General features: G+C 39.9%; 2 protein-coding genes and 1 pseudogene across 4 annotated transcripts; all 3 read right to left on the bottom strand.

The window, feature by feature from the left end:
- Positions 1–5079: 5079 nt before the first annotated feature.
- On the bottom strand, positions 5080–39646 carry LOC138853425 (uncharacterized). Of its 3 annotated transcripts, none has more exons than XM_070089918.1 (4): positions 39567–39646; positions 25216–25957; positions 18498–18555; positions 5080–16176 (listed from the first exon to the last, which is right to left on the bottom strand). In XM_070089918.1, the coding sequence occupies exons 2-4, from the start codon at positions 25933–25935 to the stop codon at positions 16121–16123; spliced, it is 834 nt and encodes a 277-aa protein (XP_069946019.1). In that variant the 5' UTR covers positions 25936–25957; positions 39567–39646; the 3' UTR covers positions 5080–16120. The 3 variants fall into 3 exon arrangements, with proteins under 3 accessions (XP_069946019.1, XP_069946018.1, XP_069946017.1); XM_070089917.1 differs by having other exon boundaries at positions 39465–39572; XM_070089916.1 differs by lacking the exon at positions 39567–39646 and adding an exon at positions 27359–27675.
- Positions 39647–40254: 608 nt separating this feature from the next.
- Positions 40255–40323, bottom strand: LOC128692804 (U4 spliceosomal RNA; annotated as a pseudogene).
- A 16059-nt stretch (positions 40324–56382) lies between these two features.
- Positions 56383–105845, bottom strand: LOC128692643 (uncharacterized). The gene is made up of 10 exons (XM_053781882.2): positions 105751–105845; positions 100377–100590; positions 92954–93086; positions 92641–92742; positions 91916–92040; positions 75162–75321; positions 65987–66090; positions 65268–65384; positions 62480–63758; positions 56383–61229 (listed from the first exon to the last, which is right to left on the bottom strand). Exons 1-10 carry the CDS (start codon positions 105770–105772, stop codon positions 60759–60761), a joined length of 2727 nt encoding a protein of 908 aa, XP_053637857.2. The 5' UTR covers positions 105773–105845; the 3' UTR covers positions 56383–60758.
- Positions 105846–112221: the final 6376 nt, after the last annotated feature.

Here is a 112221-nt window from a genome sequence, read left to right as displayed (position 1 = left end):
AGAAGTCTCTCTGTGGTTCTATTGTACCGGTACCTGCCCCATGCAGTGCGATTCAAACATACTGCATGAGCACAAGCAGGAGACCACCAAGGCATGCATTTCTGAGAATGCCTGCCCGAAGTTTGGGGTATAGAATGAGAAGCTGCGGTTAAAACGGAGGACGAGAAGAGGTGTAAAAGCTCATCGATGGAGGACAAAGAAGGAACCTCTCTAAAAACAGTTAGGTGTGAGTAAAGGTACCAATTTGCCTGATCAAATTGCCAGCGTGGGATGCGAAGAGGTGGTGAATATGAAGGGGAAGTAAGAATGATTGGGAAATGATCGCTGTCATGTAAATCCGGGAGAACAGACCAAGTGAAGTCTAATGCGGCGGAGGAAGAGCAGACTGAGAGATCGATGCAAGAGAGAGTGTGAGTCTGAGGATCAAAATGGGTGTGAGTATCTGTATTTAAAACATGGAGGGGGTAGGTGGCAAGAAAAGCCTCTAACTGAATGCCACAGGAATCACAGTGAGACCTCCCCCCAGAGGAAATGGTGGGCATTAAAGTCACCAAGTAACAGAATCGGTGGCGGTAATGACGAAACAAGAAAGGCAATATCCGGAATAGATAATGTCCGAGAAGGAGAGAGATATAAAGAACAGAGCGTATACCACCTATGCAAGTGGATACGGGCTGCTGTGTAATGCAGCGAAGTACGAACAAATAGCTGATGGTACGGAATATCAGTGCGTAGAAGGGCACTTTCATTAAAGGTCCCATCAGGAAAAGGATCTGAAGAATACAATAAATTATAGCCTGAGATGGGAGAGATAACAGCAGAGTGTAATTTTGGTTCCTGTAAGCAAACACCAACAGGGGAAAACTGGGAGAGTAACATCTGAAGCTCACCCCAATTACCCCTGAGGCCGCGTATATTCCACTGTAAATAGGCCATGATTGGCAATGATAAAGTTACCTGAAATCCGCAGGTAAGGGTTCCTACGGACTAGAGGGGTTAGAAAAGTCCACATGCGGAGGCAGTGGAAAACGTTCAAGCAGTGAAGGAACGGTGCGCTGTGAAGAAAGGAGTTGCGCAGATGGAGCAGAGGAGAGAGAAGGAGCGGAGGGTGGATCAGTGTCCATTGATGGTTTGGTCTCTGCAATATATTCAGAGATTGCTTCAAGTGTTTCAGAATTCAGAGATGTCGTATGGTAGACAATATTGGAAATGGTAGGAAGAGGATGAGTAAAGATTGGAACTGTATTGGACTCTACCAAGGTAGGGGGGGGGGGCGAAAGGGTGGAGGGAACTGGAGAAGCGTGGAAAGGGACAGAAGAGGCAGAAACCTGGGAGGTGGCAGAAGAGGAAGAAGCTTGGGAGGGAACAGGGGAGGAAGGTACAGTATGAGGAGGAGGGTGAACCTCTACACTTGTAACAGAGCCAGTGAGAGGGGGAGAACCAGGTACAGACAGGGAAGGTAAAATGAGGAGGTGGAAGATGGGTAGGTGTTAACGGACCTCTTTTTGACTTTTGAGAAGTAGAGGGACGATTGGGAGGAGGTGTCATACGAGATCTCGTCGCTACTGAGGCTTGTGAGAGAGAACACGAAGAAGCGAGATCAGACTGAGGCGTTGAAGTAGGGACGTCTGAGCCGAGGACAGCAAAAGAATTAGATACAGGAGTGACTATGGGAGAGGTAACCACAGAGGTGGGTGCAGAAGATGGGATACCAGAAGTGGGGGGACGTTTTGAAACACAGGAATAAGAAACACGAGGTAGTCTCCCTTGAAGGCGGAGATGAGAAACTGCCATGGCATAAGGGAGACCTTCTGCCTCTTTGAGGTAACGGATTTCCCGCTCTTTTAAGTAGCCTTGACAACGGCGAGAGTACGAAGGGTGAGCCTCATGACAATTAAGGCAAGAGGGAGGTCGATTGCAAGACGTATTAGAATGGTCATCGGCACCACAGACTGGGCATTCGGTGATAGATCTGCAATATTTCGCTGGATGGCCAAATCACCAGCAATTTCTGCACTGTTGCAGTGTAGGGATCACCTTTCGAACTTGTAACCGATGTCCTGCTACATAAACTGAGGATGGGAGTTCACGGCTGTCAAAAGTTAAACGAGCCACATTGCTAGGGTATCGTCTCCGCCCGCGGGCAGGAAGAACGTAAGTGTCTACCTTGAGGATTGGGAGATCTTGGAGTTCCAGCTGTTCAAGAATGTCAGTGCCACATGTCTGGAAATTTTGTTGAACTGTGGTATGGGGCAGAATGACAGTACCACTACAAGAATTGAGGGAATGATGTTTTTCAATAGTGACAGGAACAGTATCGATATGGGAAAGACGAGAAAGCTCATGAGCCTGGGTAGCATTCTGTACGGTGATGATGCGCGTACCGCTCTTAAGAGCATGAAAAGAAATATCTTTACCAACATGGCGTAGGAGTGCCTTGCCAATACTGTGGTCAGAAAGATAGGCAGTAGAGGAAGTCGGTCGTAAAGTGAAGAATTTAGTCCACTGTGCAGTCTGAAACAGTATGGAAAGGTAGTGAAGGACGTGTCAATCTTTTCTGAGAAGAACGAGAAGGTGGAGAAGTATCATCAGCAGATAATTGTCGTTGGCGTTTAGGCGTGGGACCAGAGTTGGTCCGACGTGGAACGGGTCGGCGATTCGAAAATTGCCGCACCGTAGAGGGAGAGGCCGGAAGCATAGTCAGAGGAGAGCGAAGGTCAGATAAATCGAAGGAGTCAGTCGAGACCTCACTACCTGAAGTGGGTGAGGAAACAGCACTGGCAAGAGGTACAGAGGCATGAGGAGTGTCCGAAGAGTGGTCCAAAGACGAGGCGGGGTCAGAACGAGGTGCGGTATCAAGAAGGGGCCCGGGGGTAGCAGGTTCATGGACTAGGGCTGCCATGGTTAGGTTACTTCTTTCTTTTTGTTTTTAAGAAAAAAAAGAAAGAAAAGAAAATAAAAATAAAAAAAAAAGAATAAAAAAAGGGGGGGACCGGGGAGGGATAGTTCCTAGGAGGAATGAAAGGGCCTGAAATCTCCCTCCGTGCCCAAGAGGACCTCAGCACCGCAAGTAGCGCAGATGCAGCATGGAACCCGTGCCATACCCTACTCATCATGCCAGTAAACCGGCAATCCGGGATAGCAACCTCACATCTGCCGAGCTACCTTGGTGGACAAAAGAGAGGGCGGCCGGAAATCCGCCACAAAGCATACCTCCTTCGGCCACCACCCCCGGAATCCGAAAGGTGGCTTCCAGACATACATGCGTCGCCCGAGAGACACCCAAAGCCACCCTCCGGGATACTGGAGAGGGATCGGGACATCCCCAGGCAATCCAGATTCCACGGCAAACTATGCCACCGCCAAGAACCTCAACGGAATGGGATGGACCCCGGTACCCTTTCCCCTACCTAAGAACTAGCGTGCCTGTGGGAAAAAAAAAAAAAACCCAAAGGCCAAAAAGGAAGGGCAAAAGGGAGGGGTGGGGAGGAGGAGGAGGAAAGGAAAAAGGGAAGGATGGGATAGGGAACGGGGGATTGGGGGGTAATTAGGTTCGGTCTGAGGAAGGAGACCGACAGGTCTAATTCCTCAGACCAAGAGCCTCTTCACCATGCCAAGGAGCCCCCCTTGAAGAGGACCTCCTGAGAAGATCCTTTGATGTTGAAGAGCTCTTAATAAAAGAATTGTAACTACCATCTTTGATCAAACTTGATTACCTATTTCCCCAGGCACTGTATGTTCCCTAAAGATTAAGCACTTCCCCATGAATATATTATTTTAATCATGGGAAAGCATGAAACCTGTAGGGGTCAGATAGTTCCTGAGAAATGCAAGGTAATCAAATTCAATCCAAGGGAAAGAAAAGTCCCGTTCTTTGAATCAAACTCTGATTATAATAATAAATTTGAATCAAACTACAATGTATATACATGGTGACTGATCAAGCTGATACTAAAATATTACACCCTGTCCTCTTAATCACAGACAGCACTCGAGTGTTGTAAAGACAGTCAAATGGGGTACTGATTAAGCAGCTTTTTCTACCTCACTCAGTGGCTGCCTGTTTTTTGTTCACATGGCAGAACATTTTATCGACTTTATAATTTTTCTGTTGTATAACTGGTTATTTTTTGTGGACACAGAACAACTAAGTCTAACATAACTTGAAAAATTTGCTGAAAAAGTTCGAGAAAAGTCACATAGATTTTTATGGGAGTTAGAAAGGATGGACTGATTCCACAAATAATACCCTTCAAGGTACTGTCATGAAGGGATCTTGATCCAAGGAATTGAAGCTACCCTCCACTTCCTTGGATCAAACCTGATATGCTTACCTCTCATTCCCCAAGTGTTGTATGATCCCTATAGGTTTAACACTTTTGAATATACAACACAAGCATATTCTACATACCCTAACCTAAGACTCAGTCTCATAAATTCTCTGTACTTTTAATAATGTACTACCTATTCCACATTCTGTTAGACTGCCCTCTCTATCAACGAGCACGCAGAATTTACCTCCGTCGTCGTCTCCACTCTACTACTCTCTTTTTACCTTCCCTTCTTGCTGATGGACCGTCCTTAATCCTGACTCTCTCAATGACTTCTTGACAACGACTGATTTACTCCACAAACTCTGATGATGATACCTTTCGCACTCCCCTCAGCCCTTTCTACCTCAATCTCTTGCTGCCCTCTACCCTTTCACCATCCACTGCCTCGCTGTTCTCCATAACCTATTACTCGCCCATCTCCCTTTTGCCACCTGATGCCCTCGCTTCCTTCCTGCCCTGCAGCGCTGTATAGCCCTTGTGGTTTAGCACTTCTTTTTTATTATAATAATAATAATAACTACCTATTCTATACATCTGCAACATCTACCACATTGCTCCCCTATCATATTTATTTGCATAAACGATTTGCCATGCAAATCATTTATACAAAGAGACTACTAATACTTCCCTTTGAATAGACTTGGATAAATTAAATAGGTGGAAGAACAAATGCATGATGGAATTTAAAAAATAAATGCTAAATAATGTAAATTAGAGAAAGTGAAAAATTTTTAAAACACTGGCCAAGGAAAAAACTAAAATTTATTTCTTTATGTAATATACAATGTGTAGCTTACGTGTAAAAACAATAATGTTCCGCACAAAGAAATCCACTAGCATACATGAACATTCTGATCAAATTAATGGCAATGCTTAACCCTTTCACTGTTGAGACCTCTGCTCATAAACTTGCTCTCAGTGTTGAAAAATTTAAAAAAGAATCTTTTCCCAATGGTAATCACACCAAAACTATGAAATTTGATGGAGAACTTACAGAATTACGTTCTCACGAAGTTACCGCTCTCGGCAATATTTACACATCAGCGATTTTGCCCACTTTGAGCCCTATTTTCGGCCAATTCCATTGTTCCAGTCGACCAAACTCATAGCTATTTTGCTAGAACTCCACTTGTTCTATCGATTAAGTACAAAAAACTGCTCATTTACTTTTTTCAACTACTCAATAAAGTGATCAGAAATTGGTAATCTGGCCAATTTCATACAAAATTCAAGTAAAGCCAATTTCAAAATAGGGGCCAGAATAAACAATGCAGACATTCCTAGCACTAAAATAACATTTCCTTTGTTCATTAGTCACATCTCCAGACCCCTCTTATATTATGTTTGCTTTCCATTTTGAATTTTTATTCACAAAAAAAAAAAAAAAAAAAAAAAAAAAAATAGAAGAGTTACTGTTATGCAGACTACTGCATTATTGGAAAAATGGTATAAATAATATCAGCGCATTTGTGAAAGAATATCAGACTCACTAGTTGACGTGTATTGGATGCATGGTGTGATTTGTTTACTCTTGAACATCGGCAAAAATTGAACATTTCTGCTACTTTGAACTCCATTTCAAGGTACTTTTAATCCAATATATCTTCTATTCTATCAAATGAGACCAAGAAAACAAGAATACAACCATAACTACCATACAAAAATACACCACAAAGTCAGTGTTTTAAACCAAAAACACTTTTTTTTTTCTCATTATGCACTGCGTGCTGCAAGATTTTCTTATACTGTGCACAATGACCACTTAGACCCATTCTCTCATACTTAGGTCTACCAGGTTTCTCCCGCTAGATTTGAAGCTGCTAGAATTCTGGGGTAGTACTACAGCACCAACACTGGCTTGTAAGCCGTAGTCCACTTCAGACCCCCAAAAATACACTTACATAATTGTTCAAGTTGGGAGCTGCTCGAAACTCGAGGCACCACTGTATACCGAGTGGTTTTGGGGACCTGACGAGCTGTTGGAGTGTGAGCAGGGTAATATTTTGTGAAGGGATTCAGGGAAACTGGTTAGACAAACTTGAGTCCTGGAAATGGGAAGTACAATGCTTGCACTTTAAAGGAAGGGTTTGGGATATTGGCAGTTTGGAGGGACTTCTAAACTGTCATATCCAAGTGCCTCTGCAAAAACAGTGATTATGTATGAGGTGAAAGTGTTGAATGATGATTTAAGTATTTTTCTTTTTGGAGATTTTTTTTCTTTTTGGGTCACCCTGCCTCGCTGGGAGACAACCAATGTGTTGAAAAAAAAAAAAAAAAAGAGTATTACTCATTAACCCTTTCGGGGTTTCGGCCGTACTAGTACGGCTTACGCACCAGGGTTGTTGACGTACTAGTACGCACAAATTCTAGCGCCCTCAAATCTAGTAAGAGAAAGCTGGTAGGCCTACATATGAAAGAATGGGTCTATGTGGTCAGTGTGCGCAGTATAAAAAAAATCCTGCAGCACACAGTGTGTAATGAGAAAAAAAAAAACTTTGACAGTGTTTTTGGTTTAAAACAGCGACTTTGCACTGTATTTTCAAATGGTATTTATTGTTCTACTCTAGTTTTCCTAGTCTCATTGTATAGAATGGAAGACATATTACAGAAATTGAGATGATTTTGACTGGTTTTACAATGAAAAGTGCCTTGAAATTGAGCTCAAAGTAGCAGAAATGTTCGATTTTTACCAAAGTTCAAAAGTAAACAAATCAAGCTAAGCATCCAATACACGTCAACTGGCGAGTCTAATATTCTTTCACAAGTGAGCCAATATTATTTATATCATTTCTACACTAATACAGTAGTCTGCATAACAGTAAATCTTATTTTTTTTGTGAGAATAAAAAATCAAAGTGGAAAGCAAAAGAAATGTAAGAGGGGCATGGGGATGTGACTAATGAACAGAGGAAATGTTATTTTAGTGCCAGGAATGTCTTTCTTGTTTATTCTGGACCCTATTTGGAAATTGGCATCTTTTGAAATTTGTGTGAAATTGGCAAAATTGCTAAATTCTGACCACTTTATTGGATAGTTGAAATTGGCAAATGGGTGGTTTTTTGTACTCATTCGATAGAAAAAATGGAGTTCTAGCGAAATAGTTATGATTTTTGTCGACTAATACACTGGAATTGGCCGAAAATTGGGCTCAAAGTGGGCAAAATCGCCGATGCGTAAACATCGTTGAGACCGCTAATTTCGCAAGAGCATAATTCCGTAAGTTTTCCATCAAATTTCATACTTTTGGTGTCATTATGATCGGGAAAAGATTCTCTTATCTTTTCATAAGATTTTTTTTTTTTTTTTAAATTTTGGCGACCCTGAGAACAAGTCTCTGAGAGGGCCTGGCGACCCTGAGAACAAGTCTCTGAGAGGGCCTGGCGACCCTCAAAGGGTTAACAGGTTTAACCCCCTAATATTTTTTAAAAAATTTGGTCTTAAAACATTGACTTACACTATGAGTATATTACAAAAATGAAGAGGAAATGCTACAAATATAAAAATAAAAAGTAAACTTTTAAAAAAGTATCATCAGACCTGAAAATTCACAGAATTCAGGCACCATAAACTTTAAATAAAATAAGACTCCTGTTTTAAGACACTGAACTCATGGTCAATTAAGACCAAATGAATATAATGTATTACCATACCTAGAGTATATGCATTTCTACAAATATACCATATCCATTGTTAAAAAATAATAATCCTGGTTTTAATGCTAATATGCCACCCTGCCTCGGTGGGATACGGCCGGTTTGTTGAAAGAAGAAAAGATGTTGGTTTTAATAAGTTATAAATATTTTTAGCCTTTTTTTATAAGTTTTTAATAAGCTTTTAAGCAAAAACATAACAGAGTAACAGAAGAGGAATATCCAGCTCTATTGCCCATTATAATTAAGATGAAAGATAAAACAAATCCCTTTTATAAGATGCATTTATTTGACTCATTAGACTTACTTATCTTACTCCCTGCTCCCGCTGTATAATCCTCCGGGTTTAGCGCTTCCCCCTTAATAATAATAATAATACTCCCTGCTCCAGGGTAGCATGCATTAAAAGGCATGAATAATGACAATGCCAGAAGATATTTGTGGGCTGCATACACCAGCATCTTCCAATGCTAGTGTAAAATATATTCCTAGTTTGGACTGATATATTCAACACCTCAAAATATATTAGGAATAAAGCCGAGAAACTGGTATACCTTTATATAATTTTGACGAAAGATTCTAATTCTGAAATCAAATGACTTAAGAGTATTTTGTCCTTTAGTAAAGAACAAAGTTAGTTTGAATAATTTGTTAAAATAAGCATCTACTTAATACAGTACTGTTTTGTATTTTTCCTTTCAGGAGTAATTTTTTAATGTGAAACTCAAATAAAATTTTACTTTACTAAGTAAAAGGTACCAGTATAGTTTATATTTTTCTTTGTTAAACACAGCAAACTGTACAAGAATTAATTTTTTTTTATTTTTTTCCAACTGCATGCTTCAGAGGGCTGAGGAGGGATTGTTAAGATGGTTTGGTCATTTAAAGAGGAAGGAGCAAAATAGGATGATTTGGAGGGTGTATAAATCTGTAGTGAAGGGTAGGAGAGGTAGGGGTTGTCCTAGGAAAGGATGGAGTAAAAGAGGTTTTGTGTGCAAGAGGGGCTTGGATATACAGTAGGCATATGTGAGCATGTTAGATAGTCAATGGAGACAAATGGTTTTTGGGACCTGACAAGCTGTTGGAGTATGAGCAGGGTAATATTTTGTGAAGGGATTCAGGGAAACCAGTTAGCCAGACTGAGTCCTGGAGGTGGGAAATACAATGCTTGCACTTTAGAGGAGGGGTTTGGGATATTTGCTGTTTTGAGTGACATATGAACTGTCATATCTGCACACACCTGCATAGACAGTGGTTATGCTTGAATGATAGTGAAAATGTTTCTCATTAGGGTCACCCTGCCTCAGTGGGAGACAGCCAGCATATTGAAAAAAAAAAACTTTTGCTTTGTTCATCTGTAAAGCTTGACTACCCCTTCTTAAATTATTTTTTATGCACTGCTCTAAAAAGTATTTGTAAGTTAGCAAGTGTTATTATAACTAATGATAATATGAGATAGTCTTTATTCCTGAACACTAAGTAAATAGTTACATGAGGTCAAAAGAAAAGTGACAGATCACATTTAAAGAAGCTAGTGTATAAATTTAAAATAGAGGGGAATTAATTTTTCATCTGGGTACATGACTTCAAGGTAGCTTAACCAAATTAACCAAATTCTGAAATAGGTTGCACTTCTATATACCTGGTCATGGTTTCAAATTTATATTTAAAATTTAACCCTTAAACGGTCCAAACGTATATATATGTTCTCTCGTGTAGCATCTCAAACGTATATATGTTTTATTTTTCATTCCTTCAAAATTGGCACATTAGGCCTGAGTTGCCTAGACATGAGAGAATGGGTGTGAGCACTCAGTGTGCGCGGTATACAAAAAATCTGGGACGCCTGGGTATCACACGGTAGGACCAGTTACATTCAGCTCCATCCTGGGTCAACATCATGGCACATCCTCATGATTCACTCACGCCTCGTCGTATTAACACTCTACTATTCGAGGAAAGTGATACAGATCGTGAGTTTAGTGGATTTGACACCAATGGGGCCAGTAATATTCAAGGAATTAGTGAAAATGTCAACGATAACCCAGATGACCATCAGCCCATCACCTCTGGGGTAGCCACACCTGACCCTGGGCCAATCACCTCTGGGGTAGCCAGTGTGGCCACAGCAGACCCTAGGCCAAGCACTTCTGGGGTGTCCAGTGTGGCCACACAAGACCCTGGCCAAGCACCTCTGAAGTGGCGAGTGTTACCCATAGGCAACGTCGCAAGAGGAAACTATTATTTTCCCAGTGTTTTAGTGATAGTGAAAGTGATGTAAGTGATGATGAGATTGATTTTATGCCAATCGAGGATTCGTCTAGCAATAGTGAAGTTCATTATTCACCAGTAAAGCGCATGTTTAGGCGTCGTTATCTACGTTCAGGCAGTGTGCCATATGCAATCCCCAAGAGTCATGGCAGGTCACGATCCAAAACCCCGGCCACTGACAGTGAAAGTGATCATGAAGGTGAGTATGCGGGGATGGAGGAAGTAGTGGTGGGTGGCATGGCGCCTGGACCACATGGCGCGGTGGGTGGACAAAGGACCGCCCGGCATCCCCTCAACCATGTGCTGCCTCCACTCCTGTCCCTCCTCCTGCTCCCCCTCGCCCCATGCCACAGGTCCACCCTGCACCATGTGATCGTGAGTGGAACTGGACACAAGTATATTCGTGCCACAGCCTTGTGATTTTGATGCGAGTGGAAGTGGTATCCAGCCAGAATGTCCCATAATGAATGAGTCTACAGAGTTAGACTATTTCCAGTTGTACTTTGACGAGCCTATAATGAACTTGATAGTGACCCAGACAAACAATTATTACTGATATGTCATGGTCAACATAACAGAGGTTGGAGAATTGTCATGGCTGCACAGGTGGAAGGACACAACAGTGGCTGAAATGTATTTATTCTTTGCCATTGTCATGCTTATGCCACGTCTATAAGAACAATATACGTAATTACTGGTCCACAGACCACTTCATCAGTACTCCAGTTTTCCGTGACCTCCTTCCCTGCAACAGATTCACTCTGTTGCTACAAATGTTGCACTTCTCAGACAGAAATACGCCAAACAGAAATGACCTTCTATACAAAATCCGGGAAGTGTTTATGTATTTGGAGCAGAAATTCAGTGCATACTTTTATCCCTTCAAGAACATTGTTGTTGATGAGTCCTTGAGTCTGTTCAAGGGAAGCTTGTCATTCAAGCAATATATACCGAGCGAACGTAATCGCTCTGGTTTAAAACTTTTTGTTATGTGTGACTGTGAGAGTGGTCTTGTGTTGGATGTTACTGTATACACAGGGAGAAACACACTCAATGATGACAGACGGATGTTGGGCATTTCCGGTGATGTTGTTCGCAGGATGATGGAACCATACCTTGGCAAGGGCCATACATTGTACACAGACAACTGGTATACAAGCCCTATGCTCGCTGATTTCCTACATGTGAACAATACTGATATATGTGGAACAGTGAGAAGAAATAGAAAACATATGCCAAGGTTCAGTGGAGGCAGTGTTGAAGGTGCAGTGCAAATGTTTCATGCTAATGACATCATGGCACTGACATGGCATGACAAACAGGATGTGACATTGCTGTCAACCATCCACAGAAATGAGATGGTACAGACAGACAGACTGAGCAAGTTCAACAAAGAACCTATTGTAAAGCCAGCTGCTGTCGTGGACTATACGAACAATATGCGACTAGTTAACAAGTGCGACATGATGATAGGATTTGTTGACTGTGTGTGTAAGAGTCACAAGTGGTATATAAAACTGTTTTTTCACCTTGTACACATTGCAGTGTTCAATGCATTCAATATGTACGAAATAAAGACTGGAAAATGACAACGTTTTGCAGAATTCTCTCTGAATGCTGTCAAACAGATAGCAAGAAAGTATGGTACCACACCTGTACCTGCTCCTCAACAGTGACCTGTCACACCACAACCTGTCCCCTAACAACAGCCAGAGGGGGAAGTGCCGGACCGAATCACTCCTAACTGTCACTATCTGGTACCAATACCACCTATCCGAAAGAAGAAGAATGTCCAGAAAAAGTGTGTTGTGTGTGCTACCACCAAAAAACGACCCCAGCAGAGGAAGGACACACGATTCATTTGTCAGCAGTGTGGGGTGGCACTCTGTATGAATCCATGCTTCATGGAGTATCATACAGTCGTGGAGTTCTAGAAACATAAGTAGGACATGTAAATACTTGTATATAGTTGTAGATAATAGAATGTGATTCAGCCAGGTGTGCAAAATCACCTGTCAGTGTGTACATGTGTGTTTATGACAATATGATAATAATTTTGTATATAATATTGGTATACAGTGGACCCCCGGTTAACGATTTTAATCCGTGCAAGAGGGCTCATCGTTATGCGAAATAATCGTTATGCGAATTAATTTTCCCCATAAGAAATAATGGAAATAAAATTAATCCGTGCAAGACGCCCAAAAGTATGAAAAAAAATTTTTTTTACCACATGAAATGTTAATTTTAATACACACAAACTGAAAAAGGCATGCACAATTACATGACACTTACTTTTATTGAAGATCTGGTGATGATTGATGGGATGGGAGGAGGGGAGAGCATTATCTTCTTACTGTTTAGAAGGGGAATCCCCTTCCATTAGGACTTGAGGTAGCAAGTCCTTTTCTGGGGTTACTTCCCTTCTTCTTTTAATGCCACTAGGACCAGCTTCAGAGTCACTGGACCTCTGTCGCACAACAAATCTGTCCATAGAGCTCTGTACCTCCCGTTTCTTCAAGACTTTCCTAAAATGGGCCATAACATTGTCATTGAAATAGTCACCAGCACGGCTTGCAACAGCTGTGTCAGGGTGATTTTCATCTATAAAGGTTTGCAGTTCAAACCACTCTGCACACATTTCCTTAATCTTTGAAGTAGGCACAATGGATTCCACAACTGGCATAGGCTTCTCAGGGTTAGCCCCAAACCCTTCAAAATCTTTCTTAATTTCCATACTAATTCTCACCCTTTTTACCACAGGGTTGGCACTAGAAGCTTTCTTGGGGCCCATGGTCACTTATTTTCCAGAAACACCACCGAAAACACTGTAATAATACGAAATATTCCGAGTGTATGCTTGGATGTTACCGCGGAGGCTGGCTGGTAAACAATGGGACGGCCGGCACATGTGAGGGCACATTGGACGCGTCTCGGACGAAAATCGGTATGCGGGTTTTTAATCGGTATGCGGGGCAAAAATTTTGCGATAAAAGTAATCGTTATGCGGAAAAATCGCTATGCGATGCCATCGTTATGCGGGGGTCCACTGTATAAACAACAATAGGCAGTGAAATCAAAAGATTTTCCATAAAACATAATTATCATATCATGAAAACCAGGAAAATAAAAAAAATGGAAGAAAACTGCAAATATGTAGAATTTCTGCAAGCTGCAGCGCTCCATGTTGCCGTCATGTGATCGCCAAGTGCCAACTTCATGGACTCATATCTAGGTAAGTATTGACCCTAAATTTCTTTTTTTATTCTATAATACTTAAAAAAATGTGCTCTTTTTTTCTATACAGGAGGGCCCCACTTATACGGCAGGTTAGGTTCCAGGCTACCGCCGTAAAGCGGAAATCGCCGTAAAGTGGAACACCCTTTTTTTCCACTTATAAATGCATACAAACACTAGATAACAAGTTTACACTAACATATATTAAGTTAGCAATAGAACCAGGCATCAAAAAACAATAAAAAAGTACAATACACACATAGTGCACTCATTACTTACCTTAAAATATTTATAGTCTTAATCTAGGGTGAGACAAGTAGTATTTATTGTAAGAAATCAAGTGTGGTACGTATGGTAATAGCCAGGCTACCTTACCAGGCCACCCCACCCACACATACTATTCTATGATATTTAAGCATCCCAGAGCGATAAAATGTATATACAGTTCACTCATTACTTACCTTAAAATATTTGTAGTCTTAATGTAGGGTCAGAAGTAAGTAAATGAGATAAAACGAATAAATGAGAGAGAGAAAGAATGAGTACATGAGAGGGGGCAGGCGCAGAGTTATGTAAACAAACCAGGCGAAGGTAAGTTTTGTAAACAAACGAAGTGTACACATCTGGTTTGTGTACAAGTTACATTGTGTACAGGTTGTCTCTACATTGATACGGTAGAATTAATAAAGAAGAACACTCCCATTCTCATGTAACATCATTTTGAGAAGAAATGAAGCTCTGAGTGAAGGCAATGGAAATAAGTCACACTGACTTTTTTGGGTTATCCTAGGTTCTCTACACGTATGTTGTTATGTATGATAATCTATGTAACTGTATTTGTGTATACCTGAATAAACTTACTTACATACATACGAAAGGAATAATTTTCTACAGTTACCCCCAGTAACACATTTTCTCTTATGTTAGATTAGAGAAAATGTTATTCTTGCCGTCACTTGTACAAGTTATGTGGCTCCCACATCTTATATTTATGTTTATTTATTCTATTGTGGGGTGTATTTATCATCTTTTTATGTTATGTATCGTGTTTATTATATAATTTAAAAAAAAATATCATGGATGGATTAATGAAAATGTGTATATTAACGTAATATACGACATTTAATGAGACTCGGTGAGTATTGTTATTATCATTTCTAATACGGCGTCACTTGTGCAAGTCGTCTGCTACCACATCTCACATTTATGTTTATTTATTCTACTGTGGGGTGTATTTATCTTATTTATATGTTATGCATCGTGTTTATTATATAATTTTGAAAAAAATATCATGGATGGATTAATGAAAATGTGTATATTACCGTAATATACGACATTTAATGAGACTCGGTGAGTATTGTTATTATTATCATTTCTAATATGGCGTCACTTGTGCAAGTCGTCTGCTACCACATCTCACATTTATGTTTATTTATTCTACTGTGGGGTGTATTTATCTTATTTATATGTTATGCATCGTGTTTATTATATAATTTTGAAAAAAATATCATGGATGGATTAATGAAAATGTGTATATTAACATAATATACGACATTTAAATGACTCGATGATTATTATTATCATTACTAATATGACGTCTGGAGACATAAGACACTTACCAATTTTAATGTGTACCTGCATGCCAGCACAGTATGTAAGTTTATTTAGGTACAGGTATACATAAGTATAGTTATCAGAGTATATATAAAATATGAAATAACTTTTAAAAACATTTGAAATTTTGGAGTTTCCAGACAAAATGGAGAGACTTAGTGCTTACTGAGCTCATGGAGAATGTAAACAAACAGGGTGGGGCACGGTGACCGTATTAGAAAGTCAGGTGGGGGGAGCCGTATAGCGAGTTTTGGTCATAATTTGAAATGTCCGTATTAGCGGAACGCCGTAAAGTGAAACGCCGTAAAGCGGGGCCTTCCTGTATATATATATATATATATATTTTTTTTTTTTCAAAATATTCGGGGCGCTGCGCGAGTGAACGTATATATACGTTTGGTCCGTTTAAGGGTTAATGGTATGATGGAACTTTTAGTTTCAGTGATAATGGAAACCCACGTCGGCCATCTCCCACCATGGCAGGGTGACCCAAAAAAAGAAACACTTTCACCATCATTCACACATAATCACTGTCTTTGCAGAGGTGCCCAGATATAAACTATAAACTATCTGGTAATAATATAAACCAACAAAGAAACTAATAAAACCAAGAAAAAATACATAGATTAAAAAAGAAAATTTAAGTTTAAACCATGTTCTTCCAGTCATGGTATTGTGCCTTTTTTTTGTTATTTATGTTCTTTTAATTCATCAACCCTGACAAATAGCATTCTAATCAGTAACATTATAAATACTATTTTTTTTATTATTAACACATCGGCAGTTTCCCGCTGAAGCAGGGTGACCCGAAAAAGAAGAAACACTTTCATCATTATTCATTCCATCACTATCTTAACAGAGGCATGCTGACACAACAGTTCTAAAAACGTATACTATTAATGGTTCCTACCCACTGCCAGTTAACAGAAAATCTGTCTCACATCTAGGCGGGATGAATTACATGTTCTGTAATTCTGCTGCTGCTGCTGCCACTTCTTGGATTAACTGTTATGTCTACTCCAAGAAAAGCTCTTGGTTCCCATTGACAATTCCAGATGAGCAAGGTTCAACTGTAATAAATTCTTGAGTAAATACTTGATGCGAAACATTTTTACATACGTACAAAATAAAATAAAAGTGGATCGGTATAAATATTAAACAAGTTCTTCATATGCACTCTCATAAATACTTCATGAGGATGTTTACTGTTTAGTAAATATAAATCTATTTTTTAATGTACACACATTATTATAAATGACTAAAACATTACCCACTTTAAAATAGCATTTATTAAATGAGTTAGTTTTATTTACCTAAACCTCAAAATGTTTTAAAATGTCTGCTCAAAAAACACACATTTACTTTGTGGACTTTACGCTTTTGTGTTGGTCCTGTAATATTATGGCCTGAGAGCCAGTGTCTGCCCCACAAAAATTCTAGCTCCTTCAAATCTGGTGGAAGAAAGCTGGTAGGCCTACATATGAAAGAATGGGTCTGCGTGGTTAGTGTGCACAGTATAAAAAAAATCCTGTAGCCCACAGTGCAAAATGAGAGAAAAAAAAAACTGTGTTTTTGGTTTAAAATAGTGACTTTGCTGCGTATTTTTGAATGGTATTTATGGTTGTATTCTCATTTTCTTGGTCTCATTTGATAGAACAGAAGATATATTACAGAAATGGAGATGATTTTGATTGGTTTCACGATGAAATGTACATTGAAATTGAGCTCTAAGTAGCAGAAATGTTTGATTTTTGCCGATGTTCAAGAGTAAACAAATGATGTCACTGTCCAATATGTGTCCAACTGGCCAGTGTAATACGCAGTCACGAATAGGTTGACATTATTTATACAATTATTATAATAATGCAGTAGTCTGCATAACAGTAAATATTTCATTTTTTGTGAGAATAAAAATTCAAAATGGAAAGCAAAAGTAATATAAGAGGGGCCTGGAGAAGTGACTAATGAACAGATAAAATGTTATTTTAATGCTAGGAATGTCTGATTGTTTATTCTGGACCCTATTTTGAAATTGGCATCTTTTGAAATTTGTGTGAAATTGGCCAAATTGCCAATTTCTGACCACTTTATTGCGTAGTTGAAATCGGTAAATGGGTGGTTTATTGTACCCAATCGATAGAACAAATGGAGTTCTAGTGAAATAGCTATGATTTTAGTCGACTGGAACAAAGGAATTGGCCCAAAATAGGGCTCTAAGTGGACGAAATCGCCGAAGCGTAGATATCTCCAAGATCGCTAACTTCATGAGAGCGTAATTTCATAAGTTTTCTATCAAATTTCGTACTTTTAGTGTCATTACCACCAAGAAAAGATTCTCTATCATTTCATAAGATTTTTTTTTTGAAAATTTTTCGACACAGTGAGTTTAGGACCAGGAGTCTTGACACTGAAAGGATTAAATTTAGGTCTGCTTAAATGCCAGGTAAAGAGAGAAGAAAAAAAGACAATGGCCACTAGGCAAGCAACAAACTACAACAGGATTTGGGAGGACCATGAGATCAATGCAGCACTCCATACAAGTTTAAATTTGTACTTGATGTACATCTCATTAAAGTGGCTTAATGTTTTTCCTTTTTATGGTCATCCTGACTTGAGAAATGGCCAAGAAGGTAAAAAATTATATGAATAATACTGTATATGATTTATCTACCTACTTAACCAGTGAATAGAATTTGCTCATCGGCACGCACTATACTTCTGGATTTCTGTGGAAGCAAAAGAAGTCCAGAGGTTATACTACAGCTTTATACATCATTAGTAAGACCTCACCTAGAATTTGCAGCTCAGTTCTGGTCTCCATATTACAGAATGGATATAAATTCGTTAGAAAACATTCAGCGAAGAACGACAAAATTAATTCACAGCATTAGAAATCTTCCGTATGAAGAGAGATTGAAGTCCCTTAAATTACATTCACTTGTAAGACGAAGAATGAGGAGAGACATGATCGAAGTGTGCAAGTGGAAGATGGGTAGTAACACAAGGGATATAAATAAGGTCTTGAGGATATCTCTCCAAGAAAGAACCCACAATAATGGATAAAAATTAATAAAGTTTAGATTTAGAAAGAATATAGGAAAGTATTGGTTTGGAAATAGGGTAGTTGATGAGTGGAACAGTCTGCCTAGTAGGATTATTGAAACTTAAACCTTGAGTAGTTTCAAATTTAGGTTGGATAAATACATTAGTGAGAGCAGTTGGGTTTGAATGGAACTTGCACATGAGTAAATAGAATTATCAAAGCTTATTTCTTGGGTAGCACTGAAAACTGGGTTAGGCAAATATTTTGTTAGTGGGATGGATTGTGAAAGACCTGCCTAGTATGGGCCAACAGGCCTGCTGCAGCATTCCTCCTTTCTTATGGTCTTACGTTTCAGAAGAGCTGGTGTCGGAATGTTAATAATTTTAGACGTTCTCTCGTAGCTGATCTGAAAAGGTTTATCTAGAGTAATATAAAAAAAACATTATCTTATTATAGCACAATAAAGTTATTTCATATAATTAACTTTTTTTACCATAAATTCTGGTTGTGGGTGTATGTTGATGATATTGAAAGGAGTGAAGATATGGTGTGGTCCTACTGGGCTGAGGTGAAAGGATTGAGGTGGATGGCTGAGGTTCTAGAACTGTCATAAATGAACATTATGGCGTCATGATAAAAAAATGCAGCAATTTTTCAACCACCATATAGCAAAAGTATCCAAACAGATCATATCTTAATCAGCAGTCTACTGTATAAAACATCTTCGAACACATTTAATATCACAAGAAACTAGTGTTAAACATTATAAACACAGTGTTAAACATTATAAATAAAAAAATAGGTGTAGTAGGTTGGTAGACAGCAACCACCCAGGGAAGTACTACCGTCCTGCCAGATGACTGTGAAACAGAAACCTGTAACTGTTTTACATGATGGTAGGATTGCTGGTGTCTTTTTCTGTCTCATAAACATGCTAGATAACAGGGATATCTTGCTACTCCTACTTACATTTGGTCACACTTCACAGACACGCACATGCATATATATATATATATACATACATCTAGATTTTTCTCCTTTCTCTAAATAGCTCTTGTTCTTCTTTATTTCTTCTATTGTCCATGGGAAAGTGGAAAAGAATCTTTCCTCCGTAAGCCATGTGTGTCGTATGAGGCGACTAAAATGCTGGGAGCAATGGGCTAGTAACCCCTTCTCCTGTAAACATTTACTAAAAAAGAGAAGAAGAAAAACTTTATAAAACTGGGATGCTTAAATGTGCGTTCCCAGCAACGAAGGAAGCCTTGGATCTGTTAATTCTCCTACACCTGACATCTCTGCTTCAGCCACTGCCAGTCCACTAGACAGCGCACATACCATCTCTGATCCTACACCTGTCAGCACACCTGCCGACACTATTCCAAAATCTGGCAGCAGTGCTTCATCGGCAAGTTCTGAGTCAAGGAGTTTCTCCACCAGATTGTTGCAGTTAATAATCAGGGAACTATCACTGCACCTGATCACCTACTGCACCAAAGTACGAACAGCAGGGACACATCTGTCAAAACTGGTAGAGGACTGGGTAGAGGACGTAGAGGAGGAAGACATCTACAGCCGTCTCACCCTCCACTAACACAGTCCCAGCGGCAGAACCTGAGGACAAATCTGCAAAACACAGGAGGTGCAAGAAATCATTGTCCACCCTCCCAGGCACCTAGGCTGTGCTCTCACTGTCACCGGAAGGGGCACACCGCCAACAACTGCCTGCAAGATACCAGGTGCAATTACTGCTACAAGAAAGGACATTAGGAGGACCAGTGTTGGAAGAAAAAGGAACTTGACAGACAGGACCACCTGTTTAGAGACCTGTTCTCAGAACAAACCAGCAGGATCTCTGAATTGGTGAACACTCTCACACGTCACCCACTCAGCTACTCCTATCTCAGCCCAGCAGGTGGTATTGTGCCTTATACAAGACCACAGACCTACATCCCTGCAGCTGCCTCAGTACCCTACCTCTCTCAAGGGCAGGCACCTTACATGCCCTACACACCCACCACCTCAAGCTGACCACATCATGAGAAGCCAGTCTATCATCATCCTGTCGGCCAACATTAGAGGTTTCATTACCAATGTTGGAGAGCTCACACATAGTTTTGTGAACACTCGACGTCCCGACATGATAGTTGTTGTTGAAACATTTTTGGATGACAGGACTCCAGAAAATTTTGCAAGAATTGCTGGCTACACCTCATGGATGAGAAGAGACAGGCAAGGGCAAGGAGGAGGTGTTGCTGTGTGCTTCTCTAAAAGTGTTCATGCCCAGCACATTGATGTTGCCACCCCTACTCATCTTTAAATGATGTTCTTCAAGCTCTGCATAAACACTAGTACCTCTGTACTAGCATGTGCAATGTATAGACCTCAGTGGCAACATGCAGACCCCATCAACTTCCTAATGGAAAATATTGACTCCCTTCTGCTACAACACAACTGTCAACATATCATAATTGTTGGTGACCTCAACCAACATCTTATACAGAGGGACTTTGATGACCTTCTTGCAGTATTTGACATGAGAAACTTTGATGATTTCCCTACTCATATCTCTGGCTCCTCCCTTGACCCAGTAGTGAGTGATCTGGCAGAAGCCATAGTCACTTGTCAACCCCTCGGCTACATTGGATCGTCTGACCACAAGGCTGTTTTTACGACACTTAAGATCCCAACAGAATGAGGTGAGGAGTCCACACGCACAACCTGGCTATGGGAAAAAGGTAATTGGCCAGCCCTTTGCTCTGAGCTCGCCACCACCGATTGGAATGCTCTTCTCCAAGGGGATGTTGACAACCAAGTGAAAGCCTTCACTGGACATATCCTTAATCTACAACAAGAACACATTCCTCACCGGCAATATGTGATGAAGCCTACAGATCAGCCTTGGTTTGGCTTTTGTTGTAGAGAGGCTGCTACTGCTAAGTACAAAGCATGGCGAAGGTATGAGAGACATCCTACCACCTATAAGAGGAACTTGCACAGGCAAGCCTGTAGGCATATGGGTGACGTTCAAAAGTGGGCCATTGCTAAATGGGAGGTGGACACAAAAAGAAAGCTAGCATCAGGTAGGGTAGGCTCCAAAACCTGGTGGTCCCTGGTCAAGGACAGACAAGGTTATCTGCCTGATGAACTCATTCCACCTCTAAATCGACAGGATGGGACCACCTCTACTAGTAGTCAAGAGAAGGCAGACCTCTTTGCTGAACACTTTGCTACCAAAATGCAAGTTCCTGATCCAGCAAGGGACCCTCCTTGGCTAGCTGCAAGAACTGTGTCAAAACTGTCAGTGGTGACAATAAGGCAGGAGGAGGTGCATTTCCTTCTTAAATAGCTTGACCAAGAAAAGGCTGTGGGCCCAGACAAGTTGAGCCCTAGATTGCTGAGATGTGCAGACCAGCTAGCAGCACCTCTAACTCCCATCAGCACTGCCTAGTACAGTGTAAATGGCCCTCTCTGGGGAAAGAGGCAAATGTAGTCCCTCTTCACAAAAAGAAGAGCAGAGCAGAAATCAGCAACTACAGACCAGTGTCACTCCTGTCAATCACTGGTAAGATCCTTGAGACAATAATCTCAAGACAAATGACAGTTTTTTGACTACCACTCACTACTTTGTGATCGTCAATATGGCTTCAGGAAAGGTTACTCTGCTGCTGATCTGTTGTTAAACCTCCCCACTAAGTGGCACCAGTCACTGGATGAATCCAAAGTCAGCTGTGTGGTAGCACTGGACATTGCTGGTGCTTTCGACCGGGTGTGGCACCAGGGCCTCTTAGCAAAACTTCAAGCACTGGGAATTGCAGGCTCTACGCTATGTCTCCTCAGTGATTACCTTCATGGTAGATCTCTAAGTGTAGTTCTCAATGGAACGGAATCAGCAAGACAACCTATTGGGGCAAGTGTTCCACAAGGAAGCGTGCTGGGACCATTGTTATGGAATGTCTACTTCAACGATTTTCTTCATCTCATCCCAGAATCACATGCATATGCAGATGACTGTACACTGACATTCACTTATCCAAGAGAAGAAATGCCAGCTGCTCTAAGCTACATCAATCACCAGCTAAGAGCTATATCTGCTTGGGGAAATAGATGGCAAGTAACATTTGCACCTGAGAAAATGCAAATGATGATCGTCTCTAGGCACCATGATGGTAATGCTGGTGCAGTAGTAAGGATGAATGGGAGGGTGTTGGCACCTGGAGAAGAAGTTGATATCCTTGGGGTGAAATTTGACTCCAAACTAACCATGAAGAACCATGTTGTAAATCTAGCAAACAAGGCAGCCAGGAAGCTTACAGCACATCGCCGTATCTCGCATCTGCTTGACAGTAGGGGTTGCAAGTTTCTGTACGAGGCACAAGTACGCTCACACCTTGAGTATGCTCCACTTTCTTGGTTTGCCTGCCCCCCCTCTCATCTGCGACTGCTGGACAGAGAGGAGAACAGAGCAAGACGTCTCATCTCTCGCCTGGACCCATCCTGGATAGATCTGTCATTTCAGCAGAGCCTTCAACACAGGAGGGATGTGAGTGGCCTTACTGTTATGTATAAGGCCAATATTGTCAAAGTACGACACTTGGATCCACTTCGAGGACAGCGTGAAACAAGCTTTTATGCCACATGACGGGCAGAAAGCAGCAACTTCACTCTGGCTGTGCCCTTCTCCAGAACATCACTCCATCTGAGATCATATATACCCAGGATGACTCAAGTATGGAACACATTCGTACAGAATAATGATGTCAACGAGATAACATCAGTTGATTAAATGAAAATTCTGGCCCACAGATGGCTCCAACTTCATCCTGTTCCCTACTTGTATGTCTCATAACAATAAAAATGCTTTCAAATGAGCTGATGTAGGTAACAGCTCTTAGCTTGTCAATAAAGTTAGGAATCCTTAACCTGTAAATAGCTTGTCAATAAAACTAGGGATCCTTAACCTTGTCAAACCCTGTGTATAAAAAAAAAAGAAAAAAAAAAAAAAAAAAAAAAAAAAAAAGATGATTGCTGATGTTATGAATGAAAAGAAGTTGGATGTCCTGGCCCTAAGCGAAACAAAGCTGAAGGGGGTAGGGGAGTTTCGGTGGGGGGAAATAAATGGGATTAAATCTGGAGTATCTGACAGAGTTAGAGCAAAGGAAGGGGTAGCAATAATGTTGAAGGATCAGTTATGGAAGGAGAAAAGAGAATGAATGTGTAAATTCAAGGATTATGTGGATTAAAGTAAAGGTTGGATGGGAAAAGTGGGTCATAATAAGCATGTATGCACCTGGAGAAGAGAGGAATGTAGAGGAGAGAGAGAGATTTTGGGAGATGTTAAGTGAATGTATAGGAATCTTTGAACCAAGTGAGAGAGTAATTGTGGTAGGGGACCTGAATGCTAAAGTAGGAGAAACTTTTAGAGAGGGTGTGGTAGGTAAGTTTGGGGTGCCAGGTGTAAATGATAATGGGAGCCCTTTGATTGAACTTCGTAGAGAAAGGGGTTTAGTTATAGGTAATACATATTTTAAGAAAAAGAGGATAAATAAGTATACAAGATATGATGTAGGGCGAAGTGACAGTAGTTTGTTGGATTATGTATTGGTAGATAAAAGACTGTTGAGAAGACTTCAGGATGTACATGTTTATAGAGGGGCCACAGATATATCAGCTCACTTTTTAGTTGTAGCTACACTGAGAGTAAAAGGTAGATGGGATACAAGGAGAATAGAAGCATCAGGGAAGAGAGAGGTGAAGGTTTATAAACTAAAAGAGGAGGCAGTTAGGGTAAGATATAAACAACTATTGGAGGATAGATGGGCTAATGAGAGCAAAGTCAATGGGGTCAAAGAGGTATGGGGTAGGTTTAAAAATGCAGTGTTAGTGTGTTCAGCAGAAGTTTGTGGTTACAGGAAAGTGGGTGTGGGAGGGAAGAGGAGTGAGTGGTGGAATGCTGATGTAGAGAGTAGTAAGGGAGAAAAAGTTAGCATATGAGAAGTTTTTACAAAGCAGAAGTGATGCAAGGAGGGAAGAGTATATGAAGAAAAAGAGAGAGGTTAAGAGAGTGGTGAAGCAATGTAAAAAGAGAGCAATTGAGAGTGGGTGAGATGTTATCAACAAATTTTGTTGAAAATAAGAAAAAGTTCTGGAGTGAGATTAACAAGTTAAGGAAGCCTAGAGAACAAATGGATTTGTCAGTTAAAAATAGGAGAGGAGAGTTATTAAATGGAGAGTTAGAGGTATTGGGAAGATGGAGGGAATATTTTGAGGAATTGTTAAATGTTGATGAAGATAGGGAAGCTGTGATTTCGTGTATAGGGCAAGGAGGAATAACATCTTGTAGGAGTGAGGAAGAGCCAGTTGTGAGTGTGGAGGAAGTTCGTGAGGCAGTAGGTTGGAGAAGAGAGGAATAGTTTGGGCAATGAATTCCAGATCTTAGTGCCTTTATGTGAATTGTGTTTTTGTATAAGACAAGGCAGATGTGGAGGATTTGGAAGAGTTTTGTGTCTTGTGTTGTGCCTGTGTATTCTCTTCTGTTGTAGTGCACCTTACTGGTGCTGTCTTTGATTGTGGTGGATGTAAAGGTAGCTACTTGGAATGCAGTAATGAAAAAGACACTGGAGACGTGTTTGGCAACAGTTAGTGGGTAGGACTATGTATGTATCTCCTCTCAGTGGTATCCTGTCTGGGCGAGTTGAAGATATTACACTGTATATGCAAAGCATCTATGGTCTCTAATGAAGTGATGAGGATAGTGAAGTTTAGAAAATACTTCTTTGATGAAAGAGCAGTCTTCCTCAAGGAATTCACTACTGCAGAATCAGAGGGCATGAAGGAAGAAGCCTATGATTACACCATGTTTAATTTTAAATCATTTATCTCCAAAGTAATGCCACATTTGGATGGATGACAAAGAAAATTGGCAATTGACTATTATACTAAGTGAAGCTAAAGTGTCTTCAAAGCATTTCTTTATTACAGCTATTATGCTGTAATGGTTTTTTCAAATAAACATGCATTATTTTTTATATCACACAAATACATACAATTTTAGATAATATAAACATACCTTCACTATGTTGTCTGTAAGTATCTTAAATGAGTGTGCTTTGTTTAGAAGTGGCAGCCTTTCTAAGGCTACTACACAAGAGCGTGTAGCCTTTGATGAGATGGGCTTCACAGTGGTAGTAGACTTGCTATCATTCATGAAAGATTTCAAAGCAGATTTTTTCTGTCTGGAATACATTCCCCAATCACACTTAATCATCTCCACATGACTGTCACACCATTTTTCTAAATATAGTTTATTCTCCCTGTCACCTGCAGTTCTGCATTCCTTAGACTCAGCTTCAGACTGTAAGCACTCATAAGGGTCTGTTGAAATCACTAGATCATTCTTCTCTTTCGATTCACTTTTACAAAATCCCCATGTCTTTGATATAGAGGGATGACATTCAAACAAGCGTCCACTACTTACATTGTTGTATCTTATAACTTCCTCAGAAGCTTTTAGATTTTCATAATCAACTGATATATCACCAGGCATAATCTTCCCCTCTATCATCTGGTTTTTCCTAGATGATTTAAACTGTAACTGGGAGTAATCAGACAGCCTGCATGCATCCCTCATATTTTGCCACTTCAATTTTACCAGGTCACATGAGAGAGAGTTTTCATAAGAGTTACATGAGGGGAGTTCCTTCCTTCTATATGATTTTAAAAATATTGTTTTATGAGATACAGCATCATATACTGAGTCCACCATTTTGGTGGTATCGACACCATTCATCAGGTCATGCAGAGACGGCAACCTGCAATCCAAGAAAAGAATACAACATTTCATAAATATAATGGACTTACAAGAAACTATAAAAGGGTTACAAAAAATTCAATAGGATTACAGGGAAAACATAATTCAATTACAATTTATTTTTTTAACAGGTCGGCCGTCTCCCACCATAGCAGGGTGACCCAAAAAGAAAGAAAATCCTCAAAAAGAAACACTTTCACTTTACTCACAAATAATCACTGTTTTTGCAGAGGTGTTCAAAATACAACAGTTCAGAAGCATATATGTATAAAGATACACAACATATCCCTCCAAACTGCCAATATCCCAAACTCCTCCTTTAAAGTGCAGGCATTGTACTTCCCATTTCCAGGACTCAAGTCTGGCTATATAAAAATAACCGGTTTCCCTGAATCCCTTCACTAAACATTACCTTGCTCACACTCCAACAGCTCGTCAGGTCCCAAATACCATTTGTCTCCATTCACTCCTATCTAACATGCTCATGCATGCTTGCTGGAAGTCCAAGCCCCTCGCCCACAAAACCTCCTTTACCCCACCCTCCAACCTTTTCGAGGACAACCCCTACCCCGCCTTCCTTCCCCTACAGATTTATACACTCTCCATATCATTCTACTTTGATCCATTCTCTCTAAATGACCAAACCAACTCAACAACCCCTCTTCAGCCCTCTGACTAATACTTTTATTAACTCCACACTTTCTCCAAATTTCCACACTCCGAATTTTCTGCATAATATTTACACCACACATTGCACTTAGACAGGACAACTCTACAGCCTCCAACTGCCTCCTCACTGCAGCATTTACAACCCAAGCTTGACACCCATATAAGAGTGTTGGTACCACTATACTTCATACATTCCCTTCGTTGCCTCCATAGATAACATTTTTTGTCTCCACATGTACCTCAACGCACCACTCACCTTTTTTTCCTTCACCAATTCTATGATTAACCTCATCCTTCATAAATCCATCTGCTGACACGTCAACTCCCAAATATCTGAAAACATTCACTTCTCCATGCTCCTCCTCTCTCCAATAAGGATAATATGTTGGAGGTTACAAGAAAAATTAATGGGCTACAGGAGCCAATAATAAATTGTTGGTACATGAAAATATGTTACAGAAAAATATAACGAGTTACAGGAAACAAAGTATATAATGGGTTTGGGGAAAATACAATAATTATACAAAAATACATATATAAGCTATTGTAAAATACATCACAAGAAAATATAATGGATTGCTGGAAAATATTACAAGTTGCAAGAAAATTTAATGTTACATGAAAATATAATGAATTACAGGAAAGCATAATTTGTTATAGAAAAATATATAATGGGTTACAAGCAAATATAATGGGTTACAGAAAAATATAACAAGATAAAGGAAATATTTACCCCACAGGGAAGGGGCGAGAGGCTCTTGGTCCAACGAACTGAAACTGTGCTCCCTCTCCTTGGATTGAACCCATCTCCCATTCTCAGGCATTATACAACCCTTATGGGTTTAGTGCTTCAAAATACAATAATAATCATAATAAAAATAAAATTTAATGGGCTTAAGGAAAATATGGGGGTTATCTGAGAATATATGAAGCTCCAGGAAAATACAGTATCACCGTATTTAATAAAAAATACTGTGGAAAAAGGACACTTGTGTACAGTTCAGGACATTTAATAAAGGAAACCTTTCACCATGAATGGCTTCATCAGTTCTAAAACAGAGCAAGCTAAAATAGGTTAATACATATATAGTGAACAGTACAGGTGACCAGAAGCAAGTGAGGCGAGGTTGCATGCTATGGATTAAAAAAAAAAAAATTATTATTAGGTGAATGGGAAAAAAAACAGGTGTAAGGAAACCTGCTTAACTTTTTCACCTGTGCCACGATCAAACCTGGGTACTTCAGTTGTGAACCAAAGATGCTCCCACTAAGATAGGAAGTACAGTGGACCCTCAACCAGCGATATTAATCCGTTCCTGAGAGCTCATCGTTAGTCAAAATTATCGTTAGTCAAGTTAATTTTCCCCATAAGAAATAATGGAAATCAAATTAATCCGTGCAAGACACCCAAAAGTATTGAAAAAAAAAAAAAAATTTACCACATGAAATATTAATTTTAATACACACAAACTGAAGATTACATACACAGTTACATGACACTTACCTTTATTGAAGATCTGGTGATGATTGATGGGATGGGAGGAGGGGAGAGGTGTTAGTGTTTAGAAGGGGAATCCCCTTCCATTAGCACTTGAGGCAGCAAGTCTTTTTCTGGGGTTACTTCCCTTGTTCTTTTAATGCCACTAGGACCAGCTTCAGAGTCACTGGACTTCTGTCGCACAACATATCTGTCCATAGTTACCTGTACCTCTCGTTCCTTTATGACTTTCCTAAAGTGGTTCACAACATTGTCAGTGTCACCATTAAACACTTGTTCAGGTTTCAGTCCTTCACTGTCTATGTACTCCTTGAATTCCTGCACTTTTTTTTCAGCTGCTTTTTGGTCCAAACTGGCAGCCTCACCATGCCTTATCACACTATGTATGCCACTACGATTCTTAAATCTCTCAAACCAACCTTTGCTGGCCTTAAATTCACTCACATCACCACTAGTTGCTGGCATTTTTCTAATTAAATCGTCATGCAACTTCCTAGCCTTTTCACATATGATCGCTTGAGAGATGCTATCTCCTGCTATCTGTTTTTCGTTTATCCATACCAATAACAGTCTCTCAATATCTTCTATCACTTGCGATCTCAGTTTCGAAAACATAGTTGCACCTTTGGCAAGAACAGCTTCCTTGATTGCTGTTTTCTTGGCCACAATAGTAGCGATGGTTGATTGGGGTTTTGTGTACAGCCTGGCCAGCTCAGAGACACGCACTCCACTTTCATACTTAGCAATGATCTCTTTCTTAATATCCATAGTAATTCTCACCCTTTTTGCTGTAGGGTTGGCACTAGAAGCTTTCTTGGGGCCCATGGTGACTTATTTTGCAGGTGCAATCACTAAAAAGGCTGTGATAATATGAAATGTTCCGATTGTATGCTTGGAAGCGACCGCGGTGGCTGGCTGGCTTGTAAACACTGGCCAGAAGTGGACGCGTCTCAGACGGAACGAATAGTGTTGGTCGAGTTTTTTAGCGCTAATCGAGGCAAAATTTTTGCAATAAAATGTACCGCTAGTCAGATTTATCATTAATCGATGGCATCGCTGGTCGAGGGTCCACTGTACAACTCTACTTCCTCTACTATACATATTTGTGGTAGATCCAGATGGTTTGTGGGTATTGGGTCAGATTCATCAGTGTAGAGTACCTGGTGGCCTGGTGAGCACAGCTTCACAGGCTGAGGGTCCATGGTCCCTGTTCACCCATCAGTAAAATGGTTACCTGGGTGTTAGTTGACTGGCGTAGATCTCATCCTGGGACAAAATTGACCTAATCTGCCCGAAATGCCCTGCATAAAACGGGGCTTTCTATATAGGAGTATGTCATTGATGTCAGCTAGGTCTGTATATCTTGTACATGTACTTTTAGAAATAAAGTTATTATGTATTATTATTATGATTTAATTACAAGAGCATGCAGTCTCATAAATGCCAATAATCTCACCATGTTGCCAAATTTACTCTTGATCTTGTCAACAACCTATACCAGACTCTAGTGCAATTGCAAGTACCATTTCAATTTGTATTTTTATATTATAAGTTTATATTATAATTCCTACTCTAAGATTGTTTTCATATCTTAGTGACTATATTGTGTGTGCAATTAGTGTATATTTCAATTATATTATTGTTCAAGGCACTTAACTATCTTTTGCTAACTAGTACCAACTACCTCATATATTTTTTTTTTCTACTTTTTTATTCTTTTGCTACCTTAACTTGCATATTTTATCTTGTCAATTTAAATCTAGTTATACTCTAATTCTTGTAAACAACTTATATAACACTTTAGTGCAATTACAATTGAGAGTCTATTGCCTTTTTTATATTATTAGATTAAACTCAGTTGTACTATAGTCAATACCAAATTCATTATATTAGACCATATTGCAATTACTAGTGAGAGACTGGTGCTATTTTTAATTTGTATTGTTATATTATTAGATTAAATCTAGTTGTACTATAGCTCATTCTAGCTCAAAACATAGACTCCACAAAAGTCATTATATTAGACCTTAGTGCAATTATTTGATTACCACTTTATTGTTCACCACAACTTATATTAGTCCCTTTTATATTATAATTTTATATTATAATTCTAACTTTAAAGAATTACCTTTAAAGTACTACCTACTATCATATTCCCAAGCTCCATTATTTGATCATCACTTTATTTGATCACCACAAATTATTTTAGTCCCTTTTATATTGTCTCCTTTATTTTAGCTTTAAAAAACTACCTTAGCTCATTATTTTTACATTTGTTAAATAATTCAGGTGCTATTTTTTTTTAGCTTTAGAATATTTACTTTATTTTTTACTTAATTCTAACTATAGATTCACTACAAATCTTATGATTACAAGCATTGATCCTGATACCAACCTCTTATTTAATGACTTAAATGATTCAAACAGTTACTGTAATTACTACACAGCAGAACAATCAAAGGCACTTCTCAGAGCTAACAACAACATAACTATCTTTAACTACAATATCAGATCTTTTAAGCAAGCATTATGATGACCTCCTAGCATTACTAAATTCCTTGCATGCCAATATGTCCATCATTACACTAACTGAAACCTGGCTAAAGCCTGATACTACAGATGTCTATGCCATTCCTGGTTACACAGCCATACACAACTGTAGGCCAGACCAACAAGGGGGTGGCACTGCTATATACTACTCAGACCAACTAGAATGTATCACTAATACTTGCACAAGGGATGAACATGGGGAATATATAATAGCTAAATTCAAATCCAAATACCTACAAAAACCTCTCACAGTGATAAACATCTACAGAGTTCCACAATCAAACATTAGCCAATTTAGTCAAAACCTAGGAAGTATGATAACTGATGCATGCATGAACAAAGATCACTTACTACTCTCAGGTGACTTCAATATAAATCTCCTGCAAGACCAGGACCCACACATTACTGAATTCACAAACACAATGAGTAACTGCATGTTGCTACCAACAGTAACAAAACCTACAAGAGTTACAGAGACTAGTGTTTCCCTACTTGACCACATCTGGACCAACACCATATCCCCTTTAAAATCAGGCATAATTACAGATAATACCACAGACCACTACCCTACTTTCCTCATAACAACTCTTGGTATAATACCCCAAGACACTACTAAAGTCACCTTCAGACTTCACAATGAGGCAGCCATTAATAACTTCACAACAGCAGTAACAAACATTGACTGGCACACTGAGCTAGAAATCTATACAGATATTGACGAATGTTTTAATAATTTTCTAAAAAAGACCCAATACCTTTATAACAAGCACTGCCCTAAAAAAAACTAAACAGATGACAGCTAAGAGACTAAACAGTCCCTGGCTAACACCCAGCATTCTCAAATCCATAAATACAAAACACCAATATGAAAAACAGTACAGAATGGGTCACATAACCAGAGACCAAACAAAACGTTACTCGTCAATCCTAACCAGCCTGATAAGAAGGGCAAAAAATTGTATTATGAGAACAGATTATCCAACTTACGAGGTGATATAAAAAAGACCTGGAAGACCCTATCAGAAATTCTGGGAACAAAAAAGATATCACGACATAGCGAAATAAAATTAGCAAAATCAGATGAACCCCAACTCCCACCAACAGAAACAGCAAACAGACTCAATGATTTCTTCTCCACTATAGGTCAAAACCTTGCCAATAAAATCCCAAGCTCAGATACCCCACGAAATGACTACCTCACTGGCAACTACCCGAACACACTGTTCCTAGCTCCGACTAACCCATACGAAGTCTCCCTTATTATCAACGCACTGAAAAACAAGGCAGGAGATTTAAATACCTTACCACCCTTTATATACAAAAAAGCATCACAAGTACTATCACCAATCATTGCAACACTCTTTAACAAATCCATTGAATCCTCCACCTTCCCTACAGTTCTCAAAATAGCAAGGGTCACCCCGATCCATAAAGGAGGAGACCAAACAGAGTTGAATAACTATAGGCCAATATCCAATTTCCACCCTCTCTCAAAAATCTTCGAAAAATTAATTCATAAACGAATCTACTCCTACCTCATCTCCCAAAACATTCTCAACCCCTGCCAATTTGGATTCAGGCCTAATAAAAATACTAATGATGCTATTATACACATGCTAGAACATATATACACTGCAATAGAGAAAAAAGAAGTCCCACTGGGGATCTTCATTGACTTACGTAAAGCTTTTGATACAGTTGACCATGACTTGCTCCACGTAAAATTGTCACACTATGGTATTAGAGGGCACTTCCTCAACTACCTCAAGTCTTACCTCAGCAACACAACCCAATATGTGTACGCAAATGCCGGGAGCAATGGGCTAGTAACCCCTTCTCCTGTATACATTTACTAAAAAAGAGAAGAAGAAAAACTTTATAAAACTGGGATGCTTAAATGTGCGTGGATGTAGTGCGGATGACAAGAAACAGATGATTGCTGATGTTATGAATGAAAAGAAGTTGGATGTCCTGGCTCTAAGTGAAACAAAGCTGAAGGGGGTAGGAGAGTTTCAGTGGGGGGAAATAAATGGGATTAAATCTGGAGTATCTGAGAGAGTTAGAGCAAAGGAAGGGGTAGCAGTAATGTTAAATGATCAGTTATGGAAGGAGAAAAGAGAATATGAATGTGTAAATTCAAGAATTATGTGGATTAAAGTAACGGTTGGATGCGAGAAGTGGGTCATAATAAGCGTGTATGCACCTGGAGAAGAGAGGAATGCAGAGGAGAGAGAGAGATTTTGGGAGATGTTAAGTGAATGTATAGGAGGCTTTGAACCAAGTGAGAGAGTAATTGTGGTAGGGGACCTGAATGCTAAAGTAGGAGAAACTTTTAGAGAGGGTGTGGTAGGTAAGTTTGGGGTGCCAGGTGTAAATGATAATGGGAGCCCTTTGATTGAACTTTGTATAGAAAGGGGTTTAGTTATAGGTAATACATATTTTAAGAAAAAGAGGATAAATAAGTATACAAGATATGATGTAGGGTGAAATGACAGTAGTTTGTTGGATTATGTATTGGTTGATAAAAGACTGTTGAGTAGACTTCAGGATGAACATGTTTATAGAGGGGCCACAGATATATCAGATCACTTTCTAGTTGTAGCTACACTGAGAGTAAAAGGTAGATGGGATACAAGGAGAATAGAAGCATCAGGGAAGAGAGAGGTGAAGGTTTATAAACTAAAAGAGGAGGCAGTTAGGGTAAGATATAAACAGCTATTGGAGGATAGATGGGCTAATGAGAGCATAGGCAATGGGGTCGAAGAGGTATGGGGTAGGATTAAAAATGTAGTGTTAGAGTGTTCAGCAGAAGTTTGTGGTTACAGGAAAGTGGGTGCAGGAGGGAAGAGGAGCGATTGGTGGAATGATGATGTAAAGAGAGTAGTAAGGGAGAAAAAGTTAGCATATGAGAAGTTTTTACAAAGTAGAAGTGATGCAAGGAGGGAAGAGTATATGGAGAAAAAGAGAGAGGTTAAGAGAGTGGTGAAGCAATGTAAAAAGAGAGCAAATGAGAGAGTGGGTGAGATGTTATCAACAAATTTTGTTGAAAATAAGAAAAAGTTTTGGAGTGAGATTAACAAGTTAAGAAAGCCTAGAGAACAAATGGATTTGTCAGTTAAAAATAGCAGAGGAGAGTTATTAAATGGAGAGTTAGAGGTATTGGGAAGATGGAGGGAATATTTTGAGGAATTGTTAAATGTTGATGAAGATAGGGAAGCTGTGATTTCGTGTATAGGGCAAGGAGGAATAACATCTTGTAGGAGTGAGGAAGAGCCAGTTGTGAGTGTGGGGGAAGTTCGTGAGGCAGTGGGTAAAATGAAAGGGGGTAAGGCAGCCAGGATTGATGGGATAAAGATAGAAATGTTAAAAGCAGGTGGGGATATAGTTTTGGAGTGGTTGGTGCAATTATTTAATAAATGTATGGAAGAGGGTAAGGTACCTAGGGATTGGCAGAGAGCATGCATAGTTCCTTTGTATAAGGGCAAAGGGGATAAAAGAGAGTGCAAAAATTATAGGGGGATAAGTCTGTTGAGTGTACCTGGTAAAGTGTATGGCAGAGTTATAATTGAAAGAATTAAGAGTAAGACGGAGAGTAGGATAGCAGATGAACAAGGAGGCTTTAGGAAAGGTAGGGGGTGTGTGGACCAGGTGTTTACAGTGAAACATATAAGTGAACAGTATTTAGATAAGGCTAAAGAGGTCTTTGTGGCATTTATGGATTTGGAAAAGGCGTATGACAGGGTGGATAGGGGGGCAATGTGGCAGATGTTGCAAGTGTATGGTGTAGGAGGTAGGTTACTGAAAGCAGTGAAGAGTTTTTACGAGGATAGTGAGGCTCAAGTTAGAGTATGTAGGAAAGAGGGAAATTTTTTCCCAGTAAAAGTAGGCCTTAGACAAGGATGTGTGATGTCACCGTGGTTGTTTAATATATTTATAGATGGGGTTGTAAGAGAAGTAAATGCGAGGGTCTTGGCAAGAGGCGTGGAGTTAAAAGATAAAGAATCACACACAAAGTGGGAGTTGTCACAGCTGCTCTTTGCTTATGACACTGTGCTCTTGGGAGATTCTGAAGAGAAGTGGCAGAGATTGGTGGATGAATTTGGTAGGGTGTGCAAAAGAAGAAAATTAAAGGTGAATACAGGAAAGAGTAAGGTTATGAGGATAACAAAAAGATTAGGTGATGAAAGATTGAATATCAGATTGGAGGGAGAGAGTATGGAGGAGGTGAACGTATTCAGATATTTGGGAGTGGACGTGTCAGCGGATGGGTCTATGAAAGATGAGGTGAATCATAGAATTGATGAGGGAAAAAGAGTGAGTGGTGCACTTAGGAGTCTGTGGAGACAAAGAACTTTGTCCTTGGAGGCAAAGAGGGGAATGTATGAGAGTATAGTTTTACCAACGCTCTTATGTGGGTGTGAAGCGTGGGTGATGAATGTTGCAGCGAGGAGAAGGCTGGAGGCAGTGGAGATGTCATGTCTGAGGGCAATGTGTGGTGTGAATATAATGCAGAGAATTCATAGTTTGGAAGTTAGGAGGAGATGCGGGATTACCAAAACTGTTGTCCAGAGGGCTGAGGAAGGGTTGTTGAGGTGGTTCGGACATGTAGAGAGAATGGAGCGAAACAGAATGACTTCAAGAGTGTATCAGTCTGTAGTGGAAGGAAGGCGGGGTAGGGGTCGGCCTAGGAAAGGTTGGAGGGAGGGGGTAAAGGAGGTTTTGTGTGCGAGGGGCTTGGACTTCCAGCAGGCATGCATGAGCGTGTTTGATAGGAGTTAATGGAGACAAATGGTTTTTAATACTTGACGTGCTGTTGGAGTGTGAGCAAAGTAACATTTATGAAGGGATTCAGGGAAACCGGCAGGCCGGACTTGAGTCCTGGAGATGGGAAGTACAGTGCCTGCACTCTGAAGGAGGGGTGTTAATGTTGCAGTTTAAAAACTGTAGTGTAAAGCACCCTTCTGGCAAGACAGTGATGGAGTGAATGATGGTGAAAGTTTTTCTTTTTCGGGCCACCCTGCCTTGGTGGGAATCGGCCAGTGTGATAATAAATAATAAAAAAATAAATGGGGCAAGCTCTTCCGCACAACCAATTACAGTTGGTGTCCCACAGGGAAGTGTCCTTGGCCCTCTTCTCTTTCTCCTATACATAAATGACCTACCAAATGCTTCGCAATTACTCAAACCCACACTTTTTGCAGATGACACTACATACGTCTTCTCTCACCCGAGCCCAGTCACGCTAGCCAATACTGTAAACACCGAATTACAGAAAATATCTACCTGGATGAGGACTAACAAACTTACACTAAACATTGACAAAACCTACTTCATTCAGTTTGGTAACAGAGCTACAGATGTACCTCTTAACATAACAATAAACGGATCACCTATCACAAAGCTAACAGAGGGAAAATTCTTAGGAATCCACCTCGATAATAGACTCAGATTTCATACACGTACAACAAATTTCTAAGAAAATTTCCAAGACTGTAGGCATACTATCGAAGATACGGTACTATGTTCCACAGTCAGCCCTCCTGGCCCTTTATCACTCTCTTATTTACCCCTATCTCACCTATGGAATTTGTGCATGGGGCTCAACAACAATTAACCATCTCAGACCACTAATTACCCAACAAAAGGCTACAGTTAGAATGATAATAAATTCTCACTACAGGCAACACACTCCACCAATATTCAAAACACTCAACCTACTCACCATACAAAACATCCATACTTATTATTGCACCTATTACGTACATAGAACACTTAACTCTGATATTAACCCTCCACTCAAACATCTCCTTGCCAACCTCAACAGAACACACGACCATAACACAAGGCACAGATCACTCTTTGATGTTCCTCGTGCCCATCTCACGCTATGCAAAAACTCAATGCACATAAAAGGCCCTAAAATCTGGAATTCATTACCTGTAAATATAAAAGAAACACTACCTGTTTATAAATTCAAGTCTCTTCTCAAAGATCACTTACTCACTCAAAACCAAATAAATACTGAATAACTGAACCTTATAAATTGTATATCCTATATGTTACTCACAATTATATCACACAAATGTTAAACCTAGGACCCAATCTAACTTTATTATTTTTTTAAATACACTACCCAACAGAATACTCCATTCGACTGAATGTACAGCAATGCAAGCAACCATATGACCTGTCTTTGTAATACTCATTTGTGCTTTATAGTTATCTGTTTAAAATAATGTTTTATCACTGATTTCATCATTGCTTAGTTAATCTTAAGTTAATTTTAAGCCAGCCCGTAATGCTATGCATATAAGTGGCTTGGGCATGCTGCTCTTACCTGTATTTTTTGTACCTCTGTATGTATGCTTAAATTACTAAATAAATAAATAACAACAAACTTTAAGTATAACACTTACAGTTTTTGATAGGTGTACTTTTAATTTTTAAATGAGATGGATATACGAACATTAAATTTGACCTGAAATGGACATGAGCATTTAATCTTATCTATTATTCAATCTAGTAATTTAACCACATACTTTTTCTCTACCTTTCATTCATTAATTTTGATGTGTAACTGTGGACTTGATTTCTCCAAATTATATATTTTTTTTTTCAACGTTAAGGATAACTATTCCTTATTATCCAAGGATAATTTTTTTTGTTCATCAACAACGTTAAAAAAAAGAAAAAAAAAAAAAAAAAAAAAAAAAAAAAAAAAAAAACTCATGGGGAGCAGAGCATAAGATATAGGTTGAGTCATCAGCAAGAATACCCACCTAAGATGCTCAGTGGTATCAAGTTATTGACATAGAAGAGCAGAAACTACCATGTACAGCCTACGATTCCGACGAGTTGAGGATGCATGAGGAAACACGCGAGACATTTAATGTAAAGTTAGCTACATTAGTTTGCAATAGGTTAGGATAGATTAGGTAAATTTTCCCCATTTGTACACATTAAACTATCTCCATGGCACCACTCACTTAAAAATGAACAATTTGAATTATAAATTACTTAACTTGGACAAGGACATATATTTAATATTTACCCTTATCTTTGGTTTTTGAATCAGAACTAACAGGGACAGTCGTGTTATGTTTGGTTAAGTATGAGTGCAGCTGCTTCTAAATCACTTTATGAGTGCAGCTGCTTCTAAATCACTTTATGAGTGCAGCTGCTTCTAAATCACTTTAAGATACAAGATTTTGTCTGGATTTTTTATTTTAGTCAGTGCACCATCAGGGACTCTGTCTGTCTTATTTCCATTGGGGTCTTTTAATCTTGTCCTCCAGGATGCAACCCGCAATAGTCAGTTAACACACAGGTACCTACTTACTGCTAGGTGAACATGGAAAGCAGGTGTCTTAATGAAACATGCCCCAATATTTTCACTTGTGCTGGGAATCGAACCATGGACCTTTATGTGCACGCTGAGTACACTACCAACCGAGCTACGAGAAAACGGCTGCTCCTCAGCAGATTTCAGCCATTAAGTGTAATTTGAACTGTACAATATTAAGTAGGTTTTGCCTAAGACATTTTTTTTTGTTATGCAAATGGTAAAAATTTACCTAACAAAACACACTTAAACCAACCTAAAATAACTTAACGTGACTTAACCTTACTCCATTGGTTGATGTGAGTTTCGTTTTTTTATAATACATTCGGCCAGGCATGTGACATGATTCAATACTAAGCACTTCTTAGCTGTCTGAACCTGCTATGTAGCCCACATAAATGTACTATTTTTGCTATCTCCCAAAACAATAATCTGCACAAGAAATACTGACTTACGTGGTTTATGTATGTTATACATATAAAATGTACACTGTCCGAGTGTATAGTTATACACTATAGCCCATTGGGCGTTTCTTTACACCGGTTGTCTATGTTCACCCATCAGTGAAATGGGTACCTGGGTGTTAGTTGACTGGTGTGGGTCGCATCCTGGGACAAAACTGCCCGAAATTCTCTGCATAACAAGGGGCTTTCTATATACTAGTATGTCAGATAAGATAACATTTCGTTCGGATTTTTAACCCCGGAGGGTTAGCCACCCAGGATAACCCAAGAAAGTCAGTGCTTCATCGAGGACTGTCTAACTTATTTCCATTGGGGTCCTTAATCTTGTCCCCCAGGATGCGACCCACACCAGTCGACTAACACCCAGGTACCTATTTGTTGCTAGGTGAACAGGACAACAGGTGTAAGGAAACGTGTCGAAATGTTTCCACCCGCCGGGAATCGAACCCGGGCCCTCCGTGTGTGTCAGCTAGGTCTGTATACCATATACATGTACTTGTGGTAAATAAAGATATTATATATTATTAGGTCATGGAGTGCAGCGGGGCAGTGGGGAGAAGGGGAAGGCATTCAGGGAAGTGGAGCATAGATCCAATTCCCTAGATCAAGAGCCTCTCACCAGTATCAAGGAACTGCCCTTGAGGGAAGAGACTTAGAATGGGAGATTTTTGTATCCAAAGTAAAAAGCAGATATAAATAAAGAATATAAACAGGGAGCTGAGGATTAACAACCAAAGAACTACAATTATTATTATTATTATTATCAAAAAGATGCGCTAAACCAAAAGAACTCCAAATAATGGATTTACGTTGGAAAAGTTCAACTTTATAAATATAGTAAAATACTGAACTGAAAACATTTGTAGACGTGTGAAACAACTTGAAAAAAAAAATAAATAATAATCCGAATACAAAGGGTAGCTTTAAAACTAAATTGGACAAAAATACAAGAAGTGTTTAGTTTAAGAACCTCCACAGTACGGACCAGTAAGCCTACAGCAGTTCACATTTATTCTTATTACTTGTGTCGGTCTAAACGGCCCTCAATTTGGAATTCCAATAATCAAATAAAATACACGACTCTTACCTGTGCGTTTCAAAACCGATTCTATTTCTCAAGAATAACTAAACCAATGGTTCAATACCTGACTAAACGTAATAACATACAAACCATCACGATAAGTCTAACGTAGATACAAAACAAAGTAAAAAAATAAATTATTATTATAATCAAGGGGAAACGCTTAACTAAAAAATAAATATAACTGGTTTCTGGTGTAGCAGTTTAAACTGTATTAAGTCTCTCCCACAAAATGCTCATGCATGTTAGTGGCTTTCTTTGTGCTTAGCAATACTTTATTATAGGTAAACTAGTTTGTATATTACATAAATATTATTATAATCAAAACTAAGCGCTAAACCAGCACACGACTAATTTTTTTTTTTAATTTTTGAAACAGGTCATCGAACCTTACAAAACGTCATGCAGATCTAGGTAGCCTCACAATGTTGTATATTTAACTTCAACATTTATTAAGAATGAATTATTATTTTTATATTACTTTTATATATTTTTATGTGTTACTTTTATATTATCATCATCAAAAGTAAGCACTAAACCACCGGGGTCATACAGCGCTGCTATAAGAATGAAATAAATTCTACTATACTGTTTTCTTGGGTTATCTTGCGTAATTTTTATAATCATAACCAAGCGCTAAACCCATAATCTTGCATAAAATCTCTCATAATAGATCACCAAAATATACCTTCACTGTTTCAAATAGCAATAATCACACCTCGGATAAATCTCATTGGTTACGATATTACCAATGTGCAAAGCTATACTGTACTTGATGCAAACATCGTTGAATATGAAAATGGTATAAACCATACCACGGGAGGGGTTAGAACCCGCGATCAGTCTCAAAACTAGCCTAGTGGCTAACGCGACGGTTTACCTGGAGAGAGTTCCGGGGGTCAACGCCCCGCGGCCAGGTCTGTGACCAGGCCTCCTGGTGGATCAGACCCTGATCAACCAGGCTGTTACTGCTGGCTGCACGCAATCCAACGTACGAGCCACAGCCCGGCTGGTCAGGTACCGACTTTAGGTGCTTGTCCAGTGCCAGCTTGAAGACAACCAGGGGTCTATTGGTAATCCCCCTTATGTATGCTGGGAGGCAGTTGAACAGTCTCGGGCCCCTGACACTTACTGCATTGTCTCTTAACGTGCTACTGACACCCTTGCTTTTCATTGGGGGGATGCTGCATCGTCTGCCAAGTCTTTTGCTTTCGTTGTGAGTGATTTTCGTGTGCAAGTTCGGTACTAGTTCCTCTAGGATTTTCCAGGTGTATATAATCATGTATCTCTCCTGCCTGCGTTCCAGGAAGTACAGGTTCAGGAACTTCAAGCGCTCCCAGTAATTGAGGTGTTTTATCTCCGTTGTGCGCGCCGTGAAGGCTCTCTACATTTTCTAGGTCAGCAATTTCACCTGCCTTTGAAGGTGCTGTAAGTGTGCAGCAATATTCCAGCCTAGATAGAACAAGCGACATGAAGAGTGTCATGGGCTTGGCATCCCTAATTTTGAAGGTTCTCATTATCCATCCTGTCATTTTTCAAGCAGATGCGTTAGATACAATGTTATGGTCCTTGAAGGTGAGATCCTCCGACATGATCACTCCCAGGTCTTTGACGTTGGTTTTTCGCTCTATTTTGTGGCCGGAATTTGTTTTGTACTCTGATGAAGTTTTAATTTCCTCATGTTCACCATATTAGAGCAACTGAAATTTCCCTGGAGTTTTGAGACTGATCGCGGGTTCTAACTCAACCCGTGGTATGGGTTGTTTGCAATCGTGTCATTACGATTTCGTGAGTCATGAAAATGGTATATAATACCGACAAGTTGATATGTAAGACACGTATACAACAGTTAGGTATCTTAGGATTCTTCAGTCTAATACAGAAAAGTTGGTAGAAGCAGAGATGTGAAGACGATGTAATCAGTCCATCACCTCTGAAGACGTAGTATTGAGGTGGTCAGTCCCTCAGCCTGGAGAAGAGTATTTGTTCCAAGGAAATGGAGAAGCCCTCACCCTTTGCATACTTCACCATATGGTATGGGTTTCTGTCATACTCCACCACACGGGATGGGTTTCCTGTCACACTTCACCACACGGGATGGGTTTCCTGTCATACTCCACCACACAGGATAAGTTCCCTGTCATACTCCACCACACGGGATGGGTTTCCTGTCATACTCCACCACACAGGATAAGTTCCCTGTCATACTCCACCACACGGGATGGGTTTCCTGCCATACTCCACCACACGGGATGGGTTTCCTGTCATACTCCACCACACAGGATAAGTTCCCTGTCATACTCCACCACACGGGATGGGTTTCCTGTCACACTCCACCACACGGGATAAGTTTCCTGTCATACTCCACCACACAGGATAAGTTTCCTGTCATACTCCACCACACGGGATGGGTTTCCTGTCATACTCCACCACACAGGATAAGTTTCCCGTCATACTCCACCACACGGGATAAGTTTCCTGTCATACTCCACCACACAGGATAAGTTTCCTGTCATACTCCACCACACGGGATGGGTTTCCTGTCATACTCCACCACACGGGATGGGTTTCCTGTCATACTCCACCACACGGGATAAGTTTCCTGTCATACTCCACCACACAGGATAAGTTTCCTGTCATACTCCACCACACGGGATGGGTTTCCTGTCATACTCCACCACACAGGATAAGTTTCCTGTCATACTCCACCACACGGGATGGGTTTCCTGCCATACTCCACCACACGGGATGGGTTTCCTGTCATACTCCACCACACAGGATAAGTTTCCTGTCATACTCCACCACACAGGATAAGTTTCCTGTCATACTCCACCACACGGGATAAGTTTCCTGTCATACTCCACCACACGGGATAAGTTTCCCGTCATACTCCACCACACGGGATAAGTTTCCTGTCATACTCCACCACACGGGATAAGTTTCCCGTCATACTCCACCACACGGGATAAGTTTCCCGTCATACTCCACCACACGGGATAAGTTTCCCGTCATACTCCACCACACGGGATAAGTTTCCCGTCATACTCCACCACACGGGATAAGTTTCCCGTCATACTCCACCACACGGGATAAGTTTCCTGTCATACTCCACCACACAGGATAAGTTTCCTGTCATACTCCACCACACGGGATAAGTTTCCTGTCATACTCCACCACACGGGATAAGTTTCCCGTCATACTCCACCACACGGGATAAGTTTCCTGTCATACTCCACCACACGGGATAAGTTTCCCGTCATACTCCACCACACGGGATAAGTTTCCCGTCATACTCCACCACACGGGATAAGTTTCCCGTCATACTCCACCACACGGGATAAGTTTCCTGTCATACTCCACCCCACGGGATGGGTTTTCTGTCATACTCCACCACACGGGATGGGTTTCCTGTCATACTCCACCCCACGGGATGAGTTTCCTGTCATACTCCACCAAATGGAATGGGTTTCTTGAAATACTCCACCACACGGGATGGGTTTCCTGTCATACTCCACCACACGGGATAAGTTTCCTGTCATACTCCACCACACAGGATAAGTTTCCTGTCATACTCCACCACACGGGATAAGTTTCCCGTCATACTCCACCACACGGGATAAGTTTCCTGTCATACTCCACCACACAGGATAAGTTTCCTGTCATACTCCACCACACAGGATAAGTTTCCTGTCATACTCCACCACACGGGATAAGTTTCCCGTCATACTCCACCACACGGGATAAGTTTCCCGTCATACTCCACCACACGGGATAAGTTTCCCGTCATACTCCACCACACGGGATAAGTTTCCCGTCATACTCCACCACACAGGATAAGTTTCCTGTCACATTCCACCACACGGGATAAGTTTCCTGTCATACTCCACCACACGGGATGGGTTTCCTGTCATACTCCACTACACGGGATAAGTTTCCTGCCATACTCCACCACACGGGATGTGCTTCCTGCCATACTCCACCACACGGGATGGGTTTCCTGTCACATTCCACCACACGGGATAAGTTTCCTGTCATACTCCACCACACGGGATAAGTTTCCTGCCATACTCCACCACACAGGATAAGTTTCCTGTCATACTCCACCACACGGGATAAGTTTCCTGTCATACTCCACCACACGGGATAAGTTTCCTGTCATACTCCACCACACGGGATGGGTTTCCTGTCATACTCCACCACACGGGATAAGTTTCCTGTCATACTCCACCACACGGGATAAGTTTCCTGCCATACTCCACCCCACGGGATGGGTTTTCTGTCATACTCCACCAAATGGAATGGGTTTCTTGTCATACTCCACCACATGGGATGGGTTTCCTGTCATACTCCACCAAATGGAATGGGTTTCTTGAAATACTCCACCACACGGGATGGGTTTCCTGTCACATTCCACCACACGGGATGCGTTTCCTGTCATACTCCACCACACGGGATAAGTTTCCTGTCATACTCCACCACACGGGATGGGTTTCCTGTCATACTCCACTACACGGGATAAGTTTCTTGTCATACTCCACCACACAGGATGTGTTTCCTGCCATACTCCACCACACGGGATGGGTTTCCTGCCATACTCCACCACACGGGATGGGTTTCCTGCCATACTCCACCACACGGGATAAGCTTCCTGTCATACTCCACCACACGGGATGGGTTTCCTGCCATACTCCACCACACGGGATGGATTTCCTGCCATACTCCACCACACAGGATGTGTTTCCTGCCATACTCCACCACACGGGATGGGTTTCCTGTCATACTCCATACAGAATGGGCTTCCTGTCATACTCAATGAAGACAAATTTAAATTGCTCCGCTATGGAAAACTCGAGGTAATAAAAACTGGTTCGGAGTATAAACAAATTACAACCACACAATAGAGCGAAAAACTAATGTGAAGGACCTGGGAGTGATGTTAGAGAATCTCACTTTCAAAGATTACTACAATGTCTGTAACATATCTACTAAAAAAAAGATAGGATGTATAGTGGAACCTCAAATTTTGAACTTATCACTTATCGAACAATTCGAAAATAGAACCCTTTTCTCGAGCCAGCTTTGTCCCTATTATCGAACCACCGGGTACCATACCTGTCCGGCAGCCTGCTCTGTCCGTGTCCCCACACGGGCGCCGTGAGCCTGATCAACCACGCTGTTACTGCTGGCTGCACGCAATCCAACGTACGAACCACAGCCTGGCTGGTCAGGCACCGACTTTAGGTGCTTTTCCAGTGCCTGCTTGAAGACAGCCAGGGGTCTATTGGTAATCCCCCCTTATGCATGCTGGGAGGCAGTTGAACAGTCTCGGGCCCCTGACACTTATTGTATTGTCTCTTAATGTGCTAGTGACACCCCTGCTTTTCATTGGGGGGATGTTGCATCGTCTGCCGAGTCTTTTGCTTTTGTTGTGAGTGATTTTTGTGTGCAAGTTCGGTACTAGTCCCTCGAGGATTTTCCAAGCGTATATAATCATGTATCTCTCCCGCCTGCATTCCAGGAGTACAGGTTCAGGAACTTCAAGAGCTCCCAGTAATTGAGGTGTTTTATCTCCGTTATGCGCGCCGTGAAGGTTCTCTGTACATTTTCTAGGTCAGCAATTTCGCCTGCCTTTAAAGGTGCTGTTAGTGTGCAGCAATATTCCAGCCTAGATAGAACAAGCGACTTGAAGAGTGTCATCATGGGCTTGGCATCCCTAGTTTTGAAGGTTCTCATTATCCATCCTGTCATTTTTCTAGCAGATGCGATTGATACAATGTTATTGTCCTTGAAGGTGAGATCCTCCAACATGATCACTCCCAGGTCTTTGACATTGGTTTTTCACTCTATTTTGTGGCTGGAATTTGTTTTATACTCTGATGAAGTTTTAATTTCCTCATGTTTACCATATCGGAGTAATTGAAGAAGGAAATGATACAGAAGTGCAATGATATCCAAGTGGAATGATGTCCAAATGTTTGTGGATAAGTACCACCCTGAGCAAGCTGAAACAAGCCATCTTTGCAACAAGTTCAGTGACAGAACCATATCCCATTTTAGGGAAATCTTAAAGAGGCACCAGAAACAGAGGACTGTTGACAGTTATTTTGTGAGACAGGGGTCCAGTGACTCTCAAGCTGGTCCTAGTGGCATTAAAAGACAGAGAAGGGAAGTAACCCGAGAGAGGGCTTTGATACCTTAAGTCCTTATGGAGGGGGATTCCCCTCCCAAACACTAACCCCAACTCCCTCTCTCCTCCTCCCTATCTTCCAGATGCCATCACTCATCTTCAATAAAGGTATGCAAAATGTTATTTTATATGTTTATTTAAATTAATACATAATTGAACACTATATTTGTTGTGTGTAAAACTATAATTAATCTATAAAATCTATTTTTTTTTGTGAATATTTTTGGGTTTCTGGAACAGATTAATTGTATTTCCATTATTTCTTATGGGAAATATTGCTTCACTTTTCAGACTTTTCGAATTTAGAACTAACTCCTGAAACGGATTAAGTTCGATATTTGAGGTTCCACTGTATAATGAGAGCCTTCAAAACTAGGGATGCCAAGCCAATGATGATTCTCTTAAAGTTGCTTGTTCTCTCTAGGCTGGAATATTGCTGTACACTAACACCCCTTTCGAGGAAGCCGAAATTGCAGACCTGAAGAATATACAGAGAACCTTCACTGCATATATAAATACAATAAAGCACCTAATATACTGGAAACAGTAAATTCCTTTGACCTGTACTCCCTGGAATGCAGGTAAAAAAAAATACATGAAAATCTATTTGGAAAATCCTAGAAAGACCAGTCCCAATTCTGCACACGGAAATTACTCCCAACGAAAGCAAAAAGACTTGGCAGGCAATGCAACATCCCCCCAGTGAAAAGCAGGGGTACCATGAGTATGCTAAGAGACAGCACAATAAGGGTCAGGGGCTCAAGACTGTTCAACTGCCTTCCAGCATACATAAGGGGGATTACCAATAGACCCCTGGCTGTCCTCATGAGGGAGCCGGACAGGTACCTATAGTCAGTTCCCAACCAACCGGGCTGTGGTTCATACGCTGGTTTGCGTGAAGCCAGCGGTAATAGCTTGGCTGATCAGGAGTTGATCCACCGTGAGACCTTGTCATGAACCGGACCACCAGGGCGTTGACCCCTGAAACACCCTCCAGGTATACAAGGTGGGTTTCCTGTCATTCTCCACATGAGATGGATTTCCTATCATGCTCCACCACACGGAAAGGGTTGTTAACTCGGCTAATGAAATGTCACATTTAAGCCTGACCAGAAAAACTGTTAAAAGATGAGGATATTAAGACATTGGGCATGATTCCTTACACCCACTGCCCCTTTTACCTAGCAGTTAGGTACGTGGGTGTTAGCTGACTGTTATGGGTGGCATCCTGGAAGGACACTTTTTACTTAAGTTGCCCAAAATGCTCTGCATGACCAGGGGCTTTCTATATAAATATTTCTATAAATATTGTTAACCATGAAATAAGTAAAAATGCAGAAGTTGTGGGCAAGCACTTAAAAGTGCACTGTATAGTGAGCAGCACACCACAAACTATGATAACATACAAAGTACTAGGTGAATTGATAGGGCAGACAGAGAAGATGTTTGAGGATAGGAAAAAATACTCAGGGGGCACAATAGGAAGTTAAAGAAAGACAAATTATAGGGATGTCAGGAGGTATATCTTGTCTCATGGTGATCGGGAAGCAGAATGATCTTGATGAGTAAGCGGTGGAGACAGTTTTAAGAATAAGTATAATAGTCAACAAGGCAAGGAGAGTAAATCAGGCAAGCAGCAAGCTGGGAGGCAAAGCCAAGAGCAACTCAACCCCTGCAACCACATACATTATTATTATAATCAAAAAGAAGCGCTATACCACAAGGGCTATACAGGCAACCACATACAGGCGAGTGCACATGTAGAACACCTGAAAGCTGGTGGCTTTATATGAGGTTTGATGTCTGATCCTCAATTGACAGAGAACTCTTTCAAAGTGTTAATTCCTGTTCAGAGGGCCAAACATGTCCTGTCATACCTTGTATAACCTGTTTGTCAGTCTGGAGGGTTCCCCAAGCCTGCCACTTCTCACAGATACATGGTATTCATGTATGATGTCCATGAAGTCACTATCAGGCAGAAGTCTATATTAAATTTTAATTAGCAGGAAATGCAAAACCCCTAGGGGTCATGTAGCACCTTGGGAGTGCTACGCATTCAGGCTTGATTCAAGGAAAGGAAGAATAAATCTAGATTCTTGAAAGTCTTTCTCACTGGCCTTGACATAATAAGTCTGCTACAAAAGCAAGTTTGAAACAGCAGTCTATACTACTACTACTACTATCTTTATTTACTACAAGTACATGTACATGGTATACAGGCCTAGCTGACATCAATGACATACAGTGGACCCCCGGTTAACGATATTTTTTCACTCCAGAAGTATGTTCAGGTGCAAGTACTGACCGAATTTGTTCCCATAAGGAATATTGTGAAGTAGATTAGTCCATTTCAGACCCCCAAACATACACGTACAAACGCACTTACATAAATACACTTACATAATTGGTCGCATTCGGAGGTGATCGTTATGCGGGGGTCCACTGTACTGCTATATAGAAAGCCAGTTGTTATGCAAAGCATTTTGAGCATATTAGGTCAGTTTTGTCCCAGGATGTGACCCATACCAGTCAACTAACACCCAGGTACCCATTTTACTGATGGGTGAACATAGACAACCAGTGTAAAGAAACATGCCCAATGTTTCTACCCTCGCTGGGAATCGAATCCAGACCCTTGCCATGTGAAGCAAGAGCTTTAGCCACCAAGCCACGGGGCTTCAGTATCGGCCTGTTCATTTCCTGAGACCCTGACATGTCTTGGACACCAACACAATTACATATCCTTAAGCCCCAAAACATAAAAATAATAATAATATAAAGGGAAGGGGGACAAAAGAGATTGTAAAATTATAGAGGAATAAGTTTACTGAGTATACTAGGAAAAGTGTACGGTAGGGTTATAACTAAAAGAATTAGAGGCAAGACAGAATGTAGGATTGCGGATGAGCAAGGAGGTTTTAGAGTAGGTAGGGGGTGTGTAGATCAAGTGTTTACATTGAAGCATATATGTGAATAGTATTTAGATAAAGGTAGGGAAGTTTTTATTGCATTTATGGATTTAGAAAAGGCATACGACAGAGTGGATAGGGGAGCAATGTGGCAGATGTTGCAAGTATATGGAATAGGCGGTAAGTTACTAAATGCTGTAAAGAGTTTTTATGAGGATAGTGAGGCTCAGGTTAGGGTGTGTAGAAGAGAGGGAGACTACTTCCCAGTAAAAGTAGGTCTTAGACAGGGATGTGTAATATCACCATGGTTGTTTAATATATTTATAGATGGGGGTTGTAAAAGAAGTAAATGCTAGGGTGTTCGGGAGAGGGGTGGGATTAAATTATGGGGAATCAAATACAAAATGGGAATTGACACAGTTGCTTTTTGCTGATGATACTGTGCTTATGGGAGATTCTAAAGAAAAATTGCAAAGGTTAGTGGATGAGTTTGGGAGTGTGTGTAAAGGTAGAAAGTTGAAAGTGAACATAGAAAAGAGTAAGGTGATGAGGGTGTCAAATGATTTAGATAAAGAAAAATTGGATATCAAATTGGGGAGGAGGAGTATGGAAGAAGTAAATGTTTTCAGATACTTGGGAGTTGACGTGTCAGCGGATGGATTTATGAAGGATGGGGTTAATCATAGAATTGATGAGGGAAAAAAGGTGAGTGGTGCACTGAGGTATATGTGGAAACAAAAAACGTTATCTATGGAGGCAAAGAAGAGAATGTAGGAAAGTATAGTAGTACCAACACTCTTATATGGGTGTGAAGCTTGGGTTGTGAATGCAGCAGCGAGGAGGCGGTTGGAGGCAGTGGAGATGTCCTGTCTAAGGGCAATGTGTGGTGTAAATATTATGCAGAAAATTCGGAGTGTGGAAATTAGGAGGTGTGGAGTTAATAAAAGTATTAGTCAGAGGGCTGAAGAGGGGTTGTTGAGGTGGTTTGGTCATTTAGAGAGAATGGATCAAAGTAGAATGACATGGAGAGCATTTAAATCTATAGGGGAAGGAAGGCGGGGTAGGAGTCGTCCTCGAAAAGGTTGGAGGGAGGGGGTAAAGGTTTTGTGGGCGAGGGGCTTGGACTTCCAGCAAGCGTGCGTGAGCGTATTAGATAGGAGTGAATGGAGACGAATGGTGTTTGGGACCTGACGATCTGTTGGAGTGTGAGCAGGGTAATATTTAGTGAAGGGATTCAGGGAAACCGGTTATTTTTATATAGACGGACTCGAGTCCTGAAAATGTGAAGTACGATGCCTGCACTCTAAAGGAGGGGTTCGGGATATTAGCAGTTTGGAGGGATATGTTGTGTATCTTTATAGGTATATGCTTCTAAGCTGTTGTGTTCTGAGCACCTCTACAAAAACAGTGATTGTGTGCGAGTGAGGTGAAAGTGTTGAATGATGATGAAAGTATTTTCCTTTTGGGGATTTTCTTTCTTTTTTGGGTCACCCTGCCTCGGTGGGAGACGGCCGACTTGTTAAAAAAAAAATAATAATAATTATTTGTTTTGTCCCTGAGAAAACTGCAGAGCACAGACACAGATATTGCTACAAGATACAAAGAATTCTGTGTAAGTAAATGAATATTTTTGAGATCCTGGTGAGGAAACATATCTTATACAGTGTTCCAAGTGTCCATCTCTTAGTGGATATACCCAAGGTTTTCACTTTATCTCTGTCAATGTACACCAAGAGGTATCTCACTGTATACACAAACAAATAGCCATCTCCTAATGCATATACATGGAGAAGTGATCTCACACCATACATTACTCAAGATGTGTATGTATCTTGCTGTGGTTCAACATCATCCAGTGGTACAATATAAGGTGGTGGTACAACACGAGATGGTACATCAAGTGGTGGCATAACAAAGTAGTGGTGGAACATTAGGATTATCATTACAGCGGATCTCCGGTTTTCGACCGGTGCAGAAATCGTACAATTTGGATTTTGAGCACTTTTTTCGACAAAATTTCCCCCCCCCGGGTTTCATACATCAGCTTGGAAATTGACGGTACTAGATGTGTCCACCTGGGCCACTCGTACATTTGTGACTCACTCTTGGGCACATTAAATGTCTTATTTTAGGTTAATATAGACATTTTCATTAATCCATCTATGATATTTTCTTCAAAATTATGTAAGAAACACGTTACATAGCACTGTTTATACGATATGGAAGGGTGGTAGTCAGAGGAGGGAAAACATTATGTTTTCTCTGGTCCAGAATTAAGAGAAAACTGTATGAATCTGAGTTGGCCCAGTCACCGCCCTTAATACATAAAGCTTTTTTTTACAATTCTCGGCATGAATTATTCATTACTTCTCCCTTTGTTTATGATGGCATCTAAAGGTAGTTGTTAGAAACGATTAAACTCAGTGAACATGGTATGTCGATGGTAATAATATGGCTGTGGGCCACAGTGTGTGTAGCCATTAGGTATAGCCCAGGTGGACTAGCTCTGCCTGGGATGTAGTCAGCTTGGGACTACAAATAAATACCACTCACCTCTCACACTACATTAAAACTACAAATATTTTAAAGTAAGTAATGGATGTACTAACCATTGAAGAGCTGCAACACTATAGTTATTCTCTATAAAATTTATTTTTTAATATTTTTGGGTGTCTGAAGTGGATTAATTGGATTTACATTATTTCTTATGGGAAATATTACTTTAGTTTTCATCCATTTTGGATTTTGTCCAGCCTTCTGGAAAGGATTTATTACGAAAACCGAGGGTCTACTGTACTTATAAAAAAGAATAATACTTAAAACTTTAGTTCTCCATTCTACCATGCAGCACAGAGCCCAACAGAAGGGCACTTACACATATTTACTGAAACAAACAACCTCAGGGCTAATAGACATATGTATATGTGAGTGACCAACAGAGGACTAAGTGGCAGCCACAAGATCTAAGGGTCCCCACCCAATGTCTTTGCAGAAGGAAAAGATAATGTAACATCAGGCAACTGGATATGGCTCATCTGTTAACAGGAATGTAGGATTCTGAAGGATAAGGCAAGGACTTCAAAAGGTGTGAGACTTTAAGGATCTGGGGATTTTAGGGCAATTACTAAAGGAAATTAAAGACTCCCATAACCCAGGCCAAGACTGGGAGTAGAAAAACTCTCAAAACTCATCAAAGGTATGTATATCATTAAGGTTTTTAAAAGGTCTTGACTCAATGAAGCTCAACAATACATGAAATGTCAAAATATAGATTTGGTTTGCAAACTCCCTTTCTTTACCATACTTAGCAGCACCAATTGCCTGTCAAACCATCACAGGGAACTGTGGAAGTAGACTCCACACATACATGGAGAGGGAGTGGAAGAAATTGCATGAATCAATTCTGATGTCACACTAGCAGTGACAGGAGTGGGTTGGGCAAGTAATGCAGTCACGTAAGCAAGGGACAGAGAAGAGAGGCCATGAGTGAGAATTCCTTGTATGAATCTCTGCCGCTACCACCTAAAAAGGTGGTAGCAGCAGGATGATAGGGAGGATATTCAAAGTTTAAGTAGGGACAGAAATGGAGAGTTTTCTCAGTACCTTGAATTACTATAAGCATGGGGAAGCACTAAACCACCGGGAAATGGAAAATAACCAGGTTTGATCTGTGGAAGGGAAGGGCAGCTCCAACAGCACCTGAATTAATTATATGCACAAAGAGCATATTAGTACTGCATTCACTAGTAAGTGCTAATCCCAAATGAGTCATATAATGTTAAACTGCAAGGAAAAGGTGTGTACAGGCAGAGGCAAAATCAAAGCTGATACATTTATTCTATGAAAAATCAAAAAGTACATGAATCAGTATTGAAATTGGGAGAGTCAGAGAGGGCAGCAGCCATAGCTACGGCATCTGAGTGTTGAAAATGACCCAAAATTAACCCAGCAAGAGCTTCTTGATAAAATGAACAATTAATCAAAAGATGGCATTTCTCAGAGGTATTGAGCATCTCTCCATATAATGTCCATGTACGAGGTGTGTGTCCAGTATACAGGCATGCAAGAACTTTTCCACAGCCAATAGTGACAAATGGTGCAGAATTTTTATATTAAAAAAGTGTTAAATCCAAATGGAAAGGGTGACACGAGCTTATTATTACTGCATACAGCATTCACAAATATGTATGACCTGTACATGTTATACATTTTTGTGAGTGCTGTCAAGTAGAGATGTATAACCTGTCAGGTAGAGTTGTATAACCTGTACAGGCTGTACATCTCTACTTGACAGATGGGTGTTGATGTCAGGCTAATACATGTAGAGGATGGGTTTGTGTGCAAGTCATAGTTGGCTTGATAAATCAGTTCCAGTTAAGAAATCATGACACGTTTTCACAAGTATGAGGAGCTTTCCGAGAGGATGGCAACCAATTTATGCCAAAGATGAGTTATGGCCTGGATATACAACACATTATTTTTTTAAGTTGTATAGCTGTACTGACAGTCATTTCTTTTGATCCTATTTATCAAAGAGCAAAAGACTTCAATTCCAACCTCTCCTTCAATGCCCTGATGCCCTCACCTTGGCTATTCCTCTCTCAAAGGCCCACCATTAATACAAGCCCAATCTATCACTCAATATAATTAATATTATTCTTTCTTCTTTCAACAAACCGGCCATATCCCACTGAAGCAGGGTGGCCCAAAAAGAAAAACAAAAGTTTCTCTTTTTAACTATAGTAATGTATACAGGAGAAGGGGTTACCAGACCCTTGCTCCTGGCATTTTAGTCGCCTCTTACGACACTCATGGCTTACGGAGGAAGAATTCTATTCCACTACCCCATGGAGAAATTATTATTATTATTATTATTATTATTATACATATACTGGTATTCAAAACCTAAGCTAAACCCAAATGCACCATATGCTACAACTCTTCAACTGAAGTTAACTAACTTCACCAACTATGATTTCCTTTTTTTTGCACATGGGCTAACCCTATACACTTCCTCCTAACTGCTAGCACCCCAGTAACACGAAGCCCTGAATGAGTTGTACAGGTTTATTAATTTTTTTTTTGTATATACAGAACACTAACAAAAATATGGGTTCATACCCTCCAATGCTTGATTTGTACCTAGCAAAATACAATGCTCCACCTCAGACTGCAGGTAGGCCAGGTACCATCCCACTTGCTTGACACCACCCACAATGATACTCGCCAATCTACAAAGCAAACTGCAAATTATAAATGAGGTGAGAGGCATACATCCCATCCACCAGAGGTTTTTCCTCAATGAAAAGCAACAGCTCTCAGGATAGTCTCATCTTCCAAATGAGCGAAAATGAACATACGGGTCCTCAAGCATGGCAAGAGCACTAGTGCAGTACTTAGTTCAGTTTCATAGTAACAGCCACCCTGCTAAGTGAAGTCCTGCCAGTGCAGTCAAGGCACTGAAGATTATAATTCCACCATCACTAAGAAGTGCTCTAGGGAAGTCTACATTAGAACAGGATAAAGAACTCCTATTTGCACCAGAGGTCCAAAGGCATGAAAAGGAGTCAGGGCCAGGGAAAGGACCTGTTAAGCAAGACCAAGCAAGGAATGTTGGTGGTGGTTTGGGTGTTTATCCAAGCTGTATAGAAAATATTTTCCTAGGTCTCACAAAGTGTTTATCAAACCTGTTGCATTGCAAGAGATATCAAAGCCACAACTGAAAGTGATCAGGGGTTAGGCAAATGGCAAAAACCGACTTTCTCTCATGATTTGCGGGCAACTGAACATACTCTAAAGAGAAAGCTAAACCCTACAGTTGGTGGCTTTCTAAATCGCCCCAGGTTCAAATAAATATTTACCATGTCATAATAAATATTGACTGTCATACAAAAATGGGATGGTCCTGATATGAAGACATACAATTATGTAATTTCTTTACCCAAAATCTCTTCTGACCAAAAAGAAAGTGACTCGTGGTTGAGTGGTAGTGCCTCCGGCCCTCAGTCAATGAACCCGGGTTCAATCCATGTTAAACCCCATCAAGAGTCAACTCTCAGCCCCAAGGGTAATGGAAAGATGTAGGGAAGGAACAACTGAAGGTACTGTTTCATTTCAATCACGGGACAGAAAGGTTCATTCTCTGTAAAGTCTGCATGGCTTGATAAAAGGTGGGTCTTTGGTGAGTCTTTATAGGGTCACCATTCACAATAACACAAAGGAGCAGCAATAAGTCAGCCTCTATAATCAGATTACATGAGCATTATGAGAAATTTATAAAATAAAATTAAAATGGTAACAGAGGAAAGTACAAGATTTTTTCAGCAAATCTGCTATTACTTTCCAAATGATTTATTTCCTTCTTTAAGGACAGTTTCCAGTGCTTTAACTTTATTTAGGACAGCAACAAGTCTATACCATTTTCATATACAATATATCATATATAGATTTAGAAAATCAAAGTCTAAAGAATCAAATCAACAGATTAGGATGATCAACATTCAGCCTAAATTAGTTGCTGTATACACAACAGCAGATCCACACGGCATATCTGACCCCCATTGGTACTGGCCCTCCATGTACTCTCCTTACATACGCACACTAAACATACTGCATCTGATGTCTCAGCAGCTTTAACGGCTTGGATTGTGAAATACACTTAAATTATAAAAACATTAGGTCCACTTCGAGAAAAATATATAAGCCACTGAATCTATATATAACAATATTTTTTTACACCATTGAATTTATAGACATGGAGCAGGTATCTTACTTCAGCTTGTTATAATGCTCAGCTGAACCTGTCTAAGATGCTACCAACTTGGTGCCTACTTACTGCTAGGAGAAAAGGGTAAGAGGTGCAAAGAGACATGCCCAGTATCACCACCCACCCCAGGATTGAACCCAGGTTCACTGACTGAGGGTTGGAGGCACTACCACTCAATCACGAGTCACTTTCTTTTAGGTCAAGAGAGATTTTGGGTAAAGAAATTACATAATTGTATGTCATTACGAACCAAACATCAATATTTTTACAAAACGTTTATCTGTGGGTAGGAAAACACAATTATTTTGTAGATGAGTATTTTACATACGTACACAATAGTTAAACGAAAAGGACTCATGTGAAAGTGAAAACAATGCAGCAGTATTATTGAAATATCAATTAGGCATTTTAAATTATATTGTGATTATTTTAAAATGTTAAGCCATTAATTAAATGAACAAATATGAAAATCCTTTGCTCATGTGAAACAGCAAAGGATTTGATGTAATAACAGTGGGTTCATGAAGTATACAGTGATCTCTCTCAGAGTAACAAGTGCCAGAAATATTCAAATAATAGAAAATATATTAATGGAAATTGAAATGTTTCCTTGCTCAGAATTTTTTTCTGAATTACTGACTATTTTTCACATTTAAATAAAAAGATATTTGCACTTATTAAGGAAATTAGGATATCAAGAATATTCCAAATTCCAACTTAGATTTTCCAAATCTGAAGTTTTCAAATACATGTACAGTACTGTGTATACAAAAATCTCATACAGAGAAAGTCAAAGGCACACACCATATTAAGTAGGTATATATACACATGTCAAAGTGCACCACAGGAACATATTTTTTTATAAGTACAATCTGTTTACAACAACATATCACCTGAGGAGTACTTTCCAAGAACTTCAATTTTATTTAAATGAAAATTTAATTCTTAGATTAAAACAAATTTAATAATATTACTTATGTAGTGAGACTTCTACATATGAAATGTCTACATTTCAACTGTACTAAGTGCAAACTAAGATAGAAATTATTTCAATCTACTTCAGGGACATCACTAGGAGAGGACACATGGACAAAACACTTATCACCAAAGATTCCTAAATTAAAAATAATTAAGATTTGTATTTCTACAATAATGACCAATCTGCCTAGTCCATGAAGTTTGTAGTCCTCAACAAAATTACATAAACAATACATCCGATACAATAATACCCATTTAACATAGAGTTTATTTGCTAATATAATGTATATTTCCATATAAACCAAATATTTACAGCAGAAATCATATAATCTAAATTCTTACAACAGATTTATGAGATACAAACTAATTTATTTTATCTAGTTAATACCTAATGATATGGAAGACTCAGCAAAATAATGAACAAAGGATATATAGGGTATTGTGTGTAATTTTATTGCAGCTATTTATATAGATAGCCATTCAACTATCATAAATGGCAGAGCTTCTCAATTATTATAATAGTCTTGGGGGAAAGAATAAAACTGTAGGAGTCATACAGCATTTGCAAAAGGGGAATTAATCAGATTCGATCCAAGGAAAGGGAGGATAGCTCCAACTGCCTGAGTCAGAGAGCTTTTACTGACATCGAAGTATCAGCTTTATAGGTTCTGGCCATAAATTGTGGGAAAAGTGAAAAAGAAATATTCCTAGGTGGATGAATTTATGGATAATGCCCAAAAATCTGGTGTATAGAAATATATCTTGTTAGATGAATGTTATTAAGCCTGGTCAGTCTAATGCCTAGAGCACTAGCCCACTAGTTTGAAGACTGGCTTGCCATGAGTTTGAGTCTTGCCAGTTCAGCATGTTGATCATATTGTGATTTTTGCAAATCACAGATAACAGGTTTGGAGTGACTTGAGCTAGATCTCAGCACTGCCATGTGGATATGAGAGCCATCCATAAAAACTTGCCTTTATGGTCACAATAAGTTCCCTGCTAACCTCTCTAGTGTATAAAAATATATCTAGTTGGATGAATCTTATTAAGCCTGAGCAGTCTAGTAGTCAGGTTATTGGCCTGCTAGTTTTAGGACTGGCTTGTCAGAGGTCTGAGTCTTGTCCACTCTCTGAGTCAATGCATGAGGCTCTGCTTTCATAATGTTCATGATGGCCTACTAGCTAAACCCTATACAGAGCTCACTTAGCTGAAATGAACCAAATTTATAAAATCTCCCATCAGTTGAAAGTAGTCATTAGCTTTCAAATTAAAAAGCAGTGACTCATACTCATTGTAGAATGAATATAGAATCAAGTAGTCTAAATCCTCTACCCTTAATAGTTGATGATGCAATAGAGAATGCTGTTAGAACAGTCAGGCAGTATAACTACTACTTTTGCAAACTCATCTTTAACAGTGATTCAGAAAAACCTTACGATGTTAGGCACTAATGACTACATGTGTGAAATATACAAAAATTATAGATGAGCTGAACTGTCTTGAACAGCAAAGCCATTGGGCATAAGATGTCCAAAAGCATAAGAATATGTTTCTAATTCCTACTCGGTCATCCTGAGCACAATAATAAATGCATGGGAGGGTGTGTAAAGGAAGGAAGTTGAAAGTGAACATAGATAACAGCAAGGTGATGAGGCATAAAAAACGAGTTAGGAAACGAAAGATTGGATATCAGATCGGAGGGAGAGAGTATGGAGGAAGTGAATGTGTTCAGATATTTGGGAGTGGACTTGTCATCAGATGGGTCTACGAGGTGAATCATAACTGGCGAGGGGAAAAAGGTGAGCGGTGCACTGAGGAGTCTGTGGAGACAAAGAATGTTATTCATGGAAGCCTAGAGATGTATGAGAGTATAGTGGTACTAACATTCTTATATGGGTGTGAAGCATGGGTGGTAAATGTTGCAAAAGAAGGCTGGAGGCAGTGATGTTAAGTATGAGGGCAACATGTGATGTGAATATTATGCAGAGAATCTGTAGTTTAGAGATTAGGAGGAGGTGTGGGGTTACTAAAAGTATTATCTAAAGAGCTGAAGAGGGTTTGTTGAGGTAGTTCAGACATTTAGAGAGGATGGATGAAAACAGAACGACTTAGCCCATAAACCTGTAGTGGAAGGAAGGTGGGGTAAGGGTCATCCTAGGAAAGGTTGGAGGGAGGGGGTATAGGTGATTCTGGACGTGCTATTAGTGTGAGTAAAGTAACATTTATGAATGGATTCAGGAAAACTAGTTAGCTAGACTTGAGTCCTGGAGGTGGGAAGTACACTGCCTGCACTCTGAAGGAGGGGTGGAGATATGTTACAGTTACCGAACTGTAGTATCAGCATTCCTCTGGCAAGAGAGTGACGGAGTGAGTAACAGTGAGTGTTTCTTCTTTTTCGGTCACCCTTTCTCGGTGGGGAAACAGTCATTGTATTAAAAAAATATGATTTTTATGGATAGAGAGTGGGCAAGTAACATTTATGAAGGGATTCAGGGAAATTGGTTCTGAAGATTATTTGAATATTATGTCTTCAAACTTCTGGCAAGACAGCAGTTGAATGAATGATGAATTTGTTTCCTCTTCTGGGTCACCCTACTTTGGTGGAAGATTGCTAGTATGGTTGAAAATAAAAACCAATAATGTCACTCATTCCTGGAATTGAACTCCTACAGTGGTACACGAACAAATCAGTTCACAACCAAAAAATTCGCCAAAGTTTTGCATCTGATCACGAACACATAATTGGGTGCCAAACAAACACAGCCGTGCCAATTTTCACATTCCGTGCCATTTCTTTTGCACGTGCCAATTTTCCTCACTTTCTGTTGTTTGTGTAGACCTAACAAAGACCCTCACCTTGTAGTCGGTCTCAGTCAGACATGAATTCATTCGCCATGGACTCGGGGATAAGGGATAAAGTACCATCCTCTTATCCCCTCCTGGGTACATACTTATATTAGAGAAAACGTAGTGTAGTACAGTGCTAACTGTGATATATGCTTATAATGCACCAGAAAACTAAGTTTATTCAGGTATACACAAATACAGTTACAGAGATTATCATACACATCAGCATATGTGTAGAGAACCTAGGATAACCCCAAAAATTCAAAAAGTGTGACTTATTTTCCCAATTTTCTTTTTCAGTGCGCACTCGTTTTTGTCAATTATCTTGGAAGTAAGTTATTCATAAATTACAGTAATTACGACAGTGATAAATTCGGATTAACAATGTTTTATCAGCAGGTAGTGCACAAATAACTTCTCGTATCGTAGTGCCAGTACCCAGTTAGGGCTTACCATATATGATTTTTGGTAAATATTATTTTTCTCAGTTGTTTGTTGGACTATCCCATTAAAACTTGGGCAATGTATGATGGAAAGATGCTTCTTAACGTACACCAAAAATGAAAGAAATCGGACGATAAATAACGGAGTTCACTTCTCAGCCATTAGACATCTCTTAAAACTAAAAAAAAAAAAAAAAAAAAAAAAATTTACAGCAAACTGTTTGTAGGGGTCTAGAACAGACTTGTGCAATGTTAGTTTTCTCTGCTGCTCAGGGTTTTCTCAGTGTTATTCAAGGCTTTTACATTTAGTTTACTATTACACTGTGTATTCTGTAGTATAATTAACTATTTTTGGGCTTAAAAAAAAAAAAAATTTCATACAGTTCATAGGGGTCTGGAATGGATTAATCGTATTTGGATACAATCCAATGAGGAAATTAGGTTCGGGTCACAACCAAATCGGGTTGCACGAGTTTTGGAACAAATTATGGTCGTGACCAGAGGTTCCACTGTATTTTGATTTTTATTAACACCAAAGATGCTGCTGGCATGTATATAAAGTAATTTTACTGTTTAATAAATAATGTCATGTGAAAACACTTCAAAATGTCAATCTCAGAACTAGTTAATGGATATAATCTCATATTTGTACATTTTTCAAAACACAAGTCAGCCATACCTAGAAAAACTACAGCCAAACTAATCACTAGATAATTTTTATAATACTCTATCTACATCTGTTTTGCCAACAAAATATTTTAGTTACTTTAGATAGTTTTCTTAGATGTAAATGGAATTTTTCTTTAGATTAAGTGTTAGCATTCTTTAAAACCTCAGTGAAGGAGAAATGTAAATAATGAATATTTATGTAATATAAACAAGCCTGAGCTTCAGCATTATACGAAAGATAAAAAATTCCTAATGAACCTACGAAGATCATTGCACTTGGGTGGTTTATATTAATGAAAAATATTAAAAACACAGAAATCTTAATTACTGTACTAGGTATATCCAGGTAAATAGGAAACAAGTGTAAATATCGTACAGTGTATATACTCTGAACCATCTTTAACTCGCTTTCTTTAAAATAAAAGGAGAGAGAGTCTTTTGGACATACTTAATTTTATCAAGACTTTGCGACTTAACTTTCTTCGCTTTAGTAGGCTCTATATTTAGCATATTGTCAGGTTTGAAAGGCATTAAAACTGTTTGTCTTAGTTTGTGGTTTTCCCTCATAACGAGATTCACACCTAAAACTCTCTGTTCCATCTTTTCGTCCAATGGAGTTGCAGGAATATCATCCACATCTGTTAATTTTTTATTTGTACTTTTCACCAACTCTACATCACTACTACTACACAATTCTTTGATATTAGTAGCTGCTAATAATGGTCTCTGCGCCAACACATTTTCATACCTAGCAGACGAATTAAGAGAGATGAACATAGATGGACTGGAAAAATGACAGTCATCCAGGTTCTCAGTACTGGCAGAAAACTGAAGTGACAGCTTACGGCATGCTCCTGATGTTTGAGTTTCCTGTAAAGAAACGTCAACATTTTTAGCTCTCATTACCATGAAATGAGTCCAATTTCAAGGTTATACATATATACTGTTGTATCTGCTCGCCTCAGGCAAGATAGTGATAGTTAGGTAAAAGGACATAAGTGCAACTTATGTGACATTTTATTGTGACAACATTTCACTCTCCAGATGTACTCGTGTCCTTTTACCTACATTTGTACAAGATAGTGATAGTGTAAATGATGGTGAAAAAGTGTTTCTTTTTTGGGCCACCCTGCCTCGGTGGGAGACAGCCAACAAGTTAACAAAATAAAAATACTAGTCCTGGAGGGAGGAAATACAATGTCTGCATTCTGAAGGAGGGGTAAGGATATTTGTGGTTAAGAGCGCAATCTGAACTGTGGTATTGGCACGCCTCTGGCAAGACAGTGGAGTGAATGATGGTGAAAATGCTTCTTTGTTTTTGAGTCATCCTTCCTTGGTGGGAAACAGCATATGTGATGTGTAAATATTATGCAGAGTTTGTAGTTTGGAGATTAGGAGGTATGGAGCTACTAAAAGTATTATCCAGAGGGAGAGGAGGGGTTGAGGTGCTTTGGTCATTTAGAGAGGATGGAACAAAATAGGATGGCATTGAGGGTGTATAAATCTGTATGTAGTGGAGGGAAGGTGGGATAGGGGTCATCTTAGGGAAGGATGGAGAAGGGATGGTGGTTTTATGTGTAAGGAGCTTGGACATCTAGCAGGCATGTGTGAGGAGTGAGTGGAAGCAATTGGTTTTTGGAACCTTACGAGCTGTTGGAGTGTGAGCAAGGTAACATTTTGTGAAGGGAGTCAGGGAAACCAGTTAACTGGACTCGAGTCCTGGAGGTGGGAAGTAAAGTGCCTGCACTCTTAAGGAGGGGTGGGGATATTTGTTGAGAGAGACATCTGAACCTACATATCTATGTGCCTCTGGCAAAACAGTGATAGTGCGAATGGTGGTGAAAGTGTTTGTTTTTCGGGTCCCCCCCCCCCCAAAAAAAAAGTAAACTTGGATGAGTGTGTATACATACATACCTGTACATGTATGTGTAGTGTGACCTAAATATAAGTAAAAGTAGCAAAATGTGCCTGTTATCTTGCATGTTAATGAGACAAAGAAAAAGACACCAGCAATCCTACCATTGTGTAAAATAGCTACAGGTTTCCATTTCACACTCATCTGGCAGGACAGTAGTACCTCCTTCCTTCCCATGAAAATGTGTATTATCAATATTCATTACCTGGTTAATGCCTGTAATTCTGGTGTTATTCTTCCTATTTTCATTTTTCTTATCTACTTTGTCTTGATCCTGCTTTACTTCATTACTTGCTGAAAATTTATCTGACTGAAGAGGAAAGACAGGCACAGCCAACTTGGTATTTGATATTTCACTGGGCTCCTCACTGCTTTTAAGAGACTTTGGAGATAGGGTAGAAGCAGCATCAGTAATAGCACTGTTGGAAGATATGCAAAAAACAGTTTCACTCACACCATCTTTCAAATTTTTATGCACTTTACTCATAACATTGCTATGATCCAGGAATGAAGACTGTTCTGTCTTAATGAAATGCTGTGCACTTTGCATGCTACAACCGTCTGATGAAGTGGAATCTCCAATCTCTTCCATTTTACATTGTCCTACAGCACGTGATGATTTTCCTGAAGCAATCAACGTTTGTGCCAAAGCACTTTTCAAAAGAGGAATCTTTATCTTGGGAGTTCTTGGGTCAGGATTTCTTCCCTTTCTACCACTATTTGGTGTAAGTGATTTTGCTCTTTTCTGTTTCTTTGATGATGACGACTGAGCTTCTTTAACAACAGCTTCCCGAATAGCAAAAATTACTTTGATAATCGGTACTATTTGTAACATCTTTTCCAAAGGCAAGCTGTATCTATAAAATCTAGTTATGTCTGACTTGTCAAGACAAAATGATTTATACTGTGGAGATTCTTTTGCCATTTTAACCATATCTGCTTCAGTCAAGCGCAACTCCAACATTCTCTTTTGGGCTTGAACTGCAAAGCCTTTTAATTTCCTTAACTGTATAGGCAGTTCTTCCCCATGTTCTTCAAGTTCTCTAATAATGGTATGGGGGGAAATTTGATATTCCCCAGACTCTATGTCAATTTCATTATCAGAATCGCTTTCATACGTTATCTTGAGTACAGTGCTATTGTCACTTACATTTAATTTTAGTGGAGTTTTTTCAATCCTATTCAGAACATCAAGCTTTCTTTTATAAGGTGTCCGATCCCTGTCTCCTACATCAACTACCATGTTTTGATTAGAAGAGCTAGGCTTTTCATATGAAGTGGACTCTTGCGAATCATGTTTTAATTTGAAATTTCTTTCTTTAAGACGCCTATCACGGTCTTCCTGTTGCATACGTTTTACACTGTCTGCTACCATGTCTGCACACACAGGGCAGGTCCAGTGAACACAAGTGAATGGCAGACCTCCACATGCTATGTGAACACCTGTTGAGCCACACAAGTTGCACAGCAAAATCTCCCATCTCCTGAAACAGATGAAATTAAAGAATGAATAATATAAAAGCATATAAGCTCAGATAAATTTTATCTTCAATATTTTATCATAAACATTATCATCAAAATAATGTGCTTAAATTTTTTACTGTGTTTGTTTAACCTCATAATTTATGTGGATGAGCAAAAATGGTATGAGAAGCTCCTTATATGGGCCCAACATCATGAAATTCACATTTTTATTACGTATTTTGTTGGCATTGGCAGCTGGTAGTTCATTAATGAGTAAAGCTTATCTGTAGCCAAATGAGCTCACCTATTTGTGTGTGTGTTGTATATATAAGTATATACACATGCACACTATGAATTAATAAATAAAAGGGAAGCCCATTATCACGCCATGCACTTGGAAAAATACAAGTTAACTCTAAAGCCTCCATATTTCAGGCTCTCCTGAAATGTAATGTAATTTCAAGGAATGTACAAATACAGCTAAGCAACAACAACAAAAAAAGCAATAGTTAAGCATTTTTTTTTTTGACACATTGGTCATCTCCCACCAAGGCTGGTGACCCAAAAAAGAAAACACTTTCACCATCATTCACACAATCATTGTCTTTGCAGAGGTACCCAGACATGATAGCTCAGATGTCACTCCAAACAGCTAATATCCCAAACTCCTTCAAAGTGCAGGAATTATACATCCCACCTTCAGAACTAAAGTCCGGCTAACAGGTTTCCCTGAATCCTTCACAACATATTACCCTGCTCACACTCCAACAGCTCATCAAGTCCCAAAAACCATTCATCTCATTCACTCCTATCTAACATGTTCACACATGTCAGCTGTATGTCCAAGCCCTTTGCACACAAAACCTCTTTTACCTCCTCCCTCCATCCTATCCAATGGTATAATCAGTATAAATTTTAGAAAATTCCTTAGCCTTCTATCTACTTTGTGATATTTAAATTAAGCCATTTGATTGTTTTATGTACAGTAGTCTCTGTCATAAACAAATTATTATTTTAAGACTTCAGTCCACTTGAACTTCTGTGACAACAAAACATAAGGGCTTTGCCAAATATAAAGGTAACAGTAAGCTAGGCAGTGAAATGGTGCTGGAATATACTTGTAAATAAACTCGCATGATGGCCATTCTCTCACAATCCCCATGTATTTCTATCCTTATTACATTTTATTTATTATTTATTATTATCACACTGGCCGACTCCCACCAAGGCAGGGTGGCCCGAAAAAGAAAAACTTTCACCATCATTCACTCCATCACTGTCTTGCCAGAAGGGTGCTTTACACTACAGTTTTTAAACTGCAACATTAACACCCCTCCTTCAGGGGTTTTAATGGTGAGTTTACAAACCATATCAGGTAAGTCCAGTCATAACAAGGGCTTCCAAAGTATATACATGTACCACAAAGCTATTTCCCCCCAATCAGTAAAATGATAAGCAGTATAATCAAGAAATAAACCTGCTGATGTTTTTAAAACCTATGCAGAGAGAGCATGTTGGAGTACACTTACGTGCCATCTTCATCACTTTTGCGTCCATCTGGGCACTTGCACTTTGGAGCATCGCAATGGATGGGACGCTCAAGAAGATCACTGAAGGCATTTGGTTCCAATTCCCAACTTGCATCTCTGAAGATAGACATAATGATAATAAAACATTGCAAAAAATAAAGATACAGTATTTTAAAAGAACAAAAATCTCATTCCACCACCTGTACCTTCCTATCATTGCTGGTTGGATGACAGTAAATATGAACTGGCATACATTCTTTGGCAAAAATTAAGTGTACGCAAAAAAGATGGGGGTGCATATTTCTAGGGTTGGTCAATGTGAGAGGAAGCCATTGCTAGATGGTTTCAGACAAAGTTGATTAAAATTGGAAGAGAACACCTACCCTTTACACAATCAAATCAAATAAAAATTACCCAAAATAGATAAAGGGCATCATGAATCTTTTGGTTAAGAAGAAATATTTAGGTGCAGATTGAGTATTCAATAATTTTATGGCTAAATATGCTAAAATTACCATAGGTCAAAAAGTGAGAATAGTAAAGCTGAAATGTAATCATTCCTTCTCATTCTATAAATGAAATTTTTTACTGTATCTCACCTTTCACATTAAAACATACATTCCCTTCATTTCTATAATAAATCTCTCTCCATATTCAGCACTTCATCACTTTTACTGTTATATATTTACACAGATTACCCATTCATGTACGAAACTTACTTCTCTGGAACAAATATGCCAACATTTTGCATTTCCTGCAAAAACGTATCCTTGTCATTGCACAGTGGACACTTAAAAAAATATCCAGCACTTAGAGCTAATTTCTGAAAAAAAAAAAAAAATAATAATTACTATCGAATGTTTATTTCACACAAATTAAATATTTCAATAACATACTAAGTCTGTCATTAACTCATGAATATTCTAATATACAGTACTACAAACTAGCTACTTAAGATTTATATACCATACAGTAATTCATTTTACAAAGCAGAAGTGTTATAAGAAGAGTAGAGTATATGGAGAGTAAAAGAAAGGTGAAGAGAGTGGTGAGAGAGTGCAAAAGGAGAGGCACTGTCAAGATATTTTAATGAAAATAAGAAAAAATTTTGGAGTAAGTTAAACAAGTTAAGAAAGCCTAGGGAACAAATGGATTTGTCAGTTAAAAACAGAGTAGGGGAGTTAGTAGAGGGGCAAAGGGAGGTTTTGGGCAGATGGCGAGAATATTTTGAGGAATTTTTAAATGTCGACAAAGAAAAGGAGGCAGTAATTTCATGCACTGGACAGGGACGTATATCATCTTTTAGGAGTGAAGAAGAACAGGATGTGAGTGTGGGGGAGGTACGTGAGGCATTACATAGAATGAAAGGGGGTAAAGCAGCTGGAACTGACGGGATCATGACAGAAATGTTAAAAGCAGGGGGGGATACAGTGTTGGAGTGGTTGGTATTTTTGTTTAATAAATGTATGAAAGAGGAGAAGGTACCTAGAGATTGGCGGAGAGCATGTCTTTATTTTTATTATTATCACACTGGCCGATTCCCACCAAGGCAGGGTGGCCCGAAAAAGAAACACTTTCACCATCATTCACACCATCACTGTCTTGCCAGAAGGTTGCTTTACACTACAGTTTTTAAACTGCAACATTAACACCCCTCCTTCAGAGTGCAGGCACTGTACTTCCCATCTCCAGGACTCAAGTCTGGCCTGCTGGTTTCCCTGAACCCCTTCATAAATGTTACTTTGCTCACACTCCAACAGCACGTCAAGTATTAAAAACCATTTGTCTCCATTCACTCCTATCAAACACCCTCACGCATGCCTGCTGGAAGTCCAAGCCCCTCGCACACAAAACCTCCTTTACCCCCTTCCCTCCAACCTTTCCTAGGCCGACTCCTACCCCGCCTTCCTTCCACTACAGACTGATACACTCTTGAAGTCACTCTGTTTTGCTCCATTCTCTCTACATGTCCGAACCACCTCAACAACCCTTCCTCAGCCCTCTGGACAACAGTTTTGGTAATCCCGCACCTCCTCCTAACTTCCAAACTACAAATTCTCTGCATTATATTCACACCACACATTGCCCTCAGACATGACATCTCCACTGCCTCCAGCCTTCTCCTCGCTGCAACATTCATCACCCATGCTTCACACCCATATAAGAGCGTTGGTAAAACTATACTCTCATACACTCCCCTCTTTGCCTCCAAGGACAAGGTTCTTTGTCTCCACAGACTCCTAAGTGCACCACTCACCCTTTTCCCCTCATCAATTCTATGATTCACCTCATCTTTCATAGACCCATCCACTGACACGTCCACTCTCAAATATCTGAATACATTCACTTCCTCCATACTCTCTCCCTCCAATCTGATATCCAATCTTTTCAGTAGGTTGGTAGACAGCAACCACCCAGGGAAGTACTACCGTCCTGCCAGATGACTGTGAAACAAAAACCTGTAACTGTTTTGCATCATGGTAGGATTGCTGGTTTCTTTTTCTGTCTCATAAACACGCTAGATAACAGGGATATCTTGCTACTCCTACTTACACTTTGGTCACACTTCACAGACACGCACATGCATATATATATATACATACATCTAGGTTTTTCTCCTTTTTCTAAATAGCTCTTGTTCCTTTTTATTTCTTCTATTGTCCATGGGGAAGTGGAAAAGAATCTTTCCTCCGTAAGCCATGCGTGTCGTATGAGGCGACTAAAATGCCGGGAGCAATGGGCTAGTAACCCCTTCTCCTGTATACATTTACTAAAAAAGAGAAGAAGAAAAACTTTATAAAACTGGGATGCTTAAATGTGCGTGGATGTAGTGCGGATGACAAGAAACAGATGATTGCTGATGTTATGAATGAAAAGAAGTTGGATGTCCTGGCTCTAAGCGAAACAAAGCTGAAGGGGGTAGGAGAGTTTCAGTGGGGGGAAATAAATGGGATTAAATCTGGAGTATCTGAGAGAGTTAGAGCAAAGGAAGGGGTAGCAGTAATGTTAAATGATCAGTTATGGAAGGAGAAAAGAGAATATGAATGTGTAAATTCAAGAATTATGTGGATTAAAGTAAAGGTTGGATGCGAGAAGTGGGTCATAATAAGCGTGTATGCACCTGGAGAAGAGAGGAATGCAGAGGAGAGAGAGAGATTTTGGGAGATGTTAAGTGAATGTATAGGAGCCTTTGAACCAAGTGAGAGAGTAATTGTGGTAGGGGACCTGAATGCTAAAGTAGGAGAAACTTTTAGAGAGGGTGTGGTAGGTAAGTTTGGGGTGCCAGGTGTAAATGATAATGGGAGCCCTTTGATTGAACTTTGTATAGAAAAGGGTTTAGTTATAGGTAATACATATTTTAAGAAAAAGAGGATAAATAAGTATACACGATATGATGTAGGGCGAAATGACAGTAGTTTGTTGGATTATGTATTGGTAGATAAAAGACTGTTGAGTAGACTTCAGGATGTACATGTTTATAGAGGGGCCACAGATATATCAGATCACTTTCTAGTTGTAGCTACACTGAGAGTGAAAGGTAGATGGGATACAAGGAGAATAGAAGCATCAGGGAAGAGAGAGGTGAAGGTTTATAAACTAAAAGAGGAGGCAGTTAGGGAAAGATATAAACAGCTATTGGAGGATAGATGGGCTAATGAGAGCATAGGCAATGGGGTCGAAGAGGTATGGGGTAGGTTTAAAAATGTAGTGTTAGAGTGTTCAGCAGAAGTTTGTGGTTACAGGAAAGTGGGTGCAGGAGGGAAGAGGAGCGATTGGTGGAATGATGATGTAAAGAGAGTAGTAAGGGAGAAAAAGTTAGCATATGAGAAGTTTTTACAAAGTAGAAGTGATGCAAGGAGGGAAGAGTATATGGAGAAAAAGAGAGAGGTTAAGAGAGTGGTGAAGCAATGTAAAAAGAGAGCAAATGAGAGAGTGGGTGAGATGTTATCAACAAATTTTGTTGAAAATAAGAAAAAGTTTTGGAGTGAGATTAACAAGTTAAGAAAGCCTAGAGAACAAATGGATTTGTCAGTTAAAAATAGGAGAGGAGAGTTATTAAATGGAGAGTTAGAGGTATTGGGAAGATGGAGGGAATATTTTGAGGAATTGTTAAATGTTGATAAAGATAGGGAAGCTGTGATTTCGTGTATAGGGCAAGGAGGAATAACATCTTGTAGGAGTGAGGAAGAGCCAGTTGTGAGTGTGGGGGAAGTTCGTGAGGCAGTAGGTAAAATGAAAGGGGGTAAGGCAGCCGGGATTGATGGGATAAAGATAGAAATGTTAAAAGCAGGTGGGGATATAGTTTTGGAGTGGTTGGTGCAATTATTTAATAAATGTATGGAAGAGGGTAAGGTACCTAGGGATTGGCAGAGAGCATGCATAGTTCCTTTGTATAAAGGCAAAGGGGATAAAAGAGAGTGCAAAAATTATAGGGGGATAAGTCTGTTGAGTGTACCTGGTAAAGTGTATGGTAGAGTTATAATTGAAAGAATTAAGAGTAAGACGGAGAATAGGATAGCAGATGAACAAGGAGGCTTTAGGAAAGGTAGGGGGTGTGTGGACCAGGTGTTTACAGTGAAACATATAAGTGAACAGTATTTAGATAAGGCTAAAGAGGTCTTTGTGGCATTTATGGATTTGGAAAAGGCGTATGACAGGGTGGATAGGGGGGCAATGTGGCAGATGTTGCAAGTGTATGGTGTAGGAGGTAGGTTACTGAAAGCAGTGAAGAGTTTTTACGAGGATAGTGAGGCTCAAGTTAGAGTATGTAGGAAAGAGGGAAATTTTTTCCCAGTAAAAGTAGGCCTTAGACAAGGATGTGTGATGTCACCGTGGTTGTTTAATATATTTATAGATGGGGTTGTAAGAGAAGTAAATGCGAGGGTCTTGGCAAGAGGCGTGGAGTTAAAAGATAAAGAATCACACACAAAGTGGGAGTTGTCACAGCTGCTCTTTGCTGATGACACTGTGCTCTTGGGAGATTCTGAAGAGAAGCTGCAGAGATTGGTGGATGAATTTGGTAGGGTGTGCAAAAGAAGAAAATTAAAGGTGAATACAGGAAAGAGTAAGGTTATGAGGATAACAAAAAGATTAGGTGATGAAAGATTGAATATCAGATTGGAGGGAGAGAGTATGGAGGAGGTGAATGTATTCAGATATTTGGGAGTGGACGTGTCAGCGGATGGGTCTATGAAAGATGAGGTGAATCATAGAATTGATGAGGGAAAAAGAGTGAGTGGTGCACTTAGGAGTCTGTGGAGACAAAGAACTTTGTCCTTGGAGGCAAAGAGGGGAATGTATGAGAGTATAGTTTTACCAACGCTCTTATATGGGTGTGAAGCGTGGGTGATGAATGTTGCAGCGAGGAGAAGGCTGGAGGCAGTGGAGATGTCATGTCTGAGGGCAATGTGTGGTGTGAATATAATGCAGAGAATTCGTAGTTTGGAAGTTAGGAGGAGGTGCGGGATTACCAAAACTGTTGTCCAGAGGGCTGAGGAAGGGTTGTTGAGGTGGTTCGGACATGTAGAGAGAATGGAGCGAAACAGAATGACTTCAAGAGTGTATCAGTCTGTAGTGGAAGGAAGGCGGGGTAGGGGTCGGCCTAGGAAGGGTTGGAGGGAGGGGGTAAAGGAGGTTTTGTGTGCGAGGGGCTTGGACTTCCAGCAGGCATGCGTGAGCGTGTTTGATAGGAGTGAATGGAGACAAATGGTTTTTAATACTTAACGTGCTGTTGGAGTGTGAGCAAAGTAACATTTATGAAGGGATTCAGGGAAACCGGCAGGCCGGACTTGAGTCCTGGAGATGGGAAGTACAGTGCCTGCACTCTGAAGGAGGGGTGTTAATGTTGCAGTTTAAAAACTGTAGTGCAAAGCACCCTTCTGGCAAGACAGTGATGGAGTGAATGATGGTGAAAGTTTTTCTTTTTCGGGCCACCCTGCCTTGGTGGGAATCGGCCAGTGTGATAATAAAAAAAAAAAAAATAAATGATCAAGGTGTATTAATGGAAAATAGGAATAAATAAAGGGGCTGTAAATAGCGTGCTGAAAATTTCCAGCCAAGACAGGACTCGCAGCAATGGTTTCAAGTTGGAAAAATTCAGATTCAGGAAGGATATAGGAAAGCACTAGTTTGGTAATAGAGTTGTGGATGAGTTGAACAAACTCCCAAGTACAGTTATTGAGGCTAAAACGTTGTGTAGTTTTAAAAATAGGTTAGATAAATACATAATTGGGTGTGGGTGGGTGTGAGTTGGACCTGACTAGCTTGTGCTGCTGGGTCTGGTGCCATGCTCCTTCCTTGAGTGGAGGTGACCAGATTGGGTGGGTCATTGGGCTAATCCAGGGTGGGTGGGTCATTGGGCTAATCTGGGGGGGTGGACATGGACCTGCTCCGCATGGGTCAGTAAGCCTGTTGCAGTGTTCCTTCTTTCTTATGTTCTTATGGTGTCAGATGCAAAGACTTCGCCCCTGCAGCCACATATATGCGAGTACTTTTACGGTGGACCCTTGAATTTCGTCCCTCCTTGAATATCGTAAATTTTGGAAATCGATGACTTTTTTCGTCAAAATATTGGCTCGATTTTCATGATTTGGTTTAGAAATCAGCGGTCATATGAAATGTGTCTGAGCGGCCTCCCAGCCACTGCGGGCACACAAATACCATTCAGTGTCAGTCTGCATTCTATCTCGGTGAGTGACAATCACCTCACACGTTCATACGATACATTTCTTAATATATTTAATTTGTTTTAGTGCTTGCAACTGCTAAATAAGCCACCATGGGCCCAAAGAAAGCTCCTAGTGCCACCCCTTTGGTAAAGAAAGTGCAAAACACTACTGAAGTAAAGAAAGAGTTCACAGAAAAATATGAAAGTGGAATGCGTGTGGCGGAGCTCTCCAGGACATACTGGAAAACCAATTCAACCATCACTTCCATCGTGGCGAAGAAAAAGGAAATCGAGGAAGCTGATGTTGCACAAAGGGTGAATATGCTAACGAAAAAGAAATCACAAATAATCGAAGATGTTGAGAAGTTGTTGCTGGTGTGGATCAAACAAAAAGAGTCAGCAGGAGATAGTATTACGCAGTCGATAATATGAGAAAAGGCAAGGCAGTTGCATGACAATCTCGTAAAGAAAAGGCCTGGAACGAGTGCTGATGTAGGTGAATTCAAGGCCAACAAAGGCTGGTTCGAAAATTTCAAGAAGCAAAGCCGCATACACAATGTTGTAAGGCATGGTGAGGCTAACCAAACCATACCCCGGCCGGGATTGAACCCGCGGTCATAGAGTCTCAAAACTAGCGGGTTCAATCCCGGCCGGGGTATGGTTTGTTTGCAATCGTGTCATTACGATTTCTTGAGTCATGTTGACGGCAGTGAAGGGACTTGAGCTAGAGTTCGTCACGGCCACGCTAGCTGGAGATTCGTCTGTAAAAACTTGCATTTGTGGTCACAGTGGTGCCTGTGCTAACCTTCCTATGGTGTAGAAATATACCTAGTTGGATGAATCTTATTGTGGCTAGCTGGTGTAGTGGCTAACGCGACGGGCTAGAGTTTTGAGACTCTATGACCGCGGGTTCAATCCCGGCCGGGGTATGGTTTGTTTGCAATCGTGTCATTACGATTTCTTGAGTCATGTTGACGGCAGTGAAGGGACTTGAGCTAGAGTTCGTCACGGCCACGCTAGCTGGAGATTCGTCTGTAAAAACTTGCATTTGTGGTCACAGTGGTGCCTGTGCTAACCTTCCTATGGTGTAGAAATATACCTAGTTGGATGAATCTTATTGTGGCTAGCTGGTCTAGTGGCTAACGCGACGGGCTAGAGTTTTGAGACTCTATGACCGCGGGTTCAATCCCGGCCGGGGTATATTTTGTTTGCAATCGTGTCATTACGATTTCTTGAGTCATGGTGAGGCTGCCAGTTCAGACAAACATGCAGCTGAAAAATTTGTAAGTGAATTCAAGGACTATGTAGAGGCTGAAGGCTTCATCCCCCAACAAGTGTTCAATTGTGACGAAGCAGGCCTCTTTGGAAGAAAATGCCAAAGAGGACCTACATCACGCAGGAGAAAAAGGCACTGCCAGAACACAAGCCTATGAAAGACAAGCTAACTCTCATGTTGTGTGGTAATGCTAGTGGGGATTTCAAAGTGAAGCCTTTACTGGTGTATCACTCTGAAAATACCAAAGCCTTTACTGGTGTATCACTCTGAAAATACCAGTGTGTTCAAGAAAAACAGTGTCATAAAGTCTAATTTCTGTGTGATGTGGAAGGCTAACAGTAAGGCATTGGTCACAAGGGACATTTTCCTTGATTGGTTCAATGAAGTGTTTGGCCCCAGTGTGAAGAAATACCTCCTGGAAAATAAACTGGAACTCAAGTGCCTCCTGGTAATGGACAATGCTCCTGCTCATCCTCCAGACTTGGAAGAGCAAATGGTGAAGAAATTTAATTTCATCACAGTGAAGTTCTTGCCCCCTATACCACTCCTCTCCTCCAGCCCATGGACCAGCAGATCATTTCAAATTTAAACTCTACACCAAAGCAATGTTTCAAAGGTGGTTTAACATAACCTCGGACTCTGAATTGACCCTAAAAGAGTTCTGGAAAGATCACTTCAGTATCCTTCACTGCATAAACCTTATAGGTAAGGCTTGGCAGGGAGTGACTTCTAGGACAATGAACTCTGCTTGGAGAAAACTGTGGCCAGAATGTGTCCTCGACAAAGATTTTGAAGAGTTTGAGGCTGACCCTGAGGACCCTACGCCAGTTGTGGAATCTATTGTGGCATTGGGGAAGTCCATGGGGTTGGAGGTTAGTGGCAAGGATGTGGAAGAGTTGGTGGAGGACCACAATGAAGAGCTAACCACTGAAGAGCTGCTAGACCTTAATCTGCAACAGCAACAGACCACAGCTCAGGAAATTGCTTGAAAGGAGGAGGAACAGAGAGGGAAGAAGTTGCTTTCTTCAGAGATTCAGGAGATGTGTGCAATGTGGACTAGGATGGAAAAATTTGTGGAGGAATATCACCCTGACAAAGCTGTTGCAGGCCATGTATGCGACATGTTCAATGACAATGTCTTGTCTCATTTTAGGCAAATTTTTAAGAAACACCAGAAACAGACATTTCTGGAACAATTTTTTAAAGCAACAGGGGACCAGTGACTCTCAAGCTGGTCCTAGTTGCATTAAAAAGAAGGGAAGTAACCCCAGAAAAGGACTTGGTACCTGAAATCTTTATGGAAGGGGGATTCTCCTTCCAAACAATAATAACTCTTCCATCCTCTTCCCTCCTCCACACATCAACAATTCTTCAATAAGGGTAAGTGTCAAGTTATTGTTTTATTTTTCATGTCTTATTTTTTTCTGTGTAGATAAATGTGCATTTAATGTAAAAAAAAATATTTCTTTTCATACTTCTGGGTGTCTGGAACGGATTAATTTGATTTACATTATTTCTTATGGGGAAAATGGTTTTGAAAATTGTGAATTTTGAATTTCAGCGGACTCTCTGGAACAGATTAATCACGAAATTCAAGGGTCCACTGTACTTACAGAATTGTATATATGGAAGAATTGCATAAAGGGAGTAAAATATGTGGATTAGAATAAAAATGGGATGTGATAAATAGTTATAATAGGTGGCTTCTCATGCCAACAAGTGCTTTTGAAACTCGAAAGCAACTGGACTGTTGGGATGAATTTGCCTACAGCATCATCTCAAGGATAGAGAAATCTTCACTGTCAATAATAAGCACCATTATCATAAAAGAGTAATCAGAAATCAGCAGCTTCCTAATCTCAAAACAGTTACTACTGATTGAAAATAGATTATTACACCCAAACTAGGAAAAAAATTCAAGAATTATAATTTAATCTCAATTACTGTTTACCTGTAGGCAAAGTTTGTGAAACCAGGAATTCCTCTTACAGCAAGGAGCCCAAACTGCTGTCTTTGGATCTGCTCTCAGTTCCTCCATACAAATAGGACATTCAACTTTCTTACCAATACCATTTCCTTGCTGATAGTCACGATGGTCTACACAATATGACCTATAAGGCAAATAAAAGAAGTCAACAAAAATTCATTACAATAAAAATATATCAGTACTACCATCCTGCCAAGTGAATGTAAAACAAAAGCCTGTAATTGTTTTACATGATGGTAGGATTGCTGGTGTCTTTTGTCTGTCTCATAAATATGCAAGATAACAGGTACGTCTCGCTACTTCTACTTACCCTTAAGTCACACTACACATACATATACAAGCATATATATACACACCCCTCTGAGTTTTCTGCTATTTTCTTTCAAGTTCTTGTTTATTTCCTCTTATCTCCATGGGGAAGTGGAACAGAATTCTTCCTCCATAAGCCATGGGTGTTGTAAAAGGAGACTAAAATGCTGGGGGCAAGAGGCTAGTAACCTCTTCTCCTGTATATATTACTAAATGTAAAAAGAGAAACTCTCGTGTTTCGTTTTGGGCCACCCTGCCTTGGTGGGATACGGCCGGTTTGTTAAAAGTAAATAAATAAATAAATAAATAAATAAATAAATAAATAAATAAATAAATAAATAAATAAATATATATATATATATTTTTTTTTTTTTTTCAACAAGTCGGCCGTCTCCCACCGAGGCAGGGTGACCCAAAAAAGAAAGAAAATCCCCAAAAAGAAAATACTTTCATCATCATTCAACACTTTTACCACACTCGCACATTATCACTGTTTTTGCAGAGGTGCTCAGAATACAACAGTCTAGAAGCATACACATATAAAGATACACAACATATCCCTCCAAACTGCCAATATCCCAAACCCCTCCTTTAAAGTGCAGGCATTGTACTTCCCATTTCCAGGACTCAAGTCCGACTATATGAAAATAACCGGTTTCCCTGAATCCCTTCACTAAATATTACCATGCTCACACTCCAACAGATCGTCAGGTCCCAAGTACCATTCGTCTCCATTCACTCCTATCTAACACGCTCATGCACGCTTGCTAGAAGTCCAAGCCCCTTGCCCACAAAACCTCCTTTACCCCCTCTCTCCAACCCTTTCGAGGACGACCCCTACCCCGCCTACCTTCCCCTATAGATTAATATGCTTTCCATGTCATTCTACTTTGATCCATTCTCTCTAAATGACCAAACCACCTCAACAACCCCTCTTCTGCCCTCTGACTAATACTTTTATTAACTCCACACCTTTTCCTAATTTCCACACTCCGAATTTTCTGCATAATATTTACACCACACATTGCCCTTAAACAGGACATCTCCACTGCCTCAAACCGTCTCCTCGCTGCTGCATTTACCACCCAAGCTTCACACCCATATAAGAGTGTTGGTACTACTATACTTTCATACATTCCCTTCTTTGCCTCCATAGATAACGTTTTTTGACTCCACATATACCTCAATGCACCACTCACCTTTTTTCCCTCATCAATTCTATGATTAACCTCATCCTTCATAAATCCATCCGCCGACACGTCAAGTCCCAAGTATCTGAAAACATTCACTTCTTCCATACTCCTCCTCCCCAATTTGATATCCAATTTTTCTTTATCTAAATCATTTGACACCCTCATCACCTTACTCTTTTCTATGTTCACTTTCAACTTTCTACCTTTACACACATTCCCAAACTCATCCACTAACCTTTGCAATTTTTCTTTAGAATCTCCCATAAGCACAGTATCATCAGCAAAAAGTAACTGTGTCAATTCCCATTTTGAATTTGATTCCCCAAAATTTAATCCCACCCCTCTCCCGAACACCCTAGCATTTACTTCCTTTACAACCCCATCTATAAATATATTAAACAACCATGGTGACATTACACATCCCTGTCTAAGACCTACTTTTACCGGGAAGTAGTCTCCCTCTCTTCTACACACCCTAACCTGAGCCTCACTATCCTCATAAAAACTCTTTACAGCATTTAATAACTTACCACCTATTCCATATACTTGCAACATCTGCCACATTGCTCCTCAATCCACTCTATCATATGCCTTTTCTAAATCCATAAATGCAATAAAAACTTCCCTACCTTTATCTAAATACTGTTCACATATATGCTTCAATGTAAACACTTGATCTACACATCCCCTACCCACTCTGAAACCTCCTTGCTCATCCGCAATCCTACATTCTGTCTTACCTCTGATTCTTTCAATTATAACCCTACCGTACACTTTTCCTGGTATACTCAGTAAGCTTATTCCTCTATAATTTTTACAGTCTCTTTTGTCCCCTTTCCCTTTATATAAAGGGACTATACATGCTCTCCGCCAATCCCTAGGTACCTTCCCCTCTTTCATACATTTATAAAACAAAAGTACCAACCACTCCAACACTATATCCCCCCCTGCTTTTAACATTTCTGTCATGATCCCATCAGTTCCAGCTGCTTTACCCCCTTTCATTTTACGTAATGCCTCACGTACCTCCCCCAGGTGTTGGGACAATTCCTCTCCATCCAAGGGCAAGTTTTCTATTATCAATTTATAATGTACCAATTTGGTTATTTACCAAGGCAAAATTTATTGTATTAAATACAAAAATCCAAGTTATATAAAATTCAGTTTTATTACAAACAGAAGATTTAGCTAGAAATACAGTAGGGCCCTGCTTTACGGCATTCCACTAGTACAGCAATTTCAAATGGCCAAAACTCTCTGTATGGCACCCCGTCTTTCTAATATGGTGTGTGCCACCTAGTTTGTTTACATTCTCCATGAGCACCGCGTCCCTCCATTATGTTTGGAAACTTTCCAAAATTTCAAGTGTATTAACCCTTTGACTGTTTCGGTCGTATATATACGTCTTACGAGCCACCGTGTTTGACGTATATATACTCAAAAATTCTAGCGGCTTCAAATCAAGCAGAAGAAAGCTGGTAGGCAAACATGTGAGAGAATGGGTCTGTGTGGTCAGTGTGCACCATATAAAAAAATCCTGCAGCACGCAGTGCATAATGAGAAAAAAACTCCGACCGTTTTTTTTAATTAAAACGCCGACTTTGTGGTCTATTTTCGTATAGCATTTATGATTGTATTCTCATTTTCTTGGTCTCACTTGATAGAACGGAAAACATATTACAGTGGACCCCCGAGTTTTGTGATTAATCCGTTCCAGAGAGTCTGCCGACTGGCGAAATTCATGATTGGCCAATCTCTTTTCCCCATAAGAAATAATGGAAACCCAATTAATCCGTTTCAGACAGCCAAAAGTATTAACAAAAAATAATTTTTTTAAATATTAAATATAGATTTTCTTACTTTCTTTCAACACACCGGCCGTATCCCACCGAGTAAATATAGATTTACATACAGAAAACAATGACAAATAAATATAAAGCGCTAATAAAATGGATAAATGAACATTTAACATCACACTTAACCTTTATTTATTCTTGTTGGTGTAGGAGGTAGGTAGGAGGCAAGAAGAAGGCGAGTTTATTATGCTTCAATATGACGCTAATATCATCTCTACGGATTATTTATCTATCACAATTCATCTAATATAACATTATAAACAATATTAATAATATAGGAACATGATATATACTCTAGAATTAATAAAATATGTCATAACGTATGAGAGGAGTAAATGGTGTAAGTGTTGTTGTTGGGTTTAAGGGCCGCCACTGAGAGAAGCCGTGGAGGTGGAGGCTTTTGCTACCAACACTATTTATTTATTTATTTTTAATTTGGACATGATACATCGATGTACAAAGAAATACAATGGTTAAGCGCACATGCCAAAAGCCCCTTGTATGCAGAGCATTATGGGCAGGCTTAAAATTAACTGAAGATTAACTAAGCAATCATATATTCAGTGGTAAAAATTACAGTAAACAAATAACAATTAAGCACAAACAATGTATGTAATTTATAAATAAGAAATATTTACATTTTAATTTATAAATAAGAAATATTTACATCTTAATTTATAAATAAGAAATATTTACATTTTAATTTATAAATAAGAAATATTTACATTTAATTTATAAATAAGAAATATTTACATATTAATTTATAAATAAGTAAGTTTATTCAGGTATACACAAATGCAGTTACATACATAGATTATCATACATAGCAGCATATGTGTAAAGTATCCAGGATAACCCAAAAAATTCAAGAGTGACATATTTCCATTGATGTCCTTTTATATTTACACTTATATTTACTTTTATACTTGCACTTTTATATTTACACTTACCTTCGAGATGTTAGTTCAATTAGTTTGATGAAGGAGATGTTGGCAGAGGTTTAGGGTGGTGGAAGGTAGCAGGGCGGTGTATATTCAGCGGTCCTATACACATCTAACAACATTGGAGAGTTACTCTCATGTTCTTTTTCTATCGCTTACTCGCTTAACTTACTTGCTACACTGTTAATTCTACACTTTATCGCTGGCTGGCGCTATAGCCTTTATCGATACCTGCTGCTTTAGTATCATACATATTGTAGAATCACTGCAGAAGGCACATTCTCCCCTCACTCTTCCTCCTCTACTTTAATATTTTGCTACGAGTTTTTCTTGAATTCTATCGTGTTTCTCACCTTCTTTACCAAAGGGCTGCACTAGGAGCTTTCTTTGGGCCCATGGTGGCTTATTTAGCAGTTGCAAGCACAAAAAACAAAGAATTATTATGAAATGTGTTGTATGAACCCGTGGGATGATGGTCACATGCTGGTAAACAACTGCTCACTGAGATAGTGCAGGAGACTGGCTTTGTGTGCGCGCTGATGGGCAGACGCGTATCAGAAGGTCGCCGAATCACGAGTCCAATCATGAACTATGAAGCTAAATTTTGCCCAAAAAAAACTTGCCGAAAGTTGGATTTCACGAAAGTCACGGCTGCCAAACGGCGGGGGTCCACTGTATAGAAATAGAGGTGCTTTTGATTGGTTTTACTATGAAAAGAACCTTGAAATGGAGCTCAAAGTAGGGAAAATGTTTGATTTTTGCCAATGTTCAAAAGTAAACAAATGATGTCATTGTCCAATAAATGTCCAACTAGCCATTCTAATATGCAGTCATGAAAAGGTTGACATTATTTATAAAATTATTACAATATTGCAGTAGTCTGCATAACAGTAAATCTTCTATTTTTGGTTTGAATAAAAATTCAAAATAGAAAGCAAGAGTCATATCAGAGGGGCCTGGAGACATGACTGATGAACAAAGAAAATGCTATTTTAGAGCTAGGAATGTCTGCATTGTTTATTCTGGACCCTATTTTGAAATTGGAATATTTTTTAATTTGCGTGAAATTGGCCAAATTGCCAATTTCTGACCACATTATTGGATGGTTGAAATCGGTAAATGGGCAGTTTCTTGTACTCAATCGATAGAACAAATGGAGTTCTAAAGAAATAGTTATGAGTTTGGTCGACTGGAACAATGAAATTAGCCGAAAAGAGGGCTCAAAGTGAGGGAAATCGCTGATTCATTAATATAGTTGAGGTCGCTAACTTCGTGAGAGCGTAATTCTGTAAGTTTTCTATAAAATTTCATGCTTTTGGTGTCATTACCATCAGGAAAAGATTCTCTATCATTTCATAAGAAATTTTTTTTTTTTTTTAAGTTTTGCGACACCAGGAGACACCTCAGGATTTTGGGTTGCGACAGTCAAGGGGTTAAAGTTATTTCATATACTCTGATAATTATACTTATGTGTACCTGTACCTAAGTAAACGTACACACTGTGCTGGCAGGCAGGTACCCACTAAAATCACTAAGAACTTCTTATTAATAATGATAATAATAACACAATAATACATAATCACTCTGAGGCGCATTAAATGTCATATAAAACGTTAATATAGATATTTTGCTTAATCCATCTACAGGTCTCCCTCAACATTCGCGGGCTTCACACATTCGCGAATTCCCAACTGCCAAATTCCCAGCCGCCAAATCATATTTATGTTTCCCACCACCTGCGAGTCCCTACTACCCTCCCTCCGACCCCCGCAACTGGCAGCCAGCCCTCCCACCAGTGTGGCGAGTGTTTTGTTTGTTCATTATTTACTATTAAGCTACAGTATAAATAATGTAAACCCATTCATGACTGCATATTGGAATGGCTATTCGGACAGGTATTGGACGGTGACATCATATGTTTACTCTTGAACACAGCAAAGAATCAAACATTTCTGCTACTGCTAATAATAACAAAAATAATAATAATAATAATAATAATAATAATAATAAATGTGATAGAATTGAAGAAGGAAATTGTACAAAAATACGAGGGAGTGGTTGACACATCGTCAGTGTGGCTTTGTTTATGCTGGAGTGAGCATTAGTCTCCGTGCTCTTCCAAACATTTCACAATAATTCATTGTGTTTGGTGCTTGTAGATTGAGTGCGACTGGAGTGGTAGAGGCAGTGGGTGAGGCAACGGTTGAGGCAGTGGATGAGGCAGTGGTTGAGGCAGCGGTTGAGGCAGTGGGTGAGGCAGTGGGTGAGGCAGTGGGTGAGGCAGCGGTTGAGGCAGTGGGTGAGGAAGTGGTTGAGACAGTGGTTGAGGCAGTGGTATTTAATAACATATACAGTGGACCCTCGACTAACGCTATTAATCCGTTCCTGAGAGCTCATCGTTAGTCAAAATAATCGTTAGTCAAGTTAATTTTCCCCATAAGAAATAATGGAAATCAAATTAATCCGTGCAAGACACCCAAAAGTATTGAAAAAAAAAAATTTTAACACATGAAATATTAATTTTAATACACACAAACTGAAGAAGACATGCACAGTTACATGACACTTACCTTTATTGAAGATCTGGTGATGATTGATGGGATGGGAAGAGGGGAGTGTGTTGATGGTCTTAGTGTTTAGAAGGGGAATCCCCTTCCATTAGGACTTGAGGTGGCAAGTCCTTTTTCTGGGTTACTTCCCTTCTTCTTTTAATGCCACTAGGACCAGCTTGAGAGTCACTGGACCTCTGTCGCACAACATATCTGCCCATAGAGGCCTGTACCTCCCGTTCCTTTATGACATTCCTAAAGTGTTTCACAACATTGTCAGTGTCACCATTAAACACTTGTTCAGGTTTCAGTCCTTCACTGTCTATGTACTCCTTGAATTCCTGCACATATTTTTCAGCTGCTTTTTGGTCCAAACTGGCAGCCTCACCATGCCTTTTCACACTATGTATGCCACTACGATTCTTAAATCTCTCAAACCAACCTTTGCTGGCCTTAAATTCACTCACATCACCACTAGCTGCTGGCATTTTTCTAATTAAATCATCATGCAACTTCCTAGCCTTTTCACATATGATCGCTTGAGAGATGCTATCTCCTGCTATCTGTTTTTCGTTTATCCATACCAATAACAGTCTCTCAATATCTTCTATCACTTGCGATCTCAGTTTTGAAAACATAGTTGCACCTTTGGCAAGAACAGCTTCCTTGATTGCCGTTTTCTTGGCCACAATAGTAGCGATGGTTGATTGGGGTTTTGTGTACAGCCTGGCCAGCTCGGAGACATGCACTCCACTTTCATACTTAGCAATGATCTCTTTCTTCATATCCATAGTAATTCTCACCCTTTTTGCTGTAGGGTTGGCACTAGAAGCTTTCTTGGGGCCCATGGTGACTTATTTTGCAGGTGCAATCACTAAAAAGGCTGTGATAATAAGAAATGTTCCGATTGTATGCTTGGAAGCGACCGCGGTGGCTGGCTGGCTTGTAAACACTGGCCAGAAGTGGACGCGTCTCAGACGGAACGAATAGTGTTGGTCGAGTTTTTTAGCGCTAATCGAGGCAAAATTTTTGCACTAAAATGTATCGCTAGTCAGATTTATCGTTAATTGATGCCATCGCTGGTCGAGGGTCCACTGTATGTTATTAATAATAATAATAATAATAATAATAATAATAATAATAATAATAATACATGTTATTAATAATATGTGTTACTATTATTTATAACATGTTATTAAATACCACTGCTTCAACCGCTGCCTCACCCACTGCCTCACCCACTGCCTCAACCACTGCCTCAACCACTGCCTCAACCTCTGCCTCACCCACTGCCTCAACCACTGCCTCGCCCACTGCCTCGCCCACTGCCTCGCCCACTGCCTCGCCCACTGCCTCAACCACTGCCTCAACCACTGCCTCACCCACTGCCTCACCCACTGCCTCACCCACTGCCTCAACCGCTGCCTCAACCGCTTCCTCAACCACTGCCTCACCCACTGCCTCAACTGCTGCCTCACCCACTGCCTCTACCACTCCAATCACACTCAATCTACAAGCACCAAACACAATGAATTACAGTGGACCCCCGCATACCGTTGGCCTTACATAACGTTAAATCCGCATACCGCTACATTTTATCGCCAAGATTTTGCCTCGCATACCGCTAAAACCGTTCAACGCCGTTCGTCTGAGATGCGCCTATGTGCGGCCTAAGCCACGCTCACATGTTCCGCCGGTGGCATTGTTTACCAGCCAGCCTCCACGGTAACATCCAAGCATACAATCGGAACATTTCGTTTTATTACAGTGTTTTTGGTGATTTTATCTGCAAAATAAGTGACCATGGGCCCCAAGAAAGCTTCTAGTGCCAACCCTACAGCAATAAGGGTGAGAATTACTATAGAGATGAAGAAAAAGATCATTGATAAGTATGAAAGTGGAGTGCGTGTCTCCGAGCTGGCCAGGCTGTACTATAATAAACCCCAATCAACCATCGCTACTATTGGTGGTACAGCTGCTGCTGCTGCTGCTGCTGTACCACTGTCAGCTGCTGCTGCTGCTGCACTGTCAGCTGCTGCTGCTGCTGCTGTAGCACCGTCAGCTGCTGCTGCTGCTGCTGTACCACCGTCAGCTGCTGCTGCTGCTGCTGCTGTAGTACCGTCTGCTGCTGCTGTAGCATCGTCTGCTGCTGCTGCTGTTGTACCACCGTCAGCTGCTGCTGCTGCTGCTGTAGTACCATCTGCTGCTGCTGTAGCATCGTCTGCTGCTGCTGTAGCATCGTCTGCTGCTGCTGTAGCATCGTCTGCTGCTGCTGTAGCACTGTCAGCTGCTGCTGCTGTTGTACCACCGTCAGCTGCTGCTGCTGCTGCTGTTGTACCACCGTCAGCTGCTGCTGCTGCTGCTGTAGTACCGTCTGCTGCTGCTGTAGTACCGTCTGCTGCTGCTGTAGTACCGTCTGCTGCTGCTGTAGTACCGTCTGCTGCTGCTGTAGTACCGTCTGCTGCTGCTGTAGCATCGTCTGCTGCTGCTGTAGCACTGTCAGCTGCTGCTGCTGCTGTAGCACTGTCAGCTGCTGCTGCTGCTGCTGCTGCTGCTGCTGTAGCACTGTTGTTGGTTTGGCTTATTGAGAATACCAAGAAACAATTAACCCAGAGGATTTTCCACCCAGGATAACCCAAAAAAGTCAGTGTCATCGAAGACTGTCTAACTTATTTCCATTAGGGTCCTTAATCTTGTCTCCCAGGATGCAACCCACACCAGTCGACTAACACCCAGGTGAACAGGGAAAAATGCCTGGAACTAGTGCTCATATTGGTGAATTTAAAGCCAGCAAAGGTTGGTTTGAGAGATTTAAGAATCGTAGTGGCATACACAGTGTGATAAGGCCTGTTCTGGAAGAAAATGCCAAACAGGACCTACAATACTCAGGAGGAAAAGGCACTCCCAGGACACAGTGTCTCATCAGTCATTGCTGCATCTTCAATAAAAGTAAGTGTCATTTATTCTTCATTTAGTAGAGTAGTACATGCACAATATATATTGTGCATGTACTACTCTACTATTGTGCATGTATCCTTCTCTTTGTGTGTAGGAAAATGTATATTTCATGTGGTAAAATTTTTTTTTCATACTTTTGGGTGTCTTGCACGGATTAATTTGATTTCCATTATTTCTTATGGGGAAAATTCATTCGCATAACGATAATTTCGCATAACAACGAGCTGTCTTGCACGGATTAATATCACTATGCGGGGGTCCACTGTATTGTGAAATGTTTGGAAGAGCACGGAGACTAATGCTCACTCCAGCATAAACAAAGCCACACTGACGATGTGTTAACCACTCCCCTGTATTTTTGTACAATTTCCTTCTTCAATTCTATCGTATTTATTATTATTATTATTATTATTATTATTATTATTATTATTATTATTATTATTGCTATTGTTATTATTAGCAGTAGCAGAAATGTTTGATTCTTTGCTGTGTTCAAGAGTAAACATATGATGTCACCATCCAATACCTGTCCGAATAGCCATTCCAATATATTTTATTACAGTGGACCCCCGCATACCGCATGCATCGCATACCGTACAATCCGCATACCGCTCGCTTTTTTCGCAAAAATTTTGCCTCGCATACCGCCCAAAAACCCGCTCACCGCTCTTCGTCCGAGACGCGTCCAATGTGCGGCCTGAGCCACGCTCACATGTTCCGCCAGTGGCATTGTTTACCAGCCAGCCTCCGCGGTAACATCCAAGCATACAATCGGAACATTTCGTATTATTACAGTGTTTTTGGTGATTTTTTCTGGAAAATAAGTGACCATGGGCCCCAAGAAAGCTTCTAGTGCCAACCCTACAGCAATAAGGGTGAGAATTACTATAGAGATGAAGAAAAAGATCATTGATAAGTATGAAAGTGGAGTGCGTGTCTCCGAGCTGGCCAGGTTGTATAATAAACCCCAATCAACCATCGCTACTATTGGTGGTACAGCTGCTGCTGCTGTACCACCGTCAGCTGCTGCTGCACTGTCAGCTGCTGCTGCTGTTGTACCACCGTCAGCTGCTGCTGCTGCTGCTGTAGCATCGTCTGCTGCTGCTGTAGCATCATCTGCTGCTGCTGTAGCATCGTCTGCTGCTGCTGTAGCATCGTCTGCTGCTGCTGTAGCATCGTCTGCTGCTGCTGTAGCATCGTCTGTTGCTGCTGTAGCATCGTCTGCTGCTGCTGTAGCATCGTCTGTTGCTGCTGTAGCATCGTCTGGTGCTGCTGTACCACCGTCAGCTGCTGCTGCTGCTGTAGCACCGTTGTTGGTGTGGCTTATTGAGAATACCAAGAAACAATTAACCCCAGAGGATTTGCCACCCAGGATAACCCAAAAAAGTCAGTGTCATCGAAGACTGTCTAACTTATTTCCATTGGGGTCCTTAATCTTGTCTCCCAGGATGCAACCCACACCAGTCGACTAACACCCAGGTGAACAGGGAAAAATGCCTGGAACTAGTGCTCATATTGGTGAATTTAAAGCCAGCAAAGGTTGGTTTGAGAGATTTAAGAATCGTAGTGGCATACACAGTGTGATAAGGCCTGTTCTGGAAGAAAATGCCAAACAGGACCTACAGTACTCAGGAGGAAAAGGCACTCCCAGGACACAGTGTCTCATCAGTCATTGCTGCATCTTCAATAAAGGTAAGTGTCATTTATTCTTCATTTAGTAGAGTAGTACATGCACAATATATATTGTGCATGTACTACTCTACTATTGTGCATGTATCCTTCTCTTTGTGTGTAGGAAAATGTATATTTCATGTGGTAAAAATTTTTTTTTCATACTTTTGGGTGTCTTGCACGGATTAATTTGATTTCCATTATTTCTTATGGGGAAAATTCATTCGCATACCGAACATTTCGCATAACAATCAGCCCTCTTGCACGGATTAAAGTCGCTATGCGGGGGTCCACTGTACACACATACCCCTCTGGGTTTTCTGCTATTTTCTTTCTAATTCTTGTTTAATTCCTCTTATCTCCATGGGGAAGTGGAACAGAATTCTTCGTCCGTAAGCCATGCGTGTTGTAAGAGGCGACTAAAATACCGGGAGCAAGGGGTTAGTAACCCCTTCTGTATAAATTACTAAATTTAAAAAAAGAGAAACTTTTGTTTTTCTTTTTGGGCCACCCTGCCTCGGTGGGATACGGCCGGTGTGTTGAAAGAAAGAAAGACCTATAGTGTTGAAGCTAATCAGTGGTTAGCTCTTCCCTGTGGTCGTCCACCAACTCTTCCACATCCTGGCCACTCACATCCAACCCCATGGACTTCCCCAAAGCCACTATAGATTCCACAACAGGTGTAGGATTGTCAAGTTTACACTAACTTTTATTTAGTAATAAAATTAAGCATTAAAAAACACAATAGAAAGTAAAAGACATACACAGTACATTCATTACTTACCTTAAAATATTTGTAGTCTTAATGTAGGGCAAGAAGTGAGCAAAATTTATTTGTAGGAAGTCAGTGTACGTGGCCTATAGGCAGCCTGGGCTACACCTACCGGCTACCTACACTGCGGCGCACAGCTATTATTACCATCCACATACCAGAGGTAAGACAGATGAACAAGAAGGATTAAGAGGGGGTAAGGGATGTGTAGATCAAGTGTTTACATTGAAGCATATATGTGAACAGTATTTAGATAAAGGTAGGGAAGTTTTCATTGCCTTTATTGTTTTAGATAAGGAATATGATAGAGTGGATAGGGGAGCAATGTGACAGACTTTGCAAGTGTATGGAATAGGTAGAAAGTTACTAAATGGTGTAAAGAGTTTTGATGAGGATAGCGAGGCTCAGGTTAGGGTGTGTAGGAGAAAGGGAGATTACTTCCCGGTAAAAGTACGTCTTAGACAGGGATGTGTAATATCACCATGGTTGTTTAACATACAGTGGTCCCTCGATTATCGACGGTAATCCGTTCCTGGAAGCCGGTCGATTATCGAAATGGTCGATTTACGAATCAATTTTCCCCATAAGAAATAATGTAAATTCAATTAATCCGTTCCTGACACCCAGAAGTATTAAAACAAAAATTTTTTACATGAAATATTCATGTAGTACATAAACAATACAATGGGAAATGATGAATGAAACATTAACAGCATAACACTTACCTTTATTGGAGATTCTTCTTAGTGTATGGGAGACTGGAGGAGGAGGAGAGAGTGGATTGTTTATAGTTTGGAAGGGGAATCCCCTTCCAGCAACACCTCAGGTACCATTTGCTTTTCTGGGGTTGCTTCTTTTCTCTGTTTCTTAATGCCACTAGGACCAGCTTGAGAGTCACTGGAGTCCTGTCTCGCAAAATAACTGTGCAGAGAGCTCTGTTTCTGGCGTCTCTTTAAAACTTCCCTAAAATGGGCCAAGACTCTGTCTCTGTACAAGTTGCCGATATGGCTTGCAACATCCTTCTCTGGGTGATGTTTCTCCATAAATCTTTCCATCTTACCCCACACAGTAAAAATCTCCTTAATTTCTGAAGAAGGCACCTTCTTCCATCTCTCTTCCTCCTCCTCTGCAGCAAGATTCTGAGCTGCGATCTGTTGCTCTTCCTGCTGAAGCTCTTGCAGCTCCTCAGTGGTTAGCTCTTCGTTGTGGTCCTCCACCAACTCTTCCACATCCTCCAAACTCACATCCAACCCCATGGAACTCCCCAGTGCCACAATAGAGTTCAAAACTGACATAGGCTCATCAGGGTCAGCCCCAAACCCTTCCAAATCCCTCTTGTCGACACAATCTGGCCACAATTTTCTCCAAGCAGAGTTCAAAGTCCTGGTAGACACTCCCTCCCAAGCCTTACCTATAAGGCTTACACAATGGAAAATACTGAAATGTTCTTTCCAAAAATCTCGTAGGGTCAAGTGAGTGTCTGAGGTCACATTGAAGCACCTTTCAAACATTGCTTTGGTGTACAGTTTTTTAAAGTTTGCAATGACCTGCTGGTCCATGGGTTGGAGGAGAGGAGTGGTATTCGGGGGCAAGAACTTTACTGAGATGAACCCAAACTCCTTCAGAATTAGGTCATCCAAGTTTGGTGGATGAGCAGGTGCATTGTCCATTACTAGCAGGCACTTGAGATCCAATTTCTTCTCCAGGAGGTAATTCTTCACACTAGGGCCAAACACTTCGTTGAACCACTCTACAAAAATTTCCCTCGTGACCCATGCCTTATTATTAGATTTCCAAAACACACACAATTTACTCTTCATAACATTATTTTTCTTTAATGCTCTGGGATTTTCAGAATGGTACACTAGTAATGGCTTCACTTTGAAATCCCCACTAGCATTAGCACAGAACATTAGCGTCAGCCTGTCTTTCATAGGCTTGTGTCCTGGCATTGACTTTTCCTCTTGTGTAATGAAGGTCCTCTTTGGCATTTTCTTCCAGAAGAGGCCTGTTTCGTCACAATTGAACACTTGTTCAGGTTTCAGTCCTTCAGCCTCTATGTACTCCTGGAATTCATGCACATATTTTTCAGCCGCCTTGTGGTCCAAACTGGCAGCCTCACCATGCCTTACCACACTGTGTATGCCAGTACGCTTCTTAAATCTCTCAAACCAGCCTTTGCTGGCCTTAAAATCACTCACTTCACCACTATTTGCAGGCAATTTATTTACCAAATCTTCATGCAACTGCCTAGCCTTTTCACAAATAATCGAGGTCATAAGACTGTCTCCTGCTAATTGTTTCTCATTTATCCACACCAATAATAACTTCTCAACCTCTTCCAGTACTGGTGATCTCATTTTTGTCAGCATATTTACCCCCTTTGCAACAACAGCATCCTTGATTTCCTTTCTCATGGCTATGATGGAAGATATGGTTGAATGATTTTTGTTATACATCCTCGCCAGTTCGCCCACACGTATGCCACTATCATATTGTTCAATGATGTTTTTCTTAAATTCAATGGTATTTCTCACCTTCTTTACCAAAGGTTTGGCACTAGGAGCTTTCTTTGGAGCCATGGTAGCTTATTTAGCACTTAAATAACTTGCAAGCACTAAAATAAATGAAATATTATGAAATATTTCACTGGAGCACGTGAGAGGACCGCCGCTAACTAGTAAACAATGGCACACTGGCTGGGAAGGAAGGCTGAGGCGGGTCGAGGCCTGCTTACCTCGTGCATACGTGTCTGGGACGACGGGTCGAGACGGGTCGATAAACGAATTTCGGTCAATTTCCGAGTCAATATTTTGTCGAAAAAACCGGTTGATTTCCGAAATGGTCGACTTTCAGGCCGGTCGATTATTGAGGGACCACTGTATTTATAGATGGGGTTGTAAAAGAAGTGAATGCTAGGGTGCTGGGGAGAGGGATGGGATTAAATTATGGGGATTCAAATACAAAATGGGAGTTGACACAGCTACTTTTTGCTGATGATACTGTGCTTTTGGGAAATTCTAAAGAAAAGTTGCAAAGGTTAGTGGATGAGTTTTGGAGGGTGTGTAAAGGTAGAAAGTTGAAAGTGAACATAGATAAGAGTAATGTGATGAGGGTATCAAACGATTTAGATAAAGAAAAATTGAATATCACATTGGAGAGAGGGAGTATGGAAGAAGTGAATGTTTTCAGATATTTGGGAGTTGACTTGTCAGTAGATGGGTTTATGAAAGATGAGGTTAACCATAGAATTGATGAAGGAAAAAAGGTGAGTGGTGCACTGAGGTACCTTTGGAGATGAAAACATTATCCATGGAGGCAAAGAAGGGAATGTATGAAAGTATAGTGGTACCAACACTCTTGAATGGGTGTAAAGCTTGGGTTGTAAATGCTGCAGCGAGGAGGGGGCTGAAGGCAGTAGAGATATCCTAAGGGCAATGTGTGGTGTAAATATTATGCAGAGAATTTGGAGTGTGGAAATTAGGTGTGGAGTTACTAAAAGTATTAGTGAGAGGGCTGAAGAGGGGTTGTTGAGGAGGTTTGGTCATTTAGAGTGGAACAAAGTAGAATGACTTGGAGTGCGCATAAATCTGTAGGGGAAGGAAGGTGGGGTAGGGGTCATCCTCGAAAAGGTTGGAGGGAGGGGGTAAAGGTGGTTTTGTTGGCGAGAGGCTTGGACTTCCAGCAAGCATACGTGAGCGTGTTAGATAGGAGTGAATGGAGACGAATAGTTTTTGGGACCTGACAAGATGTCGGAGTGTGAGCAGGGTAATATTTTGTGAAGGGATTCAGGGAAACCGGTTAGCCGAACTTGAGTCCTGGAAATGGGAAGTACAATGCCTGCACTTTAAAGGAGGGGTTTGAGATATTGACAGTTTGGAGGGACTTCCAAACTATCATATCTGAGCACCTCTGCAAAGACAGTGATTATGTATGAGTGAAGGTGAAAGTGTTGAATGGTGATGAAGGCATCTTTCTTTCTTTTTGGGTCACCCTGCCTCGGTTGGAAATGGCCGATGTGTTAAAGAAAAAAATTTTGAAATTGGAAATTTTTTTATTTTGTGTGAACTTGGCCAAATTACCAATTCCTGATCACTTTATTGGGTAGGTTAAATAGGTAAATAGGAAGTTGCTTGTACTCAATCGATAGAAGGAATACTAGCGAAACAGCTATGAATTTGGTCGACTGGAATAATGGAATTGGCTGAAAATAGGGCTCAAAGTGGGCAAAATCACCGATAAGTAAATACTATCCCCAAGACTGCTAACTTTGTGAGAATGCAATTCCATGAGTTTTCCATCAAATTTCGTACTTTTAGTTTCAATACCTTCAGAAAAAGATTCTCTAATGTTCCATAAGAAAAAATAATTTTTGTTTTTAAATTATCTGACCCTGAGAGCAAGTTCAAAATCAGGGGGTTCCAACCCTGAAAGGGTTAAGGAACATGAATATGTTGCAAGTCACTGACCTGAAATCATTAGCAAATTTGCCAATAGCATAATGCTCTAAGCCACATAAGTAATGATAAGTTCTCCGACACTTCTTTGTGGAGCAGCCAACTGTTGCACCTCTCTTGAAGCAATAGCAGCAAGTCTGAAAAAATGTCAAATGCACTGCAATTTCATCTTAAAATTTTTAAATTCAAACTATGTACTATTAATTCAATAATTTAATTAGTTTTTTATGAAAGCATTTATAAACAATATACTATATCAAAGTTTTTATATCTTTAAAGGATTATGTGGCAAAATTGCTTACAATATATTTCCATAAGGAAAAGCAAAATTGAAAATGGATCCACAGGATACAATTGCCTCCGCTTTCTGTGAAATCTTATACAGTCATTTATAACACTATTCACAGCAAAATGCAAATGGTACCTGCATGTGTTAACAATTCATTGATGTATTAATGAAAACAATCTTTGTAGATTAATAATTTATTACATTTCTTACAATGCTTGATCAGAGTTCAATTTAACAAACTAACAAGGAAGAAACAGGTAAGGTGTTTACAGATTGCTTTGCTGTGACTGTAACACTACTGAATAAATCTGTGACCAATGAACTCTGTACTTCATTTCCAAATCAACTGACCAAACAGATTTCCTCCCGTGTTTTAGAAGTTCATTAATTCCGGGTTTATTATACATATACACTTATTCTTCAGTATTACAACATTCTATGAACTTACCAACTTTCTTCCTCGCTGAATCTCCTTTTCTATGTCCTGGGGCAAAAATCCCATGATGCCTTCATCATCATCACCATTTTGAGGTAACCCACTAGAAAACAACTAAAAAATAAGAACCCTATTATTATCCATGCTACATATCTGTTAAATGAAAGTAACTGAAAACTATAAATGATAAATTAAACAAGGGGATAAATGGGGTTATGCTCTTGATACCTTCGAAATAACCAAGCAAATTTTGTTTTTAATTTCTTAATTCTCAAAAATATATAAGATGATGCCATTAATTAACAAATGTGCATGTTTAACTTACCAGACAATAATAATGTACTGAAATGTTATTGAAGGTATACAGTTTTCCAAGCTGGAGCTCTTGTTCATGGCCAACATTGCAGAAGCAACACAACCCTTTTACATTCTTGCTAGTTTCTGCACTCATTTTATGCCTGAAATAAAACATGAAAAAAAAAAAGGATCTTTCTTTGTATAGTGAATGAGATTGTATGTAATGAGTAGTGTGCATTAAATATACTTGAAACACTCAAAAAATTAAGAGCAGCTAACATACTATATTGCAAGAAAAAGTTAAATGACTTGTAATTTATACATATTAATAAATTTCAATCATTGGGAAACAAAGAATTAGTTTGATGATGTAACTGTTTAATAAAACTATGCAACAAAAGTTTTTATTCATGGCTCATAATGCATTATTAAACCAATGGAGATTAAACAAGTCTTCCTTTTAAAAAAAACAATATTAAGGATGATAATTTCCAAAAATAATACTTAATTACTCCTTTGAACATTAGGTATATACAATTAAAAACAACCAATATGAAGCTGCTAATGAAAAACAATTAAAATGCATGGGAATATTATAAGCTTGCTAGATAGAATTTAAACATGCAAATGAATATTTTCAAGACTTGTTACACTGCAAGCAATACCTAATAAACAAAAAACTTGACCACTATATTCTTAATAGTTTTCTTAAGTAAAAATGCAATCAAAAGATCTCAGGTGTTGAATTAATAAATGCAAAATGGCAATTACTACTAGAAGATGCAAGACACATGCACAGAATGCTATGGCCACATTGCAAGAAGAGCACCAAATCATTTTTAACTTTAAGAAAGCACTCACTTACAGAAGATGAAAAAAAAAAAAAAAAGATTATAAATAATGGAGGGGAAAGAAATATACAAGATGGCTAAATAGACAAAAGCCTTAGAATCAAATATTCAATTAACCCTTTCAGGGTTTCTGACGTACTAGTACGTCTTACGCACTAGTACATACTAGTATGAGTAAATTTTAGCGCCTTCAGATCCAGCGAGAGAAAGCTGGTAGGCCTACATATGAAAGAATGGGTCTGCATGGTCAGTGTGCACAGTAAAAAAAAAAATCCTGCAGCACACAGTGCATAATGAGAAAAAAAAAAAACTTTGACCGTGTTTTTGGTTTAAAACAGCAACTTTGCAGTGTATTTTTGTATGGTATTTATGGTTGTGTTCTAGTTTTCCTGGTCTCACTTTATAGAATGGAAGACATATCACAGAAATTGAGATGATTTTGATTGGTTTCACAATGAAAAGTACCTTGAAATTGAGCTAAAAGTAGCAGAAATGTTCGATTTTTGCCAAAGTTCAAAAGTAGACAAATCATGCCATACGTCCAATACACGTCAATTGGCGAGTCTAATATTCTTTCACAAGTGAGCCGATATTATTTATACCATTTCTACACTAATGCAGTAGTCTGCATAACAATAAATATTCTATTTTTTTGCGAGAATAAAAATTCAAAGTGGAAAGCAAAAGAATTGTAAGAGGGGCCTGGGGATGTGACTAATGAACAGAGAAAATGTTATTTTAGTGCCAGGAATGTCTGCCTTGTTTATTCTGGACTCTATTTGGAAATTGGCATCTTCTGAAATTTGTGTGAAATTGGCAAAATTGCCAATTTCTGACCACTTTATTGGATAGTTGAAATCGGTAAATGGGTGGTTTCTTGTACTCATTCGATAGAAAAAATGGAGTTCTAGCGAAATAGTTGATTTTTGTCGACTAGTACACTGGAATTGGCCAAAAACAGGGCTCAAAGTAGGCGAAATCGCCAATGCATAAACATCGTCGAGACCGCTAACTTCGCAAGAGCATAATTCCGTAAGTTTTCCATCAAATTTCATACTTTTGGTGTCATTATGTTCGGAAAAGATTCTCTATCACTTCATAAGAAAAAATAATTTTTTTTGCCAAAAAATTTTCAACCCTGAGAACAAGTTTAGGAGAGGGCCTCTCAACCCTGAAAGGGTTAAGAAAATAGGATTATTCAGTGGCCAATGGTAAGATTCTTAGTTTCGGCATCCGTGGAACATGATTATCGTATGCTCAATACTGTCCTTCCTAACGAGTGCCTTGCATATAATCTTAGGATTTCATAGGCACTTTGCAGTCCCTTCCATAGCAAGTCAGCTAGTGTGCAAGAGTTAACATGTAAACATACAATAGATACCCAATTTCATTTCATATAAAGTAATGGATACATCAATAATACTGTATACATAAGTATAATTAATATTTTCTAATAGAATGCAAAGTTTAGCTAAAATCAGGGCCACTGAGTAGTGTGCTGCTGTTGGTGGGAAATGTCAATGATATTAAGAGATTTTTGTATGTGTGGTAACCTCTAGTAACCCCTATGAATAATGAAACCCCCTCATAAGTGTAAATTTTGTAATGTACATGCAAACTGGCAGTCATCGAGAATACGCTAAGATAACTTTTCTACAGTTATTATCAATCCTCCCCTACCCCCCAAAAAATACTACCTGACCCCAGTGCTCTAATTTGTGTACACATATTCTGCCTTAATACATACTGCAGAACAGGGGTTCCTTACTTTATGAGATAGATGCATTCAGGCCCTTGGTATATAAAGCAAAATCACATAAAACAAACCCAGTTAGAAATGTAAAACAGGAATATTTTGAAAGACTTACACATTCCACACTTCTTGACATAAAACTGGGGAAAAAAAAATGGTTGCAAAAAGTAAAAACTATATACATATTATTATTATTATAATCAAGGGGGAAGCACTAAACCCGTAGGATTATACAGCGCCTGTGGGGGGATGTGGAAGGTATTTGGGCTTAATTCAGGGAACTGGAGCACATATCCAATTCCATAGATCAAGAGCCCCTCACCAGCATCAAAAACTATACAGGTCTCCCTCAACATTTGCGAGGGTTAGGGGATCAAGAGCCTTGCGAATGTTGAAAAATCACGAATGTTTGGTGCCCCAATATATTTTAGGGAAATACAATACAATACTGCTTCCTTAACTTGTTTAACCATGAACAGTCATAAAATACATGAAAACATCATAAAATATTGTGCTAAATACATACATGTTATGGTTTAATTAACATGTATGTCATTAAATACTACTGCCTCAACCACTGTGGTGCACTGCACATATTTTGGAACAATTTCTTTCTTCAATTCTATTGTTTCTCAATTTCTTTACCAAAGGGCTGGCACTAGCAAGTTTCTTTAGGCCCACAGTTAATTATGTAGCAGTTGCACTCAATCTACAAGCACCAAACACAATGAATTATTGTGAAATGTTTAGAAGAGCGTGGAGGCTAATGCTCACTCCAGCATAAACAAAGCCACACTGACTGACGATGCCTCAGCCACTTCCTCCACCACTGCTTCAACCCTTGTATTTTTGTACAATTTCCTTCTTCAATTCTATCGTATTATTATTATTATTATTAATACGATAGAACTGAAGAAGGAAATTGTACAAAAATACAAGGGTTGAAGCAGTGGTGGAGGAAGTGGTTGAGGCATCGTCAGTCAGTGTGGCTTTGTTTATGCAGGAGTGAGCATTAGCCTCTGCGCTCTTCCAAACATTTCACAATAATTCATTGTGTTTGGTGCTTGTAGATTGAGTGTAATTGCAGTGGTAGAGGCAGTGGTTGAGGCAGTGGTTGAGGCAGCAGTTGAGGCAGCAGTTGAGGCAGCGGTTGAGGCAGCGGTTGAGGCAGCAGTTGAGGCAGTGGTTGAGGCAGTGGTATTTAATAACATACATGTTAATAATAATGTTATTAATATGTATTATTATCATTAATAACATAATGTTATTAAATACCACTGCTTCAACTGCTGCCTCACCCACTGCCTCAACCAATGTCTCAAGCACTGCATCAACCACTGCCTCAACCACTGCTGCAACCAGTGCCTCAACCACAGACTCAACCACTCCAGTAGCACTCAATCTACAAGTACCAAACACAATGAATTATTGTGAAATGTTTGGAAGAGCACAGACTACTGCTCACTCCAGCATAAAAAAGACCATACTGACTGATGATGCCTCAACCACTTCCTCCACCACTGCTTCAACCCTCGTATTTTGTACAATTTCCTTCTTTAATTCTATATTGTTATTATTATTATTATTAGTAGTAGTAGTAGTAGCAGAAATATTGATTCTTTGCCGTGTTCAAGAGTAAACACATGATGTCACTGTTCAATACCTGTCCGAATGGCCATTCCAATATGCAGTCATGAATGGGTTGACATTATTTATACTGCAGTTTAATAGCAAATAATGAACAAACAAAACACTCACCACACTGAGTGGTGGGAGGGCTGGCTGCCAGTTGCGGGGCTCAGAGGGAGGGTAGTAGGGACTAGCGGGTAGCGGGAAACTTAAATGTGATTTGGCGCCTGGGAATTTGGCGGTTAGGAATTCGGGAATGTGTGAAGCCCGCGAAAGTTGAAAACGCGAATGTTGAGGGAGACCTGTATAGCATTGGACAGAAGGCCTAGTATAGTGCTCCTTTGTTTCTAAGAAGCAATGGTTTATCAATAGTTGTGTATGATAGTATGACCTATATTAAAGGCCCTGTAGGCCTGCTAGAATGGTCCTTTGTTCTTAGGAGACAACAGTTTAGCAAAGAGAGTATTTTAAGTTGAAACTTACACACCATATACATGTACACGTACAGTACATTACAACAATGCATCACTAATAATTCAACAATGGAACAAGTGCCTTCAGAAATACGCAAAGCACTAGCTTACAAAATCTAACTTCTTATCCAGTTCAAAAATCAAACTGGCTTTAAACTGATTTTGATGCACTGACCTCGAATCTGAGCTTGTTTAACCTCCATCACAGGCCATTGAGACTTCACTCCATTCATGCAAGCATTTTGCTGCCTATGAGTCAGTCACGCCTCAATCCATGAGAAAACTTTACCTCCAGTACCATGGTGCTGCTATTTTCTTAACCCTCTCAGGGTTTCCGACGTACCAGTACGGCTTACACACCAGGGTTATTGATGAACTAGAACGCCTATATTCTAGCGTCTTCAAATCTAGTGAGAGAAAGCTGGTAGGCATACATATGAAAGAATGGGTCTATGTGGTCAGTGTGCACAGTATAAAAAAAAAATCCTGCAGCACACAGTGCATAATGAGAAAAAAAACTTTTTTTTATTTAAAACAGCGACTTTGCAGTGTATTTTCGTATGGTATTTATGGTTGTATTCTAGTTTTCCTGGTCTCATTTTATAGAATGGAAGACATATTACAGAAATTGAGATGATTTTGATTGGTTTCATAATGAAAAGTACCTTGAAATTGAGCTCAAAGTAGCAGAAATGTTCGATTTTTACCAAATTTCAAAAGGAAACAAATCATGCCAAGCATCCAATACACGTTAACTGGAGTCTAATATTCTTTCACAAGTGCACTGATATTATTTACACCATTTCTACACTAATGCAGTAGTCTGCATAACAGTAAATCTTCTATTTTTTGTGAGAATAAAAATTCAAAAGTGGAAAGCAAGAGATGTATGAGGGGCCTGGAGACGTGACTAATGAACAGAGAAAATGTTATTTTAGTGCCAGGAATGTCTGTTTTGCTTATTCTGGACCCTACTTGGAAATTGGCATCTTCTGAAATTTGTGTGAAATTGGCAAAATTGCCAATTTCTGACCACTTTATTGGATAGTTGAAATTGGTAAATGGGTGGTTTCTTGTACTCAATCGATAGAAAAAAATGGAGTTCTAGCGAAATAGATATGATTTTTGTCTACTAGTACACTGAAATTGGCCGAAAATAGGGCTCAAAGTTGGCGAAATCGCCGATGCGTAAACATCATCGAGACCACTAACTTCACGAGAGTATAATTTTGTAAGTTTTCCATCAAATTTCATACTTTTGGTGTCATTATGATCGGGAAAAGATTCTCTATCATTTCATAAGAAATTTTTTTTTTTTTTTTTTTTTTTTTTTTAAATTTTCAACCCTGAGCACAAGTTGAGTAGAGGGCCTCTCGACCCTGAAAGGGTTAAATTTCCTATGTGGGTCCTTACCATGTCAGATGCCTTAATGAAAAGGTCAGTAAATTTAAGGTAAGAACAGATCATTATGAATCTGTGTTTCAACTCATAAATTTGTTCAAGGTTGATCCTAATTTTGTTTTAATCAGGATGAAGTGTTAAATCTGTGGGGATCATATAGTGCCTGGGAAATGGAAAGCATCCAGATTCAATACAAGGAAGGGGAAAATAAGCCCAATTTCTAAGATCAAGAGCCCCTCATTAGTAACAAGGCACCACCATTGAGAGGCACATTATTCATCTATATTGAACACCTATGGTGTGTGGGCACCTTTTCCAATCATTTCAGTAAAGTATAATGCTACAGGTCGGCCATCACTAATCTGGCAATCAGTTATCCGGTTCCATCAGTAACCTGGCACTAATTTCGGCTAGCATTATTTCAAATTTCGTCATTATACTGATTCAAATTTCATCATTATACTGACTCATAAATTGTGCAGATGGTTGTAAATCCAGAGCAGCAAGCCAGTGGAGGAGAAAGCAGTGATGAAAATGAGGAAAATGTAGCAGAAAGAGTCTATTGATAAGTTCATTAAGTGTATTCTAACCTAACCACTCTGTAATCCGGCAAACTTACTAATCGGGCACACTACAAGTTCCAGTGATGCTGGATTAGTGATGGCTGACCTGTATTAATATGTGTTTGGTTAATAAATGGTACAGTAAGTGCAAGCAGCAAGAACTTTCACAAAAATACAGTGGACCCCCGCATAACGATCACCTCCGAATGCGACCAATTATGTAAGTGTATTTATGTAAGTGCGTTTGTACGTGTATGTTTGGGGGTCTGAAATGGACTAATCTACTTCACAATATTCCTTATGGGAACAAATTCGGTCAGTACTGGCACCTGAACATACTTCTGGAGTGAAAAAATATCGTTAACCGGGGGTCCACTGTACTAACATTCTGACTAACTAGAGGGACCCACAGTGAGTGATCCAGGTACATTCAATTAAATCTGAGAGACTATGAACCACAAAGTCAAATTAATTGAATTCAAAAGTTGTGAATAGCAAAGTTTTACTGTTGAGAAATCTGAATCTGAAACACAGAACTGTATAACAGAAACACAGTACTGTATAACATCCCAGAAAGTAGAAGTCACAAAGCTTAGTACAGCAGAATATTGTTGAATGTTCACAGTAAGGTACAGTACTACAGTACAACATATAAGCAACCAAAACATGCTAACATCATGATTAAAATCTTGTTTTAACTGTAATTAGAGTTTAAAATAAGGTTATGAATGGTAATACTGTACATTACTCATTTACTCTGGGCTTATCATTAGCTCCTTACCCATTCTTCTCTTTAGATTTGGTCTTTCTATTTTTATCCACATTTTTATCTTTGTGTTGTTTACTGTACTTCCACATCTTTTTCAAGTTACACAAAAAGGTGCTCCTAGGTATTCCATACTGTTTAACAGCCTCTTCGATACTTAACTCGTTTTTTTGTACTCGCCTGCATGCCTCTTTCACATCTTCAAACTGGTATGAGTTTGTTCTAGAACCTGAAAGGAACACTATACAGTAGTATTCAGATATGCCTGTAAATGGTTATTTGACAGTTTTAGCCAAGAAGCAGAATTTATCAAGTAACACTACTGAAGATGGAGAAGGGCTGTTTATTTTTTCTTCTAATTAACTTGATAAATAAAAGATAAACATGTCAGCTATTATCCACAAGTCAGTTGAAAAAATGTTTCTTGAAAAATTATTGCTCTGCATTTTGATTAGAAAACTTATGACTGCATAAAGGCCCCAGGAAGGACCCACATGGAATATGGCATACCAAATTCACACTAATACATTCACCTCTTTGGCCCCAACAGAGTTTATTGTACATCTTGCACTCATTATAGGGACCCCTGCACCAGGATCTATTTATAGTACTGGGGAGGTGAAGGAAACTCTGGGCCCACTGGGGCCCTTATGCAGACATGTGCTTTCTAACAAAACATTTCTGGGGTTGGAGCTCCATGGATATCACCTATACTGTAAGCATACCACCAAAAACAGAATAAGAGTAGGCAGCTGTTGAATGATTTTGGAATCCCAGGGAGCTGTTGTCATACAGACCATACAGCAGCAAGAAAGGGCAGTTTAACTGGACTACTGACGAGTGTTCCAAATCAATCTGGGAATACCTCTGATATACCTTTGAAGAGCTTCAAGAGCCTCTCTACTCCCTGAGCCCGCACATGGGCCAGGCTCATCTGGTGCTTGCCTGGTCAACCAGGCAGTTGCTGCTGGAGGCCAGCTGCCCCACATATCCATCACAGCTTGGTAGATCTGGCACCTGGTGAAGATACTTGTCCAGTTTCCTCTTGAAGGCTTCTACACTTGTTCCAGCTGTGTTTCTGGTATCTTCTGGTAAGTTGTTGAATAGTCTGGGACCCCGGATGTTGATACAGTGTTCCCTTATTGTCCCCACTGCACCCCTGCTCCTCACTGGGTCTATTTTACACTTCTTCCTATGTCTCTCACTCCAGTAAGTTATGGCAGTGTGCTGATTTGGGACCAGGCCCTCAAGTACTTTCCAGGTATACAGTATATTATCATGTATATCTCTCTCTCCTCCGCTCCAATGAGTATTTATAGGATGAAGTCAGGTGGAGAATGCTGGGTAGGATGGATCTGAACCTGTTCTAGCCTCTAATACCCTACTCAGACAAACTGTCACATGCAGGTTCAGATCCAACCTACCCAGCATTCTCCACCTGATTCCATCCTGTAAATACATACTCACATACTTTTCAACCAGGTAGATCTGTTTGTGACATGATAAAGCCCACTGTGTGGGTGAAATGTCAATAATCACATTATACTGCTTCTGTGTTTATTTTTCCATGTTATATATTGTATAAATTTGAACTTATGTGATCAAGAAAGCCCAGCACCACTTGAGTTATTAACAATATCTTTCTAAATACAGTGAAACCTCAAATTTCGAACGTATCGCTTATCGAACTCTTCGAAAATCGACCGCTTTTTTCGAACCAACTTTGCCCCTATTATGCTTGAGTGAACACTAACCTGTGGTCTCATTCAAACATTTTACGATTAATTCATTGTGTTTAGTGCTTTTGGGACTGTGAAATAAGCTACCATGGGCCCAAAGAAACTTGCTAGTGGTACCCCTGTGGTAAAGAAAGTGAGAAACACTATAGATGTGAAGAAGGAAATAATACAGAAGTATGAGAGTAGTGTGCGACTTGTTGAGCTTGCCAGGATGTACGGGAAAAACAAGTCAACCATCACTTCTATCCTGGCAAAGAAAGAACAAATCAAGGAAGCTGATGTTGCGAAAGGTGTTGATATGCTAACCAAAAAAAGACTACAGACAATCGATCAAGTTGAGTTGTTGCTGGTGTGGATCAAGGATAAAGAGATGGCAGGTGATCGCGTTTCAGATGATTATTTGTGAAAAGGCAAGGAAGTTGCATGCCAGTTCAAAGATTAAGGAGATCTGCGCCAAGTGGAATGATGTCCAAATGTTTGTTGAGAAGTACCACCCTGAGCAAGCTGAAACAAGCCATCTTTGCAACAAGTTCAGTGACAGAACGATGTCCCATTTTAGGGAAATCTTAAAGAGGCACCAGAAACAGAGGACTTTTGACAGTTATTTTGTGAGACAGGGGTCCCGTGACTCTCAAGCTGGTCCTAGTGGCATTAAAAGACAGAGAAGGGAAGTAACCCCAGAGAGGGCTTTGATACCTTAAGTCCTTATGGAGGGGGATTCCCCTCCCAAACACTAACCCCAACTCCCTCTCTCCTCCTCCCTATCTTCCAGATGCCATCACCAATCTTCAATAAAGGTAAGTAAAAATGTTATTTTATATGTTTATTTAAATTTATTAATAATTGTACACTATATGTGTTGTGTGTATGTAAAACTATAATGTAATACTATCTATAAAATGTATTTTTTGTGAATAATTTTGGGTTTCTGGAACGGATTAATTGTATTTCCATTATTTCTTATGGGAAATATTGCTTCACCTTTCAAACTTTTCAACTTTAGAACTAGCTCCTGGAATGGATTAAGTTCGAAATTTGAGGTTCCACTGTAACTCTAAACTACTTTATATACATTTATAACTAAGAAATATGGATAAGGAAACTGATTTGGGCCTGGGAAATCCAATGAGCGTATTTTAAATGAAACTACTGTATACGGCTAGTTAATAATAATAATAAGTAAAAATAATAATTATTATTTAGTACACCGACCATCTCCCACAGAGGCAGAGTGACCCAACAAGGAAGAAGCACTTTCACCATCACTGTCTTGCCAGTGGCACACAGATTCTACAGTTCAGATGCCCCTCCAAACTGCAAATATCCTTTCACCCTTTCACTGATTCCCACATATATAGATGTATACTTTTTTGAGGCCAATGGAAATGATTGGAGAAATGTTCTTATTTCTGATAAGAAGAGACAAAGAACGTAAGAAAGAAGGAATACTGCAGCAGGCCTACTGGCCCATACGAGGCAGGTCCAAGTCACCTACCGGCTTATGCCACTGACCCAACCTGGTCAGGTCCGGATAACATCCATTTAAAGGAGCACGGCATCAGACCTATTAGCACAAGCTAGTCAGGTCCAACCCACACCCACTCATGTATTTATCCAACCTATCTTTAAAACTACACAACGTTTTAGCTTCTACGACGGTACTCGGGAATTTGTTCCACTCATCCACAACTCTATTACCAAACCAGTGCTTTCCTATATCCTTCCTGAATCTGAATTTTTACAACTTGAAACCATTGCTGCGAGTCCTGTCTTGGCTAGATATTTTTAGCACGCTTTATTTATTCCTGTATTCTATTTATACACTTCAATCACATCCCCCCTAATTCTATGCCTTTCTAGAGTGCAGATTCAGGGCTCTCAGTCTATCCTCATGGGGAAGATTTCTGATACATGGGATCAACTTTGTCATCCTCCTTTGTACGTTTTCCACTGCATTTATATCCATTCTGTAATAAGTCAGTTTGACATTAATTGGTTATTCAAGGTTAATCAATATCATGTGCTTTTATGTGCCTATAAAATGTGCCCTCAAGCTTATTATCGAAAATCTGTATGATGTGTACACTAATCTTACATAAAAGTTGTTTACTGTGCTTACTTTCTTAAAAGCTAGTTAATATAGAAAATTTTGGATTGATTTTTGTCCTGTGTAGGTTTGGTTTGCTTTGTTTGGATGAAATTGATGAAGTTGAAATACTGATTTTCATGTAATAATTTCTGAGTGTCACATCTGATTAGCTTCAACTCTTCAATGTTCATAACTTTAGTAATAATAATATTACAATCAGGGCTAAGTCCTAAGTACACAATGCAACATATACTGACATCAATAACATACTATACAGAAAGCAGGGCATTTCTGGGAACTTAGGGTAATTTTATCCCCAGGATGCAACCCACACCACTTGACTAATACCCAGGTACCTACTTACTGCTAGGTGAACAGTAACAGCAAGTGCCTTAAGGAAGCAGGCCCTGATGTTTCCACCCATACAAGGGATCGAACCACGGACCTCAATGTGTGAGCCAAGTGCATTACCAACCAAGCCTTTAACTTTAATATGTTTATTTTAAGATAATGGCATCTCTGAAAGGTTGAACTATGTGTGATGTGAGAATCTCCCAATTTACAGTTTTTATTAAAATTTAAATGTTAAATTTTCATGTGACAACTCATGAATGTAGCTTCTGATTTAGTTTGGTTCCTTAATACTAATGTTTAATTGCATTATTAACGTATGCCATACTGCACTATTCGTCAGGTATAGTGAGGCACAGGGGCCTGGGGTTATCGAATACGAGGATATCTTTTTCAGATCGTGCAGCGACTAAAATACATCTAGATTCCATAGAGATTTTTCAGGACCTCACCCAGGATGCAACCTACAACAATAAACTTCTACACTGAACCAACACAAGTGACAGTATACTACAGTTCATAATACTTTATCAAAGGCCCCAATGAAATAAATCAGATTTTTCTGGGTTACCTTTAGTAATTTGCATTATGTTACCATATGCAAAATAGCCACTGTGAAAAAATAATGAATTTCCAAGTACATTCGTGATTTCTCATATCATCAAGGAACAATTCCTTGATATTGAGAAATCACGAAACTGCTTGGAAATTGACTTTTTCCACACTGGTTATTTTGCATATTGTGATATCACCTGTTTACTGTGATCTTATTGCATATGTTACTGTGTATGATAACTGTACTTATGTGTATCTGTACCTAAATAAATAGTCACTGGGAGGACAAGAGACGTTCGTTTAAACTGAACAATATCTTAACATGTACTCCTGTGTTTATTTACTGCTAGATAACAGAAATAGTAGATGTCAAGACCTGCTCATGTCTGGCCCGGCCTCATACAGGATTCGATTTGGGATGCTCTCACATGTGAATAATATGGGGGTTAAAAAAAAAAAAAAGGGAAAATACAGATGATTAAGAACGCCCCCTACAGAATCCTCAGGACCAGGCTGAGCCAGACCCCAAACATTCAAACTTTGGCCCATTACAACAGCTGTTTCCCCACATCTGTAGCTACTTGTGACGTGACCACCATCTTGAGTGTTCAACTACCTATAACTCGTCAGCATTAATCATCAGTGTCTCACATACCTCGAGATGCTGAACGATTCATTATAAATTTCCCCCGAGCTACTCCTCTCCCGCCATTCACTGGGACTCCTAATATTCCCACATTACCAGTGGCCGCCACATCTAACTTTTTACATTATTCTTTCTAACATAAATGTTATTTTCTCTCTTCCATAAGCTTTTCATAATTCATTAATTATGCCTCATATATTTTAAATAGTAATAGTGCCTGAAGAAACTTCCTCATTGTTATATTGTGCATTAATATCAGAGGTCGTCGTACAACAACAAGTGATACAGGTTTAACAAACATTGTGTTTCAAACTTTGCATTCACTACTTCAAACATTCCCTAATATTATATTATTTAGTTTAGAAGCCTCATCTTAATGTATATATAATAAACGAATATATTTTATTAATTTTATATCCAAAAAGTTATTTATAGTTTAATAATTAAAGACAATTCAAGAGTGCAGGACACGGGAGGAAGCGGAACTAAACAAGCAAAGTTTTAAACTGATGTGGGTCGCCCTCTAGTGATAAATAATAATAATATCTTTATTTACTACAAGTATATGTGCATGATATACAGGCCTAGCTGACATCAATGACATACTACTCAATAGACAGTCCCTTGTTATGCTGAGCATTTCAGGCAAATTAGGTCTTTGTCCCAGGATGCGACCCACACCAGTCGACTAACTCCCAGGTACCCATTTTACTGATGGGTGAACATAGACAACCAGTATAAACAAACACGCCCAAAGTTTCTACCCTCGCTGGAAATCGAACGTAGACTTTCGCCGTGTAAAGCGAGAGCTTCAGCGATCAGGTCACGGGGCACCAAATGTTACTATTATAATTACACCTTTTGAGCTAAACTTACGCTGCTTCCTGCTCTCTTAAAATATAATTCGACAATTATGAATTTACTTCTCTGAATTTTTTTTTTTTTACCCCTTGTTACATTTAGAATTGTCACTATAAAATGTAATCTTCATTTTTTATTTTTCATTACCAAAATTTATTAGGTTTTTTATTTTGGCCTCGGGGGCGTTGACCCCGGAACTCTCTCCAGGTATACATATATAATTTTAAACTTCCATAATGGTTTTATATAGTGAGCTGCGTATAATTTAACGTAGGGTAGCCAAATGAAGTAAAAAAAAATGGTTTGTTTCCATTTAGTTTAGTTTGCTGAGTCTCCCCATATTTCAGTTCTTTGGCGAGGAAAATTATTTTGGTAGCAAATCTTAATCTGGACCACAATAGAAACCAAAAACCCAACTGGACTTTGGGTTATCCTTGGTAATTTACACTACCTGGAGACCTGGAGTTTACCTGGAGAGAGTTCCGGGGGTCAACGCCCCCGCGGCCCGGTCTGTGACCAGGCCTATATATATATATATATATATATATATATATATATATATATATATATATATATATATATATATAGATATAGATATATATATATATATATATATATAAGAATAATAATAATATCTTTATTTCTACAAGTACAAGGTATACAGTCCCAGCCGACATCAGTGACATACTACCATATAGAAAGCCGCTTGTTATGCTTAGCATTTCGGGCAAATTAGGTCAATTTTGTCCCTGGATGCGACCCACACCAGTCGACTAACACCCAGGTACCCATTTTTACTGATAGGTGAATATGAACAACAGGTGTAGGGAAACACGCCCAATGTTTCAACCCTTTGTCTGGAATCAACCCCGGACACTCACCGTGTGAAGCGAGAGCTTCAGCCACCATGTCACATTATCTTAGGCTGGTCTTGGATCACAGGCCTTTTTTCTGGTGTAAGCATATACCCGTATTAGCATTACGTTATATTAATTTTGAAAGAGGTGGACCGGTAAGCCAGTGGAAGACTTCTGTCAGATAACCAAAAGCTCCAGCGGTGGGTCATCATATGACTAAGGCCCGTGTCAGGAAGCATTTATTTATTTATTTATTTATTTATTATAAATTTATTTTATTTATTTATTATAAATTTGTGCACACATACAGAGGTACAAAAAAAAATACAGATAAGAGCAGTATGCCAAAGCCACTTATACTATGCATAGCATTACGGAATCTTACGTAACCTTCGTATTATGTGCTGCATGTTTTTATTTGCGTGACAGAATCATGTATCTAGGAGTCTGAGATTAACATGCTGCAGCTACAAAAGAGGCAGAAACGGCACAAACACTGCTAACTAACAACAGGACACCAGATAGGTTAATGGGGGTTGAAGTATGTACTCACCTAATTGTACTCACCTAATTGTGGTTGCAGGGGTCGAGACTCAGCTCCTGGCCCTGCCTCTTCACTGATCGCTACTGGGTCCTCTCTCTCTCTGCTTCCTGAGCTTTGTCATACTTCTTCTTAAAACTATGTATGGTTCCTGCCTCCACTACTTCACTTGCTAGGCTATTCCACTTGCTGACAACTCTATGACTGAAGAAATACTTCCTAACGTCCCTGTGACTCGTCTGAGTCTTCAGCTTCCAGTTGTGACCCCTTGTCCCTGTGTCCCCTCTCTGGAACATCCTATCTCTGTCCACCTTGGCTATTCCCCGCAGTATCTTGCATGTCGTTATCATGTCTCCCCTGACCCTTCTGTCCTCCAGTGTCGTCAGTCCGATTTCCCTTAACCTTTCCTCGTACGACATTCCCTTGAGCTCTGGGACTAGCCTTGTTGCAAACCTTTGTACTTTCTCTAACTTCTTGACGTGCTTGACCAGGTGTGGGTTCCAGACTGGTGCTGCATACTCCAGCATGGGCCTAACATACACAGTGTACAGTGTCTTGAACGATTCCTTATTAAGGTATCGGAACGCTATTCTCAGGTTTGCCAGGCGCCCGTATGCTGCAGCGGTTATTTGGTTGATGTGTGCCTCCGGTGATGTGCTCGGTGTTATGGTCACCCCAAGGTCTTTCTCCCTGAGTGAGGTCTGTAGTCTTTGTCCACCTAGCCTATACTCTGTCTGCGGTCTTCTTTGCCCCTCCCCAATCTTCATGACTTTGCATTTGGCTGGATTGAATTCGAGAAGCCAGTTACTGGACCACATGTCCAGCCTCTCCAGGTCTCTTTGCAGTCCTGCCTCATCCTCGTCCGATTTAATTCTTCTCATCAACTTCACGTCATCTGCGAACAGGGACACTTCAGAGTCTATTCCTTCCATCATGTCGTTCACATATATCAAAACTAGCACTGGTCCTAGAACTGACCCCTGTGGGACCCCGCTCGTAACAGGCGCCCACTGTGATACCTCTTCACGTACCATAACTCGTTGCTGCCTCCCTGTTTACCTGGAGTTTACCTGGAGAGAGTTTCGGGGGTCAACGCCCCCGCGGCCCGGTCTGTGACCAGGCCTCCTGGTGGATCAGCGCCTGATCAACCAGGCTGTTGCTGCTGGCTGCACGCAAACCAACGTACGAGCCACAGCCCGGCTGATCAGGAACTGACTTTAGTTGCTTGTCCAGTGCCAGCTTGAAGACTGCCAGGGGTCTGTTGGTAATCCCCCTTATGTGTGCTGGGAGGCAGTTGAACAGTCTCGGGCCCCTGACACTTATTGTATGGTCTCTTAACGTGCTAGTGACACCCCTGCTTTTCATTGGGGGGATGGTGCATCGTCTGCCAAGTCTTTTGCTTTCGTAGTGAGTGATTTTCGTGTGCAAGTTTGGTACTAGTCCCTCTAGGATTTTCCAGGTGTATATAATCATGTATCTCTCCCTCCTGCGTTCCAGGGAATACAGGTTTAGAAACCTCAAGCGCTCCCAGTAATTGAGGTGTTTTATCTCCGTTATGCGGGCCGTGAAAGTTCTCTGTACATTTTCTAGGTCGGCAATTTCACCTGCCTTGAAAGGTGCTGTTAGAGTGCAGCAATATTCCAGCCTAGATAGAACAAGTGACCTGAAGAGTGTCATCATGGGCTTGGCCTCCCTAGTTTTGAAGGTTCTCATTATCCATCCTGTCATTTTTCTAGCAGATGCGATTGATACAATGTTATGGTCCTTGAAGGTGAGATCCTCCGACATAATCACCCCTAGGTCTTTGACGTTGGTGTTTCGCTCTATTTTGTGGCCAGAATTTGTTTTGTACTCTGATGAAGATTTAATTTCCTCATGTTTACCATATCTGAGTAATTGAAATTTCTCATCGTTGAACTTCATATTGTTTTCTGCAGCCCACTGAAAGATTTGGTTGATGTCCGCCTGGAGCCTTTCAGTGTCTGCAATGGAAGACACTGTCATGCAGATTCGGGTGTCATCTGCAAAGGAAGACACGGTGCTGTGGCTGACATCCTTGTCTATGTCGGATATGAGGATGAGGAACAAGATGGGAGCTAGTACTGTGCCTTGTGGGACAGAGCTTTTCACCGTAGCTGCCTCGGACTTTACTCTGTTGACGACTACTCTCTGTGTTCTGTTAGTGAGGAAATTATAGATCCATCGACCGACTTTTCCTGTTATTCCTTTAGCGCGCATTTTGTGCGCTATTACGCCATGGTCACACTTGTCGAAGGCTTTTGCAAAGTCTGTATATATTACATCTGCATTCTTTTTGTCTTCTAGTGCATTTAGGACCTTGTCGTAGTGATCCAGTAGTTGAGACAGACAGGAGCGACCTGTTCTAAACCCATGTTGCCCTGGGTTGTGTAACTGATGGGTTTCTAGATGGGTGGTGATCTTGCTTCTTAGGACCCTTTCAAAGATTTTTATGATATGGGATGTTAGTGCTATTGGTCTGTAGTTCTTTGCTGTTGCTTTACTGCCCCCTTTGTGGAGTGGGGCTATGTCTGTTGTTTTTAGTAACTGAGGGACGACCCCCGTGTCCATGCTCCCTCTCCATAGGATGGAAAAGGCTCGTGATAGGGGCTTCTTGCAGTTCTTGATGAACACAGAGTTCCATGAGTCTGGCCCTGGGGCAGAGTGCATGGGCATGTCATTTATCGCCTGTTCGAAGTCATTTGGCGTCAGGATAACATCGGATAGGCTTGTGTTAGTCAAATTTTGTGGCTCTCTCATAAAAAATTCATTTTGGTCTTCGACTCTCAGTCTGGTTAGCGGCTTGCTAAAAACTGAGTCATATTGGGACTTGAGTAGCTCACTCATTTCCTTGCTGTCATCTGTGTAGGACCCATCTTGTTTAAGTAGGGGCCCAATACTGGACGTTGTTCTCGATTTTGATTTGGCATAGGAGAAGAAATACTTTGGGTTTCTTTCGATTTCATTTATGGCTTTTAGTTCTTCCCGCGATTCCTGACTCCTAAAGGATTCTTTTAGCTTAAGTTCGATGCTTGCTATTTCTCTGACCAGTGTCTCCCTGCGCATTTCAGATATATTGACCTCTTTTAGCCGCTCTGTTATTCTTTTCCGTCGCCTGTAAAGGGAGCGCCTGTCTCTTTCTATTTTACATCTACTCCTCCTTTTTCTTAGAGGAATAAGCCTTGTGCATACATCGAGTGCCACCGAGTTAATCTGTTCTAGGCATAAGTTTGGGTCTGTGTTGCTTAGTATATCTTCCCAGCTTATATCGGTTAGGACTTGGTTTACTTGGTCCCACTTTATGTTTTTGTTATTGAAGTTGAATTTGGTGAATGCTCCCTCGTGACTAGTCTCATTTTGTCGGTCTGGGGCTCCATGCATACATGTCTGAACCTCAATTATGTTGTGATCTGAGTATATTGTTTTTGATATGGTGACATTTCTTATCAGATCATCATTGTTAGTGAAGATGAGGTCTAGTGTATTCTCCAGTCTTGTAGGCTCTATTATTTGCTGGTTTAAATTGAATTTTGTGCAGAGATTTAAAAGCTCGTGTGAGTGTGAGTTTTCATCAGAGCTGCCTCCTGGTGTTATTACTGCAATAATATTATTTGCTATATTCCTCCATTTTAGGTGCCTTAAGTTGAAATCCCCCAGGAGCAAGATGTTGGGTGCAGGAGCTGGAAGATTTTCCAGACAGTGGTCAATTTTTAACAGCTGTTCCTGGAATTGCTGGGATGTTGCATCCGGAGGCTTGTAGACTACCACAATGACTAGGTTTTGGTTCTCGACCTTTACTGCTAAAACTTCCACTACGTCATTTGAGGCATTAAGCAGTTCTGTGCAAACAAGTGACTCTGCAATGTACAGGCCAACCCCCCCCTTTTGCCTGTTCACTCTGTCACATCTGTATAGGTATTCCCTTACCCATTGCAGTAACCTCCCTTTTACGTGCGCCTGATCCTCCAGCTTCTGCACTAATCTCTTGTGGGGAACTGTGTCAAAGGCCTTCCTGCAGTCTAGGAAAACGCAATCTACCCACCCCTCTCTCTCGTGTCTTACTTCTGTTACCTTGTCATAAAACTCCAAGAGGTTTGTGATACAAGATTTGCCTTCCATGAACCCATGCTGGTTTTCATTTATAATCTTGTTCCTTTCCAGGTGTTCGACCACTCTCTTCCTGATAATCTTCTCCATGACTTT

This window comes from Cherax quadricarinatus, chromosome 30 (genome assembly GCF_038502225.1).
Source record: "Cherax quadricarinatus isolate ZL_2023a chromosome 30, ASM3850222v1, whole genome shotgun sequence".
NCBI classification, from domain to species: domain Eukaryota; kingdom Metazoa; phylum Arthropoda; class Malacostraca; order Decapoda; family Parastacidae; genus Cherax; species Cherax quadricarinatus.
This window is presented reverse-complemented; position numbering and strand designations above follow the sequence as displayed.

Bases quoted from the DNA above. Each gene is read 5' to 3' on its own strand.
- LOC138853425 (XM_070089916.1), bottom strand. From the start codon at position 27,432: ATGGGTTCAATCCAAGGAGAGGGAGCACAGTTTCAGTTCGTTGGACCA. The intron at 18,556-25,215 runs GTATGTTTATAT...AAACCTTTTCAG, and splicing joins TTACAGACAACATAGTGAAG to ATCAGCTACGAGAGAACGTC. The intron at 16,177-18,497 runs GTAAGACCATAA...AATTTATTACAG, and splicing joins GACACCAGCTCTTCTGAAAC to TTGAACCTTGCTCATCTGGA.
- LOC128692643 (XM_053781882.2), bottom strand. From the start codon at position 105,772: ATGAATCGTTCAGCATCTCGAG. The intron at 100,591-105,750 runs GTATGTGAGACA...TGTTCCTTTCAG, and splicing joins GAATCGTTCAGCATCTCGAG to GTTCTAGAACAAACTCATAC. The intron at 92,041-92,640 runs GTAAGTTCATAG...ACATTTTTTCAG, and splicing joins TTCAGCGAGGAAGAAAGTTG to ACTTGCTGCTATTGCTTCAA.